Below are 126,632 nucleotides of genomic sequence, written 5' to 3'. Positions count from 1 at the left end.
TGGATCTGTTTGGCTCTGTTTTGCTCTGTTTTCCTCTGTTTGGCTCTGTATGGCTCTGTTCTCCTCTGCTTTCCTCTATTTGGGTCTCTTTGGCTCTGTTTCCCTCTGTTTGGATCTGATTGGCTCTGTTTCATCTGTTTTGCTCTGTGGCTCTGTTTGGCTCTGTTTTCCTCTGTTTGGCTCTGTATGGCTCTGTTCTCCTCTGTTTTCCTCTATTTGGGTCTGTTTGTCTCTGTTTCGTTCTGTCCGGCTCTGCTTGGTTCTGTCTAGCTCTGTTTGGCTCTGTTTCCCTCCGTTTGGCTCTATTTGGCTCTGATTCACTCTGTTTTGCTCTGTTTGGCTCTGTTTGGTTTTGTTTTGATCTTTTTAATCTGTTTGGCTCTGTCTGGCTTTATTTGGCTCAGTTTTCCTCTGCTTTCCTTTATTTGGGACTGTTTGTCTCCGTTCTGGTCTGTTTGGCTCTGTTTGTCTCTGTTTTGCTCTGTTCCGCTCTGTTTAGCTCTGTTTGGCTCTGTTTTGCTCTGTTTTGCCCTGTTTGGCTCTGTTTGACTCTGTGTGGTACTGTTTGGCTCTGTTATGCTCTGATTGGCTCTGTGTAGAACCTTTTGGTTCTGTTTGGCTCTATTTGGCTCTGTTGTGCTCTGTTTGGCTCTGTTTGACTCTGTTTGACTCTGTTGGGCTCTGTTTTGCTCGGTTGTGCTTTGTGTGGCTCTGTTTGGCACTGTTTGGCTCTGTTTGGCTCTGTTTTGGTTTTGTTTTGCTTTGTTTCGCTCTGTTTTGCTCTGTTTGGCTCTGATATGCCCTGCTTTGCTCTGTTTGGATCTGTTTGGCTCTGTTTTGCTCTGTTTTCCTCTGTTTGGCTCTGTATGGCTCTGTTCTCCTCTGCTTTCCTCTATTTGGGTCTCTTTGGCTCTGTTTCCCTCTGTTTGGATCTGATTGGCTCTGTTTCATCTGTTTTGCTCTGTTTGGCTCTGTTTTCCTCTGTTTGTCGCTGTATGGCTCTGTTCTCCTCTGTTTTCCTCTATTTGGGTCTGTTTGTCTCTGTTTCGTTCTGTTTGGCTCTGCTTGGTTCTGTCTGGCTCTGTTTGGCTCTGTTTCCCTCCGTTTGGCTCTATTTGGCTCTGATTCACTCTGTTTTGCTCTGTTTGGCTCTGTTTGGTTTTGTTTTGATCTTTTTAATCTGTTTGGCTCTGTCTGGCTTTATTTGGCTCAGTTTTCCTCTGCTTTCCTTTATTTGGGACTATTTGTCTCCGTTCTGGTCTGTTTGGCTGTTTGTCTCTGTTTTGCTCTGTTCCGCTCTGTTTAGCTCTGTTTGGCTCTGTTTTCCTCTGTTTTCATCCGTTTGGTTCTGTTTGGCTCTGTTATGCTCTGTTTGGCTCTGTTTGGCTCTGATTTGCTCTGTTTGGCACTGGTTAGCACTGTTTGGCTTTGTGTGGCTCTGTTTTTCTCTGTTTGGCTCATTTTGGCCATGTTTTGCTCTGCTTGGCTCTGTTGGGCACTGTTTGGCTCTGTTTGTCTCTGTTTGACTCTGTTTGGCTATGTTTTGCTCTGTTTGGCTCTGTTCAGCTCTGTATGGCTCTGTTTGGTTCTGTTTCGCTCCGTTTGGCTCTGTTTTCCTCTGTTTGTCTCTGTATGGTTCTGTTCTCCTCTGCTTTGCTCTGTTTGGCTCTGATTGGCTCTGTTTCACTCTGTTCTGCTCTGTTTGGCTCTGTTCGGTTCTGTTTTGATCTTTTTGAATCTGTTTGGCTCTGTCTGGCTCTATTTGGCTCTGTTTTCCTCTGCTTTCCTCTATTTGGGACAGTTTGTCTCTGTTTTGGTCTGTTTGGATCTGTTTTCCTCTGTTATCCTCTGTTTGGCTCTGTTTGGCTCTGTTTTCCTCTGTTTGGCTCTGTTGTGCTCTGTTTGGCTCTGTTTGGCTCTGTTGTGCTCTGTTTGGCTCTGTGTGGCTCTGTTTGTCTCTGTGTGGCTCTGTATTTCTCGGTTTGGCTCTGTTTTCCACTGTTATGCTCTGTTAGGCTATGTTTGGCTCTGTTTTCCTCTGTTTGGCTCTCTTTGGCTCTGTTTTACTCTGTTTGGTTCTGCTTGGCTCTGTTTGGCTCTGTTGCGCTGTGTTTGGCCCTGTTTGGCTCTGTTTGGCTCTGCCTGGCTCTGCTTTGCTCTGTTTGGCTCTGTTTAGCTCTGTTCGGCTCTGCTTGGTTCTGTGTTGCTCTGTTTGACTCTGTTTGGCTCTGTTTGGCACTGTTTGGCTCTGTTGTGCTCAGTTAGGCTCTGTGTGGCTCTATTTGGCTCTGTTTGGCTCTGTCTGGCTCTGTTTGTCTCTGTTTGGCTCTGTTTGGCTCTTTTGTGCTCTGTTTGGCTCTGTGTGATTCTGTTTGGCTCTGTTTGGCTCTGTTTCACTCTATTTTGCTCTGTTTGGCTCTGTTTGGCTCTGTTTTGCTCTGTTTGGCTCTGTTTGGCGTTGTTTGGATCTGTTTTGCTCTGTTTTGCTCTGTTTGCTTCTGTTGTGCTCTGTTTGGCTCTGTTTGGCCCTGTTTGGCTATGTTTGGCTCTGTTGTGTTCTGTTTGGTTCTGTTTGGCTCTGTTTGGATCTGTTTCACTCTATTTAGCTCTGTTTGGCTCTGTTTGGCTCTGTTTGGCTCTGTTGTGCTCTGTTTGGCTCGGTTTGGCTCTGTTTGGCTCTGTTTGTCTCTGTTTGGCTCTGTTGTGCTCTGTTTGGCTCTGTTTGGATCTGTTTTGCTCTGTTTGGCTCTGTTTGGCTCTGTTGAGCTCTGTTAGTCTCTGTTATGCTGTTATGTTGTGCTCCTTTTGGCTCTGTTTGGCGCTGTTTGGTTCTGTCTGGCTCTGTTTGGCTCTGTCTTACTCTATTTGGCTCTGTTTCGCTCTGTTTGGCTCTGTTGTGCTCTGTTTGGCCCTGTTTGGTTCTGTTTGGCTCTGTTTTGCTCTGTTTGGCTCTGTTTGCCTCTGCTTCCCTCTGTTTGGCTCTGTTATCCTCTGTTTGGCTCTGTTTGGCTCTGTTTTCCTCTGTTTGGCACTGTTTGGCTCTGTTTGGCTCTGTATGGCTCTATTGTCCACTCTGTGGTTCTGTTTGGCCCGTTTGGCTCTGTTTAGCTCTGTTTTGCTCTGTTTCACTCTGTTTGGCTCTGTTTGGCTCTGTGTTGCTCTGTTTGGCTCTTTTTGGCTCTGTTTAGCTCTGTTTGGCTCTGTTTGGCTCTGTGTGATTCTGTTTGGCTCTGTTTGGCTCTGTTTCACTCTATTTTGCTCTGTTTTGCTCTGTTTGGCTCTGTTTGGCTCTGTTTGGCTCAGTTTTGCCCTGTTTAGCTCTGTTTGGCTCTGTTGTGCTCTGTTTGGCTCTGTTTGGCTCTGTTTTGCTCTGTTTTGCTCTGTTTGGCTCTGTCTGGATCTGTTTGTCTCTGTTTGGCTCTGTTTACTTCTGTTGTGCTCTGTTTGGCTCTGTTTGGCCCTGTTTGGCTATGTTTGGCTCTGTTGTGCTCTGTTTGGTTCTGTTTGGCTCTGTTTGGCTCTGTTTGGCTCTGTTTCGCTCTATTTAGCTCTGTTTGGCTCTGTTTGGCTCTGTTTGGCTCTTTTGTGCTCTGTTTGGCTCTGTTTGGCTCTGTTTGGCTCTGTTTGTCTCTGTTTGGCTCTGTTGTGCTCTGTTTGGCTCTGTTTGGATCTGTTTGGCTCAGTTTGGCTCAGTTTGGCTCTGTTTGGCTCTGTTGAGCTCTGTTAGTCTCTGTCTGGCTTTGTTGTGCTCCTTTTGGCTCTCTTTGGCGCTGTTTGGTTCTGTCTGGCTCTGTTTGGCTCTGTCTTACTCTATTTGGCTCTGTTTGGCTCTGTTTGGCTCTGTTGTGCTCTGTTTGGCCCTGTTTGGTTCTGTTTGGCTCTGTTTGGCCCTGTTTTCCTCTGTTTGGCACTGTTTGGCTCTGTTTGGCTCTCTCTGGCTCTGTATGGCTCTATTGTCCTCTCTGTGGTTCTGTTTGGCCCGTTTGGCTCTGTTCAGCTCTGTTTTGCTCTGTTTCACTCTGTTTGGCTCTGTGTTGCTCTGTTTTGCTCTTTTTGGCTCTGTTGGGCTCTGTTTAGCACTGTTTGGCTCCGTTTCGCTCTGTTTTGCTCTGTTGGGCTCTGTTTGGCTCTGTTTGGCTCTGTTTTGCTCTGTTTGACTCTGTTTGGCCCTGTTTGGCTCTGTTTGGCTCTGTTTTGCTCTGTTTGGCTCTGTTATCCTCTGTTTGGCTCTGTTTGGCTCTGTGTTCCTCTGTTTGGCTCTGCTTGGCTCTGTTTGACTCTGTTTGGCTCTGTTTGTCTCTGTTGTCCACTGTTTAGTTCTGTTTTGCTCCGTTCGGATCTGTTTGGCTCTGTTTTACTCTGTTTCACTCTGTTTTGCTCTGTTTGGCCCTGTCTGGCTCTGTTTGGCTCCGTTGTGCTCTGTTTGGCTCTGTTTGGCTCTTTGTGGCTCTGTTTTGCTCTGTTTAGCTCTGTTTAGCTCTGTTTGGCTCTGTTTGTCTATATTCGGCTCTGTTTTGCTCTGTGTGGCTCTGGTTTGCTCTGTTTGTCTCTGTTTGACTCTGTTTGGATCTGTTTGGCTCTATTCTGCTCTGTTTGGCTCTGTCTTGCTCTGTTTGGCTCTGTTTGTCTCTGTTTTGCTCTGTTTGGCTCTCTTGTACTCTGTTTGGCTCTGTTTGGATCTCTTGTGCTCTGTTTGGCTCTGTTTGCCTCTGCTTGGCTCTGTTTGGCTCTGTTGTGCTCTGTTTGGATCTGTCTGGCTCTGTTTGACTCTATTTGGCTCTGTTTGGCTCTGTCTGGCTCTGTTTGTCTCTGTTTGGCTCTGTTTGGCTCTTTTGTGCTCTGTTTGGCTCTGATTGGGCCTGCTTGGCTATGTTTGGCTCTGTTGTGCTCTGTTTGGCTCTGTGTGATTCTGTTTGGCTCTGTTTGGCTCTGTTTCACTCTATTTTGCTCTGTTTGGCTCTGTTTGGCTCTCTTTTGCTCTGTTTGGCTCAGTTTTGCCCTGTTTAGCTCTGTTTGGCTCTGTTGTGCTCTGTTTGGCTTTGTTTGGATCTGTTTTGCTCTGTTTGGCTCTGTTTGGCTCTGTCTGGCTCTGTTTATCTCTGTTTGGCTCTGTTTGGCTCTGTTGTGCTCTGTTTGGCTCTGTTTGGCTATGTTTGGCTCTGTTGTGCTCTGTTTGGCTCTGTTTGGCTCTGTTTGGCTATGTTTCGCTCTATTTTGCTCTGTTTGGCTGTGTTTGGCTCTGTTTGGCTCTGTTTTGCTCTGTTTAGCTCTGTTTAGCTCTGTTTGGCTCTGTTGTGCTCTGTTTGGCTCTGTTTGGATCTGTTTTGCTCAGTTTGGCTCTGTTTGGCTCTGTTGAGCTCTGTTTATCTCTGTCTGACTGTGTTGTGCTCTTTTTGGCTCTGTTTGGCGCTGTTTGGTTCTGTCTGGCTCTGTTTGGCTCTCTTTTACTCTGTATGGCTCTGTTTGGCTCTGTTTGGCACTGTTTGGCTCTGTTATGCTCTGTTTGGCTCTGTTTGGCTCTGTTTGGCTCTGCTTTTTTCTGTTTGGTTCTGTTTTGTTCTGTTTGGTTCTGTTTTGCTCTATGTGGCTCTGTTTGGCTCTGTTTCGCTCTGTTTGGCTCTGTTGTGCTTTATTTGGCTCTTTTTGGCTCTGTTTTAGCTGCCGGAAGGGACTCCCTTATCCGAAGAGATTGGAGGAGGACGCCTCCAAACCTCACAACGAAGCCTTGGGAGGAAGTGGCAGCCTCAGTGAACAGCCATAATGCACACCCGATTGCACTGCCAGAGGCGTTTCAGTGACCTGCTGCACTCAGAAAGGGTAATTGCCGTGTTGGAATGAGTCAGTGTGTTGAATAGTTTTGAGCTAGCCGCCCTCCCACGGTTGTCAGAACCTGAGTCCCAATTGTCAATCCCTCCGGCGCTGGCCAAGTAGCTGAGCCTTGGCTGCTTTGTCTGAGTGCCATGTGGCTTATGGGCCATGATGTGGATGTGCCCTGCATGGTGCCACAATGCTGGTTTTCGCCAGGGTGTAATGGCGCTGCAGGTTGGGTGTGGACTAATGAATGGTCCTCTGTGCTTTCAAGAGAAGGCAGCCCATAACAACATCGAGAGGCCACGGACTGGCGGAGGACCCCCACACCTTACAACATCGCTGTCTCTGGCGACATAGTGGCCTCGGGCTAGGACTCCCCTCGCTGTGTTCTTCTCTGACTATGGAGGCTTGTATCTATAAATCTTTCTCTCTCTGCCCCCTTAGCTTGGCCATACCAGACATTCTACTCACTGTTGAGAAAACCCTACAGATGACAAAAGCTTTAATTGTTTAAGCAAACACCCAGAATTTGAACCGAATTCTGTTGACAAATACGTTTCCTTCAGTCCACCTTGTTCTAAAATCTCAGCTGAGCTCCACCGATCTTCACGTGATACACAAGGTCTGTTAGCACGTATAAATGCAATTTAACTACCTGTTAGCTCCAAAACTTTCCTTAATCCTGGCCAACCACGTAAAAAGCTTTTTTATTTAGTAGAATAACTTCAAACGTTCTGCCTCCTTGTCCTTAGCTTATACAAAGCGCCCGCATTATCATAATCTTGGCTTTCTAGCTGTTAACCTCTTAAGTCAAGATGCTCCAAACTTTTAAGAATAATAAACTCCAAGGTTGGGTAAATTGCATTTAATTTAAGGCTGCTTTTCCCAGTTTTTGCCACCAGATAACCCCACTGCCTTACAGTTAAATCCTTCATTCCTAAAACTAACAATTGGATTGAAAATCATCTGATCTATGACACTAGGCATACGTAACAGAAGGTGAATTTTTCACCGCAGTATCAGGTACAAATTTACTATTAACCTGGTATACCAGTTCCAAGGTCACAGTTCGACCGGGGCGCCAGGTACATGATCACGTTCAAATTGGGGCATCCGGTACAAAGCCACTGTTAGACTGAATTATCAGTTAGAATGGCACTGCTGGACTGGAATGTCATGTACATGGTCAATGTTAGATCAGGATATCAGTTACAATGGCACTGTTACACTGGATCATCAGTTACAAGGTGGCTGTTAGAGCGAAGTTTCAGGTACAAGGCGAATAGGATACCATATTTCAACCCCATGGTCACCGTTTGACGACAGTGTCTGTTGGAATCCCACTGATGGACCTATGTATAATTTAAATGAGCACTGTGTGACCAGGTATTAGTTGCATGGTCACTGTAAATACGTGGTGTCAGGTATAAGGTCATTTTAGATTGTCTAGTGTCATTTATATGGACACTAATATTCCATGGATTTCAATTACAGGGTTAAGTTACACCGGGGCATCATTTTCCAGGTCAGCTTTAAAGTTAAACTCTCTTATCATTTCCATGGCAATTGTTGATCCATAACATCAGTATTATGTTTACTGTTAAATCAAGCAGTTTCAAATCATCAGTCCACTATTCCCCATGCTGATCACTAGACAATAATCAACCATACATCCTTTTGGACTTTTACTGCTTCTGTCCACCCTCTGGCACTTGTGTTATGTTCATCCCCTGAGAAATTAATTGAAACCGTGAAATTGTTGGGCAGCATTTTATCTCCGGAATAATCAAAGCTCTGGATTTGAGTCTGTTTTTCTTTTCTTATCTGTGCTGCAAGCCTGCAGGATTACATAACCTGTTTATCACAAAAGTGGCAGACGTCACGTGCTTGCTTCGAATGAATTATCTTGACAGGAATGCCATGTTGTTTTTACTATATTTTTTCCATGCAAAGTGATGGGATGAAAGGGTTAAGGCATCTTGTTTGTTAAGTGGCTGTAATTAATGTCAGCCAGTGTATTGTTTAATTGAATCGCCGGAGACTCTCCTCCACCTATATCTAGGCAATGCTTTCAATGTGTATATCAGTGTTTGACAGATTGCGGTCTCCAGTATAAACAGCGATCATTGGATCTCACAGCAAATGACATCATGTTGTTTGAAATTCCAACTGAACTTCGGATTGTGTGGGTGATTTATGATTTACAAAGGATTTACTATCCGCTCCTCGCTGCTGTTGGTATTCCTGGTGAGTGATTATTTTAGAAACTTGTTTTATAAAACATCTTTCACTGTGTTTGTTGTCCTTGTCCTTAATGTGAGTTAATTAATTTTATTCTCTTTAATTCTTGTGTCCTGTGATGTGTAATGCCCTGTGCTTCTGTCAAGTAGCATTTCATCTGTTGCTGATTCCCTGATCACAGTTCAATGGACCGTTTGTACATCTCAGGACTTGTTTCAAGTGATCTTTTTCTTCAGAATTTGGCTGGTTGAATATTTTACGCAATAAATATTAGTGATGAATTATAGCTATTGAACAGCTGCAGTCTGTTGTTTAAACTGAACCCCAATATCTGAGCAGAAATATGTTATGCAGGTATTGGTTTTGCGGTGTGATGCAGATCGTAATTTGCACTGATCTGTGAAAATTAGGGCAGACAGGAATGATGGAAAATCTCAAATAATGATTCAGCTCCAGGCAAATTACATTCCACCATCTCCCGGTTTGCCTAACAGTCACCAAATTTAGATATTTAGGATAGGATTTAAAATGTAATAATTGTTCAACAATGCTTGCTCCCCTCACCAACAATTGACTCCGTTCCCATTTCTGTCCACAGACCTAATTTTCTTCCCTTGTCTCTGCATTAATTTATTCAGAGCTGTAAATCATTATCCTCCTCCCACAGTTTTTTATTTTCAAAATGTGTTCTTGGGAAATGGATGCTTGTGACAAAGTTCCATTTATTACCCCTCCAGAGGTGAGCTGAGAAGCTGGTGCTGAGTCTTCTTGCTGAGCTGAAGTATTCCCTCTGCTGACGGTGCTCCAACCTGGTGTTAGGGAATTCAGGAACTCTGATGAAGGGAGAGGTTACCGTTCCAAGTCAGGATGTTGCGTTAGAGAAGGTGAATCTCGCGGCTTTGCACACCTTCTACAATTTGCTGTGCTGGTACGTGCTGTCGAAGTAGCCCCGGTGTTTTGTTGTGGTTGATTCTGTAGACATTCTTCCTGCATCCACGGATGTGGAGGCGGAGAAATATCAAGTTTAATGATGGACGGTCACTGATGGAAAATCTATTCCATTTTTGAAGGTGATTCTGCTTATTGTGTGTTGCTGTGATAATCATACTGATGAGTAGTGAGCGTTCCATCATATTTCAGGCTTGAGATTTCCAGGCGTTTGATTGTTTTGGTGGAAGGCGTGGTGTGGGGGGTGGGCTGGGGGGTGCCTGCTTGTTGGAACTGGTTCACCGCACTCCCACCAAACTGCTGAACACCGAACTTCCTCACCATGTTCCTCAGTTGCTGATATAGTTAATAGTTCCATCTGCTTAGCCACTGTTCTTATACTGCTCCATTCTGTAGTCATCACCCCTGCCCTTGTAAATAAACAACCCCTGATGCCTCAGTCCTTGTAAGCAAACACTCCATCTCTAACCTCTCTTTCCTCTACAAATTCCTTGTGCCTGCTGCTAGCCCCCACGTCTCTGCCCCACTTTCTAGGGACACCATGCTTAAATCCTTCTCACCATTTTTCTCCCTTGTTACAACTCTTACACCGTCCTTAGCAATGGCACAAATTATATCTTATGTGACTGTGCTAATGTCAAGCTGCCTCTCTTTCCTTTTCTCGACATGTCTGCAGCCTTTGGCATGGGTGACCACTGTGAAATATTAAGACTTTCATGTTCTGAATTTCCTCCTAAATCTGTTGTCCTCGCTACAAACTTATCATCCGTTAAGATACTTCTTAAAATGTGTTTTTTTTTTGTTATTCCCCCTAAGCCAGCCTTCCTTGACCTGATCACCATTTCCCTCTTGTGTAACTTCCCTCTATCTGAAGCTGGTGTCTGGAGTCCGTTGCGGTGAATTTGATACAGACTGTATCATTAACCAGAGCTCCCGATGCCAACAGTGGTGAATATTGAAATATCCGCCGCTGTGCACATCAGGACCCATCAGATATCTTGATCCAGGCGCATGCATGGTAATTTCCCACTAACTTTAAACTTCTGATGGGCAGATTTGTACTGCCCGGACCCCTCTAACAATGACTCCGACACTGACTTCAGGTTTGGACTCGTGTGCCTGTTGTGTGACAGGTGCTTGCCCTAGTATTTACCCGCTGTTAATTTCTAGCATGTGTCAGTGAATAACTGTCGAGCGCAGCCCATGCACGTCCAACCCCCACCTACAGACCTCCCACATTCAGCCCACACACAACAACCCACAGCATCCCCAACTACTGACCCCAGAATGCGCAAGCTGACCCGATTGCCTTCCCCTCGACCCACTTGCACACCTCTCACTAGCCTTCGCCCGTCCATTCAACCCCGAACCGACTGCAAAGCACATTAACTACTCACCCATCCCCATCCTAACTACTAAGCACCCCGCCATCTACGCACCTCATACCCACCTCATCTCCCCCACCCCGCTACGTGGGTATGAAAAACAAGCTGCAAGCGTGGAAAAAGAGAGGGCTTTAATTATATTTAAAATCAGCGCTGATCATCCCAGTATCACCACCAAATGGGAGGCCAGGACAATTAATTTTATGAATTATCTCACGTATTAATTTACACACACATCACTGCCCTGTGTTAATATTGCACCAGAATCTTCAGTTTCCCTGAGATATTAACACAGACGTCTATCATTCTATCCTCATCCAGCGTTTCTACAGGCGAGAAACTGGTAAATATTGTAAATTTTCATAACTTGGCTGTTCGGGTACACAAACTAGAGAAAGCTAACATACAATATGTTTTAGTTATTATCCATTCATGGGAAATGGGCTTCGTTGGCTGGGCCAGTATTAATTACCCATCACTAGTTGCCCTTGTGAAGGTGGTGCTGAGCTGCCTTCTTGAACTGCTATAGTCCACGTGGTGTAGGTACACCCACAGTGCTGTTCGGAAGGTAATTCCAGGATTTTTGCCCAGCGACAGTGATGGAACGGCGATATATTTCCAAGTCAGGACGGCGAGTGACTTGGAGGGGAACTTCCTTGTGGTGCTGTTCACATATGTCTGCTGTCCTTGTCCTTCTAGATGGTAGTGGTCGGGGATTGGAAGGTGCAGCCGAAGGAGCCTTGGTGAGATCCTGCAGTGCATCTTGTAGATGGTACACACTGCTGCTACTATGCAATGGTGGTGGAGGCAGTGAATTTTTTTGGATGTGCTGCCATTCCAGCGAGGTGCATTGCCTTGAATGGTGTTAAGCTTCTTGATTGTTCTGGGAGCTTCACCCATCCAAGCAAGCGAGGAGCATTCCACCACACTCCTGACTTGTGCCTTTCAGATGGTGGACAGGCTTTGGGGAGTCAAGAGGTGAATTATGCGTCGCACTATTCCTAATCTCTGACCTGCTCTTGTATCCATAGTATTTATATGGCTCGTTCAGTTCTGTTTCTGCTCAATGGTAAACGCCAGGATTTGTTAGTGGGGGGTTCAGTGATGGTAATGCCATTGAATGACAAAGGGCGATGATTGGGTTTTCCCTTGTTGGAGATGGTCATTGCCTGACACTTGAGCGGCGCGCATGTGACTTGCCACTTGTGAGTGCAAGCCTTTGTATTGTCCAGGTCTTGCTGCATTTGGGCATGGGCTGCTTCAGTATATGAGGAGTAGTTAATGGTGCTGAACATTTTGCAATCATCAGCGAACATCCCACTTCTGACCTTATGATGGAAAGAAGGTCGTTGACGAAGCAGCTGAAGATCGTTGGGCCGAGGGCACTACCCTTAAGAAATCCTGCAGTGAAGTCCTAGAGCTGAGGTGACCGACCTCCAACAACCACAACCATCTTCCTTTGTGCTAGGTATAGTTCGAAGCAGCAGAGATTTCCCCCCTGATTCACATTGACTCCAGGTTTGCTAGGGCCCCTTGATGCCACACTCTGCCAATTGTTGTGTTGATGCCCAGGGCAGCCGCTCTCACCTCCCCTCGGGAGTTCAGCTCTTTTGTCCATGTTTGAGAAAAGGCTGTAATGGGGTTAGGATACAGCAATACAGCAAGTGAAAAGGATAATAAATGGCAGCGTTCCCTGTATTCGAGTAAGGAACTGTTGATATAATTATGCACGTGATTGGTGAGAAAACATATGGATTAATGTGTACAGTTTCGGCCTCCTTGCCTAAGGAACAATATACTTATCTAATCAATCAATCAATGAATCAAATTAGACGTGCATCATCTTTAATTTAGAGGAGGGGTGATTATCTCTTCGAGTCATAAAAATTATTTAGTGTCCTCATAGGGTAAATGCTGAGAGAATGTTTCCCTTAGCTGGGGAGTCCAGAACTCGATCCCATAGCCTGAGAATAAGGTGCTAGCCATTTAGGATTGAGATGAGGAGAATCCTCTTCACTCAGAAAGTGAAGAATCTTTGGAATTATCAAATCTAGAGGGTTGTTGGTGTCAATAGAGTCAAGAAAGTGGTCGACAGATCTTTGGTGTCTAAGGCCATCAGGGTACATGGGGATAGTGTTGGAAAGTAGAGGTCGAAGAACGGCCATGGGCTTAGTGAACATTAGAGTTGGCCAAAGGGAACACATGGCTTTCTCTTGCTCCTAGTTCTTGCATTGTTATGTAACAACCTCAATTCTCAACAACAGGCCCATTTAGTTCCTGGCCCAGAACACACACATCCGATCCATTGGTAAATTCTCTCCTGCTTTCCAGCCTGATATTTGGGTGCTGTCACTCTCCGCTTTTCCTTTCTGTTGGCCAGTATCCAGCTCTGATTCAATCTCTAACTTATTTTCTTCAGTTTAGGGATCTATTTACCTACCCTGTTCTTTTGTTCTTTTCGATAGTCTGTTTGTTACTGGGATTCAGTCTAAGGGTTCATTGTGACTTTTGGCGAAGGCAATAATTATCAGGAAGGCACATTCGGACATCCTGATTTTAAAGACAATTTCTGAATTCAAATCTGTATTTACTTCTTTACACAACCTTAATATTCCACTCAAATGTCTTGTCAAATAAAAATGATCCCTTTTCATTCAGTACAAATCACAGCCCATCCTACATATGATTTTCCAAGGTTCATGTGTGCGGTTTGCAGCATGTTCATGGGATATTAAGCAGGACTAGTAATGGGGTGAGTGATTTCCACTCCGGACTCCATGAATAACGTCGGGAAATGGCGCTGGGACCTTCTGCTGGATTTGGTTTCCTGCTACAACAGGATGATGTTTAACTCGAAGCAATCCCTCCAGCGGAAAGTTCAAACACTGGTAAAGTAATTAGATTCTGACCTTGGATAACTCTGTTCAAATTTCACTCTATCAGTCTGCAACAGTTGCTCTAAGTTAAAGAATAAATTTCCTCTCTTTGTCTTCCTTACAGCGAACTTACTGACTATTGTGACCTGTCTCAGGGAAGGTGCGGTCTCTCAAAATGTGTTTCCCGTTACCTGGTGTCCATGGCAACCGCGGATCTACTGGTCGTTATACTTGATCTCATATTCAGATAAATTGCTATTCGTTACTGGGCTCAGTTTCAGTTCATGTGGACGATTAAAGTGTGTAATATCCATGCAGTCCTGCTTTATGCCGCCACAGATTGTTCTGTCTGGTTCACAGTCCCTTTCACCTTTGATAGATTTCTGGCTATTTGTTTCCAGTAGTTGAAAACAAAACATTGCACTGAGCGTAAGGCGGCTGTGGTTCTCGGAACTGTGAGTCTGCTATTCTGTGTGAAGAACACTTTCTGGTACTTTACGTATGAAGGTCAATATGCAATTTCCAACGCTCCTTGGTTTTGCACATTAGTGACGGATGCTGAACTTTCATCGATGTGGGCAGCAATCGAATTTCTTCATTATATTTTAACCCCATTTGCACCATTTGTTTTGATTTTGGTGTTTAATGCTTTAATTGTCGGATATACTTTAGTGTCGAGCAGAGCCCGCAGGAGACCCCGGGCTCACTGCAGTGGGGAGAATCCCAGTGACCCAGAGATGGAGAAACGCAGGAAATCCATCATTTTACTTTTTGCTATATCGGGGAATTTTATCCTGTTGTGGGCAATCTTTATGATCTATTCTGTTTGTAACAGACTTTATTTTTTAGATGCTATTCCTGTAAATTTACCTCGTTTTGTGCAGGAACTGGGATTTATGTTTCAGCTCCTGAGTTGTTGCACCAACACGGCCATTTATGCAGTGACTCAGACTAAATTCAGGGAGGAGCTGAAGAATATAGTGAAATATCCCTGTTCTGTAATTGTTAAATTTATTAAACCGTGAGAAGAATTTCCATTATCAATACGAGTTGACCCTGTTTTATTCTCAATCTCTTCACCTCGGTGATGAGCACAGGGTGAGGCCGGTTTCCATCTTTCACCGCGAGGATTCAGTGACTAACAGAAACGGTGCATTTGGGAAGTAATTTACCTCAGTCCTGTTTGGTCCTGTTGGTTTTCAGGTTATTCCAACTCTCCGGTTCGCCTTGGGCCTGGTGGGTGAAATTCCCACCCACCAGCCTCGAGTTTCATGTCATTACACAAAGGAGGCTTGGAGGATAAGGCCACTCGGGCAGGTTACTGCCGCAGTGTCTCCAGTATCCCAGGGAAACCTTGTTCAAAACATTTCGGACTAACCAGCAGATTGGAGGGAGGTTTTCAGCGGTTCAAAGGTCAGTGATTTCAGCTTTTCAAAATCATTCTGTGAGTTTATTGCTTTTAGAGCTGAACAGCCCCAGAACCTCGAGCGGGGAGTCTCCTCGTTTCAAATAATGGTTTCTTTCCACTGCACAAATTATGTCCCAGTGAAATTCGTCAATTCAAATGTCCCTCTAAACCCATCCGGAAACAGGATGTTCAGGAGACGAGAGAGAGGGGGACCAATGTGCTCGGAACTGAAATAAAAAACAGAAACGTTGGGAATAATCAGCAGCCCTCGCTGCCTTTGTGTAGAGAGAAACAGACTAAAGCTTTAAGAGCTTCCATCAGTGTTGTGACACCCTTAGGTGATCCAAAGGCCTCCTCCTGCTGCAGCAGTAACTGAGCTTGTCATTTCAAAGGTGTGAGGTGTGGGGTGAGGGGGGCTGGCGGGCTAAGTGGGAGCTTTTTGTGCTGGGTGGTGGTGGGAAAGTGTAGAGTGAAATATCAAACTTTGTCAGCATGTGGCCAGTGGGGTACCGCACGGATCAATACATGAGAGCCAGCTGTTCACAACATATCAATGATTTGGATGTGAGCGCCAAATGTAACATTTCCAAGTTCGAGGATGACACAAAGCTCGGTGGGAACGTCTGTTGTGAGGAAGATGAAAAGCGGTTTCAAGGCGATTTGGGCAGACTTAGTGAGGGGGATAGAACAGGAAAGATAGAAGTTAATGTGGAAAAATGCCAGGTTATCCACTTTGGTAGGATAAACAGATGTGCAGATTATTTCATAAAACGTGAGATCCGAGAAAATGTAGCTGTACATGGGGGCCTTGGTGCCCTCATCAATAAGTCTCTGAAACCTGACATACATATGAAGCAATTAGGAAGGCTAATGGAATGTTAGCTTTTATCACAAGAGGATTTGAATACAGCAGTAGCGAAGTCTCGTTTCATTTGTATATAATCTTGGTTAGGCCGCCCATGGGGTACAATATGCATGTTTGGCCCTCTTACCTTCGGAAGGGTGTAATTGTCATTGAGGGAGTGAATCGAAGGCTCACCAGACTTGCATCCGAGATGGCGAGACTGTCCTGTGAAGAAGGAATGGGGACACTGGGCCTGTATTCTCAAGAGTTTCGAAAAATTAGCAAAGAGATCTCATTAAAACAAACAAAACACCTGAATGGAAGAAAGTGTAAATGCAGGTCAGATGTTTCCCCTGGTTGGGGAGTCTAGGACGAGGAGACACAATTTCAAATTAAGGGGAAAGCCACTAGGACTGACATGAGGAGAATTGTTTTTTTACTCAGAAGTTCGCGAATATTTGGAATTCTGCATCCCAGAGAGCTGTGGAAGTTCAATCATTGAGTATGTTTAAAGCAGAGAATGGTAGATTTCTAACTACCAAAGATATAAGAGGTATGGGGAGACTGCGGGAAAAGGATGTTGAAGTGGATGATCATCCATGATCACACTGAAAGGTGGGACAGGTTCGATGGGCTGAATGGCATACCCCTGTTCCTCTGTTCCGATGCAATAGGTTTGGGTTTTTTTTGCATTGTTTATTGTGTTAGGGGCATCGCAAACAAAGCCAGTGTTTATTGCCATCCCTCATTTCCCTTGAGAAGTTGTTGTTGGCGACGTTCTTGAAGAGAAGTGGTCCATCTGTTTTGGCTTGTCTGCAGCGGTTTGATATAACTCACGGTGTCCAGACTATTTGAGGACCAGCCACATTGCTGTGAGTCTGGAATCACGTGGAGCAGCCAGAATGTGGGGGATTCCGCGAGAATACCAGAGATTTCATATTTAAACCGAAATCATCCCCATTCCTGAAAGGGTTTCAATTCCTGATTTTTTTTAACGGAAATTCGACCAGTTGCCGTAACGAGGTTTGAACATTTGTGCTGGAGCGGGAGCCTGTGTTTTTAGCTTATCCGCATCGTGACATTACCAATACACCAGGATCTCCCTGTGGGGGTGTGGAGGGGGGCGGGGGCATAGCAGAGAATGCCTGGGATGATGTTTACAGCGCTGGACGAACAACAGAAGAAAGAATGGATCCGCCGAAACTCTAATTGTCTGTTCCCACTGGCAAGCGGCTGTTCAGCTGCACCGGGAGCTACAAGTGATTCACTCACTCCATTCTGCTGGAATAACAAGGACACCCAGGTCTCGTTGCACATTCCCCTCTCTGAATTTATAGCCATTCAGATAATAATCTGCCTTCCTGTTTTTGCTACCAAAATGAATAACCTCAACATTATCCACATTATACTGCATCTGCCATGCATTTGCCCACTCACTCAGCTTCTCGAAATCACACTGAAACATCTCTGCATCCTCCTCACTACTCACCCTCCCACCCAGCTTTGTGCCATCTGTAAATTTGGAGATATTACATTTAGCTTCCGCATCTAAATGATTAACGTGTATTGTGAATAGCTGGGGTCCCAGCACCGATCCCTGCTGTACCCCACTCGTCACTGCCTGCCATTCGGAAAAAGACCAGTTTACTCCTACTCTTTGTTTCCTGTCTGCCAACCAGTTTTCTATCCATCTCAATACAATACCCCTAATCCCATGTGCAACGGCGGCAATTAAAGAAAAATGCAGCCACGAGAGGAGGGAAATCCTGAACGGATAAAGCAAAATATTGCGGTTTCTGGAAATCTAAAACTAAAACAGAAAATGCTGGAAAAGCTCAGCAGGTCCAACAGCACCTGTGGAGAGAAAGACACGATTAACGTTTCGAGTCCGTATGACTTTTGTTCAGATAAGAAGACTCCGATGTAGAACCATGCGGGCTCGAAACGTTAACCCTATCTTTTTCTCCACAGATGCGTTTAGAATGCATCATTTAAAATGCAGCATTTTCTGTTGTTGATTCAGATGTTCTGAACGGCAATGCGGTAGAGGGAGAGAGATTGGGAGAGAGAAAGGGGTTAAACATTAACTCCACCCATTCATAAATATCATTCCGAGTCTTTAAGACGTGTAGGTAACTTTTCTCTGCCTAACCCTTCCGATATTCAACAACAAGGAACCTCGCACCTGAAAACTGGGGTTTTAGAGAAAAGCGGCTCAGTTTCAGAGGGAAACTGTTGGAAGATAGTAGGGTAAGAAGAGAAACTTCTGCTGATATTCCCGTGATCGGGAGCCTCTGAAGGATCCTCTTACGGAACGATAAAGCAGATAAAACGAAATCCATGGGGTGATAAATGCAAAATACTGCGGATGCTGAAAATCTGAAACAAAAACAAAAAATTCTGGAAAAATTCAGCAGGTCTGATAGAATCTGTGGAGGCAGAAACAGAGTGGACTTTTCGAGTCGTTATGACCCTTCTACAGGCGGACTCGAAACTTCAACGCTATTTCTCTCTCCTCAGATGCTCTCAGGCCTGCTGAATTTTTCCAGAATTTTTTGTTTTTGTTTCAGATTTCCAGCATCCGCAGTAGCTTTCCAGCGTTTTCGTGTTTACCCCTGGGGTGATGTTCAGTGAGAACAAGGAGATGGTATCAGAGGGAATTGAGCAGGGGAAGAGGATCCCTGGGGTGATGTTCAGTTAGTTCAGGGAGATGATATCAGTGGGAATAAGCTGATCAGGGAGACAGTTCATTATCGAAGCAGAAGGGAGAATGACAGGGCTAATGGATTTAACAGAAAAGGTGGAAGTGGAGAGTCAGTGTGTGTTTACCGGAATAAGGACAGTGTATATGCTTAACAGAAAAGGGGTGGGGCAGGGCGAGGTGCGGGCTATGTCTGTTTGTGTATTTAAGAGAAAATGCGAAGCTAGTGTCTCAGTATCCGATCGGCCCCAGGATCTGTGAACAAGCCCCATGTTCATGGTTACTTGCTGCATATCGTTGAATCCCGTCTTTGAGTATTTTCGCCGTTTTGACCCCCCGGTATGTCCAATAGACCTAAAGCTCTGTAATAATTTGCAGGATTTGTACTTAATAAAATATCAGTGCCAGACGCGCTCCAGCCCCTAGAAATGCCCCTTGGTTTGTGCTCCGTATTCTGCCTGTGTTATATATCTAGCCCGTGGCACCGCCACCTTCAAAGTGTTTAATCAGACAATGCAGAGGAATCTTTACCCTGTTTCTGACCCCGGCTGCACCAAGCATGGGAATGTTTGATGGGGCATTGTAAAGGAAGTTTTCCGCTCCAATTTCCTGTCGTCTATCAGCCTCCGATGAAGCCGAACCCTACAGTTTGGAATTGCCAGACATGTGACTGTGACCGCCCAGAGTGAAATCACCGAGGTGACCCTCCCTGTTCAATCATTCCGCCTCGGGCAATTGCCAGAAACAGGCAGAGGTAAAGGTCTCCTTACACGGATGGGACGATGGGTAGCCTAATGGGGCCTTGGGTGCAAACAGATCCCAGACAGGACTGGTAAAACTGTGAGAAATGTGTAATAGCGAAAATGGAACAGTGTCGATGGGTCTTGGAGAAAGGAATTCAGCAAAGTCATAGCTAGTACACTTTTCATTCCAGATTTATTAGTAATTTCAGAGAATATTTTACAGGAAAGTTTATTTTAAAGTTAACAGAAATGAATATAATGACTGGGGTCACGTTGGGAATAGAACACATGCGCTTTGAGTTGGTAAACTGTATGTACCACTGGAACATAGATCAGAAAGAGAAAACAGCGGCTTATCGGAAAGGGAAGGGGGAAATAGTGAATAAGGAATGAGAAAAGTTACTTAATTACAATTGAAATCCTAACTCTAAGGAACTTAGATGCTTCAATTACATTACAACCATTATCATCTCGCACATTTCATACAGGTAAACGGAAATACTGTTACAGGTTCGGTTACAGATTCAGGATCACTAAGTTAACATATTTTAAATTGGAATACAGAGATCTTAATGAACAGCTGAGGAAAGGCTACGGGGTCCAAATTCAACCGATCACTTGATCTGTAAAAGAGGGAGAAAATAATGAAGCAGATGTTTATGATCTGGTGCATTTATGTTATAGTTTTTAATTGTTCAAATATTTAGAAAATTTTCAAACCGCTTCAGTCAGATTGTAGTGTTAGTGGATTGTATCTTCTCACCTTCACCAGAGTGACGGCAGTACTGTAGAAAATGCTCAGGAAGAACAGGACGATGAATGTGGAAGCAGTTGTCCAGATGTTCCCGTTATCGTCCTCATTGTCTTCAATCCAGATGCGGTCTGTGGAATCTACAGGGATATAACCGAGAAATTTTAATTACATTCTTATTAATCGAGGGTGTCTTACTTTTTTTTAAAATATATTAATTCTATTTTATCTTCCTGAAGCTTTTGATCGCTTCAGTAATTAAATATTCAATGCATATCTATCAATGAATAATTGACTCTCAACAATCTCTGTCTGTTACTAACTCAACAGCTGCTCTCACTTTACATTTCTCATCCTGCCTCTATTGGAAAACGAGTTTTTTTTCCCTTCGATACCAGTTCATTTGGATCAATTTTGTACGACCTATCACTGGATTATATTATGATGGAAAATTCAGGAGGTTTACCAATTGATAACAATTATTTTAATGATAGGTACTGATAGGTATTAATTCCAAGACTCTGAACTCTGTTAGATATCTTTTGTGAATTTTGATCTTGTTTGTTTATTTGTGGTGGTGATGTTTGGGACATAATTAACTTAAATCAGTTTATTATTAAGAACATTGCTTCAGCGTGTCTCCTGGGTCTTTATGTGCTCCCAGCAATTTTTGGAAGATGTGTCCATTAAAACGGTGCATTTCAAATTGACTTTCGTCTGTAGCCTGGCATTTGCCTTTGTGCTTTTTAAATATTTGCGTATATGTGCACGAGTATCTCTTGCTCTGCCTTTAACTGTTTTTGTGTGCCATATTGTATGAGTGTTGATGTTTGTGTTCCTGTGGCATGAGCGTTGATATTCTTATTTAAGTGTGGCCCGCCTTTGTGTGTATGTTTGTTCTTTCGTAAATGAGTGTGTATCAGTTTGTTTGTAAATTTGTTAATGAGTGTGTATCAATGTGTTTGTATGCGTTGTTGTTTATGTTCACTTATTAATGTTTGTGATAAAGAGTTTGTTTACGACCATGCCTGTTAATATATCTGATATTGTGCCTTTTTATGTTCTATGTTTGATATGTTAATGATTGTGCCCCCATGAGCGTGTGAATATGTTGAGGCGTGCCTTTATGTGTTCATGGATGTTTCTAGCTATGTGTTAATGTATGTTTACGTGTCTGTGTTTACTAAAGCGTGTGTTTATATGTGTTTGTTTTATTGTGAGTGCGTGAATATATTCATAGTTGTTTCTTGTTCTATGTTTGTCAAAATGTTACTGTTTGTTCATTTATTTGTTTGTGTGCCCGTGTGTCAATTTTAATGTGTTTGTAGAAATGCCTATGCATGTGCACTATTGTGTATGATAGTGTGTCGTTAAATCTATATTGTTGTGCTCGTTGAAGCATTGTAATGAACAAGTTCATGTATGTGCTTACAGGTCCTGTCTGAGTCTGCTTATGGGGTTGTGTATATCTGTAATTGTGTCTGTTGTGTGTATCTATGCATGTGTGTTTGTGTGTGCTTGCGCACACACGTTTGCATGTGTGTGACTGTGACTGCATGTGTGTGAGAGAGTATCTGCATTTTCAGGTGCCTGCGTGTGTGTGCGCATGTCTCTCTCTGTGTGTGTTTGTTTGTCGAGAGTGGGTGTATATTTCTGAGTGTGAGCTTGCATCTGTGCATATGTGTGGTGTGTTACTGAGAGTTTGCATGTCTGCATATTTTCGATGTATATGTATGCTCTTGTGAGTGTGTGTGTGTATTTGTGTGTGTGGGTTGGTTTGTGTGTGTATGCCTGTGCATGTTTATCATTGTGAGGGTCTGTGTTTGCATGTGCATTTGTGTGTGCTTGTGTGTGTGTGGTTCTGTGTATATGCGTCTGTGTGATGGTTTGTGTGTATATGTATGCTTGTGCTTGTGTATGTATGTTTATGTGTGTGCGCATGTGTCTGTCTACGAGTGTATGCATGCTTGCACATGTTTGTGTACGTGTGCCTCTTTCCCCGTGCCTATGTATGAACCTGTGTGTGTGTGTGTTTCTGTGTGCCTGTGCATTTTTGTGTGTGTGTGTGATCTTCTGCCTGTGTGTGTGTTTGTGTGTGTATATTTATGTGTGTGGAGGTGTGCGTTTACATGTGTCTTTGTGTGTTTTGATTGTGTGACTCATTTTGTATATGTGTGTATGCATCCATGTGTTTGTGTGTATGTGTGTTTGTGTGTATACATGCGTGCGGGTTTGTGCATATGCCTGTGTGATTGTGTGTGCTTGTGTGTGCGTGTGTGTGTTTGTGTGTGTGTGTGTGTGTGCGTGCGTGTGTGTGTGTTTGTGTGATCTTGTGTCTGGATGTGTGTGAGTGTGTGTTCCTCTTTATGTATGTATGTGTGCGTGTGTGCTTGTGTGTGTGCTTGTCTGTCTGTCTGCCTGCGTGTGTTCCCAAATAAGTGTACCTCTGTTTTGCCTGTATGTGAGCTCGTTTATGCATGTGTGCGTGTGTATGTGTCTGTAATTGCATGTGTGTGCACATGTCTGCGTCAATGTCTGTGTGCTTGTGTCTATCCGAATGTGTGTGTGTGTGTGTGTGAATGTGTGTGTGTGTGTATGTCGATTTGTGTGCTTTTTTACGTATGCTTGTGCATGTGTGTGTGTGCCTCTGTGTCTGTTTCTGTGCTTTTGTGTGTCTGTGTGTATGTCAGTCTGTGTTTATGTGCTCGGATATGCGTGCATGATCCAGTGGGGTGTGTGTGGTTGTGTGTGTGTGTGTGTGTGTGTGATGCCATTGTGTCTGGCTTTGTGCTTTCGTCTGTTTGTGTCAATGTCAGTCTGTGTGTATGTGTTCGGGCAAGTGTGCATGATCCAGTTGGTGGGTTTATGCGTGTGTGTCTGTCTGCCTGCCTGTGTGCACGAATGCATGTATGTCTGTGTATGCCTGTATGTGTGCTCGTTAATCATGTGTTTGTGTCTGTGAGTGTGTGTGTGTGCGCATGTCTGTGTCAATGCCTGTGTGTGTGTGTCTATCCGAGTGTGTGTGTGTGTGTGTGAATGTGTGTGTGTGTGTCGATGTGTTTGCTTGCTTATGTATGTTTGTGTGTGTGCGTGTGTGTCTGTGTGTGTGTGTGTGCATGTGTGTGTGTATGTATGCATGCATGTGTGACTCTGTGTCTGTCTGTTTACGTTTGTCTGTCTGTGTCAATGTCAGTCTGTATTTACGTGTCCGGGCATGTGTGTATGATCCAATGGATGCGTGTGCGTGTGTGTGTGTGTGTCTGTCTGTCTGCCTGCATGTGTGCCCGAATGTGTGTATGTCTGTGTATAACTGTATGTGTGCTCGTATATGCATGTGTTTGTGTGTCTGTAAGTGCGTGTGTGTGTGTGCATGTCTGTGCCAATGCCTGTGTGTGTGTTTGTGTGTGTGTGTGTGTGTGTGCATGTGCTTGTTTACGTATGTGTGTGTGTGTGCATCTGTGCCTGTCTGAGTGTTTTTACCTCACTGTGTGTATGTCAGCCCGTGTTTATGTGTTCGGGTTTGTGTGCATGACCCAGTGGGGTTTGTGTGTGTGTGTGTGTGTGTGTGTGCACGGATGTGCGTGCTTGTTTATGTATGTGTGTGTGTGTGTGTGTGTGATTGTGTTTGTGTCTATCTGCATGTTTTTGTCTGCATGTGTGTATGTCTGTTTGTGTTGATTTGTTCGGGCATGTGAGCATGATCCAGTGTGTGTGTGTGTGTGTGTGTGTTTGTGTATGTGTGTGTGCATGTTTGTGTGTGTGTGTGTGTGCCTGCCTTTGTCAATGTGTGTGTATGCAATTTGGTTTCAGTGCATGTGTGTGTCTCTGTGTGTTTGTCTGTGAGAGAGGGTGAGAGAGATCTGGTGTCAGATTGGGTGTGTGTCTTTGTTGTGTGTGTGTGAGTCTGTGTGTGATATTTTGCCAGGGTGTGTGTGAGTCTGTCTTTGTCAGTGTGTGTGCGTGTGTATGTGTGTGTATGTAAGTGTGTGTGTTTGTGTGTGTGTGTGTGTGTGTGTATTTTACGTACTAGTGAGTGTACATTTTCCTGTCACTGCTTGTGTGTGCGTGTGTTTCTGTCTCTGTGTTGCTTTGTGTGTTTTTCTGTGAGAGAGAGAGAGAGATCTTGTGTCAGATTGCGTGTGTGCCTTTGTTGTGTATGTGTGTGTGTGTGTGTGATCTTGTGCCAGGGTTTGTGTGAGCCTGTCTTTGTCTGTATGTGTATATGTGTGTGTGTGTGTGTGAGAGAGAGAGTCTCTGTGTGTGTGTGATCTTGTGCCAAGGTGTGTGTGTGTGTGTCTGTCTTTATCTGTGTGTGTTTGTGTGTGGAGGTGTGTGCTTGTTTATGTATGTTTGCGTGTGTGTAAATGTGTGTGTGTGCATTTGTGTGTGTGTGAGACTCTGTGTGTGTGTGTGTGTGTGTATGTGTTTGTGTGTGCTTTGTTATCTACTACTGTGTTTGCACTGTTTCTGTCAGTGTGTGTGTGTGAGTATGTGTGTGTGTTTGTGTGTGTTTCTGTATGTGCGTGTGAGTTTGTGTGTGTGTGTGTGATCTCGTGCCAGGGCATGTATGAGTGTGTCTTTTCCTGTGCGTGTGTGTTTGTGTGTGTATGTGTTTATGAACTTGTGTCAGTGTGTTGTATGTGTTTTTATTATTATTGTTCCACACATCGCTGAGCATCAATAACGTGGCCTGACCGTGAAGGTCTGATCGATTGAGAAAACTATTCGCCATTCTGTGTATGACTGTATTTTCTGTGGGATTCAATGTGACATCAAGCGATAGAATGCAACAATTAAACAGAAGGACCCCAGACACATTAGAAACAGAACCAGGAACACAGGAAGGATGGAATCAGCAGTTCTGATTTGGATTATGAAAAATCACCGGCAACTTGTGATTTACAAGAACAATAGATTGAAAATCATTTCAAAACATCATGTTGCACTATGTTTGCCATGATTGAAGATTGCAATCTGAGCGCAGGAAGCTAGAAGCCGCCTTGTATCTGAACCCATATCATAGACAGCTGTTCAATTCTAAACCCTCTGCTCTGGGACGAGGAGGTTAGTGAGTTAATGTTCCCCTCTCCACTCCCTCTCGTTGGCTAAACAATTTCCTCTCCGGTTGTCTCTGTTGGGGAGGTGCAGGTACATTGCGTTAACTAATGCCCTCCCCCCTTTCTATGTTGGCTAAGTGGAGTAACATTTAGCGTTCCCGTGTGACCCTCACTTCAGTTCCCAGTGGGTGCGATGCGGCAACTTCCAGCTGGTAGAAGTTTGAATCGATGGACGAAAAGTGAAGCAGGAACAACGGGATCTAAATGCTGCTGCTGTGTGTGCTTGTGGGAAATGGGACATTGTCAGAATTCACCTCAGCGAGGGGCAAGTTGGTGAAGTAAGTTTGCAGAATTCTGTAATGAATGAGAATTATTCTGTCTCTAACCCAGGGTGTACGTGAGCTGGGGGCACTGATTGTACAAGACTCGGGTCTGAGATCTGTAAATTCCCGACATCAACTAAACAGGCCTAACATTAGCAAAACTGGAAAACACAATTAATTAAGTGGCTGTGTATTTAATTCATAATTGGAGGAAAATACTTTATTATTTCTACTAGCGTAAGAAATCTAAGCGATAGATTCTCATTGACATGAATTAACGGTGTCCATCAGTGCAAGGGAAATGTTCACAAAACTCGGTTTACCGCTGGATTTATCAACCGTTCTGTTGATGATCTTCAAGGGAATCGCTTCATGTCCCACCACACAGGAGTAGGAAGCGCCGCTGGCCCACTCCTCCGCTGCAATTGATAACAGGCTGTACATGAAGAAGGAGTTATTGCCGTTCTCCGCCATCACCTCGGTGTTCTTGTAGTTCCCCGGTTTCACCGGCTTGTCATTGACGGTCCACTTGACGAAGATCTCTCGGGGGGAGAAACCTCTCACTAAGCAGCTGAGGGAGATGAATCTCTGAGCGGAGACATCTTCAGCCGGGGGCAGGAGGACAGAGACGGACGGTTCCCGCGGATATTTAGCTGCAAAGAATTTACAATAAATGTCACAAAAAATACTGGAGAAATTCAGGGACAATGATGCCGGTGGTTAGATGTGAGAGAAATGTGTTTTGCTTTGGCATTTCAAGATCTCCATTTTCCACTTTGGGGTCTGACCGGCTTTCTAGCTCGGAGCAGAAGTGGATGCAATCATTTACTCTGAGAATATGCGGGATTGGACTGTAAAGTTTCATCAGTAACAGTTACAGGCCATTCAACCGAACAGTTCTGTGCTGGTGTCTAAACTGCACACCAAGCTCCTCCCACCTTATATCATCAAACCCTGCAGTACAGTTTCTTGTTCATTCACCTACTTATGAATTTACTGCTTAAATGCTTCATATACGGGCCTAGTGGTTTTAGTTAGTGGAATTACCAATCAGACAAGCTCATTAATGCACTGTACACTAATTATTGGTTCTTAAACTTACACTGGGAATTTGCACACTGGCTCACTTATTGATTCATTCTCACCACTTACGTTCTTCCTTGTGGATGGAATTTCTTAAAGGAGTCGGCAGATCCTGATGGCTCACCACGCAGTAGAACTCAGCCCCACTCAGCCAGGCTTGTGTTGAGATGTTCAGGTTGCTGACCACGCTGTTAGGATCCTTTCCCGGCTGGACAGCAATCTCTGATTTCAAAGGCTTCTGCTCTTGTGTCCAGGACACGAGGACTCCATAAGGGGCGTTACTCACGATGCAGGTTAAGGTCACTGTCGCCTCCAGTAAGACCTGTTCTATTGGCGGCGGCTGTAGAGTAATTACGGGATCGGTGCAGTCGGAAACTGTGAAGCAGAAATGAATGTCAACCAAAACATCATCTTCAGAATCAGAAACCCAGTATTCAGCTTTCACTCTCACGACGGGAATATTTATTTGACCTCTCCCTGCCATGTAAAGGCCATCATTATTTGAAGGTCAGTGACTTGCAATAATTCCGGGAGACTCCATAACATTCCATGTGTATTTCCAGCCAGAACCACTGGGACTGGATAAACCAAATGCCGGTGCAACAATGTGAATAAATTCAGGTACAATTGTTTTATAGACAGATTATCACTCGTCCCGAAATCAAGGAATCAGAGAATGATAGAATGCTCACAGCACAGGAGGAGACCATTCAGCTCTCTATGTCTCTCTGTAAGAATAATGTGCGCCTTAACCCATTTATCCTCCCCGTTCTGTCACGTGCGATAACATTTTCAAAAAAACAATGTTAATCTCTTTTTTTGAAATGTCAATTGATTCCCAGCCTCAGAAAATCTTGGGGAAAAGGAAAGTGATAATATTTCACAGTGTGAGGAAAATGTTGTCAAAATCGCCTTCCTCAGGATTTTCCTATCCCTAATTTGGAGGACTAAACATTTCTCCCCTTTTCCAATTTCATTAATTAACCGAAACACCGCAATTCGATCACTCATTAGACTTTTGTACTCAAAGGATTGCAGCCGAGACGATGAAAACTGCTATCAGCGCTGCTCAATCTGAAAACAGCAGCAGAAATAAAGTGCACATCTTTGTCGGAATTGAAGTCGTGGGCAATTACCAGTAAAGGCCTGCAGACATCGATCCTACTCACAATGTGATCAATCAATTTCGGATAAAATTAAAACCAATGACTCCTCACTCACTGTCCAACTTTTGAACAAAATGTCACCGTGTTTTGTGAGTTGATGGAATCCTGATCATCGGGGGATTCTGATTCAGAAAGAACATGGGTTCAATCCCCACTCCAGATGTTTGAACACAAGTGTAGCTGATACCAGAAATGTAGTACTGATCGAGTACTGTATTGTGAGAGGTACCGACTTCAACATCAACTGTTAGGGCCCGGGACTGCCTGCTTTGTCAGTGTGACATCACATTTCCCCAAATTCTCCCAAGTTTTGCGTCGTCCACAAACATTTAAACTGTCCCCTGTAAACCAAGATCTAGATCATTTATATATATAAATATTTACCCACTTAGCTATTGTCCCTTTAATTCCATGATCTATAACTTTCCTCACAGGTCTGTTGTGTGTTGTATCGAAAGCCTTTTGGAAGTCCATATAGACCACATCAACGGCCTTGCCCTCATTAACCATCTCTGTTAACTCTTGAAAAAACTCCAGAAAGTTAGTTATACAGGATTTTCCTTTAATAAATCCATGATGACTCTTCCTAATCAATCTACATTATCCCATATGATATTAATTCCATCCGGAATAATTATTTCCAGAAGTTTCCCCACCACCGAAGTTAAACTGACTCGTCTGTAATTGCAGGACAGACTTTTATAAACTTTGTTGAACAAGAGCGTAATATTTGCAATTCTCCAGTCCTCCAGAACCTCCCCCAAATGCAGGGAACGCTGAAAAATTATTGTCAGTGTCTCTGCAATTTCCACTCTCACTTCCTTCAGTACTATTGGACGCATCTCACCCGGTCCCGGTGCCTTATCAACTTTAAGTGCCAACAGCTGATGCAATACCTCCTCCTTATCAATTTTAAACCCTTCTAGTGACTGAGTTTCCTCCTCTGTCACCATGGCCTGGGCAACATCTACCTCGTAGGTAAAGACAGCTGCAAAGTATTCATTTAACACCTCAGCCATGCCTCTTGCCTCTATGTGTAAATCTCCTTTTTGATCCCTAATCGGCCTATTCCTCCTCTTACAACCCTTTTACCATTCATATGCTTATGGAATACTTTGGGATTTCCTTTTATGTTAGCTGTCAGTCTTTTTTCATTATCCCTCTTTGCTTCTCGTATTTTCTTTTACACATCCCTTCTGAACCTTCTGCATTCAGCTTGGTTCTCAAATGTATTTGCTACCCGGCATCTGCTGTAAGCACATTTTTTCTTCCTTAACTTAATTTCTATCCCCATTGCCATCCAGTGAGCTCTGGATTGGCTTCTCCTGCCCTTCCCCTTTGAGGGAACATACTTTGACTGTGCCGAAACCATCTCACCTTTGAAGTTTGCCGATTGTTCAGCTACTGTTTTTCCCACCAACCTTTGGTTCCAGTCTATCAGGCCCAGCCCCATTCTTGCCCCATTGAAGTCCGCTCTCTGCAAGTTGACTATTCTTACCCTGGATTGATCAATGTGATTTTCCACCGTCATCCTTAACCTTATGATACAATGATCACTGTCCCCTAAATGCTCCCCTCCTGTCAATTTATTTACTTGGCCCACCTCAATCCCAAGAACGATGTCAGGCAGTGCCTCCTTTCTTCTTGCACTGGACACACACAGCTGTAGGAAATTCTCCAGAGTATAATCTAGGAATGCTGCTCCCTCACTGCCCCTTACGGTACCACTATCCCAGTATATATTCGGGTAATGAACCCCTCCCCCCTCCATTATAACTAGTCGATGATGTTTAAACCTCTCTGTTATTTCCATGCTCCTCTCTATCTTCCCACTGCCTATTCCAGAGTACACATTACACCCAGCAATGTAATTGCACCCTTCTTATTCCTTTGCACCAGCCAAATTGGCACTGTCCTTGAATCGCCTGACACATTTTTTTCTCCAGTATTGCAATATTCTCCTTAACCAAAAACGCCACGACCACCCCACCCCGTTTCTATGCCCTCTCCTGTCTTTTCTGAACATCTTGTAACCAGGAATATTTAACACCCAATTTTGCCCTTCCTTAAGCTTACCGTTATCTCCGTTATCGCCCTAACATCATAATCCCACAAGACAATCTACGACAGTAACTCCCAAATTTTATTAACTATACTCCGTGCATTCACATACATGCAGTGCAACGCTGATTTAGGCTTCATTGCATGCTCTCTTCTCCTGACTCCATCTATTAACTGACTATACCCTCTTTTGTGTTAGCTGCCTCTCCCAGAATTCCATGCACCCTGGTATTACTCTCTGACATTCACTCCTTGTTCCTACGCCCCTCCTGAGTTACTTTGAACCATCCCCAGCAGCAAAACCAAAAATGTTATTTAGTTCTAAAATCCAAATATTGCTGGAAATCTGGAAAAAAAAATGTAAATGATTAGCTAAAGTGTGTCTGTTTGCTGGACAACATGTGTCCCTCAACATACAGAATGAAATCAATTAATAAATAAATAAATCCAGTCAGCATCATGTCCCAGTTTATAGGAAACTGTTGTACAGCAAATCGCTGCTGAATATTCTGCTTTACGACAATGAGCACATTTTCACGGTCATTCATTGGCTGTTAAGTGTTTTAGGACAATCTGATGCTGATAAAGACGCTGTGTAAATGATAGGATTACTTCAGTGTGTTTTTGTTTCCTTTGGAAGGAAACGCAAGCGGGCAAATTGGCAAATGGGAGACATTCTCTGAATTTTAATCATTCCAAAATAATTCTTGGCTTGGACAGAGATTGGCACCAAGAATGGCCTTGAAATTTCTTGGGTTGTGTCTCTTACCATCAGGTTTGGTGATGTTTCGGCTTTGAGTGACCTCTTTATGAGTGACCAGGCAGGTATAGAGCGTGTGACTGAACCAGTCCCCAGCGGGGACTGTCAGCTGACTGGTCGCTGAGAAGTTCTCGTTCACTTCAAAGCCGGGAGAGGTGACGAAGCCCGAGTCCATGGCCTGTCCATTCTTCATCCACTTCACGTTGATTGAATTTGGACGGAAGTCAACGATTGAACAGACGATGGTTGCAAATCTGCTGCTTGTGATTTCGTCACTGGGACTCACGGTGAGGAGAACAGTTGGATGATGCACCACAATATCTGCAAGAAAATTCATATTATTTGGAAATAATTTTGCTTCAAACCAAACAATTAAAAACTGTAAAACTATTTACATAAAATCCACAGGACAGAACCAGGCCAGCCGGCCCCATAGTTCAATGCTGGACTGTAGGATCCACAAGAACTTCCTCTCGCTCTACTTCATCTTGCAGTATAAAAACCACCTTCTTTACAATCTCCCTCATGTATCTATTAAGATTCCCCTGAACAGGGTCTCAGTAACGTCTCACCTACAAGAAGTCCCACATTCTGCTCATCCTTGGTGTAAAGAAGATTCAGATTTGCCAATTGTTTTTTTTTAACATTCTGTTGTAAACATGAGCTCTAATTCTTGTGTAGTCTATCAAATTATTTCAGAAGTCTGAGGACCTTTATTCGGTCACACCACAGATTTTTATTTTGTAGAGAAATGACCACCAGCCTATTCACTGTTACTTGACAGAAGTAATCTATCAGCTCTGGTATTGTCCTTGTAAGTAGTTTAGCTCCTATTGTGACGCCTCTGTAGCATTCTCCTTACGTGGAAACCAGAACTACATACAGTATACTCGGTGTGATATGGAGGGGATAACTGCACACAGTACACCTATTGTGATGTGGAGACCTTAATTATACACAGTACACTAAGTTGTGACGTGGAGAACAAAACTGTCCACAGTGCAATAACTGTGATGCGGAGACCAGAGCTGTCCATATCACACTAAGTGTGATGTGGAGGCCAGAACTCTACACAATCCACTAAGTGTGATGTGGAGAATACAGGTATCCACAATACACTAAGTGTGATATGGGCACCTAAACTATACACAATACTCTCATTCCATTCTAACCCATGTGATGCAGAATTTGAACATAACTCATTTGCTGACCACATTCACCCTTCACCCAGCCCCGGCACTGCCGCCCTGTGCATCCCACAACACGAACCTGGCATTTCCTTCACCCAGACCGAGTCGCTCCGTCGAACCTCGCAGTAGATTGTGCTGCTTCCCACCTCTGATTCGGTGATGGTTAACTGGCTGCTCAGGGTGTGGGTCCCCTTCTTGTTCAGCACTGATGGGTAAGTCTTCAATCCAGCTGTGATCGTCTCTTGATCTTTCTTCCAGGAAACGCTGGTGATTTCGGGGGAGTAGTCCGCAGCCAAACAGCCGTAGGTCACGGAGCCAGCAGTGTTTGCTTGTTCACAGAAGGAGAGGAGGGCGTAGAGGGTGGGGGGAGACGATGTCGCTGGGAAAGAAGAGTCAATTAAACAAGTTAAAAATTTGATTCGTGCTTATGAAATAAGCAAATTGTTCGAAGTTTAAGATTGGTATCATTTATTTCCAAAATACTCTGATCAGAAACTGCATTTAGGAGTTGATATGCCCAACGGGACACGCCGCCATGATGGCCAGTCTTGTACACAAGATGAGGCACAAGTCGGAAAAGGGAAATACTGCACATGAGGCCACATAATTGCGAGTTAAATAAGGGATATTGTAACCTGGGCTTCCTCCAGCCCTTGCTCATAAGCTGAGGAAAACATCAATCATTCCTCAAACATTTTCACTTTAGACCCTTCCTCATTATTTCCACTGAGCTCTCGCTTAAAGTATTTTACTATCAACCTCTTATCACCAGCAAATGACTATTTTAATACAGCAACATTTAGCTATCTCTAGGCCAGGATGGCCGATTATCCTCCATGAAGGACATCAGTGGGCCAGAGGGGTTTTTAAACTAATCTATTCTAGTTTCATGTTCAACATGTTGTTGTTTTCAGGGGATAAACTTGGATGATGCTTGGCAGCATTTGCTCTAAAGATTCTGTAACTCCGACCGGTGGATCGACTAGGTTCATTACTTACAGACAAACTTTTAGCACTTTTATAAAGCATGACCCAGAGTTGTTCAATGAGACTATTTGATAGCATGGACGGTTGGCTTTCGGCCAATCACAATTCAGAATTAACTCTCCAAAGCTGTCAATGCTCAATGTGTTTACAAATAATCCATTATTATCAGCTATTTTGGTTAGATAAAAAGATAGATAGATACATAGGTAGATAGATAAATAGAGAGTTAAAGAGATCGGTAGATAGATAAATAGACAAACAGATAGATAGATAGATCGATCGATCGATAGAGATAGAGAAAGAGAGAGAGACAGGCAGATAAACAGATGGATGGATGGATAGATAGATAGATAGATAGATAGATAGATAGATAGATAGATAGATAGATAGATAGATAGATAGATAGATAGATAGATAGATAGATAGATAGATAGATAGATAGATAGATAGATAGATAGATAGATAGATAGATAGATAGATAGATAGATAGATAGATAGATAGATAGATAGATAGATAGATAGATAGATAGATAGATAGATAGATAGATAGATAGATAGATAGATAGATAGATAGATAGATAGATAGAGATAGAAGATAGAGACAGACAGACAGACAAACAGATAGACAATGTAGGCAGGTAAACAGATAGATAGATAGATAGACAGACAGACAGACAGACAGACAGACAGACAGACAGACAAACAGATCGATATATGGATCTTTGCATCGATGGATGGAAAAACGGATGCATGAATAGATACATGTTCAGAAAAAGGCGTTTCATCTACACTGCACAATCAAATGTTCACAGTTCACAGACTGTTCTGATTAGATACAAGAGAGATGAACATTGAAGTTCCACATCAAATTCACAGCTCTAGTAAAGCCCTTAGGACAACAGTAAAACTGCCTCTATGATAGTTCATCAAATGTCCTTAGGGCAGTTGGAATCAGGTTGTGCATTGAGTTAAGTTAAATTCATATTTTTCCAGCTTTCATTCCCACAGTAGTTTGCATTAGACAAGGAGTAAGGCACCATACTGTCCAATTAAGCTGCACAATTTATTTCCAGATTCGATCATATCGCAGAAGGTAACGTTACAGTCACTTCATTTAACTGTCCTGAAATTGATCTTTATGTCAGGACAATCTGATTCAAATATTATCTGTTATTGAAAATGTTTAATCATCATCCCTTCATCAGAAACTTGGCTTTTTTTTTAGAATGAAATGTGCTTCAAATTAATGATCTGCTACTTCATTGGAGGAATTAAGGCATTTAATTTTACATACCTAATTCGGAGTACTCACGGCCAATGTGTTTGATACTGGTTAAAGTTCCTTGAAAATTGAGAGTGCCAACACGCTCATGTCAGATACAGAACAGGTGAATTATACTAAAACTCTCTTTGCACAGTCCTGTGAAGCGCTGTGTTTCAGGAATAGTAATGGTGGGATGCGTTCTAAAACGCCCTCTATTCCGCATTGTTAGTTAAAACTTGCGCTTAGACTGGACCATCAACAAACCACCGGCTCTGATACAGCAAACACTGAACAGGAAAAATATCTTTCTACACGTTGCATTCCTTCTGAATTCAACAAACTGGGATACTGATCTTATTTATGAGACACCTTCTCAAACTTAAGAACAGACTTGCACCTTCCTCGGATATACAAACTTCTTATATAATGGTTCGAAATTAATTCCCTGAAATACAGGAGAATGAACCAGAAAGTTCACAAACAGCCAGCAGGCTTCTGATTCTCGCACAGTGACCACGCACATAGAAACAGAACAGACATAAACAATGCAAAAATCATTCTATTAAAGATAGATTTCTCCAGTATCCATTAATCCGTTTGAATAGATTAAAACTTCTGTAAATTTATGACCACGTCACTTCTTTGAAATGAAGCTGATTCTAAATTGAAAAACTCCCTTTGAGGGGCTGCAATATCTCCCTGTCTGTGTACAGTTTTCACAACAGCCTTAGAGTTAGTTTGGCTGAGAACAGGTTCATCAAAATAATTTACATTCATGGTAATTTATGTCTATAACAGGGACATTGTAACAGAACAAGAATTTAACAAATCGGGAGATAATTACACTGAAATCCGATTATTCACTGACATAATTTCAGAATTATGTGTAAGCATTGAAACTGCTGAGGCAATACACGAAGGTAATTAATTAAATTGTACAAAAACATCCAAAGGAGCTGAAGGCAGCTGAGTAAGAAACATGTTGCTTTCCAAGTTAACTGAAAATAATTTTTAAAATTCTCCAACCATGAGTTTTAACTTTAATCCTGGACTCAGCGCAGCACATTTGAGAGATTTTTTTTGTAATGAGTTTGCACTGATCTTAGATTCTATTTTCACATTGTTGATATTTTACCCTATTATGCCAAGTTAGTTAATAATTTTATTCTTCTTCTGATTTGTCTCTTGTTAATAATCGGCTTAATTAAATTAAGGTGACATTTCTTAAATTAAACAAATAATGAGATACACATTCGGACAAATATATTATCTTACTTTTAATAAATTAAGATGATCAAAAATTTATAAGAATGTGCTCCTATAACTACACCCGTGTAAGCTTTTCATGTTTGTAACTACGTTGGCAAGACATAAAAGCACTTCTGTTCTAAACGTGTATTTCACATGATAGAATTATAAGTGGGCAGCTTAACATTGTTCAAACACTATCCGGGTACTCAAATCGGTAATAAAAAAATGGATTGCGATATCCTCTAGTCACTAAAGCAGGACTCCGGAGTTTAAATATCATCCCACATTTCAACAGCATTTTTATTTTTAACAATTAATGTAGCCCTGGCAGTTTGTCGCCATTTTCGGAGCCTCCCCTAGATAATAATACAGCCAAGTTTCGATAGACCATTCCCGTAATCCACATAATGCACGTAAATGAGTTTTAAATATATAATGAACATAAAATGCTGCGGATGCTGGGAATCTGATATAAAAACGGAAAATGCTGGCAAAACTCAGCACGTCTGGCAGCATCAGTGCAGAGAAAAACAGAGTTAACGTTTCGAATCGGTATGACTCTTCTTCAGATCTCTGCTTCTCCATGGACAGATGCTGCCAGTCCTGTTGAGTATTTTTTTCAGCAATTTCTGTTTAAATATATAATGCTACTTATTGAAATTAAGATCCACAACCATCAATGCAGAACTGAGAGATAACAATTCCACTGCATCACCTGAGACACTGAAACTCCACGAGCAAAAAGAACAACAATTTTAATGAGAATTAAAGGTAGCTTCCATTTAATTCAACCCGTATATCTCACAGCTTTGCAAGATTGGTTGTTGTTCTTCAATTCAGAAGTTACATTTAAAACTAAGCCAACTTGCTTCAATTGCAATGTTTGTCCATCTCCAGCCTTATGCATTTTGGACTTTCTCTGAATTTGAATAGAATTATTGAGCAATTCTTTAACTGTAAACTGTTTAAGATTGGTTTAGTGATAATGGTCTAAATTTGAAGAAACAACGCTGTTTGGCTGCACAGCAAAGGTTCAGCAACCCGGCAGATATATTAAATTAGCGAGCTGCAATTTACAAAACGCATTTAATATTGATTATTAATTTGCACCTTTCAACTTGCGTAAAACAGGGAGGAACCAATTAATTTAAAATCCCTGTTTGAACTAAACACTGCAGTGCGATCAGTGTGTATTATATTAAGAAAAAACAATGGAAATTGCTGGAACCTCTGCATTTGTCCGGCTGCTATTAATTGTGCTGCGTTTTGCAGCAGAGTTGTGGATAGCACAAATTATCTGCTAAATGTCTATCAATATTATTTTTTATTGTTGTAATCTTGAGAAATATTGCCGCATTATAGCCGTTTGAGTTATATACATTTAACTCCCCATCACAGTTCAAATTCGCTGGTTATGTACTTTAACATTGCAGTGTTACTTCAAGCATTAAGTAGGAGTCAAACTTGGCCTGTTAGTGGTCTGGTGAGTCAACGTGGAGCGATTTACGGCATTAAAGGGGCTATATAGTTACAAATGGTTGTTGGATATAATTCGATTTCTTTCTGACTGAAGGAAATTTTAAATGTTTTATTAATCTCAGGTCACGGATAGTGAGATTCTCACTTTTACTGCAACATGCCGAAATCATTACAAGGTCCCATGAGATGTGCTGATGATCAACAAACAATCTGTCACAAAGAACAATATGTTCATACACGTTATGCATGCTCCGATTTAATCACCTTTACAAATGATTTCTGAGGACAGACAGACATTGCCTTGGTAACAGAATGGTCGGTGGGACAATGCGATCTAAATATGAGCACAAAATAAATGGATAATCAATGAACATTAAGGATATTACAGGACCTAAAATTATATTTTTAATCAAAGGGAATAAAATATTGAAAAATAACTGGAAAACATAATCATTTACCTTTGCAGAATTCGTATAGAAGCATTAAGAATGGTGTGTTTAGACAAACACGCAAAGGCACAAATGTAAACAAAGACACACAGAGATACAGTCAGACAAACACAGACGTATACACACACACGCACACGCACACACACACATACACACACACACACACACACAAATGTTCCCTGATTATAATTCCTCCCTTCAATTAACGCCAATAAATGTACATTAATATAAATTAACAGGGTTTGAACCACGTTGTCCTTTTGCTAATGTTTCTTTGAGCAACAAATCTTCACTCAGACGGAATTCTTTGCATTTTTTTGTCCTTTGCCACCCCCTGTAGAATATAATGATCTTGTATATCATTGTAGCTTGTTTCTAGATGCGTTAATATGAGAAACAATAACTGATGAAGGCATTTTACAGTAACATTAATGGCAATCTTTCGCCACCAGGTAGCAGTGCTAGCGCGAGTGCTTCCAGGAAAACATACATACACTGCTTCAACTATTACTGCTCCATAGCATGTCTATGTTTATATCACAGCAGACCTTCACTCAGTTATTGCTAGTTCTACTTCATTCACAGATGTTGACATTTCTGTCAAGGCCGACATTTACTAGCCATAACTAAATGCCCTGGAGAATGTGTTGGTGAGCCACCTTGTGTGTGGCACAAATCCAAAAACAGTGCTGGTGGGAAGGGAGCTCTGGGGTTTTGACTCAATAACAACGAAGGAAAAAATGTTTATTTCCAAATCAGAATACTGTGTGTGACTTGGAGCGGCACTAGTAGGTGTTGGTGCTCCCATTCACCTGCTGTCCTTGTCCTTCTATGTCGCAGAGCTCTCGGGTTCTGAAGATGCTGTCGAAGGATTTATCAGAACGGGGCGAGGGGCTTCCATTATGTGGAAAAACGATAGAAATCGCATCCTAGAGCAGAAAAAGTTAAGAGATGTTTTGAAGGAAGTGTTTAAGTTTCTGAAGGGTTTCGCAAGGCCATAATCTGACCATGTCTCCGTCCATATTATACTGGGTCCAGTCAAGGACATTAGTGCAATAAACTCTGTGCCCATCCATCCTTTACACTAGGCACTTCTTCAGTTATTGCTGCACTGAAGCAGGTGTCTGGTTATATTGCTCTCATCCATGTCCTTATTTATATTACACTAGACCCTTTCACCTTTATCTCTGCACTATTTTATGCCCACCTTTAAATTGCATGAGGCCATCTCCCTGTTGTTATTCGACGGGGTCTGCCATAGTTATTCATGCACTAAACTGCTCAGAGTCCAGGGGTCCTTATCGCTGTTTATGTTAAAAAAGGCCCCTTTTCTGTTATGAATGCACTGGACACTGGACACTCTGTTTATATTAATCTATTGCCAATGTCAGTTATTGTCAGCAATTTTTTTCTGTGTTAGGTAAATAGACAGATGGATGAAGGGAGAGATCTGTCTCATAATAGTTAAAGAACATCTATTAGACTGGGTGGGAGGATGGATTTTTTTTGTTGGAAAAGTACGTTTAGTCTTGGTCACAGTCATCAGTAGCTGTGTACAATTTCTCATTGCTCTGGTGTTATGTAACAGTTTTGTTGAAAGTACTGGTCGAATCTTATGACAGTCCCTGAAATTTGAACTGGATTGAGGGACTGAAGGAAAGGTGAGCCAGAGTACACTGCAGTTTATACTGATTAGTGGAAATCTCTGTCGTGGCTATTGTACACCGTGTTTTAATGTTAAGGAATGTTTCTCCTGAGGGCCTTCACATTCACGTTTTCCGTGGCTACTGGTTGTGTGACCGAGCCTGAACATATATATATATATACATGCGTCTATTTGTGTCTGTGAGTATGTCCATACAAAACACATCATCCCTAATGTTTGCAAGTTACATCCCCAAAGATGGATTTCCTTCACCAGTTATTTTCACAGCATTTAATTCCCTTTCATTAAAAATGCGTTGAGTGGAATATAAGTGGAAATTTGTTTGTTGATACGTTTCTATCAACAACAGTACGAACGTCGACATTTTCATGATAGCAGTAATGGCAACGATTGGCCACCAGGTGACAGTGCAAGTTGGTTTGCCTAAATTTTACCAAACCAGCACTGCCTCAGGCGGCAATAAATGAAAAAGGGCCTAGTGTAATGTAGGGATGGGCATGGATGGTTTATATTACATTAGACAGTCTCTAATGTTTTACTTATTAATTATCGACTGATTTGGAAGAGTTGTTAAGTCAAACATCTCTACTCATTCCCAATTCAACTTGAGAAATGGCGAATTGCCACCTTCTTGAAAGTATCAAGCGGTTTGAAACTGCATGAATCCCAAGGCCCGCCCGAATTGTATCCTCGGCATAGGAATCACCATCACTTTATAATCCTTTGCAACTTCAGGCACTGAGACAGGGCGAGAGGGCAGCTAACGTTGTACTCTTGTTCAAACGGATAAAGGTATAGACTGAGTAATTACAGGACAGTGAATATAATCTTGGAGCCGGGAATAGTATTGGGAAGAGAACATTCCAAGGGATAGGGTGCATCTACATTTAGAATCACTAAGCAAAGCTAGACAGCAAGCATTTGTTAAAGGAAGGGCGAGTCTGACTATTATGGTTAAATGTTTTGAAGCGATAATAAGGAGTGCCGATGGATACAGTGCATTCGATGTAGTCTATGTGGATTTTAAAATGACCAGGTTCTACATGGCAGAGCGGTTCCGAAAGTAAAAGCCAATGTGATCCAAGGCAAAGCGGCGAGGTAAATCCAAAATTGGTTCAATGCCAGGAAGCAAACGGTAAATGACACGGTGTGTTTTTTAAAATGGGAGTGGTATCCCCCAGGCCTTAGTAATAGGACATTTGCCTTTTCTTGCATATATCAATTACTTGCAATTGACTGAAAAGACCATGATTATGAAGGCTTTAGATGATACACAAATTGGCTGTGTGATTAAGAATGAAGCAGAAAGCTGTATACTGCAGGATTTCGACCAGTCAGGTAGACATAAGAATGGCATAAGGATGATTGCGAGGTAGTGCATTTATGGAAGGCTAACAAGACAAAGGAATAAACAGTAAATAGGAATATAAGAACATAAGAACTAGGAGCAGGAGTTGGCAATTCAGCTCCTCGAGCCTGCTCCGCCATTCATTTAGATCATTGCTGATCTCATTTCGGCCTCAACTCCAATTTCCCACCCTCTCCCCGTAACCTTTCAACCCATTACTAATTAAAAATCTATCTATCTCCTCCTTAAATTTATTCAGCGTTCCGGCATCCAGTGCATTCTGAGGTAGTGAATTCCACAGATTCACGAATGATACGACACAGAGAAGGAAAGTGGGACTATAGAATGCAGATATTCCTAAAGGTGTCTGGACAGGTAGATAAGGTGATCAAGAAATAGATGGGATTCTTGTCTTTATTCTCAGAGGCATTGAATATACGAGTTGAGACGCTCTGCTGGAACTGTGTGAAACACTAGTTAGGCCTGAGTTAGAGTGTTCGGTGCAGCCTTGGTCCAGGAACTATAGGAAAGTTTTGTTTGGGCTAGCAACGTTACAGCGGAGATTTACGATGACATTGCCTCGGCTGCAGGAGGTTTGCTATTTGGGAGGATTGGTTAGGTCTGTTTACTTTTGAACAAAGGAAACTGAGGGAAGACAAGGCTGAAGTGTATAAACTATGAAGGGTCTGGAGAATGTGGATACAAAGCCCCATTTCTCCTTGGTTGAGAGTCAATGATAAGGAGGATCAGAAGAAATAGGAGGAGGATTAGTCCATTCAGCCCTTCGAGCCTGCTCTGCCATTTAAGAACATCAAAGCTGTTCTGATTTTGGCCTCAACTCCAGTTTCTTGCCTGCCTCCCATAACCCATGAATCTCATGTTGATCAAATATCTGTCTAACTCAGCCATGAATATATTTAATGATTAGCCTCCATTGCGTCCTGGGGAAGTGAAGTCCAAAGACTAATGACTCTCTGAGAGAAGAAATTCCCCCTCATTTCCGCCTTAAATGGAAGAAGACAGATTTTGAAACCGTGTCCCCTAGTTGCAGATTCCCCTGCGAAGTGGAAGCATGTTCTCAGCTTTTACTCTGTAAAATCCCCTCAGAACCTTTGAGGTTTCAATCATATTACCTCGCATTCCTCTGCTCTTCAATAAGTACTGGTGCAATCTGCTGAACTCTTTCTCATAAGGCAACCCCTTCCGCCCAGGCATCAGCCTAGTGAACATTCTCTGAATTGATTCCGATGCACGTATATTTCTAATAACAGAGACCATAACTGTACTCAGTACTCCAGGTACTGTCTCACCAATGGCAAGTACAATTAGAGAAGAATTCCGTGCTTTGAAAGTCCACACCCCTTACAATAAAAGGGATTATTCTATTTGCCTCCCTAACTCCTTGCTGTGCCCGCATGCTTTGTGCGATCCGTGTACAAAGAAACGCAGATCTCTCTGCACTGAAGAATTCTGCAGCCTCTCAATTTAAATAACATGTTGCATTTCGACTTAACCTGCAAAATTAGGTAACCTCCTATTTTTCCAACCTTATATTCCATGTGCAAAATTTCAGCACAATCACTTCACTTACCTAAATATCATTGTGGCCTTTTTGTATCCTCCTCAGAACCTGTTTCCCTTTCCAGCTTGTTATCATCAGCACATCTGGATATAATACTGTCATCCCTTTCATCCAAGAATAAATAGGTCATGGCAAATGTTTTCACCCAAAGGATGATGGGAATATGAAACTCATGATGTGAAAGGGTTGTAGAAACTTGAAGTAAAACAACCTAAATGGTTACAGACCAAGAGCTGGAAAGTTGTCAAGGCTGGTTACTGCTTGTTCGCTGGGATGAATGTCCCTCTTCCGTATTGTAGATTCCTATGATCCTATGATTCATTGTTGTTAGAAAGGGGGTTTCAGGGTTTTGACCCAGCGACAGTGAAGAAATAACGATATATTTCCAAGCCAATGTGGTACTTGGCCTTGAGGGGCACTTATAGGTCTTTCCATGGGCCTGTCACACTTGTTCCTCTAGGTGCTAGCAGTCAGGGGCTTGCACGGCGCTGTCAAAGAACAGTTGGCGAGTTGCCACAGTGCATTTCGTACATGGTGCACACTGCTATATTTGTGCAGTGGTGCTTGAGGGAATGGGTTTATAAACGGCGGATGGGATTGCCAATCAGGCGCGATGATTTTTACTACATGGTGTCTTCCTTCTTCCGAATATAAGAAATAGTATTAGGCGAAGGCCATGTGGTTCCTCGGGCCTGCTCTGGAAGTGTGTGTTTGGAACTGCCCTGATTCAAGCTGAGATATTCAATTACTTCCCTAAAGTTTGCATGGACATTGTGGACAGATTGTGGGGAGTCATGAGGGGCGTCACTGGCTATACAATGTGCTGCCTCTGACCTTTTCTAGATTCTTCATATGTGTTGCTGGTTCAGTTAACTTAATTTACTGCTGTGACCCCACAACGTTGCTGGTGTTGGATTCTGCGATGGTAATGTCAATGAATAACAACTGGAGATGGTTAGGATCTCTCTTGACGGAGATGGTCACTGCCTGGCACTGGTAACACGTTATGTCAATTTCCACTCATCAGCCAAAGGTTTAATATTGTCCAAATTTTTTTTTTTCCTCTGCATGGAGACATGAACTGCTTCAGTATCTGAGGAATCGTGAATGGTGCTGAAAATTGTGCCAACATTCGTGAACATCGCTACTTCTGGCATGATTATGGAAATAAGGTCATTGATGAAGCAACTGAAGATGGCTGGGCCTAGGACACTTTCCTGAGGAACTCCGAGAGCGATGCTCTGGCGTGGGGCTTCTGGCCTCCAGCAACAGTAATCATTTTCATTTGTGCTAGGTATGACCCCAATGAGTTTTCCCCTTGGTTCCCATTGACTTCAATGTTGCTAAGGATCCTTGGTGCCACAATCTGTCAACTGCTACCTTGATGTCAAGGGCATTCACTCTCATATGAGAAGTTCAGCTGTGTGCCTTTGTTCAAATCAACAACGTGATGTAGTCGGGAACTAAAAGGTTCTTGTGAAGCCTAAACTGAGCATTGTTGAGCAACTTGTTGGTGATGAGCTGCAGTTTGATTGCTCCGTCAATGACACCTTCCATCAGGTTGCTGATGGCTGAGAGTAGAATGATTGAGGGTCAATGGACCGCATTGGGTTTGTTCAGCAATTTTTCACCATGTTACAGCTTGATCAGGCTGACACCCCATTTTTAGATGCTCTTGTTGCTGCATCTGGCCTATTCTTCTGAATTCATCATTGAACAATCGTTGATCCTCTGGCTTCATCCGAATGGTAGAGTGAGGGTTATACATCCCATTACCTGCATATTGTGGGGGGATAAGAATGTTGCTCAAGCTAATGGCTTCACTGACGCACAGTTTTTAACTGCCAAGTATTCTCCAAATCTATCGCATTTAGCACAATGATTATGCCACACAGCGCGATGGGTAGAGCTCTCACCCTGAAGATGGGTCTTTGTATCCAAAAGGAACGTGCGTTGGACACTCCCACCAATACTGACGTGGAGAGATCTATCTGTGCCAGGTTGAGAAATGAGCGCGGTCGCTAGTAAGTTTTCCCCTTGTGTTCTCTCAACACCTTCCGGGGGGTTGGGGGGCGGTCTGGTAGATATGTCCTTCATGAGTCGGCCAGCTCAGTCAGTATTGGTATCGAGCCATTCTTGCTGATGGGCATTGAAGTTCCATTCCCTTTTCTGCTCTCAATGTTTCACTACAATTGTGTTCAACATGTAGACGCGCTGATTCATTAGTTGAGGTTGGAAAATAACTCGAATTAGAAAGGAAATGTTCCACCGTCGCTTGCTCTGCTGCCAGGAGTATTCATTACTCCTGGAGTCAATCCTGAGGACCAGCCAGGGGCACTCCTTCCCGACTAATGTCCCGCCATCACTTGTGGGTCAATCAGGCGTGAGGATATTGGTTGGAAGGTATTAACATTGAGCAGGACTATGTCAGGCAGGTGTTCCACTAGTCTGCGTTCAGTGTTTCTAACTTGTGATAGATGTCCTCAGATGATTGTGTGGAGAATTTTATAGAGTTAATTGGACTGTCTGTATCTTTGCCTGTGCCTCGGTTGATGCCGTTTGGCTTTTCTGACTGTGCTCAGGTTGCTGATTCTCGTAGCCGTTTAATAAAAATGACTGCAAACTGAGAATTTTTAGAGGGAAATTAAAAGTTTATCTGGAATCCTATCGGGAAAAAAGAAACATTTAAGGGACGAATGTATTTCCGAAACGGACATTTATATATCAGGTGTGTTTTGATGAGTCTGAGAGAAGCACGTTTCCCATTACTGATATTGGATGTATTTTTAATAATTCAGGTGTATAAAATTAACTAAATTTAAATTCCCAAAAGCTTTGTTGAATGTTGAGCTCATATAATATCTGTTTGTGTTACATAAGGCCCTTTCACAGTTATTGCTGCACTAAACTGTTTATGTTTATATTTCATAGGACTTGTCTCAGTTTTTAATGTAATGGGCCATGTTAAAGATTATTTTAAACCAGGCCCTGTTTCAGTTATTAAAGTACTCGTGCAGCTTACCATTTAAATTATACCAGGCCCTATCTCTGGTTACATTACACTGGACTAACTCAGGCACGACCTGGCCGTGGCGCTGCCACAGATTCACAGCGCAGAAGAGGCCCTTCGGCCCATCGAGTCTGCACCAGCACCTGAGAAACACCTGACCTACCTACCTAATCCCATTTACCAGAACTTTGCCCATAGCCTTGAATGTTATGACGTGCCAAGTCCTCATCACTATCCCAGCCACCCAGAGGCCCAGGTTCACCTTCTGGGGACATGGATTCAAATCCCACCACAGCAGCTGGCGGAATTTAAATTCAATTGAGACAAGAGCCGTTCAGGAGGTGGGAATTCTGCAAATGCCTGTCCACAATCTACAAGGCAAATGTCAGGAGTGTGGTGGAATATTCCCCAATTCTCCGGGCAACCAGAGCAGCAGAAGCACAGGAACAACATCAACTGGAAAGTCCATGTTTCTTCCCTATTCTTCGGTCCAAATCACACAACTCCCTTCCTAGAAGTACTGTAGGTGTCCCTACAACACGTGGAGGGCAGCGGTACAAGAGGTTTGTTCACTACCACCTTCTCAAGGGCAATTGTGTTTGGCTATTGAATGTTGGTTCAGCTGGAAACGCCCAAATCCCATGAATGAATAAAAAAAATGGAAATGGAACTGGATCATTACAATTTTCATTGCTGTAAACGCATCTGGTTCACTAATGAACATTCGGTGAAGTAAATCTGCATCCTTCCCCAGTCAGGCCTAAATGTGACTCCAGGCCCACAGCACGTGGTTGACTCTTAACTATCCTCCGACTCTGAAAGTGTTTAGCAAGCTATTCAGTTCCAGGGCAGTGGAGTATGGGGGTAAATTCTGGCCGTATCAGAGATGTTCACATCTGCAGGATGAATAGAGAGAAAAAAATACTCCAGCCTAGTGAATGATTAAAAACAACATTTGTAAAAGTACTCCCTACTGTGTTTCCATGAGTATTGTACATAATTATTCCGGGAACTATGTTTTATAAAGCATTTGAAGGTCGTAGTGAGGATGAACAGGAGGTTGATGCGAATGTTACAAGACCTTGGAGATCTTGAATCGTTTTCCTTAGAATAGAGGATGTTAAGAGGGGCTTTGTTCGAGGTATTTAAGACCATGAAGGCTGTTGATACGTAATGACTGGATCATGCCTTCCTTTAAATTACACATGATTCTGCCTCAGATAATAGTGCAAAAGGCCTAGTCTCAATTTGTGTTTTACACTAGGCCCTGTTGGAGTAAGTGCACTGATGCATACATCTGTTCACATTAGACAAGACCGTCTCCCTGTTTGTATAATACGAGCCACTGAAAAGGTTATTTGGCATTAAACTGTCAATATTACGCTAGATGTTGCGTATCTCAGTCTCTCTATCTGTCTACCCATCTAGCTGCGTACCTGTCCGTTTGTCTGTCAGTCTATCTATCTACATTTCGAACCATCCATCTAGCAATTTCAGATCATCTATTACCGTTAACATTTCTTGATGCTGACGTCTCTTTCGAGTTCTTGTGTGGAAAGTGCCTATTCAGATTCCAAAGTGAGTTTAGCTGCCCTCAGAATTCAGTTCGAAAGTGGATTATATCACCTGGAGAATAAAGGACATCGACCCACCATTCTCTCTGCTTGTTGGCAAGTGATTACTTGTGCGTCACTGGGGTGTGTGATGATCTGTGCAAGTGATGGTGAAAATGTAACTGTACTTATACCTGGCGTGAGGATAGTAAACCTGTAATTCTGTCACTTGTAATGGAAGGTAACACTTTCCACTCTCAATGAAATTCAATTAAAAAATAATAATTTGTTTCTGTTTCCATTGTTTTGTGCTACACGTTAACTTCACTATTTCCTCACCAGGTTCCAATACGTTTGCCTTGATATAATTCAATGTTTACTGGCGCAGGTAAAGTGTTAGCTGAACAAAAACATGGTATAAGACAGTGATAACTGAGTAGGGGCCCACTGCAAAATATAAAGACATATATTTTCCAGTGCAATTTTAACAGAAACAATAGCGTAAAACATTATAAATAGAGACAGGTTCCAGTGCAGTAACAACAGAGACAGGATCCAGCGTAATATTAACACATACATGCTCTAGTATAGTAATAACTGAGGCGTGGTCGAGTGCGATATAAACAGACACGGGATATGGTTCACTAATAACTAAAACAGAGCGTTATATAATATAAATAGAGAAACGTTCTAATGTAGTAATAATTGATTCGGTGGTCGGCCTGAAACAGAGGCTTGATTAGCACAGAAATAACTGTGTCAGAGCCTAGTGTAATAAAAATACAATTACCAGATTATGTATCCATAAATTTCACAGGTTTCAGCAAAACTAAAACCGTGACTTGAACTCAAAGAGTAATAATTGAGGCAGGATCTGGTGTAATATAAAGGGAACCAGTTGCTAGCGAAATATTTCTCCTCGTCGCCCGTTTACAAATCTGCCAATATTAAGCTATGATCACGGGATATTGACGCAATGAATAGAAGGAATTGGTTTTCTCTGCTAATTCTCTCAAAACCTCTCATCATCTTGGAAATAACCATTAGGTTTCTGCTTAATCTTCTTTATCACAAGCAGAATGCTCCTAATTTGTCCAATTTATCGGTGTTACTAAAGACCCTTATCTTTGTTAACAAAGTGGTTACCCTCCTCTGTACACTTTCTGAGACCTCAACACACTTCTTAGGATCTGAAAATCATAGATATGTGCGGCACAGAAATAGGCCATTTTGCACCCCCTGTGCCTAATGGCTGGAAATGATCTATCGAGTCTAATCCCACTTCCCAGCTTTTGCTCCAGGGCCCTTGAGGCTATAGTACTTCAAGTAAACATCCAAATATATTTTGATATGTGATGAGGGATTCGGTCTGGAACACCATTTCATGCAGTGAGTCCGAAACGCCATGAAACACTCCTAAGGATAGACAGGGGACAGTTCAGACGCAGAGTAAAGCTGCCTCTATGTTGGTAAATTCCGGGGCGAGGCACAGAGGAAAGCCCTATCTAAACTATCCCACCAAACACTCCCAGGACATGTATAGCGCTGAATAGACACAGGTCCCTCTATTATTCGATCGAGCACTCCTAAGAATGGTGCAGCAGTATCAGATTCAGTAAAAAGATCCCTCTACAATGTCGCAAATATCACTCACAGGAAGGTATAGGAATGTTAATTTGCAGAGGACTGCTCCCTTTAGACTGTCCCATTAAATACTCCCATGTTGTCGAGTGCACCAGACACATTTTAGAGTTAAGTTCAACATGTGAACAGCCATCTATTTGGTTAAAAGTCAATGAATAGGGCTGAGGTTAAACTTTGGTCAGATACTGAATTCATGTTATGAGTTACAGACGCTGACACATTAATGAGAGGTCAGACACGGCCGGGATAGGGGAGAAAGGGAGTAAGAGCGGGATAGAATGCAGGAAACTCCGCAAACACATTTTCAAAGCTACTATATACCGGATCAAACGAGGCTTCGCCAGTTTTGAACACAGATATCACCTTTACATAGTTATCCCATAACTTAGAGAAATGTTCCAAATATTAATCATTACTGGAATCCTTTGTGTGATTTGCATTTCTCTCTGTTGTTATTTCTATCTTCTGTTGGTGGGGAAACATCTACTGTATTTCTGTCGCTCAATATTCTATTCTGAGATTTCTATTTCTGTGTTTATTTACATAAACGCCTCGCTGGTTTCTAAGTGGTGTTCACAGCAGCAGAATCAGATCAACAGTCACTTATTGATTATGTTCAGCTCAAAACAAGTTTATTTTAAGAATATTTACAGATGGTATAAGAAATGAACACAATTTTCAGAAAATCAATTTTTACAGATGTTATTTATTTTAAACAAAAGAAGCCATTAAATATTTTAAAAATGTTTCTGTAAGTTCTGCTGCTTAAATCAATTAAGCATTTCTGAGCAGCCTGATATTCGGCTGAATATCGATTGGTGGAAGGACTAACCCCTTTCAGGTAAACATGTGTGAATAATGAACAGAGAAATGACCTATAATCACATTCATCTCAGACTTTCTAACACATCACCACGTGCGTTTTGAAATGTTCACTTTTAGTAAAATCTGTTTGTTTATAGAGCACATTTCACCATCTCAGGAGGTCCCAAATCACATATCTCATTAACCTTATTAATGTACCTTATTTCGAATTATAATCTCTTCTGTCACGTTGGAGGCAAGTTGTGCACAGGAAGCTCCCACCAAAAGAGATGTGATAAAAGCCCAGATCACCTCTTTATTAGGGATGTTAGTTGCGCATTAAATATTGGTCTACGATACCCCTGCTCTCTAAAATGGGGTCAGCGGAGATTGATGCTGAGTATTTCCAGGTTTTCTGGCCTTATCTTAGATTGAGAACATCCGTAATAGTTTACAAAGCTTTGACCGTTGTTTTTATTTGTTCTTTTGTTGTGAACGTCGCAAGCAAGGCCAGCCTTAACTGTCCATCCACAAGTACCCTTGAGAAGGTGGTGGGGAGCCGGCATCTTGAACAGCTGCAATTTGTGCCGTGCGCCTCTTATTTGACTTTCCAGGAAGTGCTTTGACCCAACTAAATGGCCTTCTGGGCCATTCCAGGGGCAGTTAAGAGTCAACCACGTTGTTGTGGTGCTGGAGTCTCGCGTAGGCCAGGCTGGTAAGGGTAAGATTTCCTCCCCGAATGACATTAGTGAACTAGTTGCAACTTCATGACAATTAGGTTATTCGATTATTAATGCAATGAGTAATTTTATTCCAGTTTCGGTTTTAATGAATTAAATGAATGAAAATCCCGCCAGCTGCCGTCGTGGCATTTAAATCATGTCTCTGGAGCATTTCTGATCTTCTCTGTATTGCCAGCCCAGTTAATTTACCTCGATGCTGCAATTCCCTAAGACTGAGATGACATTACCATTGCCACATCTGAATGATCACTCCACTGACCATGCTTCAAACCTGCAGTTATGGCTCTGAATAAATTCATGTGGAATCGAAACGTTAATTCTGTTTCTCTCTCCTCAGACCCTGCCATGCCTGCTGAGTCTTTACAACACTTTCTGTTTTTAGTTCAGTAGTAGTTACTGTCCATGTATGAGAGCCACTAATGCAAGGCATTGGACAGGTTGCAGTTGCTGTTTTGAAATGATACCCTTTGGTTCTATGTATCTAAAGTTCTGGAGCAGGCTCCAGTCTTACACACATCAATTTAGTTGTAAGGGATCAGTTGCCTTGTTGCCGGTGTCTTAGCCTGACCCTGTTTTAACAGTGCGCTGTATTTCCACTGGGCCCATATAACAGTGTCAGCGATTGCTAAATGCTCATTTCGAAGCAACAGGACAGAAGATTTCCTAGAACTTAAGTTTACACTGCCCCTCACTCTCTTCACAACAAGGAACTGGGATTTCTCTCCTCATCACCGAGAATCTTAGGACGGCTTTATCAGAAATGGTCCAACGTGTGAGGGGTGTTTCTGAATATTTAAGGTGAAGCTGTTCCACTGGCAAATGGATCAGTGATGCTGGGGCTTATATTAATTCGATATCAATACACTGATTATATTGCACAGTAAGATGTTTCTAATGATGTAACACTAAACCATATCTCTCTTTATATTACACTAGGTTATGTGTTCATTATAACTGCATTACTCTCTGTCCCTTTCAATATGCCGCAAAGCCCTGCATCAATTGTTTCCACACTATATTTATCACTGGTTGATTTACACTCGGTGCTGTGTCAGCGATTATCACTTTAGGCCCTGCCTCAGTTTTATTAAACTGGGCCCAGTATCAGTAATCCTGTTCTGTAGCAGTTGATATTAACCTATGCCATTTACCAGTAATCACTGCACTAGACCCTGCCTCTGTTTATATGAGTACATACTTTGTATCAGTAATCACTCTAATATTCCCTACCTAAGTAGATATTAATCCATACCTTGCATCAGTAACTACTAAAAGAGACCCTGTCTCAGTTTTTTTATTAATACAAACCTTGTATTAGTAATCACTGTAAGAGACCCTGCCTCAGTTGATAGTAATCAATACCTTCTATCAATAATCACTGAAAGAACCCTGACTCAGTTTATATCAATATCGACCTTGTCTTGTTAATCACTGGAATAGACCCTTTCTTAGTTAATATCAGCCCAGACAGTGTATTGGTTATCACTGTAATAGACCCTGTCTCAATTTATGTTAATCAATACCATGTATCAATAATCACTATAAAATACCCTTTCTCAGTTTATATAAATACTGATATTGTATTGTTAATTGCTGTAATAGAGCCTGTCTCAGTTTATATTAATCCATCCGTTGTATCGGTAATCACTTGAATAGACCCTGTCACAGTTTATATTAATGCAGATATTGTATTCGTAATCACTTCAATAGGCCCTGTCTCAGTTTATATTAATCTGGACCCTGTATCAGTGATCATTGTAATAGACTCTGTATCAGTTTATATTAATTGGGAACATGTATCAGTAATCATTGTAATAGAGCCTGCTTTAGTTTATATTAATCTAGGCCCTGTATCAGTAATTAATGTAATTGACCCATTCTCAGTTTATATTAATGCAGGCCTCATGTCAGTAATCACATTAATAGACCCTTTCCAGTTTATCTTAATCCATACAATATATATATATACAATCACTGTAATAGGCCCTGCCTCAGTTTATATCAATCCAGGACCTGTGTCAGGAATTATTGTACTGGACCGAGTCTCAGATTATATCAATGCAGACCCTGCAGCAGTAGTCACTGTAATACATGCTGTCTCAATTTACACCAGCCCAGACCTTGTATCAGTAAACACTGTAATAGACCTTGTCTCAGTTTATATTAATCTAGACCCTGTATCAGTAATCACTGTAATATACCCTGACTCAGTTGGTATAAATCCATATTTTGCATCAGTAACCACTGAAAGAGACCTTGCCTCACTTGATATTAATCCACACATTATATCAGCAATCACTGAAAGAGATTCTGCCTCACCTTATATTAACACAGACCTTGTATCAGTGTTCAATGTATTCGACCCTGTCTCTGTTTATATTAACTTATGCCCTGTATCAGAAATCACTGTACTACACCCAGTATCAGATTATATCAATTCAGACCCTGTATCAGTTGTCGCTGTAATACACCCTGTCTCAATTTACACCAGCCCAGACCTTGTATCAGTAAACACTGTAATAGACTCTTTCTCATATTATATTAACCCATGCCTTGTATCAGTAATCACTGTAACGGACCCTGCCTCAGTTTATATTAATAGAGGCCATGTATAGTAACACTGAAATAGACCATTTATCCATCTACATTAATCCATACATTGTAACAGTAATCATTGAAATAGGCCTTCCCTCAGTTTATATTAATCTAGGCCCTGTATCAGTAATTACTGTAATAGACCCTACCTCAGTTGATGTTAATCCATGCCTTGTATCGGTAACCACTAAAAGAGACCCCGTTTCCGTTTATAATAATACAGACATTTTATCATTAGTTGCTGTGTAAGACCCTCTCTAGGTTTATATCAATCCAAACATTGTAACAGTAATCACTGCAACAGACCCTGTCTCTGTTGATATTAATCAATGCATTGTATCAGTGACCACTGAAGAAGACCGTGACTCAGTTTATATCAATACAGGCCTTGTGTTGGTAATCCCTGTAATAGATCATGTTTCTGGTTATCTTAATCCATACCATGTCTCAGTAATCATTGTAATGTACTCTTTCTCAGTATATATTATCCCCAGACCCTGCATCAGTAATCACTGCAATAGACCCTGTCTCATTTGATATGAATCCATAACTTGTATCAGTAGTCACTGTAATAAACCCTGTCTCAGTTTATGTAAATCGATACCTTGTATCAATGATAACTGTAACAAGCCCTGCCTCAGTTGATATTAATCCATACCTTGTATCAGCAAACAATGTTAGAGACCGTATCTCAGTTTACATTAACACAGACCTTGTCTCAGTAATCAGTGTAAAAGACCCTGACTCGGTTTATATCAATCCATACATTGTTACAGTAATCACTGTAACAGACCCTGTCTCTGTCGATATTAATCAATTCATTGTATCAGTGATCACTGAAGTAGACCCCGACTCAGTTCATATTAATACAGACCTTGTCTTGGTCATGACTGGGATAGAACCTATCTCAGTTTATATCAATCCAGGCATTGTATTGGTAATCACTGTAATAGACTCTGTCTCAGTTTCTTTTAATCCATACCATGTATCAGTAATAAATCTAACAGCCCTTGTCTCACTTTGTTTTAATCCAAACCTTGTATCAGTAATCATTGGAATAGACCATGTCTCATTTTATATTAATACAGACCTTGTATCATTAATCACTGTAAAAGACCCTATCTTAGTTTATATCAATCCATATATTTTAACAGTAATCACTGTAACAGACCCTGCCTCTGTTGATATTAATCAATACATTGTATCAGTAATCACTGAGGTAGATGCTGACTAAGTCTATATTAGCACAGACCTGGTCTCGATGATGACTGGAATAGACTCTGTCTCAGTTTATATCAATCCAGACCTTGTATTGGTAATCAATGAAAGAGACCCTGTCTCTATTTAGCTTTATCCATACCATGTATCAGTAAGAAATGTAACAGATCCTGTCCCAGTTTATTTTAATCCATACCATTTATCTGTAATTTCTGTGATGGATCCTGTCTCTGTTTATATTAATAAGGACATTGTATTGGAAATTACTGTAATAGAACCTGTCTCAGTTTATATTAATTGACAACTTGTATCAGTAATCGTTATAATCAACCCTGTCCCATTTTTAATTAACCCATACCATGTATCAGTAAGAACTGTAACAGACCCTGTCTCAGTTTATATTATTCCAGGCCCTGTATCAGTAATCATTGTAATAGGCCCTGTCTCAGCTGATATGAAACCATAACTTATATCAATAATTACTCTTATGGACCCTGCCTCAGTTTACATTGATCCATATGTTGCATCAGCAATCAATGTAATAAACCGTTTTAGTTTATGTAATGGATACCTTTTATCAGAAATCACTGTCATAGACTCTGTCTCAGTTTCTATTAATCCAGACCTTGGATCCGTTATCTCTGTTATGGACCATGTCCCAGTTTATATTAACCTAGACCCTGTATCAGTAATCAACATAATAAACCCTGCCTCAGTAGGTACTAATCCATAACTTGTATCAGTAAACACTTTTAGAGAACCTGTCTCAGTTAATATTAATGCAGACTTTGCCTCAGTAATCACTGTAAATGTCTCCGTTGATATTAATCAATGCCTTGTATCAGTAATCAATGAAGTAGGCCCTGACTTAATTTATATTAATCAAGACCCTGTATCAGTAGTCACAGTAAAAGAGCCTGACTCAGTTGATATGAATCGATACCTTGTATCAGTAATCAGTGTAATGGACCCTGTTTCCATTTATATTAATACAGACATTGTGTTGGTAATTACTGTAAAAGACCCTGTCTCAGTTTATGTTAATTGATACCATGTATCAGTCATAAGTGTAATAGAAAAACAGAATTACCTGGAAAAACTCAGCAGGTGTGGCAACATCGGCGGAGAAGAAAAGAGTTGACGTTTCGAGTCCTCATGACCCTTCAGCAGAACATATTCATAACAGTTCTGCTGAAGGGTCATGAGGACTCGAAATGTCAACTTCTTTCTTCTCCGCCGATGCTGCCAGACCTGCTGAGTTTTTCCAGGTAATTCTGTTTTTGTTTTGTATTTCCAGCATCTGCAGTAGTTTTTGTTTTTATAAGTGTAATCGACCCTGCTTCAGCTTATCTGAATCCCCACCTTATATCAGTAATCGCTGTAACAGACCTTCTCTCAGTTATTATTCATCTAGACCCTGTATCAGTAATCACTGTAATAGACCCTGACTCAGTTGACAATAATCCACATGTTGTAACAATAATCAATATAACAGAAACTGTCTCAATTGATATTCGCCAATACCTTGTACCAATAATCAGTGAAGTAGACCCTGACTCAGTTTGTATCAATCCAGTTCTTGTATTGGTAATCACTGTAATAGACCCTGCCTCAGTTGATATTAATCCATACATTCTATCATTAACCACTGAAAGAGACCCTGTCTTAAATTATATTAATACAGGCCTTGTATCATTACTCACTGCAAAAAAACCTGTCTCGTTTTATATCAATCCATAGATTGTAACAGTAATCATTGTAACAGACTCTGTCTCTGATGATATTAATCAATACCTAGTATCAGTAATCACTGAAATAGAAGCTGACTCAGTTTATATTAATGCAGATCTTTTCTCGATCGTGACTGGAAAAGACCCTGTCTCAGTTGATGTCAATCCAGGCGTTGCATTGGTAATCACTGAAAGAGACCTTGTCTCTGTTTACCTTAATCTAGACCATGTATCAGTAGTAAATGTAAGAGACCCTGTCTCAGTTTATTTAAAATCATACCATGTATCAGTGATCACTGTAATAGACCCAGTCTCAGTTTATATCAAAACGGACATTGTATTGGTAATTACTGTAATAAATCCTGTCTCAGTTTATATTAATTCATATTTTGTATCAGTAATCACTGTCATAAACCATGTCTCATTTTCTATTCATCCATGCTATGTATCAGAAATCACTGCAATAAAACCTGTCTCAGTTTATATTAATCCAGATTCTGTATCAGTAATCACTGTGATAATCCATGTCATTTTTTATCAATCCATACCTTGCATCAGTAATCACAATAAAAGGACCTGCTCACTTTATGTTAATGCAGACAATGTATTGATAATTACTGTAATAGACCCTGCCTCAGGTTATATTGATCCATAAGTTGTATCAGTAATCACTGTAATAAACCATGTGACAGTTAATGTTAATTGGTACATTGTATCAGTAATCACTGTAATAGACCCTGCCTCAGTTTATATTGATTCATAAGTTGTATCTGTAATCACTATAATAAACCCTGTCTCAGTTTATATTAACCTAGACCCTATGTCAGTAATCACGGTAATAGTCAATGCCTCAGTTGATATGAATCCATCCCCTGTATCAGCAATCACTGTAACAGACCTTCTCTCAGTTTATATTAATCTAGATCCTGTATCAGTAATCATTGCAATAGACCCTGCCTCAGTTGATATTAATCCATAGCTTGCATTCAACAAACACTGTTAGAGACCCTGTCTCAGTGTATTTTAATACAGACCTTGTATTGGTAGTTGTTTTAATACACCCTGTCTCAGTTTATATAAATCTAGACCCTGTTTCAGTAATCACTGTTACAGACCCTGTCTCAGTTGATATTAATACTGACCTTGTCTCAGTAATCACTGCAACAGACCCTGTCTCAGTTGAAATTAATCAATACCTTGTATAAGTAATCACTGAAGTAGACCTTGACTCAGTTTAGATCAATCAGAGCCTTCTAGTGGTAATCACTGTAATAGAACCTGCCTCTGTTTATATTAATTCAGATTCTGTATCAGTAATCACTGTAACAGACGCTGTCTCAGTTTATTTTAATCCATACCATATAACAGTAATCACTGTACTGGATCTTGTCTCAGTTTATATTAATACAGACCCTGTATCAGGAATCACTCTAATAAGCCCTGTATCAGTTGATATGAATCCATATTTTGTATCAGTAATCACTGTAATAGGCCCTGACTCAGTTGATATTAATACAGACATTGTATTGGTAATTACTGTAATTGACCCTATCTCAGGTTATGTTAAACCGAAACTTGCATCAGTAATCAATTTAATAGACTCTGTCTCAGTTTATAGTAATTCAGACCTTGTATCAGTAATCACTGTAATAGACCCTGTCTCAGTTCATATCAATATGGACATTGCATTGGTAATTACTGTAATAGAACCTGTCTCAGTTTATATTAATCGATAACTTGTATCAGTAATCACTGAAATAGACGCTGTCCTGAGTCCATATTAACCTAGATCCTGTATCAATAATCATTCTGATTGACCCTGTTTCCCTTTATATTAATCTAGGCCCTGTATCAGTAATCACTGTAATAGACCCTACCTCAGTTAATATGAATCCATGCCTTGCATCAGGAATTACTGTATTAGGCCTTCTCTCAGTTTATATTAATCTTGACCCTGTATCAGTAATCATTGTAATAAGCCCTGTCTCAGTTGATATAAATCAATGCTTTTTATCAATATTCATCGTAATGGACCCTGTTTCAGTTGATATTAATCCACGCCTTGTATCAGTAACCTGTCTCCATTTACATTAATACAGACCTTATCTCAGTAATCATTGTAAAAGATGCTGTCTCAGTTTGTATCAATCCATTCATTTTAACAGTAATCATTGCAACAAGCTCTGTCTCAGTTGATATTAATCAAAACCTTGTATCAGTAATCTCTGCAGTAGACCCTGACTCAGTTGATATTAATACAGACAATGTATTGGTAATTACTGTAATTGACCCTATCTCAGGTTATGTTAAACCAAAACTTGTATCAGTAATCAATTTTAAAGACTCTGTCTCAGTTTATAGTAATTCAGACCTTGTATCAGTAATCACTGAAATAGACCCTGTCTCAGTTCATATCAGTACGGACATTGTATCGGTAATTACTGTAATAGAACCTGTCTCAGTTTATATTAATCGATACCTTGTATTATTAATTACTGAAATAGACGCTGTCCTGAGTCCATATTAACCTATACCATGTATCAATAATCATTCTGATTGACACTGTCTCCATTTATATTAATCTAGACCCTGTATCAGTAATCAATGTACTAGATCCTCTCTCAGTTTATATTGATACAGACTGTGTATTGGTAATTAGTCTAATAGACCCTGACTCAGTTTATATTAATCTAGACCCTGTATCAGTAATCATTGTAATAGACCCTGTCTCAGTTTATCTAGACGCTGTATCAGTAATCACTATAATGGACCCTATCTCTGTTAATATTAATCCATGTCTTGCATCAGTAATCATTGTATTAGTCCTTCTCTCAGTTTATATTAATCTTGATCCTGTATCAGCAATCATTGTAATAGACCCTGTCTCAGTTGATATAAATCTATGCCTTGTATCAGTAACCACTGTTAGAGGCCCTGTCTCTGTTTACATTAATACAGACGTTATCTCAGTAATCATTGTAAAAGACCCTGTCTTGGTTTATATCAATCCATACATTTTAATAGTAATCATTGCAACAGACCCTGTCTCAGTTGTTATTAATCAAAAACTTGAATCAGTAATCACAGTAATATACCCTGTCTCAGTTTATATTAATAGAGTTCTTGTATTGGTAATTACTCTAATAGACCCTGCCTCAGTTTATGTTGATCTAGACCCTGTATCAGAAATCAATATAACAGGCCCTGTCTGAGTTTTTTTAATCCATATCATATATCAGTAATCACTGTAATAGGCCCTGCCTCATTTTATATTAATCCATAACTTGTATCAGTAATTACTCTAATAGACCCTGTCACAGTATATGTTAATCTAGACCCTGTATCATTAATTATTGTAATTGAACCTGCCTCAGTTTATATTAATCTAGACCCTGCATCAGTAATCAATGTAATTGACCCCATCTCAGTTGATATTAATCAAAACATTGTATCAGCAATCACTTCAGTAGACCCTGACTCAGTGCATATTATTACACAACTTGTTTCGGTACTCACTGGAATAGACCCTGTCTCAGTGTATATCCATCCAGACCTTGTATTGGTAAACACTTTAATAGACCCTGTCCCTGTTTACATTAATCTAGACCATTTTTCAGCAATAACTGTAACTGACCCTGTCTCAGTTTATATTAATCCGGACCCTGCATCAGTGATCACTGTAACAGATGCTGTATCAATTGATATGAATCCATACCTTGCATCAGTAAGCACTGTAATAGACCCTTTCTCAGTGTATATCAATCCAGGCATTGTATTGGTAATCACATTACTAGACACTGTCCCTGTTTACATTAATCTAAACCATTTTACAGCAATAACTGTAACTGACCCTCTCTCAGTTTATATTAATCCAGATCCTGCATCAGTGATCATTGTAACAGATGCTGTATCAATCAATATGAATCCATACCTTGCACAAGTAAACACTGTAATAGACCCTGTCTCAGTTTATATTAATACAGACATTGTATTGGTAATTACTGTAATAGACCCTGCCTCAGTTTATGTTAATCTGAAGATTTATATCTGTAGTCACTATAATAAGCACTGCCTCAGTTTATATTAATCCTTACTTTGTATCAGTAATCACTGTAATTGGCCTTGTCCCAGTTTATATTAAGACAGACATTGTATTGGTAATTTCTGCAATAGACCCTGTCCTTAGTCTGTATTCATCTAGATTCCGCATCAATAATCATTGCGATTGACCCTGTCTCCATTTATACTAATCTAGACCGTGTATCAGTAAGCACTGTAATAGACCCTTCCTCAGTTGATATTAATCCATACCTTATATCAATAACAACTGTTAGATACCTTGTCTCAGTTTATATTAATACATACATAGTATTTTGTATTTAATGTAATACACCCTGTCTCAGTTTATATTAAGCCATTACTTGTATCAGTAATCACTGCAATAAACTCTGTATCATTTTTATTAATCCATACCCTTCATCAGGAATGACTGTAATGCACCCTGTTTCAGTTTATGTTAATTCATTACTTGTATCAGTAATTAAACAAATAGACCCTGACTCAGTTTATATTAATCTAGACCCTGTATCAGTAATCACTGCAATAGACCCTGCCTCAGTTCATATTATTCTAGTCCATGTATCAGTAATTACTGTAACAGACTCTGACTCAGTTATATTAACCTAGACCCTGTATTAATAATCTCTGTAATAGACTCTGTCTCAGTTTATATTCATCTAGATCATCAGTCATCACTGAAATGGACCCTGGCTCAGTTGATATTAATCAACACCTTGTATCAGTAACCACTGTAATAGAAACTGTCTCAGTTTATATTAAAGCAGATCTTGCCTCAGTAATCACAGTAAAAGACCCTGTCTCAGTTGATATTTATCAATACCTTGTATTAGTAATCACTGAAGTCGACACTGACTCAGTTTGTATCAATCCGAGCCTTGTATTGGTAATTACTGTAATAGACCCTGTCTCAGTTTATATTAATCCATAATTTGTATCAGTAATCACTGTTACAGACCCTGCCTCAGTTGCTATTAATCAATACCTTGCATCAGTAATTACTGAACCTGACCCTGAGTTAGTTTATATCAATCCATATCTTGTATCGGTAATCGCTGTAATAGACCCTGTCTCTGTTCATATTAATCTAGACCCTGTAATAGTAATCATTCTAATAGGCCTGTCAGGTTATTTTAATCCATACCATATATCAGTAATTACTGTAATAGGCCTTGTCTCAGTTTATATTAATCCAGACCATGTATCAACAATCATTGTAATCAGCCCTGCCTCAGCCTCAGTTAATATGAATCCATACTTGTATCAGTGATCATTGTAATAGATCCTGTCTCAGTTTGTATTAATACAGACATTGTATTGATAATTACTGTGAGATACCCTGTCTCAGTTTATCTTAATCCATAATTTGTATCAGTAATCACTGTAATATACTCTGTCTCATTTTATATTAATCTAGATCATTTCTCATTAATAACTGTGACAGACCCTGTCTCAGTTTATTTCAATCCATACCATGTATCATTAATCACTCTAATAGACCCTGTGTCAGTTTATATCAACCCAGACACTGCATCAGTGATGACTGTAACATACGCTGCCTCAGTTGATATGTATTCATGCCTTGTATCATTTATCTCTGTAATAGACACTGTCTCACTTTATATCCCTACACGTATTGTATTGTTCATTACTATAATAGACCCTGTCTCAGTTTATGTTAATCCAAAACTTGTATCAGTCATCACAGTGATGAGCACAGCCTCAGTTGATATCAATCCATACCTTGTATCAGTAATCAGTGTAATAGACTCTGTCTCAGTTTACATTAATACAGACCCTGTATCAGTAATCACTGTGATAGACCATGTCTCAGTTTATATTAATACAGACATTGTATTGGTAATTACTGTAAAAGACCCTTTCCTCTGTTTATATTAATATAGATCCTGTCTCAATAATCATTGTGATTGACCCTGTCTCCATTTATATTAATCTAGATCCTGTATCATTAATCAATGTACTAGACCCTGCCTCAGTTTCTATGAATCTTTACCTTGCATGAGTACTCTCTGTAATAGATGCAGTCACAGTTAAACTTAATCTCGGCCCTGTATTAGTAATCAATGTAATGGGCCCTGTCTCCATTTATATTAATATCGGCCCCGTATCAGTAATCAATGGAATAGGCCCTGTCTCAGTTTATATTAACCAAGGTCCTGTATCAGTAATCACTGTAGTAGATGCTGTCTCAGGTTATTTTATTCTAAGCCCTGTGTCAGCATTCACTGTAATTGACCCTGTCTCACTTTACAGTAACCAAGGCACTGTATCTATAATTACTGCACAAGGCCCCTTCTCATCTTATAATACTTAGGGTCTGGTAAGTTATTACTGCACTAGACTCTATTTTAGTTAATACTAATCTCGTCCCTGTTTCTGTAATCATAGCACGAGGCACTGCCTTCGTTCAGATTAATCTAGGCCCTAAATCAGTAATCACTGCACAATGTTCTGTCTCGGTATAAATTCATCTAGCGACTGTTTCCTTCTTCTTAGTCATTCCATCAGGGTTGAGGATGACATGCTGCCATGCCACTTCGATATGTTCTGATTTGGCTGTTAAGCCCAATGCGTCTTCTGCAGACTCTGCTGAAGATGAATGGACCGAGGACATTTCTTTAATGAACTCCTGCACTGATGTTCTGGAACTGAGATAATTGATCTCCAACAACCACAACCATCTTCCTCTGTGTAACATATGATAGCGACCAAAAGAGAGTTTCCCCCCTGATTCCCATTGACTCCAGTTTTGCAGAGACTCCTTGATGCCACACTCTGACAGATGCTGCCTTGATATCAAAGGCAGTTGCTCTCACGTCACCTTTAGATTTTAGCTCATTTGTCCATGTTTGGACCAAGGCTGTAATGAGGTCAGGAGCTCAGTGGCCCTGGCGTGACTTCCCTGAAGGGCATTAGTGGACTACAGCCTTCCTGAATAAGCTTCATTGATTTTAGTCGGCCGCAAACTACGGACCCCATGAGTTGGCAGATCTGTTCGACCTTTTCAGGGATGCTTTGAGCACATCCCTCAAGCACTCTAGTTGCCTCCTGCCGCGACAGAGTTCTAAGTGGAAAACTGACTTTGGGAGTTTTGTGTTAGGCATACGAACCATATGTTCCACCCAGCAGAGCCGGTATTGACTGATGAGGGCCTCTCTGTTGGGCATGTTGGTTTGAGAGTGGACACTGCTGTTTGACTGCCTTTCCTCACACTCGATTTGTAGAACATTCTAACAGAACCACTGGTGTTAATTCTTCAGAGCTTAGAGGTGCCTACTCTACTTTGTCCCACTCTCCAAAGCATTTAGGTGCACGGAGATCACTGCTGCCCAGTGTACCATGGCCAGAGACTTGGGTTTGGAATTCTAGTCCTCAAATCCCTTATCGCCTTTCGGACGACGGCTGACCTGGCGCATTAGACTCGATGATTAATTTTGTTGCCTATTTCTGCCTTCCTAGATAGGAGTCTCCGAAGATATTGATGAAGATCCATTTTTTTCGGATCTTGCCAATGGGGGAGGTTTAGTGGTCTGGGGGCTGTTTGGAAGTGAGTCTTACCTTTCTGGGTGTTTAATGAAAAGCCAATTTTTTCATATCCTTCAAAGAAGGTGTCAGCAATGACCTGGAGCTTAGTTTTCAGTTAGTGCGCACACAAGAGTCATCTGTTTACTGAAGCTCAGTGAATGATGCTGGGAGAGTTTGGTTTTGGATTCAAGTTGGTGTAGGTTCAACAGTTTCCCGTCTGTTCTGTAGCTTATCTCCACACCTGTGGGTAATCTGCTGGAGGGGAGGTGAACTATTACATAGAGAAAACAATGAGGAGAGGGTTGGTGCGATGACACAAGCCTGTCAGACCCCAGTTTTCACTGAGGTAGGGTCTGTACTGGTTCTGCTGGTGTGGATCAGGGCTTGCAATCCATCGTGGAACAAATGTAGGATGGTGAAAAATTTCTGATGGCAATAATTTGAGGGGATACTCCATATATCTTAATTGTCAGCAGAGGAAAAGACATTTGTGATGCCTAGCAAGGCCGTGTGCTGCTCCTGGCATTTCTCATGGATTTGCCACACAGTGAACATCATCGTGCCTCTCCATGGGCGAAAATGTCACTGTGCCTCTGTAAAGAACTCTGCGGTCATGGTGCGGGTGTGACTAAGGACGATGCTTGCAATAATCTTCCCTCTGGATGACAGCAAAGGAGCTCCTTTCGGGTTACTGCAATCAGAATTGTCTCCCTTTTTGAGTAGACTCATAATCAGAGCATTCCTGAGGTCCATCGGCATGCAGTCCCCTTCGCATGTGAGGGATCTGAGGTTGTCCACCTATGTCAGGTGATGTATCGGTAATGACTGCACTAGGTTCTGCTCTGTTCATTTTAACCCAGGTCCAGTATCAGTAATCACAGAACTTGACCCTCCCTCAATTTATATCAAGCTTGGCCTTACATCAGTAATCACTGCACTTGCCCGTGTTCCAGTTTATATTCACCAAGGCTCTTAATCAGTAATTCCTTCACTAGGCACTGTCTCAATTTACATTAATCTCTGCACAGTAACAGTCATCGCTGCACTAGGCACTGTCCCAGTTTACATCAATCTAGGTCTTGTATCAGTAACCACTGCACTTGACCATGCCTCAATTCATTTAAATTTAGACCCTGTTACACTAATCACTGCTACTAGACCTCGTCTCAGTTTCTATTCATCCAGGGATTTAATCAGTAATTCCTTCACTAGGCCCTGATTCAATTTATATTAATGTAGGCCCTGCATCGTCAATCACTGCACTAGGCCCTGCCTCAGTTGTTATTGATCAAACCCTGTATCATCAGCCAGTGCACTTGACCGTGTCTCCGTTTATATTGATCAAACCCTGTATCATCAATCACTACCCCTAGGCACTGTATGAAATTATTATACGCAAGATACTTTATATGTAATGGCTGCAGTGGATTCTGCCTCAGTTTTACTTTTCTAGACAATGTCACTGTTATTATTAGAGCCGAACCTACTTCACCTAATATTAAAATAGTCCATATCTCTATTTCCATTAAATTAGGCTAGTCTCAGTTATCACCTTCAAGCCCGTGTGTTTTTAAATCACACAAGGTTATTCCTCGGTTAGACTGATCCAAACACTGTTTATCTTTACACCACACTAGGCCTCAGCTCATTTAAGGCTACACTAAACACCATCTCATAGACAGATGGATATATAGACAGACAGATAGATAGATAGATAGGCTCCACGAAACACATTTAATCTCTCTCTCTCTCTCTGTCTCTCTCTCTCAACAGCTCAGCCACTTGACTTCTTTTCTTTCCAAAACAGCAACTCACTCACTTAAACTCTCTCAGACACAATTTAAATTATTTAACACTGCTCTCACACAGAGGCCATTTAACTCTCTTAAACTCTCTACTCCCTTTCTCAGACAACACATGATTCGTTTAAAACATTCTTTATCTGAAGAATAATGCGTGAGGGAATTTTTTATTTTTTATTTTTTTAACCCAAGAATAATCCTCAATCCACCTCCACCTTCAATAAACATGCTACAACCAATAGAAAGTCATATGTTTGGTTCTTTTATATGGGAATGGGGGTGAATGCTATGTTAAAACTAGGAACAATCTATGCTGTTCTTCTTGATGCTGTCAGAGTGAGTTCACCCTCACAGGCAGGAAGTCTGTTCATGGTGATAACATGAAACTGACGGCTGCTGTTTCATTCTCAGGTAACACCACTTCCTGTTTCTTTGCTGCTGGTTCCTAACCGCACATCTCACTTCTCAGCAGAAAATAAATCTAGGGGCCACAATCTGGTGGAAACATCTGTCAAGGCGACCTATATCTGGCCACAGAGTTAGTGCAGAATCACACAGATCACATTGCGGTGAGATTTACAAATGGGGCTGCTGTGATCTATTTCTATTTAGAGTTGCCATTCCAGGACATAACTGGATGTGTCTGTGGATCATTCACTGAACTTCCCCTGTTCTCTAAATCCGGGAAATGACCACTTGCTCCCTTATATTTTGTGCCATTTCCTCTCTGTTACTTGTTGGCTTTATTTCTCAACTTATCTCTCTCACCGCCTCTTCCTTCTTTCTATTTTCCCTCGTTCAGTTTTATGCTCTGTGTCAGTATCAGCATCTCTCTCCATCTCTGCATCTCTTTCATACACATGTTCAAAATCGTTAAGGATTTGATGGAGTAAATAAAGAGAGCCTCTTTCAACTGGCACAACAATCACTGATCAGAGATGACAGATTCAAATTAATTCAACTGGATGGTGAGATGACAACTGATTTTTTTAACACCGTGAGTTGTCATGAGCTGGAATGAACAACCTGAAATAATAGCAGAAGCGAATTCAACTTTGGAAAGGGGATACATAATTTAGAGCTTAAAAGCTGCTGGATAATAGAAACATAGAACCATAGAAAAGTTATAGTGCAGAAAGAGGCCATTCAGCCCATTGTGATTGCACTGGCCAAAGATAAAAGAAACTCGCCGCTCATTTTAATCCCACTTCCCAGTATCTGGTCCAGAGCCTTGCAGGTTACAGCAGTTCAGGTGCAGATCCAGGTGCTTTTTAAGTGGGTTGACGGTTTCAAATTCAACCACCAACTTAGGCAGTGAATTCCAGATGTCCACCACCCTCTGCGTGAAAATGTTTTTCCTCATGTCCCCTCTAATCCGTCTACCAATCACCTTAACTCTGTTCCCCCTGGTAATTGACCGCTCAGTGATGAGAAGCAACTCTTTCCTGCCTATCCTATCTAGGGCCCTTATAATTTTGTACACCTGAATTAGGTCACCCCTTAGCCTTCTCTGTTCTAAGGATAACAGCCCTAGCCTATATAATCTCTGCTCATAGCTGCTATTTTTAAGCCCTGGCAACATTCTTGTAAATCTCCTCTAAGCTCTCTGCGAGCGATTATGTTTTCCTGTAACGTGGTGACCAGGATTGTACGCAAAGCTCCAGATGTAGCTTAACCAGCGTTTTATGCAGTTCCATTATTACATCCTTGCTTTTCTGTTCAATACCTCGCACAATAAAGGAAAACATTCCATATGTTTTCTTGACCACCTTGTGCGCCTGTTCCGCCAACTTTTGGGGAGCTGTGTGCATACACTCCAAGGTCTCGCACTTCCTCAACCTCTCAATATCTTCCTCGTTATTGAGAATTCCTTTGCTTTTTCCCTGCCCCCTCTCAAAAGCACTCGCTCACACTTTTCCAGATTGAATTCAATTTGCCACTTCGCCTACTCAACCAAACCATTGATGTCATTTTAGAGTCGACAGCTATTCTCTCCACTATCAAGTACACGGCAAATTTTTGCGTCAGCTGCAAATTTCCCAATCATGCCCCCCACGTTTAAGTCTAAGTTATTAACATATATAATAAACAGCAAGGGCCCAGCACTGAGCGCTTTGGAAAAGCACTGGGAACCGTTTCCCTTTCGCAGAAACATCCATTGACCATCACCCTTTGTTTCCTGTCGTGAGACAAATTTGAATCCAACCTGCCACCTTCCCCTGTATATCCTGAGATCTCACTTTCCTGTCCATTGGGGAATGTAACTAATTGGACAGACCTTTAAAAGAGCCGACTCAGGCACGATGGGTTTAAGGCCTTTTTCAATGATTTTCTGCCTTTCTTACAGTTTATTTTTCTGTTTTTATGTATCTTCTTGTTGCAGTATCATTTTGGTACCTACCTCTGTCCTCTATTGGGCCCAAATAAAATATGATATTTACACAGTTTACCTGGTGGGCTAATCCTGCCGTCTGAAAGTGCCTGCACGTGTAATTCTGATAATTTTCTTTCAAGAGTTTATTTATAAATTCCAAGTGAATGTCACTGGATCGAACTCTGATCATAAAATCTCCAACTCCTGAATCTCTGTGGTGCTGAATTTTGCCCTGTGGAGATTTTGCTATTTGACCTTTTCAGTCACAATGAGAATCAAGAAGAAGATTGAAAATGTCGGTTTCTTTGAGCTGTCAGATTCGGCCCGTGTGCCTCTGTGCAAATCCAAAACTGCAGGAAAAGCTGTGAAGGAACAGATCCGTTTCTGTTCCTCTGGAAGGTGCATCACAGTCACCTCAGATATCAGAAACCTCTGCAGTCTCCATGTCCTCATTGCCTCCCCCTTGGGTATAGCCATTCTTAGTCAGCAGGAGTCAATCACATGGGCCTTTGTCATGATATCTCCATGATTTTCTTATCACACAATTCCCTCCCCCACTCATCACTGCACAGGAGCCTGCACTATGCCCAAAACACCATTGTTTCCTTCCAGTTTGCTTTACAATTACATTCGGATGTTCTTTGCTCATCTACCTCGCTCAATGCAAGAGTACAAGCGGTAAAAACGGCCTCTGTCATTCATACAGTCCAGGCGGCCTCTGTGATCATTATTATACCAGGCTCCAATCTGCCCGGGCCAGGTAATCGCCACTTGTTTCATCAATCTAAAAGGAAGAGTTTTGTTTCACTGAACGCGCACGACAAACGTGTGATTGTGTCGCAGGAACGCCTGCCTGGCTGGATAGGGACACTGTGCAGGATTGTTCTGTCTGCTATATTCCCTCACCGATTCTGAGTATAAGAAAATATTGGGCAAAAGGACGTAAAGGCAATTAAACTTGAATTTACACTGACACCTGGAGAATCCACCCAGGTCATAGGGTCCAGTCTCTTTCTTTCATTCATTCACGGCATGCGGGCTTCGCTGGCTGGGCCAGCATTTATTGCCCATCCCATATTTCCCTTGAGAAGGTGGTGGTGAGCTGCCTTCTTGAACCACTGCAGCCCATATGGTGTCGGTACACCCGCAGTGTTGTTAGGGAGAGAGTTGTAGGATTTTATCTGGAGGGAGACTTGAACCCAAATATTCTGACCCAGCAGTGAGAGTGCAGCCAAATATTCAACACGGACATGATCTATTCACAGTTCATATCGCAAACCTTATTCCATTCAGAGTTCAATGGTCCTTGATTCTGTTATTCGGCAAACCATTTGCAATGTTTTCGGAATGACGGGCACTAATGTATGACACCCTAACTTCGGTTTTGATGCACTAGAGACCGATGGTGCTCTCAGCACACTGGATTCAGTGATGTGTTCAATAATACACTGCAACCTGCGGCTGATAGTATTGGATCGAACACTGTCCTCGTTACACTAAAATTAAACAATGTCTTTGCTGTAATCACACTGGACTCTGAGTCCATTCTTAGTGCATTGCCTCCTATTTCGGTAATTATTACACTCCACTCCCGCCACTGTTCCAGCCAGAAAATAACCTGCTTTTCGATCCAACTGAATACATTGCTCTTATTATGGGAACATTGTTCCCATCTATTTTCAACAATGACATGTTTCTAACATTGATGAATTTGACAGTCCTCAATTAGTGAGACATTGGTACCTATTTCGGATATCATTGTGCAAAGTATTGTATCCATTATCATTAAACAAAGACATGCTTCTTCTATCTTTACACCGGGTCCTGTCTCTGTTATTACCGGACTAGATTATCTCTCTTTCCATTACAACAGGTTCTATCTTTGTTATTGCTGCTCTAGCCCATATGTCTGTTGATAATACATCGACCCTGCATCTGTTTATGCTACAAAGGGTCTGACTCTTTGCATGGAATCTACAGCATAGGAGCAGAATATGCAGTGCAAAAAGGATTAGTGCAGTTGTAGTGGAAAGAGTGGAGGTAACACTCAAAGGTTGCAGAAACAAAAGAGTGAAAATTCCATGGAGATCAAGCAATGTTTCAACTCTTTCCATCCCTAGGAGAAATAAATCATAGAATTACAGTTGCATTAACCTCACAACAAGTACAGTTTCAATTTGTCCACATTGCTTACACAAATGATCACAGACTCATGGTATAGACAGGAGCTTCTGTGAGATGCTGATGTGATCATTTTCCAATAAATTGCCCTTATTCTCGAGGTGATGTAATCCACATTCCCCCTGATCACCTGAAACAGATAACTCTAGCTGGGAAATGACATAGACAGTCTGAAATCACTTTATAAACAAGAGCACACAGCAGAATGGTTATTAATAAATAGTTACAATATTAAACGATCTTCAGTTGAAATACATGAATTGTTCTTTTTGGGGTGTTAACACATTCACTGAAGTTGCAGAAAGACGGTGAGGTGTGTGTGTGTGGGTGTGTGAGAGAGAGAGAGAGACGGACAGACAAACAGGCGGACAGTGAGTTATGCGCTGCATCAGATATAGGGGCGAGCGAGAGATTGGGATTGGAACCTTTATCTTAGTAATGAAATGGCCATGTTGCCATGACTTTCTACACAATGGTACCAAATAGAAAATGCGACCAATATTTTATTTTCAGCATTAAAAGATCGGCAGCCACAATTTGAATTGGAAAACATGAAATGCCAAAAGAATGGTGACGATGAATTATTTATCTTTGAGGAATTACATTACAAGTATGAAGAATGGTTCTCTTCGTGAAAACATACAGAACAGGTGGTATCTGATACATGATACTGTCGACTATAATGAAACTGAATATCATGCCGCCCATTTTTGGCCAAGGCCAGGGACCATTTTCTAGCTCATTACCTTTATTTATATTATCTCTCTATTTCACATAGACACAGCCTGGCGCAGTAATGCCTGTGACTGGACCTAACTTAATTTAAGCTAAGACATGGTCTTCTGAAGTAGTAATAGGGATTGTGACTCGTGAAATATAAACAGAAAAGGGATCTAGTTTAGCATTAAAAACGCAGGGTCTAGTGCGGTAATAACTGCGACTGCATCTTCGGTAATGTGAGACATGGTCTGGTAGAGTATAAACAGATAGGGCTAATGTAATATAAGCAGAGACATGTAGTAGTGCAGCAACAACTAAAACAAAGCTTAGTGCTGTATATAGAGACCCATAGTCCAGCGCAGTCAGAACTGGGACTTTGCCGTATGTAATACGAAAAGAGACATGGTCTAATCCCAGAACAACTGAGATGGGGCCAAGCACTGATATAACTGAGGCAGGAACTGGTGTAATATTATGATAGGATCCATTTGGGTATAAACCGAGACAGGGTCAGGTGCAGTAATACTTAGGCAGGGCGGAGTGCATCAAATATTTATACAACATCTTCAATAATATAAAAGGAAACTGGGTCAAGTTTAATAATTACTGAGACAAGGTCCAGCGTATTAATAACAGACGTTGCCTTGTGTAATATAATCACAGCATGGTCTGCACTGTATATACAAAGACAGGACCTATTTCAATATAAACACATACAAGGAAACGTCCAGCGGAATGTAAGCAGAGACATGATCTAGTTTGATATGAACAGAGAAATGATCTAGTGTGACGTAAACAGAAATGTGATCTCGTGGATTATAAAGTGAGGCAGTGCAGGGTGCAGTAATAGATGAGAAAGTAGTGTGTGTAATTTGAACAGAGACATGGACTGACGAAGTAATAAAGGAGACAAGATCTAGTGTAAGGAAGCTGAAACAGGGTCTAGTGCAGTTTTACTTGATAAAGGACCTTGTGCAATATAAATTAAAATAAGGCCTATTGCAATCAGTCCTAACCAAGTACCTAGATTAATATCAATAGAAACATGGACAAGTGCAGCAATGAGAGAGACATGGTATAGTACAATAGTAACAGAGAAAGGACATTGTGTGATATAAACAAAGAAATTGATATGCTCAGCATTAACTGTGCCATTGTCAAGTTTAGTATAAACGTGGCTAAGTAAGAAGTGAGACAAAGCCTCGTGTGATGCAAACATGAGAATTTTCTGCTTTAATTTTAAAAGAGACAGGGACAAGTTCAGTAACAATTGAGACATGACCAAATGTCATGTTAGCCGAGAGATAATTCAGTGCAGTCATAACTAAGAGAAGGTTTGATATAATATAAAGAGGGCCCGGATCAGTTATATCAACAACAGAGATTGGGCTGAGAAAGGAAACAAATAGACATGATCTGCTGTAAAATGATCAGAAATATGACCCTGTGATATGATCAGAGACGGAGTCTAGTTTAACTTGAAAAGAGATAAAGCCCATTGCGGTAACAATTGACACAATGACTGTTTAATGTAAAGCAACTTCGGGTTCACTGCCATCTGCTGGACAAACGCTGCTATAGTCAATGCCGTGTAAATGCCAATTTCAGTTAATGCTTGTGATATAAATCATTGTATCATGGAATGCTTGCAGCACAGAAGGAGGCCTGTAAAGCTTAGGAGATTTTGAGATATAAAACCATTTTAGTTAATATATCTACGTTCCGAATTCTTGATTTATATTAATGGAGTATTTAATTGTGCCTGACCTAAAAATTCCCAATAAGTGGTATTTATGGATCAAGAAAAATTTATGAAGCAATATTTTCAGGAAGAGAGTTCCAAAGACTCACGACCCACAGAGAGTAAGAAAAATCGCCTCATCTACGTTTTAAATGAGCAGCCCCTTACTTTTAAACAGTGGCAACTAGTTCCAGATTCTCCCATAAGAGGAAACATCCTCTGCACACCCTCGCTGTCAAGGCCCCTCGGGATCTTACATGTTTCAATCAAGTCGCCTGTAACTTTTCTAAACTCCAGCCTAGGCTGTCTAATCTTTCGTCATAAAACAATCCGTCCACTCCGGGTATGAGTCTGGTAAACTTTCCCTGAACTGATTCTAATGCATATACATCCTTCCTTAAATAAGGTGACCCAAAACTGCACACAGTACTCCAGATATGGTCTCACTAGTGCTTTGTATAACCGAAGCATAACATCCCTACTTTTTAATTCAATTCCCCTTGCAATAAATGATCACTTTCGATTTACTAATTATTGGCTGTACGTGCATACTAGCCTTTTGTGATTCACATACTAAGACATCCAGGTCACTGAATCTTAGAGCTCTGCAATCTCTCCATTTAGATAATATGCTTCTCTTTTATTCTTCCTGCCAAAATGGACAGTTTCAAATTTCCAATATTCTACTCCATTAGCCAGACCTTTGCCCACTCACTTTACCTATCTATGTCTTTTTGTAACATCCTTATGTCCACTTCACAACTTACTTTCCTAACTATCTATGTGTCCTCAGCAAATTTGGCAACCATCCCATCCATCCCTTCATGCAACTCATTTATATACATTGTAAGCTGTTGAGGTCCTAGCACTGAGTCCTGTGGCACACCACTCGGTACACCTGGCCAACATGAAAAATGCCATTTATGCCTGCTCTCTGCCTCCTGTTAGCAAGCCAATCATCTATCCATACTAATATGTTACCCTATATATCATGGGATTTTATTTTCCGCAATAACCTTTGATATGGCACTTTATCAAATGCCTTCTGCCAACATTACTGCATTATATCCATCGGTTTCCATTTATCCACAATTCATGTTACTTCCTCAAAATCATGCTGGCTCTCCCTGATAAACTTCAGATTATTAAAGTTATCTGCTACAGCTTTTTTTCATAGTAGCTTGTAACATTTTCACTGTTACAGATGTCAAGCTAACTGGCCTGCAGTTTCCCGCTTTCTGTCTCCTTCCCTTTTCTATCCCCAAACTAAATGGACCTTCGCTGAATCTAGTGAGCTTGGAAAAACATTAAACCAATGTATCAACTATCTCACTAGCCACTTCTTTTCAGACCACAGGATGAAGTCCATCAGGAGCCGGACAGTTGTCAGCCCGCAGCTCCAACTATTTACTCAGTACCACTTCTCTGGTGATTGTAATTTTCCTGAGTTCGTCCCTACCTTCCATTTCCTGATTTACAGCTGCCTCTGGAATGTTAATTGTATCCTCTATAGCAACGACTAATGCAAAATATCTGTTCGATTCATCTGCCATTTCCGTGGTTTTCTTTATCAATTCTTCAGACTCACTTTCTCTGGTGCGAATGCTCACTTTGGTAACTCGTTTCTTTACAGGAAAAATATTCATGGAAGCTCTTACCATCTGTTTTTATATTTGTGGCTAACTTTCTTTTGTATTCTATTTTATTCCGCTCCTTATTTAACATTTAGTCATCTGAAGCTGTTCCTTCTCTTCTGCTCAACCTACTGGCATTCCACCTATCAATGCACAATCATATATTTGTTTTCTTTAAGTTTTGTACTCTCGTTCACCTTTCCAGTTAACCACTGATGGTGTGTTGTCCCCTGGACATTTTTTTTACTCGCTGGAATGTATCTATCCTGTGTATCTTGATATATGCCCTAAAATGTTTACCATTACTTCTCTACTGACCTATCCATTAACTTAATTTGCCAATTCACTTTAGTCAGTTCTGCTTTCATGCCCTCATAATTGCCCTCATTTAGCCTTAAAAACACAATCTCGGACTCTCTCCTCTCTCCCTCAAACAGAATGTAAAATTCAATCATGCGATGGTCACTGCTACCGAGGGGCGTCTTCACCATGAGGCCATTAATTAATCCCATCACGTTACACAATACCAGGTCTGGTATAGCCCGCTCTCTCGAAAACTAAGAAACAATCCCGGAAGCATTCTATCAGCTCCTCATCTGGGCTACCTTTGCCCATCTGACTTTCCCCGTCTATACGTAGTTTAAAATCTCCCATGATTATGATCGTGCCTTTCCGACAAATTCCCATTATTTCTTCCTCTGTGCTACCATGTGGTTACGATTAGAAGGCCTGCACACGACTCCTACCAGCGATTTCTCTACTTTCCCATTTTACATCTCTATCCAAATCGTTTCCACCAAACCATCCTGCTTTCAAGAGTTTTGGTCATCCCTCTCTATTCTGCTAAATGATCATTAACTAGCAGATCCATCCCTCCACCATTTCTTCTGTTCATGTCCTTCCAAAATGCCCTTTGATATTAAAGTCCAAATCCATGTCCTTCTGCAGCCATGTCTGCAATGGCTATCAAATCGTACTTCTTTATTTGTGGAAGAATCAAAATTAACCTCTTTCATTGGCTTGGGGTGAGGCTCATTTGGTGTCACTTCATCTCTGTATCTAAAGCCATGAACACTGAAGACAAATCTGCATCTCTTATTCTCTGGGCCCCCGGATGTATATTCAATTGTGAGCAAGTAACACACCCTTGTAAATACAGAGCTATTGCAAACAATGTTACATCTTCTTATCAATAATACAACTTATCGTATATAGCCACGTCAACACTTGTTTTAGCACCATACCAGTGATACGATACATTATTAGTAAATGTTAATAACACTTCCTATAGTTATGTCAAGACAAAGGCTGCCCGCCAATACAGATATTCTGCTCTACGGATATGGTTCATCAATTGAACCAAGTCATAGATCGTTTAGCTTTAAGATGAGGTGTCGTGTTAAGTTAAAGCTGCTGAATTCAACTTTTTTGTTTATCCGTTTGAAACTGACAAAGAATCCCTCAATTGCACAATTCAAATAAAACAAATATAATTCATTGAACCTAGGCTTCTCGGTACCTTAAAGTAATTAAGGCAATAACACCGGTTCCTGCTCCCAGCCTAAAATCTACACAGCCTCAGTAGCAGAAACTCAAACTGAGCTGTAAAGATAACATAAATATTATTTCATATCAACATAAAACCCTATAATATTCGTAGTTTTATCACTACTTAAAGGCCATTCCGTTCGTTCTTACTGTTCTTGTACTGTGAAGGAATAGTTCATCTCCTGCCACACCCTGTCTGCTCCCCGTAGGCCAGATGTTTCCCTCCTTTTCATATAATTATCCAAATCCATTTTGAATGCCTCGTTTGTCACGGCCTCCACCACATCCTCACGCAGTCCATTCAAGGTCCTATCCAGTATCTACATGAGCAAAAGTGTTTCCTTGTGTCGCTAATGCTTATTTTCCCAATTACCTTAAATCTGTGCCCCTTGGTTCACCATCCTTCCCCCAGTTGGACCGTTTTCTACTTTCTACTCTGTCCAGACACATCAAGATTTTGAATACATCTATAAATTCTGCCTCAACCTTTTCTTCCCTATGGAAAACAGTCCCAATTCCTCTAAGCTACCAGTTTAACTGGAGGTCCTCATCCCTGGAACCATTCTCCTGAATCTTTCCTGCTCTCTCACTGATACGTTCACACTTTTCCTAAAGTGTGGTGCCCAGAACTGGACGCAAATGCTCATGTTGAGACTTTAACAGTGTTCGAAAAACTCTTTGATTTTCAACTCTGTGCCCCAATTTATAAAGCCTCATATATCATATGCTTTATTAACCAGCCTGTCAGCACTAACAACAGAGACAGGGCATCGTGTTATATAAACAGAACATGGACTTGTGCAGCATTAACTGTGACCTCCTCTAGCTTAATATAAACATGGCAGGGTCAACTCAAGTAATAACTGAGGGAAAGCCTCGTGTAATGCAAATAGGCACATGTTCCAGTTTAGTACAAAGGGAGACATTGTACAAGGCATTATCAATTGGGACATGACGTTTTGTGATTAGCTGAGGCATGGTTCCGTGAAGTCATAACTGATAGTGTCTCACAGAACAGAAAGAGTGCTTTGGTTGAGTATACTAACAGCAGAAATTGGGCCGAAAACAGAAATAAGTGAGTCATAGCCTCCTCTAATATAATCAATGACATGTTCTAGTGTTATTTAAACAGGCATGTGGTCTAGTTTGATATGAGTGGAGACAGGGCCAATGCAGCAACCATTGAGAAATGCCTGCCTCACGCAATTTGAGCAATTACGGTTTCGGTTCCATCTGCTGGACAAACCTTGCTATTGCAGATGCTGTGGAAATGCTGATTTAATTTACTGTTTCTGATATCAATCATAAAATTGAAGAATTCTTACAGAAAAGTAAGAGGCCATTTGTCTGGCCCGTGCTAACCCTCTAAAGGAGCAATTGACCTAGTTCCACTCTTTTCCCCCTAGTCCAGCATTTTTTCCCTTTTCCGAAAATGCTGCCATTTACTTTTGAAAGCATCAATTGAATCAGCCTCCACCACACACTCAGCCTGTCCACTCCAAATCCTAACCACTCACTGCGCGAAAAAAACTTTATTTTTAAATAATCTTTTCTTGATTACCTTAAATCTGTGCCCACTTGTTCTCGAATCTTCCACCATTGGGAACTCTTTCTCCCTGCCTACTCTGTCTGGACCGTCATGATTCAGGACAACTTTAACAAATCTCCTTTCAAGCAAGGGAAGAAAACGCTAATATAGTTGTGTTGTTGTTGCAAGAAAATAACATAAGTGGAGTGCGAAAATATGATCGAGTGAGGGCAACACAACTGATGCTAGCCAGGCTATAATTGCGTTAAATATGTATTTTTGTTTCATCTCCTATGAAAGAGGGAACAGTTAATATGAACATTTGATCCGCAAATGAGGCCATAGGACTTTCAGTGGTAAATTGCTACATTTATTACATTAGCACCAGCATGGTTGATGAAGAGCTGTGGAAATTCAGCTGAATCACTCCATGGCCCAGATAAGATGCATCCGAGGATTTTTTTACAGAAATAAGCGAGAAATCTGCAGGTTCTCAGTCATAAAGCTCTGAAAAATGATTGAATTCTGCAAAGACGCCTGGCGAGCAGATAAAATAAAATGCAGCGTTTATTGTTCTTTGGTAAAATGTTCGCAAAAGTGAGTTAGGAAATCACAGACCATGAGTTACCCCTCGTAAATCCTTAAGAAAGGAAAGTTTATGGGGCATGTGGAGAGAAGTAGAACCTTTCATTGTAGCCAGTAAGTGTCCATGAAGGAAAGGACTTGCTTATCTAGTTGGCTGATCACTTTGAACGTGAGCAAAACGAGCTTCATGGGGCAAGATAGACAGTGGATGTGATGCATTTGGATTTCTGCAGGCTTTCTAAACAGATCCTCTGGAAAGGATGGGAACCTGGAAGAAATATCGCCACAATCAGAGGGAGAAATCGGAATTAGTTGATTGATAGATTCTAGATTGTAAGTTTACAGGGATTGTATTCGGACTGGAAGGATATTACCGCTGGGATCCCACATTGTTCTGTTCCATTCCACATTAGTTTAGGATGATAATAAATGAAGCCAGAAGATCAGTGCTTAAAACTGCAGCGGGGGAACAGGCTAATGAAGATCATTGGTGCACATCTGATCAGGGTAAGCTATGGACGGATTTAAATACTTGAAAAATAAGCAGAAAAGCAATGGATAGCATTCCTTGGAGAGGAATTCAAAATTTGTGACATGCAGATAAGGAATTAAGGAAGGAAATATCACATATGGAAAAAAAAACCTGTATGGAAAAAGAAAAAAAAAACAGTGGTTTCTGACTGACAAGAGTTGATTATCTTTCAACAATGAGCAAAGCAAATGAGGCCCTGGGACGGACACAGATTCCCTCTCTCCACGCTTCCTGACGCCTTCCCCAGCATAGTGCCAGCCTTGCCGCCTTCCAGCCTGCCTCTACTGGACCTGGAAAGTTCAGGTTAATATTCCACTGGGTGTTCGATCTATGGAGCAGACTCTCGAAAGCAGGGAAGCCGTTAACATTGATTCTTACAGGAACACAAGAATAGGAGCAGGAGTCGGCGGAATGGCCGTCTATCTGCTCTGTCATTCAGAACTTGGACTTCAACTCCATGTTCCCGCCCTTTGCCCATATCCCTTAAATCCCCGAGACACTGTAACTCTGCCTATCCCGACCTTAAGTGGATGGAGAATCCAGAGCTCTCTGGGGTCGAGAATTCCAAAGGTTCACAACCCTTTGAGTGAAGTAATTTCTCCGCATCTCAGTCCAAAATGTTCGGCCCCTTATCCTGAGACCGTTCCCCGTGTTTTAGATTCTCTGACCAGGCTGTAAAGATGTGAAAATAAATTCTCTCCCATATATTGTTTGTGTTTGATATGTATAATTTCCCCCCTAGGACAAAGAATGTGAGAAATTGAGAACATTATCTTGGAGACATAAGTGGTTAACAATCTTTAACAAGATCCAATGTGTCGGGTTGAACATTGACAATGTATTGCAGAGGAATTACAGAGCACAGCAAAGTTTAACTACTCCCATTCTGAATGAGATTAGAGTCTGATAACGGTACCAAATGTGCACATTGCAGCCTGAAATAACACCCAACAACCAGCTCCAGCCAATACCTCCAATGGGGAATGATGAGAGAGTTCATGTACAGGGTCAGGTGGTAAAAGAGCGAACGCTGCTGCAAACTTCAATCCTACACAGTATTGTTCCATATTCACAGTTCATCAATATGTTTTCAAATGCAGCCATGCAGTAACTGAACTTCTCTGAGGCTGGCAAACAGCACCGCCTGTAGTGGCGGTGAGGTGCCAGCAGAGGGTGGGGTTGTATCACGTTAATAACAAGACAATGAAAAGGGGTTTGAGTCGAGGTTTTGACCCTTTTAATTCATTCATGCGGTACTCTTTGCCACTGAATAAGTCCACTTATCTAAAATTCTTCAGCTGGTATACTTGCATCATGTATCATAAATGCATTGTCAGCATCCTGGAGGTCACCATTGACCAGAAACTAAACTGGGCTATCCATATAAATACTGTGGCCACAAGTGCAGGTCAGAGAGGCTGGGGATTGTGTGATGAGTAACTCACCTCCTAACTCCCCAAAGCCTGTCCACCATCTAAAGGCACAAGTCAGGATTGTGATGGAGTACTCTCCTCTTGCCTGGATTTGTGCAGCTCCTAAACACAAAAACAAGAAGCTTGACACCAAAGCATCCGACTTGATTGTCACCCCATCCACAAACATTCACTCCCTCCACCACCGACACACAGTAGCAGCAGTGTGTACCATCTACAAGATGCACTGCAGGAATACACCAAGGCTCCTTCCAAACCCATGACCACTACCATCTAGAAGGACCAGGGCAGTAGACACATGGGAACACCACCACCTGGAAGTTCCCCTCCAAGTAAATCATCATCCTGACTTGGAAATATATCGCCGCTCCTTCATTGTCGCTGGGTCAAAATCCTGAACTCCCTCCCTAACAGCACTGTGGGTGTACCTGCACCACATGGACTGCAGCGGCTCAAGAAGGCAGTTCACCACCACCTTCTCAGGGGCAACTAGGGATGGGCAATAAATGCGGGCCCAGCCAGTGATGCCTACATCTTGTGAAATGAATTAAACATGCCAAAGTACCAATAAATCGATAACTGTCCCAGGTTTATGACTGTTGTTAATGTCACTGCAGTTGCAACCCTGTTAGCAAGTTAATGCTGTTCCATGTACGAGTCACTGATATGGGACTGCAGTGTGATTAACCAGCAAATTGAGAGCCTGGTCACCCCCTGTTCACTACATGAATATCAGGATCGCAGCTCCAGTTGACTGAGTTTCGCTGGGGGTGGGGGACTCAGTGGTGTCCAGGACAGACTGAGGGGGATGGCAGGTTAGCCTGACAGATCTCAACCCCCTTGAGAATGAAATCTTTCTCACCCGTGTTCCCTCTTTCTTTGAGGTGGGCAGATTCCTTGCAAACAGGAGGATCTTAAGACCAGTGAGCCAACGAATGTGTCTGCCATCTTATTGCCTTCGAATTCGTCACCACTCACTTGTGCTTAAACTTGTCCTTGGCGACTGCTGGTGAAGTGCAGAATGGAACATCTTCTGTTCCATCGGCATCCGCCCGCCAACATAAACTGTCCTCAGTCAATTATTGCTAACAGCCGAGCATTTGCCAAGTACCATACACTCTCTCCTTAATGCATTCATGGCTCATATTTCTCACCAGGTTAGTTCATATTTTTTAAAGTTTCTTAAATCGCTGCCCTCCATTTGTCCCTTTGTTCTGTTTTTGGTCAAGTTGACCAGTTGAATGACTTGAATGGCGAAGGTCTGATCTGAATGACCGTGTCCATCCTTTCTGATATTGCTCACGTGCTCTCCCCCTCTCACTGCCTGAACCTGTTCCCACATTTCCCATTACTGTTGGGCTCATCCTGGGCCACTGTAGCCATTTGCGAGACATGAGATTTTGGAATTTTTGAAATGTTTTAATCTTTTCTAAATATTAAAGATTTTCATTGAAATGTACCCACCATGTGTTTTGTCTTTAGATCCTGAAATGTTTTACTCAGCGCAATGTTAGTGTGAAATAGTCTGTCAGGCCCTTAAATGATCACTTTAGCATTAGGTATTCTACCGAGGATGATGTCCGGATTGAAGCTCCACCCTTGGCCCAATAGGGCTGTACAGTACTGAGCACTGCACTCTAGCAGGTGTCCCATTTTATTTTGTTTTTCTCTTTATGGTATGTGGGCATCACTGGCAAGGCCAGCATTTTCTGTCCACTCCTAATTGCCACTGAACAGAGTGGCCTGCTGGGGAAAAACTTCATGGGGCATTTAAGAGTCAGCCACATTTGCGGTGGGTCTGGAGTCACATGTAGGCCAGACCGGGTAAGGACAACAGGTTTCCTTCCTGAAAGAACACTAGTGAGCCAGATGGGTTTTTACAGCAATCTATGAGTTTCATCGGCGCCATTACTGAGACGAGCTTCATTTTGTAGACTTGGTGAATTTAAATTCCACGAACTGCTGTAGTGGGATTTGAACCAATGGGCATTAGCCTAGCACTCTGGATTACTAGTCCCGTGAGGTTATCGCTATTCCTCCACCTCCCCGAGGTGGAATTCAGAGGCGGTTGAATTCAGAACCATGAGACAGGGTAATTTTTGTATTTGTTTGCAGGATGTGGGCTTCAGTGGTTGGGTCAACATTTATTGCCCATCCCTAATTGCCCTTGAAGGTGGTGATGAGCTATTGCCTTGAACCAAGGTCAGCATTTGACGTCCACCACTAATTGTGAGGGTCGTGTCATTGGACAGTAAAGTGTCAACCACACTTGCTGTGGGTCTGGGGGTCACATGTAGGCCAGATGGGAATGGCATGTTTCTTTCCCCAAAGGGCAAATGAAACAAATCCATGTGGTGTAGATACACCCATAGTGCTGTTGGGCAGTTCCGGGATTTTGACCCAGCGACAGTGCAGGAACGGCTACATATTTCCAACTGAGGATGGTGAGAGACTTGGAGGGGAACTTCCAGGTGGTGGTGTCCCCTTGTCTCTGGTGCCCTTGTCCTACTAGATGACAGTGGCTGTCTGTTTGGAAGGTGCTGTCGAAGAAGCCCTGGTGAATTCCTGCAGTGCACTGCTGCTACTGTGCGTCGGTGGTGGAGGTAGTGAATGTTTGTGGATGTGGTGTTGATCAAGTGGCTTCTTTCTCTGGATCGAGTCAAGATTGTTAAGTGTTGTGGGAGCTGCACTCATCCAGGCAAGTGGGGAGTATTCCATCATACTCCTGACTTGTGCCTTGTAGATGGTGGGCAGGCTCCAGGGAGTCAGGAGGTGAGTTACTTGTCACAGGACTCACAGCCTCTGACCTGCTCTTGTGGCGACAGTATTTATATGGCTAGTCCAATTCAGTTTCTGGTCAATGGCAACCCCGAGGATGTTGATTAGTGGGGGATTCAGTGATGGTAATGCCATTGAATGTCAAGGGGCGATGGTTGGATTCTCTCTCGTTGGACATGGCCATGGTCTGACACTTGATTGGCATGATTGTTACTTTCCACTTGTCCGCCCAAGCTTCGATTTTATCCAGTTCTTGTTACATTTGGTCACGGGCTCCTTCAGTATCTGAGGAGTCACGAATGTTGCTGAACTTTGTGAAATCATCAGCAAACATTCCCACTTCTGACCTTTTGATGAAAGGAAGGTCATGGATGAAGTAGCTGAAGATGATTGGGCTGAGGACACGACCCTGAGGAACTCCTGCAGTGATGCCCTGGAGCTGAGATGACTGACCTCCAATAACTACAACCATCTTTCTTTGTGCTAGGTATGACTCCAACCAGCAGAGAGTTTTCCCCCTGATTCCCATTGACTCCAGTTTTGCTGGGGCTGCCTTCATGTCAAGGGCAGTCTCTCTCACCCCGCCTCGGGACTTCAGCTCTTTTGTCCATGTTTGAACCAAGGCTGTAATGAGGTGAAGAACTGAGTGACCCTGGCAGAACCCGAACTGGGCATCAGTGAGCAGTTTATTACTAAACAAGTGCCGCTTGATAGCACTGATGACCCCTTCCCGTTACTTTACTGATGATTCAGAGTAGGCTGATGGGGTGGGAATTGACTGGCTTGGATTTGTCCTGCTTTTTGTGTATTGGGCAAATTTTCCACATAGCCGGGTAGATGCCAGTGTTGTATCTGTAAAGGAACAGCTTGGCTCGGGGCACAGCAAGTTCTGGAGCACAAGTCTTCAGTATTGCCGGAATATTGTCAGGGCCCATTGCCTCTTGGGTGAGGAATGTCAGCGGAATGGTGAGGTGGGGAGATGAGTGTTTGGACACAGCAAGTGGTAATGACTTGGAGCTCGCTTCTCACCAGGGTGATCCAAGTGGAAATGATTGATTTCTGAACGAAACTGGGCCCTTGAGGCAAGGCAGCTCTCTGGGCTAGAGCAGCTGCATGGGAATGAATGGGGCTGCTCTGTGGGAGCTGGCATAGACAATGGGCTGAATGGCCTGCAGCTGGGGCATAAAGGACTGACTCCAGGTGGGAAGATGAGAGTGTGTCGAAGGTTTAAAAATGAACTGATTCTCCACTGTACTAACTTGGCCTATCACTCGTGCCTCTCTCTAAAGCCAGGAGCGATCATTTTCCCTGGTGAGAGGCCGTCATGTTCGATGCTGGGGATCGGCGAGACCCTAATGTAAGAGTTGGAGTGACCCTGACTTAGAGTCAAAGTCAACAGGGCTGAGCGACATTGAATGTCGGATATCGCTGATTTATTGTGTCTAACCTTTAGCATGTTGGGGGGAGGTAGTGTCCTAATGGTAACGTTGGAATTGATTAATACAGCCTGGAATTGTAAAGTTAGTCTCCAAAATGGTGACCAGGACAATTATAGCTAACCAGAACTTGAAAAAAACCATCAGGTTCACTAATGTCCCTTTAGGGAAGGAAATCTGCCGTCCTTACTCGGTCTGGCTTACATGTGACTCCAGACCCACAGCAATGTGGTTGACTCTTAAATTTCCTCTGAAATGGCCGAGCAAGACATTCAGTTCCAGGGTAGTTAAGGATAGGCAGTAAATGCTGGCTCTGCCAGCGACGCCCACGTCCCGCGAAAGATTGAAGAAAAGGGAAGTGCTCCCTGGCAATTGACCTTAAACAGCCTCGCTCTAATTTAAATTCAATTAAAAAGCCAGGAATATGAAGCTGGCCTCAGTCGTGGTGACCATGAAACTATCGTTCACTGTTGTAAAAACCCATCTGGTTCATTAATGTCCCTTTAGGGAAGGAAATCTGCCGTCCTTAACCGGTCTGCCCAACATTTGACTCCAGACCCACCGCTAATGTGGTTGTCTCTTTTAACTGCCCCCTGAAATGACCCAGCAAGACACTCAGTCCTCAAGGGCAATTAGGGAGGGGGCGATAGACCAGAAACAGTTCGGTGAGTGAGGCGAAGTGGCTGGAAAGTTCCCCAGCTTCTCGCAATCCACGTGGACAGCGGCGGTCCAAGGAGACGGTTCACCATAACCTTCATTAGGGATGGCCAATACATGGGTGGCCTCGCCAGCGATGCCAAAATCCTGTGAAAGAGGAACATAAGCTGAGAAGCGGAGAAAACTGAGACACGTTTTACCTGGGACTGCGACAGCGGCGAGGGCGGTGTAGTATATGGCATAGAGCGGGCCTCTTGGTGGAAAGTGTATCTTCTGAGAGGAGCAGCGGCGAGAAGCAGCCAAGCTCCTTTCGACTATTGAAGTGGGCATTTTTATACCTGAGATTTAACCCCACCCCCATCCCCCCACGAGGCACAATTAAGGAGCCTAGAATGTGCTTGTCTAACTTTGAACAAAGAAGTGAGGTTGAGTCACCCATTCATATTAATTACGGCCATTGAACAAACACATACAAGTGCAGCTCCTTTGACTGTAGTTTCCGATGCAGGGGAATGATCTCGGCTGGTTCCCACTGAATGCTAGAAGGAAATGTTGAACACTTATCCTGTGGTCTGTCCAATCACATTGGAAGCCGCCGGTGATTCCTAGAATATTTTCAGGGCATAAATTCAAAACACTGATACTCTCCCAAAAGGTGATTAATCTGTGGAATTCTCTCCCCATTACTGAAAATAAACCTACTATTCTAAAACATATGAACTATGGCATTAGGCACATATAACACAAGGTTACTGTTTGACCGAAGTGTCAGGTGCATGTTCAATATTAGATCAGCGTATCAGGTAGAAATTTATTCTTGGCCTCAAGTTAAAGTTAAAGGTGGCTGCTGGATGGACTGTCAGATACAGGGCCAACTGTAGATCGTGCTATATGTTACAAGGTCATTTTTGGACTGGAGTGTCGGGTACAAGAGCAGTAATACACCACATTTCAATCACATGGTCACCGTTTGACGGTGGCATCACTTGGACCGGTTCATCAAATGCCAATGTCATCGTTAGGACAGGGCACCATTTCCATGGACACCAATATTCCATGGTTATCAATGGCAAGGTTATTGTTAAACTGGAGTATCACTTACAAGGGCAGCTTTAATGTTAAACTAGATTATCAGCTCAATAATCACTGTCAGTCCATGGTCTTATTTATAAGGTAGCTGTTAGAGCTGACAACAGTTTAAAATTATCAATCCCCTAGTTTCCTTTTTGATTATTAGATAATCAACATCCTTTCATCCTTTCGGACTATGACTGCTCCTGTCCATCCTGTGACACTTGTGCTATCTTCATCCCCTGAGAAATGAATTGAAAGGCTCAATTTGCAGCTGTCATTTTATCTCAGAAATAATCAGAACTCCGGAATCGAAACTATTCATTTCTGATCAGTGCTGTTATCCTGCAGGATTCCATAAGTCTGTTCTTTTTCACAGTGTAAGGTGCTGTATTCAGTTAATGTTCAACAACAAACGCGAATTACTGATTTCTGGCGGCTCGGAGATTAAATGCGTTTGGTAGTGTTTCTGCCCCATTTTTAACGGGGGTTGGTGTGCCTGTTGGGCGAATATGACAACCAGGACATTACAGAAACTCCGCGCAGCAGGTTAGCCAGAGGGGCTTGTATAGAATTTCAAACTGTGTCGCCATGCTGCAGTTCTGGATTATGCTGTGCAGAAATGGGATTGGGCTGGGATATTTAGGAACAAATTCATCTCGCAATGGAATCGTGAAAGTTCACAGCTCATTAGGACCCATCGTGCCCTCGCCAGCTTTTTACAAAGACCTGCCCAGTTAGTCCCAGTATCTTTCTCTTTCTTCATAACCCAGCAGCTTTTCCATTTCAAATATTTGTCCATTTCCCTTTTGAAAACTGGGAGTTAAGGAAAACAATATTGAACAAGGCGCAGGACCTTCAGCTGTGTCCATGCTCAGTGTGTGAAAATTAACAAAGTTTCCCTGGCCCATTCTCGGCATGTTATTTTATTCAGAATATATTACAGTTCATATAATATCGTAAAAATTTAATGAGACCCCATTGACCAATCTGCCACCAAGGAATCATGTCTGACCCCAGTGATCTGTGAAAAATGTAACCCGATCAAATGCAGCCACTAGCGGGCGCTCCAGTGGCGCAATCGGTTAGCGCGCGGTACTTATAGAGCAGTGCGATCAGCGGGCTATGCCGAGGTTGTCAGTTCGATCGTCACCTGGAGCAGAGATTTTACTGGAGCTACTACATGTGGAACCACATTTGGATCCGAGATTCTTGAATGAATGGTACGGTTTTCAGCCGGCAGCATTGCAATGACAGAGCATAAGCGCACCCCCGACCACCGTACTGGTTTATTAAATTCTGTTACACAGAGTTGTTGTACAGGAAGATCAACAGCGACTCATTTACCATCTCCGCATGGTTTTAACTTGTTCTATTTGACTAAAAACGTCAAGGAAATCATGTTTAAATTTTTGCATTTCCACCACTGATCACACAAGGTAACACCCGGCTGGAAGTGGTTAGTTATTACTGCTCCCCAGTTTCCACGGTGACAGACAGTCTGATCCTTGATGCAGTTCCTGATACACGCACGGGGGAAAGCAGATATCACCTGACTCATGAAATGCGCATAACATCAAGCTGACCTTTGATACCAAGCTGACGGTGTATTAGGCCTGTGTACTCAGTACCTTGTTGTCTGGCTGTGAAACATGGACGACTTACAGCTATCAAGAAAAGAAGCTCCACGATTTCCATCTGCGCTGTGTGCGGTGGTTTTGGGTATCTCCTGGCGAGACACAATCACAAAGACAAAGCTCCCAAGTCTGTTAGGCTCATCAAACAGAGGGAGGTTGGATGGCTCGGGCCTGTTTACAGGATGGAAGGTGGTCACATGGCTAAGGGCCAGGCGGCCAGTGAGACGTCCAAAGCTCTGCTTGTAGGACAGTTACAAGCATGACATGGAAGCCCTAATTAGCGATTATCAGACATTAATTTCACTGGATGACTACAAAGGAAGATTGCAGCACTTCCTGTGAGCATTTTTTTTTTGCAAAAATATACTTTATTCATAAAATATCTTCAATCACATTCCAAACCATTTCAAAAACACCATTACAAGGGTACAATCCAGGTTAAACTTTTACAAAATGTATCACCAGGTGCATCAGTACAAACAATATTACAATCATTTACAGCCTTTCATTTTGAGCTGTACAGCCCGAGGGGCTCTAAACAGTTCCCAGTCTCTCGGTGCGCTGTGGCAGAAAGGTCTTAGACAGCGACCCTTCCCCATTGCGCCTTTGCGGCAGCTGCCCCAAGCTTTAGTGCGTCCCTCAGCACGTAGTCCTGGACTTTGGATTGTGCCAGTCCGCAACAATCGGTCGGGGACAACTCTTTGCGCTGGAAGACCAACAAGTTTCGGGCAGACCAAAGCGCGTCTTTCACCGAGTTGATGATCCTCCAGCTGCAGTCGATGTTTGTGTCGGTGTGTGTCCCTGGGAACAGCCCGTAGAGCACAGAGTCATGTGTCACAGAACTGCTCGGGATGAACCTCGACAGCAACCACTGCATCTCTCTCCAGACTTTCTTTGCAAAGGCACAATCCACAAGGAGTTCCTGTGAGCTGTTGTGCATCACCATGATGCCCATTTGCTACAGCGGCTTGGCAACAGACGCCAAGACTAGAAACAACAACCCGTAACATCGCTTTTAGCTTCATGTGAGGCACTTGTGATGGAAACTGCCCCTCAAGGATTGCCCTCCTCAGCCATCAGAAACTGTGCAGCATATAGAGACAACCAATCTGAAATAGATTTGTTTGCAGTGTGTCCGTCATCTTTCATGAATGGAAGGATGATGAAGATCATTGTGAAATTCATTTGCAAAAAATATGACGTGTTTCACACACAAACACATAAATACACACACACGAACACAGCCAGACACACACAGACGCATATGCACACACACACATACACACACATGAACACATACACAAGCACACATCAATACATACAGATAGACAAACACGCACGCACAGCCACAAACAGACACACACACATGCACACACAAACACAGACGTACACAGGTGCACATAGACATACAGGCACACATGCACAAAGACACACACAAGCACACGGACGTACACAGACACACACATATAAACGCACGCTCACACACACAGAAACACAGAAAGACACAGAAAGAAAAACACAAGAGCACAAACACACGGACACACACGCACACATACAAAAACACACACACCCATGCACACACAGAGACACACATGCACACACCACACACACTGACACACGCCGACACACACATACACACTCTCTCTCTCTCACACACACGCACACACACACGCACACACACGCACATACATACACACACAAACACAGACGCTGACACAAACACACACAAACGCACACAGACGCACATGCAAATTCACACACATACACGTGCATAAATACAATCACAGACACACACTGATACATACAGGCAGACATACATGCACACACAGACACAAACAGTCAAAAAAACAGACACAGATATACACAGACGCACACAGACATACATGCACACACGCACAAACACACATACACAGACACATGCACATACACATAACCACACACACGCACACGCACACACACGCCAATATGCCATCTTGCTCTAACGCCGGAAAAACCGCATTTCACATTAGTATTCCCATCTTGACGACCTGGGTGGCTCCGTAGCTCTGAGGAAAATGCCACCCAGTATCTTTCAGGTGGTATCATGAGCCAATAGACACTGGCATCCTGTTTCTTGAGGTGTAATCGTTGCAATGGTTGCATTAAGGGGCCACCTATCATTTAATTTCTAATGGAAACTTATATCGTTATTATTAGTGGAAACCTTGCACCTGTCAGTTTTCAATAGGAACTTTTATCTTTTATTGCTGAAGTTGACGCTGCTGCTGTTAGTTGCTTCAATGAGACCTCTTCATGTTTTATAATATAAAGCATTTATTTTCCATTTTGCTGATACAAAGACTTGCATTTTCGAATGTATCATCAGGACCTGTCCCTCTTCTCCCCAAACTAGCCCATATCTCATTTGTATATTAAATCCAGGGCCAGATAGTGTCCTCGCTGCAGAAACCCATATCTCTGTTTATGTTACAGCAGGTCCTGCCTCTCCAATCACTGAAGTAGCCCATATCTATGTTTATAACGTACTAGCCCCATTTACTGTTATGACTGTACTGGTCCGTATTTCTATCTATATTACAGCAAATCCTGTCTCTATTATTAATTCACTAGCCCATATCTCTATTTATATTACACGAGATCAATGTCTCTGTTAATACTGAACAAGTAATGTCTCTATTATGACTGCACTAGCTGATATCTCAGTTACTGTTACAGTAGAGCCCGCCTCTGTTATTGCTGCACTAGCCCATATCTCTTTTTATATTGCACCAGGTCGTTTATCTCTTTATGCTACGCCAGACCCTAAGTCATTTCAGATAAGATTCCATAGATTATACAAATTAACTAGACAGACAAACCAATCCAAAAATGATTAGAACGGTCGGGGTGGAATTTGTAAAGCTCACAGTTAAAAACCGTAGAAAGAGAACAACGAGAGTTTCAATCCTTTCCAACAATTGGAATTATAAATCGGATAATTTCAGGTGTGTGAATATCATGTCAGGTAAACGTGCAGGATCATATTTTCCTTCGCTTGCATACATCATCACATATTTGAGGTAAATATCAGGAGTTTCTGTGAGATGCTGCAGTGATAATTTTCCAATAAGATGCTCGTCATTCTCGATGTGATTCTAATCCCTGAGTTCCTCAGGGCAGTGTTCCGAGGCCCAAGCATCTTCAGCTGCCTCATCAATGTCCTTCCCTCCATCATCAGGTCAGAAATGGGGTTGTTCGCTGATGATGACACAATGTTCAGCACCAGTCATGATTCCACACATTCTGAAACAGACCATGTCCAAAAGCAGCAAGACCGGGACAACATACAGGCTTGGGCTGATAAGAATCAAGCTACATTCACGCCACACAAATGCCCGGTAATGATCATTTCCAACAGGAGAAAATCGAACGACTTCCCCTTAACATTTAAAGAGGAATTAGTATCACTGAATCCCCGACTATCAACGTTGTGGGCGTTACCATTGAGCAGAAACTGAACTGTACCAGCAATGTAAATACTGTGGCGACAAGAGCAGATCAGAGTCTGAAAATGCTGCGGAGAGTAATTCACCTCTTGAACCCCCAAACTCGCCCACCACCTACAAGGCTCAAGTCAGGAGTGTGATGGAATACTCTCCACTCGCTTGGGTGAGCGCGGCTCCAGTAACACACTAGAAGCTCGACATCATCCAACACAAAGTAGCCCACTTGTTGCCACCTCACCTACCACCATCATCATTCATTCCCTCCACCAATGATGCACAGTGGCATCAGTGAGTTCCATCTACAAGATGCAATGCAGGAACTCATCAAAATTCCTTCGACAGCACCTTCCAAGCCAATGACCACTACCAGTTAAAAGGGAAAGGACAGCAGAAAGATGGTAACATCACCACCTGGGAGTTCCCCTCCAAGTCACTCACCATCCTGACTTATAAATGTATCGCCGTTCCTGCACTGTCACTGGGTCAAAATCCTGGAGCTCCCATCCTAACAGCACTGTGGGTGTACCTATACCACATGGACTGCAGCGGTTCAAGAAGGCAGCTCACCACCAACTTCTCAAAGGCAATTAGGGATGGGCATAAAAATGTTGGACTAGCCAACGACGCCCACGTCCGTTGAAATAATAAATAATAATTTTCCAAATGATCTTTTGGAACAGAAAAGTCGATGCTTGGAAGCGAAATGGTCAGTCTGACATCACTTTATAAACAATGGAAAACAAGTGAATAGTTATCAATAAATAGTTGCAATATTAAACTATCTGCAATTAAAATGCAGGAACACTTTGGGATTTAACACATTCCCTGAGGGTGGAGATGGGCTGAAGGTTATCACTGAGGTTAATGTCGGGAATTATTCTTTATTAAGTTTATTTTTGCAAAAAAGCGTTATTAGAATACCGGAGATTTAAATGAATGGGCAATTTCTCAGAGACAGAGAGTGAGAGAGCAATAAGTTTCAGTGAGTTAGACGCTGTCTCAGGTAGAGAGATGACAGACATTCAATGAATGTGGTGACAAACGTGCCTGTCTTACCAAAGAAATGGTTGGCATTACATGAATTTTTAACAAGACCACACAACAGAATATACTATCAATAACTATTTGCGTTATTAGACGATCTGTAGTTACAGTTTGAATAAGAGAAAATAAACAAAACTGAAATATTCTGGTGAAGGTAAATCTTTGTGGAATGATGTAACATGATTTTTTTTCACACACACACACAGAACAGGCGATGTCTCATATGTAATTCTGTTGGCTGTAATGAAAATGAATATCAGGAGCTGCGCGGAACAAACAGTCAAACAAACTAAACCTCTAGTTTTAGACCAAAGTCAGAGGCCCATTTGTAACACAACGTCCACCTTATAGAGGCATAGAATAGTGTGGTAACAACAGAGACAGAGCCTGGTGTGGTAATTACTGAGACAGGGACTAGTGCAATTTGAGCAGGGACATTACTAGTGCAGTAATAATAGAGAAAGCATCTAATGTTACTTAAGCAAAGACGTGACCTAGTGCACGAATAACAGGGATCGGGACGAGTGCTATATTAACATGGACAGGGTCTACTGCTGCAATATCGGAGACGGGGCTAGTACAGTAGTTACTGATACAGGGTCTGGATCAACATCAAGTGAAATAGGGCAGTTATTACAGGCACAATGCATAGAGTAATTGTTTCCCAGAGAGTCTAAGGCCATAATAACGGAGACTGCCACCAGTGTAAGAGAGACAGATCTTATCTCGTGGAGTAAAAACAGAGACAGGGAGAGTGGAATAGAAGCAGAGACGGAGGTAGAAAGACAAAGTCTTTGCAAAGACAGGATCCATTTTAATTGAAAAGACGCACAAGTCGAATGTGATACAGGCTAATATAGAGTCTAGTGTAAATTGTTCTGAAGTGGTCTAGCGGAATATAAGTGCAGACATTATTCAGTGTGTTATAAGCAGTGCCGTGATCTAGTGGAACATAAGTGAGGCAGTGCCGATTGCAGTAATAATTGAGACAGGATCTCGTGTAATACGAACCTGCCTAGTGTAGTATTAACACAGACCGGATCCAGTATAAGAAAACTAATACAGGGTCTAGTGGAGCTTCACATAATTCATGGCTCTTTGTAATATAAACTGACACAGTGTCTGGTGAAGTAAATACCGCCAAAGACACGAGATTAATACAAACAGATACATGGACAAGTACAGAAATGAGAATAATGGTAAAGTACAATAACAACAGAAACAGGGAATTGTGTGATATGAATGGAGGCATGTTTTGGTGCAGCATCACCTGAGTCAGGATCCAGTTTGATAGACACGTGGCAGGTTCTACTGGAGTAATAGCTGAGACAGGGTCTTGTGAAATGCAACTAAAAACATGTTCTAGTTTTCTATAACCAGAGATAAGCTCTAGTGCAGTACCAACTGGGGCATGGCTTATTGTAACTTTAGCCGAGACCTGCTTCAGTGCAGTCATGACTGAGGTAGTGCCAACTGTATTGTGGCCCTCGTCCAGTACATTAACAACTGTGGCTGAGCCAATTACAGTCACAACTGAGAGATGACCTTCTCTAATATGACCAGAGACATGTCCTAGTGTAATAGAAACAGAAACGGCGTCTAATTTAATATGAACAGAGACAGTGCCAAATGCAGTAATAATTGAGACAGCGCCTGCTTCATGTGATGTGAGCAATGACGGTTTCACTGCCATCCACTGGTCAAACATTGCTATTACAGGTGTTGTGAAAATGTCGATTCCATTTACTGTTTCTGAGATCAATGGTTAAAATCAGAAATAATGGAAAACTTAGTCGGCAGGATTCGAACCTGCGCGGGGTAACCCCAATGGATTTCAAATCCATCGCCTTAACCACTCGGCCACGACTAAAGACTTTGGCGGAAGGCCTGTATTATTTATACGAAATCATAGAATAGTTGCAGCAGGGACAAGAGGGTCTTCTTCCCGCCCTGTCACTGTCACAACCCGACCTTTTCCCCATAACCCTGCAATTTATATTGTCCCTCCTCGTTCTCCCTCCCAAACTGGGAATGGAAGAGTGAGAATGAAAGAGGAAGAGAAGTGACGGGTTTTTCAGATCCCAGGGGAAAGAGATCCAGGATCAGTTCATTGTGACAGTTCACACAGCAACCAGAAAACAACATTCCCTGAGGAGGGCCAAACCCGGGCGGCAGGAGTGGGAGCGCCGAATAATAGCACGTTTAGTTCAAACACAGAAGATGTGTTCAGCCAATAACAGCATCGAGTGTGTTAGACATGAACATGAAGTGAACAGTGAGGTGAAATAGTGCCACAAACTGCGGATGTACAACTTCCAATTTCCAAAACCCACCAACCTCATCAATGCGGCTCCTCTGAAACTTTCAAGTCAAATATTGATCCTTTATAAGGTGCCGTTCCCAGAACTATACACAGTCCTCCAGGTGTGATCTAACCAGGGCTTTGCATAGCTGTAGCAAACCTTTCCCTCTTTAGTATAACAGCCTCTGTTACAGGGTATACAGCAAGAGATATTAGATTGTATAGATCGAATCAGAAAAATATGGAGATGCTTCATCAGAATAAAATTCCTTTTCAAATTCCATTTGAAATGAACTTGATTGTTTCGAAAGCTGTATAAGAATCCCCAGCCCACATCTCTGTGTCATTGGGTCAGGCAAACTCTGTTAATTTTCACACACTGAGCATGGACACGGCAGAAGCTCCTGTACCTCTTTCAGTATTGTTTTTCTTAACTCAGAGTTTTCAAAAGGGAATTGGACAATGACTTGAAAGGAAGAAAAAAAAATCAGTGTTATGGAGAAAGGGAAGGAAATTGAGTCTAATTGAAAGAACAATGTAAAAGGCTGATAATGATATGATGATTGAGTGGTCTCCTCAAGCGGTATGCCATTTTATGATGACATTATCAGGTTAATTTGACGACAGCATTTCTAAATCTGTCACCCGAATTCCATTTCTGTAAAGCAAGGACCCAAAGTGCTGCTGCAGGACCTCACAGTTTAACATGATGTGTAGGTGCCTCTGGCTTTGTCAGGTATTGTTCTGTATTGAACTGGTTATCACATGTGCACGAAATCACCAAGCCTCCTTCGACAGTACCTTCCAAACCCATAACCATTACTACCTGGAAAGACAAGGGCAGCAAATAGATGGGAACACTACCACCTGGAATTTCCTCTCCAAGTCACTCACCATTCTGACTTGGAAATATGGCGCTGTTTCTTCACTGTCGCTGGTTCAATATCCTGGAACTCCCTTCCTAAAAGCACTTTGGGTGTACCTACACCACATGGACAGTTGCATTTCAAGAAGGAAGCTCAGCACCACCTTCTCAAGGGCAACTAGGGATGGGCAATAAATGCTGGCCCAGCCAGCGAAACCCACATCCCGAGAATAAATTGCAAACTGTCTGCAGAATTTTTGTTTTTATGCAGAATTAATCATCGGCTAAATAAAATTAAAACCAACCAAACACCCCTTCCTTCTTACTTCCGTTCATCTCCATTCAGGATCATAATTCTTCTTATCCGTGTTATTAACGTTATTTCAGTTGCAAACATTCACTAAATTTGCAGTCTGAAATGGAACAATAATTGGTCAAGTTGGTGACATCCTTGCTTTCTGGGCCTTTGTCTCTCCTTCGGCCTCTGTTACTCTCGGTGTATGTGTCTGTGTGTGTTACTCTGTGTGTGTCAATGTGGTTCAGTCCCCTGAGGAGTTGAATACATTTTTACCATCACAAACTATATTCGCATTGGCTAATCCATTTTAACTGTGCCTTTTATTGTAATTTCAGGCTTCTTTCATGAGAGAAACGTTTCTCCCCAAAATGACACGTTTATATAAAACACAATCAATATGCATTATCACACAGTCCCAGGTTGTTATTGGGTTCTTAAGCGACAATGAGAAAAAAAATCCAACTCTCCTGTGCCCAACGAGTCCCAACAGCAATGATATTTTTATCTGAATATTAATTTCAAATATAATTTAACAACTGACCAACCATGCACCTACAAGTAACACATTCGAAATCTATGAAGCTATTGGATTCAAATAACCCCATTACTTATTCTCTCTTCCTCAGCTCCATAGTGAGTGAGACAGGGAAAATCAGAAAAGCAGCAACATTCCGGCCGCGCACTCTCCAATCACCAGCTGCCAGCAGAAAGATACAGTCGCTTTGCTGAGTGTTTATTCTGTGAAATGGTGAAGAGCGAATATAAGACGCTTGTAAGATACTGCGTTCAGTTAATATCCAACAACAAACAGGAACAAGGCAGCTTTTCTCTCACTTAAAAGGGCAAGTTTTTATAATGCTACAGCATACAACAACAACTTATATTTAGAAAGCGCCTTTAACCTGTTGAAACGTCACAAAGCGTCCGCCATGGTCATTATATAACAAAGTGTGACGCTGAGCCCCATAGTCGGACAGCTGACTAAAAGCTCTGTCAAAGGGGGAGGCTTTAAAAACTGTATTAAATGAGAAAAGTATCGATATCATGTTCCATCCAACAGTAATGCTTCTTCTCATTGGCTGAAGAAGCCACTTGTGTTCAACTTGAACAGACCATTTAGCCGGAGAAAGTTGACTGGTGAAAGAGATCGGGAAAGAAAAAATTCCAAAAGTCGCCTCCTTGAGCCAAATTTCCAGCAGCTTCCTGATGGCCGACTGGTTCAGGTTCAGCACTTTCACTGCATCACCCCAGGTTTGATTCCCTGTCAGGGAATTGAGACTTTCTGCTCTTGGGCGAACTGCTAAAACCAACATTATTGTCTTCCTGGCTGAAAACAACACAGAACAGTTCTGTCACATTCAGGGCAATGAGAGTTGAAGTTTCACATCAGAACTGAAATGTCTCACGTGCAACAAGTCAAGAATAAATCCAGAGTCGGAGTGAGGAAGTGAAAATAAAAGAGAAGGGCTATGATAGGTTACAAAGCACTGACTATAGAGCTGGTGATGCGAGGCAGAATATTATTCCTGTATTACCCATGTTACCTTCAATTCTAATTTCCTTATTTATCCCATTCCCAACATTCCCACTACAGTTTGGTGGCATATAAACAATTCCCACTAATGTTTGATGCCTCCTACTGTTTATTAGCTCCACCCAAACTTATTCTTTAATCTAAGATCCTCTCCCACTAATGTGCGGATCTGCTCCCTTATTAACAGCACTAACCCACCCCCTTTTCCTTTTTGCCCATCCTTCTTAAATGACGATTGCTCTTGAATATTCAGATCAACCAATCACACTGCTCTGTCAAAGCAGAACACATGGCCGATTGGATAATTTATTTGCTGTAACTTTCTGCCATTTTGTGTTTCCCAACACCCCAGTTGTATCTCTCTAAGTTTTACTACCATTTTATAACTCAATCCATCGAGATGTAACCTCTGCCCTTCTATCCAACGCTTTGAATTCAAGACAATGAGCAAATTCAGCGGGTTTTCTTGTCATTTCTAGCACTGAATTTGACACCGGACTCGTTCAACGGCAATTACATAGTCTCAACCGTTCACCCCTTCAAAATGAACCTGTTATGTTGCTTCTTGCAGTGCATCTGCTGAGCAACATAAGCTCATCCCAGTTCCGCTTTCATCATAGTGAAATCCAGTGTGAAAATATGAACAATTTGAAAGCTTAACAACGTGCACAAGACTGGAAGGAGAATGTGGCTGTGGATAATTCACACTGTGCACATTCCTGTTATCAGCATCTCGGACAATCAGGAAAATGAGATCCTGTAAACCCATCCCTTCTCAAATTCTCGTGTCTTCCTTCCCTGTCCCTGATTCCCAGGGAAATATTGAGTTCATGGACTGACTGTGTCTGCATCAAGCAACTAATTGACTTGGTAGCTTGGGAGGTGAGGCAGGGACAGAAGCAGAAAGAGACGTGACATGACAGTGTTTGGAATTTGATGTGTGTCAGTTGCTTTCACTGATGAATTTCGGCCGTGTGTTCCCTTGTCAGTTTCACAGGAGCCGCAGTGATGATGTTGGTGGGTTTTGGAAATTGAAAGTTGTACATGAGCAGCTTGAACAGCAGGTCGAACAAGTGACAGTTCAGACTGAATGTTTGGGTTTGTGTGCGGTGTTTCATTTTAACAGGAAGGGTGAGGAGAGACACCATCAATATACATTGCTGTGGGGAACAGGCGATTTTTTGGAATTAGTTAAATGGCTCTTCAGAGAGATGGCATGGACATGATGGGCTGAATGTACTTCTCTGCTGTAGTCATCTATAATTTTATACCGACCATATTAACTTGTGCATAGGGCCGTTCGCCATAGCCGAGTGGTTAAGGCGATGGAGTCCAAACCCATTGGGTTTTTCAGCGTTTCATTATTCCTGCTTTTAACTCTGTATCTACAGAGTTAATTATCGGTTACATTGAATCAAGCCCATCCAGAAACTCGGGAGTTTTCCTGTTTCCGTTCACTCCTGAAAACATTCACGAATCTTGCATTCGGAAATGGATCAAAAACGGAGCCAGGTTGGTGTCAGGCTTGCTTTCTGGGTGTTTTGTCTCTCCTTAGAAACAATCGCTTGCCCTCTGTCACTCTCGGTGTCTATGTCTGTGTGTGTTCCTCTGTGTGTGTCAATGTGGTTCAGTTCCTCATTTTTACCATCCAAACATTATTCACCTTATTCCTGCGGCTTCATATTAAGATGGCCCAGAGAAAACAAAAGCGTTGTTTTAAAAGATGCAAGAGGACATTTATTTCTGGTTCTTTTTGAGTGCAGGCTGTTCAGCTACTAAATGCCCGGACGTGACAAAACGGAGGATGATTATATATTCTAATTCAGTGCCAATGCTGGCCAACGTAATGGTTGTTTCTGCTCTGACTGTGGTTGAGTGGCCGAGTGCACTGAGCTGCTGGTCAAGGTTCCTGTGATTTTGGCACCACTCCCGCGGTTATTAAACTTTCCGGTGGTTTGCTTTTGCGACACTTCCTAAAAAGGCTCCGTGAGGCCGGCAGATCTGTGCAGTTTTGCAATTTGGTTGGGAGGATGGGGAGGGGCAGTCGAAGTTGGGTTAATGGCAGGGAATGAAAGTCATTTTTCTCACTTACTCCCTGTATCCATTCTATTATTTTAGACAAACAACAGTTGGATTTCACTAAATAGTTGTGGCCAAGTGATTTTAACTGACGGTCTGCAGAATTACTTATCGGTTATTTGGAATAAAAAACATTCAAATACCCCCGTGTTTCTTATTCCCGTTCATCTGCAAACATTCACTAAATTCGCAATTGGAAATGGAAGAGTAATTGACCACTCTTGATCAACCAATCACAACTGCTGTTTGACAGCCGCACGCTAGGCCGAATGGCCTCTTACTTTCCTGTAACTTTCTATAATTTTATGTTTCCCAACACCACGGATGCTCTTTCCCAGTCATTCTGCCATTTTATAACCCATTCTATCGAAATGTAGTTTGCTAACTTGTGTCCTGTCCTTCTGAAGTCAAGACCCGGATTGAATTCAGTGAGAAGTTTTCTTGCCATTTCTAGCAGGAGATTTGGAACCAGACCAGTTGAATGACAATTCAAATGGTGCCAACGCTTCACTGCAGCTCATTGTGTTTTTGAGTGGAGATGATTTCTGTTTGTTACAAAGTGCAGGATGATCTGATAAACTGACGGAGCTGGATCCAGATTCCGAATGGTCAATTCCTACTCTGTTGCTTTTGTTCTATTTCAGTGGCAATACCAATGAAGGAGATGATTAATAATTTTCACCTATGTGGTAGCGTGGCCGAGCGGTCTAAGGCGCTGGATTAAGGCTCCAGTCTCTACGGAGGCGTGGGTTCGAATCCCACCGCTGCCAAACATTTAGCAGCCCCATTTGGACAAACACACACCACCGAAAATTGACCGTTCTGTGCTGCATTTTGTCAAGAAGAACGAGGAGAGACAATATAAATATGAGTTGCTGTGGGGAAAAGGTAGGGTGTGGAATTATAGTAGTTGAGTTCCTCTTCCAGAGAGTCGGCTTGTGAACGACATGCTGAATGGAGCCGCTTCTGATTTTATACAAACAGCAGTGACGTCAGTGCAGGTCCTGTGTTCACGGTGGAGTGGATAAGGGGATGGGGTTGGAATCCTGTGGGGTCTCCTCACAGACTTCCAAATCCTACCAGCTCCAGTTCTCATCATTCCTGATTTTGATAAGGTGCCTATGGAGTTAATTATTAGATTAGTCAAAAAGAAAAGGGAAGCATTTGTAAGGGCTAGAAGGCTGGGGACAGATGAAGCCCGTGGAGAATACAAAGCAAGTAGGAAGAAGCTTAAACAATGAGTCAGGATGGCTAAAAGGGGTCATGAAAAGTCACTGGCAACCAGGATTAAGGAAAATCCCAAGGCCTTTTATACATATGTAAAAAGCAAGAGGGTAGCCAGGGAAAGGGTAGGGCCACTCAGGAACAGAGGTGGGAATCTGTGTGTAGAGCCAGAAGAAATGGGAGAGATACTTAATGAATACTTCTCATCAGTATTCACCAAAGAGAAGGACTTAGCGGTCGATTTGTCTAAGGAAGAGTGTGTAGATAGCCTGGATCATTTTGAGATCAAAAAAGAGGTGTTAGGCGTCTTGAAGAATATTAAGGTGGATAAGTCCCCAGGGCCAGATGGGATCTACCCCAGAGTACTGAGGGAGGAAAGGGAGGAGATTGCTGGGGCCTTGACAGAAGTCTTTGTATCCTCATTGGCTACGGATGAGGACTCAGAGGACTGGAGAATGGCCAGTGTTGTTCCACTGCTTAAGAAGGGTAGCAGGGTTAATCCACGAAATTACAGGCTGGTGAGCCTTACATCAGTGGTAGGGAAATTATTGGAGAAGATTCTTCATGACAGGATTTACTACATTTGGAAGCAAATGGGCGTGTTAGTGAGGGGCAGCATGGTTTTGTCAAGGCGAAGTCGTGTCTCACTAACTTAATCGAGTTTTTCGAGGAAGTGACAAAGATGATCGACGATGGAGGGGCAGTGGATGTTATATACATGCATTTCAGTAAGGCCTTTGACAAGGTCCCTCATGGCCGACTGGTACAGAAGGTAAAGTCGGATGGGATCAGAGGTGAGACGGCAAGATGGATACAGAATTGGCTTGGTCATAGAAGACAAATGGTAGCAGTGGAAGGGTGCTTTTCTGAATGGAGAGCTGTGACTAGTGGAGTTCCGCAGGGATCAGTGCTGGGACCTTTGCTGTTTGTAGTATACATAAATGATTTGGAGCAAAATGTAACTGGGCTAATTAGTCAGTTTGCAGACGACACTCAGGCTGGAGGAGTTGCAGATAGTGAGGAGGATTGTCGATAGATAGAACGGGATATAAATCAGTTGGAGACTTGGGCGGAGAAATGGCAGATGGATTTTAATCCGGACAAATGCGAGGTAATGCATTTTTGAATGTCTACTACAGGCAGGAATTATACAGTAAATGGCAGAACCCTTAAGTGCATCGACTGGCAGAGGGATCTGGGTGTACAGGTCTATAGGTCACTGAAAGTGGTAACGCAGGTGGATAAGGTAGTCAGGAAGGCATATGGCATGCTTGCCTTCATTGGCAGAGGTATTGAGTATAAAAGCTGGGAAGTCATGCTGCAGCTGTATAGAACCTTGGTTAGGCCACACTTGGAATATTGCGTGCAATTCTGGTCGCCACATTACCAGAAGGATATGGAGGCGTTGGGGAGGATGCAGAGGAGGTTTACCAGGATGCTGCCTGGTCTGGGGGTTATTAGCTATGAGGAGAAGTTGGAGAAACTCGGATTATTCTCACTAGAGCGACGGAGATTGAGGGGCGACTTGACAGAAGTTTACAAAATTATGAGTGGCATGGACAGAGTATATAGTCAGAAGTTTTTTCCCAGGGTGGAAGAGTCAATTACTAGGGGGACATAGATTTAAGGTGAGAGGAGAAAACTATAGAGGAGATGTGTGGGGCAAGTTTTTTACGCAGAGGGTAGTGAGTGTCTGGAATTCGCTGCCAGAGGAGTTGGTGGAAGCAGGTACGATAGTCGTGTTTAAGAGGCAGCTTGACAAATACATGAACAGGATGGGAATAGAGGGGTACGGACCCCGGAAGTGCAAAATATTTTAGTTGATGGGCCATATGATCGGCGCAGACTTGGAGGGCCGAAGGGCCTGTTCCTGTGCTGTACTTTTCTTTGATCGTTGTTCTTTTATTTTGTTTGGAAAAACGCGGAGAGGCCATGCAAATATAAATTGTTTGGGGGTAAAGGGGGGTCTGTGGAATTGGTTGAGTTGCTCTTCCAGAGAGCCAGCACGGACATGATGGGCCGAGTGACTTATTTTGCAGCCATTTCTGATTTGATAAGAACATATTTGAGCTCGGAAGCTGCTGTTAGTCGTGGCTGAATATTTAAGGTGACGGATTTGAAATCCATTGGGGTTTCCCCCTGTAGGATTGAATCCTGCTGACTACAGGTCCCAATATTCCTCATTTTGATCAGGTGCCGCCAACCTCACTCCAGCGGCTCCTGTGAAACTGACAAGGCGACACATGGCAGAAATTAATCACTGAAAGTAACTGACACACATCAAATTCTGCCGCTTTCATGTCGCATCTTTTAACTCCCTGTTCTCCCTCTCAGACATTTCCAGGTCTGTCAAATGTCATCCACCCGGGAGTTCAACCTCTACCTCGTTCTACTGAATATGGTCCATTTTCGGTACGTTGCAACTAGTAGCTGTCTCCATAGCTCAGCGTTTTGATTACTGGACTTGTAAACCACGGGTCAGGCGTTCAATCTTTGCTGAGATCTATGTTTATCCGTCAGCTGAGAATAACGTGGAAATTTGAGAGACTGCATAAGAAGAAAAAACAAAATGCTGCAGAGAAGCATTTTGCTTTTAAGTTAAAATACTGTGGATGCTGGAAATCTGTATTAAAAACAGAAAATGCTGGAAAAGTTCAGCATCTGACAGCATCTGTGGAGAGAGAAACAGAGTCAATGTCTCGAGTCAATGTAACTCTTCTTCAGAGCTGAAGAGAAGCAGAAATGTGATGAAAGTTATACTGTTTTCGAGGGAGTGGGGGGGAGCAAGTGGGAAGATCAGCGATAGGTGGGGGCTAAGGGGGGATTGACAATGATGGCGGGGCACAAGACAAAGGGAATGTTAATGGTAGCGGGAAGGGTAAAAACAGGTGCCGATTGTGACATAAAGGTAAGAAAGCAGAATGTGTTAATACAGAACAAGGATCAGCACTCTGTGAAAGAACAACGTAGAGCAACTGACAGATGGCCCTTTAGGGGCCTCCCTCCTCACCTTCCAAGGGCCCAAACACTCCTTTCCGGTGACGCACCGCTTCACTTGCATCTCCTTCAATTTAGTCTACTGCATTCTCTGCTCCCAATGCAGTCTCCTCTACACTGGAGAGACCAAACGCAGACTGGGTGACCGCTTTGCAGAACACCTTCGGTCTGTCCGCAAGCATTACCCAGACCTCCCTGTCGCTTGCCATTTCAACACCCCACCCTGCTCTCATGCCCACATGTCCGTCCTTGGCCTGCTGCATTGTTCCAGTGAAGCTCAACGCAAACTGGAGGAACAGCACCTCATCTTCCGACTACACATTTTACAGCCTTCCAGACTTAACATTGAGTTCAACAACTTCAGACCATGAACTCTCTCCTCCACTTTGACCCTTTTTAAAATCCTTTTATAAAAATGTATTTTTATTTTCTTATTTTTATTTTCTTATTTTTATTCATTTATTCCATCCCCCCTTTTAAACCCCTTTTCTATCCTTTTTCCCCAAAGCACCGCCCTTCCACCCCACCCCCAAAGTGCCATCTGTTACTCCTTCCATGTTGGTTTTTCACAGAGTGCTGACCCTTGTTCTGCTATTCACACGTTCTGCTTTCTTACTTTTATGCCACTATCAGCACCTTCTTCAGCCCTGACCACTGCCATTAACAGCCCATTTGCCTTGTGTCCATGACATCTTTGTCAATGTCCCCTTAGCTCCCACCTATCGCTGACCTTCTATCCAGCATCACCTGCTCTACTCTCCCTGCCCCGCTTCAGCAGTATAAATTCCATCACTTTCTGCTTCTCTTCAGCACTGAAGAAGAGTCATAGGGACTCGAAACTTTAACTCTGTTTCCCTCTCCACCGAGTCTGTTAGACCTGCTGAGTTTTCCCAGCATTTCCTGTTTCTGTAATATATAAGAAGTGACTGGCTAACAAAATACCAGACGGAGAAACATGCAGCGAAGTCTGAAGCTACTCACTTGGTTGTAAGAATAATTTTAAAAAACAAAAAAGCAGGACATGTTTCAAAAGGTGAGAAAGTTGTGCTGATGTTCAAAGAGACGTGGCTGTGCCTGTACAAAGAACACAGAAAGTTGCATCAGTCTCTGCAGCACAATTGGTCAGCGCGTTCGGCTGTTAACTGTAAAGTTTGGTGGTTCGGAGATGAAGCCGTTAATGTTTTTCCCCCATCAACATTCAGTGTCACTCAGATCCGGGTTGTCAATGGCAGCAAGAATATTTCCCACAAATGCTGCCAGTTCCACTGTTCTTCAATGTGTTTCGATTCAGGGAATTCTCGGCGTGTAAAGCAAACGTGATAACCACTAGGCTACAAAAGCTACAAGCAGCTCCTTGCAGACCGACCTAGAATATCAAACTGTGCTGTCTTAGTGCGCTACAGAACCTTGTTCTGTGGAAGTACAATTCGGTTGAAAACCTGAGCCACGCGACAGAGAAATTGACCTAACATTAGAATCATCAAATGACACAGCACATCAGCAGCTCATTCAACACCTCACACATGTGCTAACTACTTACAGCAAATCCGGCCCCATCTTTCCCTCTTCTTTCCGAGCCATGCATTTTTTAGAGTATCATTCAAAACCTGGAGAAGTATAAACGTCACATGGTTTTGAGATGATGCATCCAGTTACTATTTAACAACAAACGGGAACGGTGCAACCTTTCCTCACACTTAATTCTGTTAATGCTTCTACCCCTTTTCGAGCGGGGAAACTTTCCGTGTGGGAGAGACCATGATCCCTATTACCCTACACAAACCCTGCAATGTAGCGGGGAAACTTTCCGTGTGTGAGGGACTGTGATCCCTATTACCCTACACAAACCCTGCAATGTAGCGGGGAAACTTTCTGTGTGTGAGAGACTGTGATCCCTATTACCCTACACAAACCCTGCAATGTAGCGGGGAAACTTACCGTGTGTGAGAGACCGTGATCCCTATTACCCTACACAGACCCTGCAATGTAAAGAGCCCAATTTAACACACAGACAGAGTCGGGATTTTTTAGGTTGGAAAGACGTAACTAATGGAGTGCCACAAGGATCAGTCCTAGGGCCTCAATTATTTCTTAGCTATATTAATGACATGGAGGAAGGGCAGAGTGTAATTTATCCAAATTTGCTGACGATGCAAAAGTAGGTGGGAGGACAGGTTGTGATGAGTACATAAGGAATCTGCAAGGGGGTGTAGATCGGTTGAGTGATTGGGCAAAAACTTGGCAGATGGAGTTTAATGTAGGAAAGTGTGAGGTCATGCACTTTGGTAGGAAGAATCAAAAAGCAGACTATTATTTACATGGAGAGAGACTCTGAAAAAGTGCAGCATAGAGGGATCTGGGTGTTTCGTGTATGAAACATAAAAGTTAGCAGGCAAGTGCAGCAAGTAATTAAGAAGCAAATGGAATGTTGGCCTGTATTGCTCGGGGGCTGTGGCTTAAAAATAGGGAAGTCGTGTTACAACTGTACAGGGTGTTGGTGAGGCCACACCTGGAATACTGTGTACAGTTTTGGTCCCTGTATTTAAGGAAGGGTATACTGGCATTGGAGGCAGTTCAAAAGAGATTCAGTAGGCTTATTTTTGGGATGAAGGCGCTGGCTTATCAAGGACGGCAAAACAGATTAAGCCTTTATTCATTTGAAATTAGAAGAATCAGAGGTGATCTTATTGAAACGTACAAGATTCTGAGGAGGCTTGACAGGTTAATGTCGAGAAGATGTTTCTACAAGTGGGGGAATCTCGAACTAGGGGACATAGTTGCAGAATAAGGGGGCACTCATTTAAAACTGAGATGTGAAGGAATTTCTTCTCTCAGAGGGTAGTGAATGCCTGGAATTCTCTACCCCAGAGAGTTGCAGAGGCTAGACCACTGTGCGTATTTAAAAAGGTGGTAGATAGATTTTTAAAATATCGGGGAGTTGAGGGCTATGAGGGGCTGGCACAAAAGAGCTGGAGCAGATCAGCCATGATCTTTGTGAATGGCGGGGCAGGCTTGAGGGGCCGAATGGTCGACTCCTCCTCCTTTTTCTGACTGTCTTCTGTTCGTTTGAAACGTGTCTCTGGTGAAAGGGGTCGGAAATAAAAATAAAAGGCACAGGTAACAGGGATAAGTCAGGTTGTGAAGCTTCTGAGCAGCTCCCCAGGTGGTCTCATGATTAGGATTCGGTACTTTCACCACCGTGGCCTAGGTTCGATTCCTGGTGAGGGAATGATAATTTATTGACCTGGTGCAAACTTTTTAAATGAGTCTGAATAATTTCGTGATTAAAAGCGAGAAATGCAGATCCCCTCTTCCAGAATCAGTGGCGTGAGCTCTTGAGTTTTGCATCAGAGTTGGAAATGTCATCCAGTCGCAAGCGTTCGGGAACAAACACAGAGGGGAAGATAGGGATTGAGAGAAGGGCTGTGATAGGCTGCAAAACATTGACTATCGAGACGGTGGTGCAAGGAAAAATGTATGGGTAATAGGGGAGATTTTACTGTTTACACTGACACAAATATCTCCCAGGTCTGGTTCCAAATCTCGTGTGAAATGGAAGAAAACTCCTCGCTGAATCTTCCACTTCTTAGCTGCACCTCCTTCCAAACATTGCAAACTCCTCCTGCATCTTCCATCCTGATATTTTTCTCTGCAACATTTTGATATGAAACTGCACAACTAATGTGAATAAAGTTTGTGATGGTAAAAATGTGTTCAACTCCTCGGGGAACTGAACCACATTGACACACACAGAAATATACACCGAGAGTGACAAAGAGCAAGGGATTGTTTCTAAGGAGCGACAAACAACCAGAAAGCAAGCGTGACACCAACCTGGCTCCGTTTTTGTTCTACTGCGACTACAAGTTTCATGAATGTTTTCGTGAATGAACGGAAATAGGAAAATCCCCGAGTGCTTGGATTCATTTTAACCGAGAGACAGAGTTAAAACCAGGAATAATTTAAAGGGAGAAACTCCGATGGATTTGAACTCCATCACTAGATCCACTCGCCCAATGCAGCTGACCCGATTGTCAGTTAATGTTGTTGGTATATAAGATGGCTGCAGCAGAGAAGGCGGGCATTCGGCCCATCTTCTCCATGCTGGCTGTCTGGAAGAACAACTCAACTACTTCCACTGCTGTGCGTTCTCTCAAAAACAATTAATATTTTTATTGCCTCTCTTCCTTCTCCCAGTTAAAATGAAACCCAATACACGCCCGCATTCACTTTGCCTGGCACTTTCTTCTGAGAACAGAGCATTCAAAGTGACCCACAGGTGAACCACCTATAACTTTGGCAGCGGTTCCACAGAGACTGGAACTTGAATCCAGCTCCTGAGGCCGTTCGGCCAGGTTACCTCTCTCAACCTGGTGAGTCCCGTCGCCTTGATGGTATTTCCACTGAAATCGAATATTAAAAGCATCAAAAAAGGACCAGGAATTGACCATAAGCCCCCTCGAGCCTTCCCCACCACTTAATAAGGCCATGTCAGATCCCTAACCTCAACATCAATTTCCCACCCAATCCCGATAGCCCTTCATTCCCTTAAAGTCCAAAAATTTATCCACGTCAGCCTTCAATATACTCATCGACTGAGGATCCACAGAGCTCTGGGCTACAGAATTCGAAAGGTTCACAAGCCTTTGAGTGAAGAAATGTCTCCTCACCTCAGTCCTAAATGACTGGCGCCTTATCCAGAGAATGTGAGCCCAGTTCTAGACGCTCCAGCCAGAGGAAAACAGCCTCTCAGCGTGTTCACTGTCACTCAGGAATCAATCCATTGAACCTTGGTTGCACACAGACAGCGAGTGAATGGAGGGAACAAAGGCCACAAGAGTCAACAGAGATAGAGACACAGACAGAGAGACTGAGAGAGTGAAAGAGAGCGAGGCAGATATACAGAGACAAAGGGAGACAGGTAGAGACAGAGACTGGGGTAGACACGGAAAGGAACAGATACACTTCACCATTCCATATGATTGTTAACTTTAGATTGACAGACAGAAAGAAAGAAGAGAAAGAAAGACTTACATTTAATAAAGCCTTTCACCAACTGAGGGCAACGGGGGGCGCTTTGGAGCCAATGAAATCTTTCTGAAGTGTAGTCACTGTTGTAATCTAAAAGCAGGGAAAGTTTGATAAAAATGCTGATTCAGTAGATGACAAAATCTGATCTTAAGAAATCCAGCTCAATGTAGAACCTTTCTTTCTATATATCTAAACATTTCATTGTTTGTTTGATGCAGATTCAGCAGATGTAAATCTGCAGCTGAGTGAATAAATTTCACCTCGAATCCCTGACGAAACAGGGACAAAACATCCCATTTCTATCAGGTCATCTCTCAGCCTTTTCCTTTCTGGAGAAAAGAGTTTCAGGCTGCTCAGCCTTTCCTGTTGATTATAACCTATCCGTTCCTGGAACATTTGAGGTTGAGCTTTTATTTTGCTCCCATTGTTTCGAGGACCAGCCACAACTACGTGGTCCTCCAGTCCCTCCCCCCCTCTTCCTATTGGTCCGGAGCTGCCGTCAATCACTTCACGGGCATTGTTAGCTGGAGCCTGTGCAGTGCGGAAACGCTTGAAGATGGGCGGGGAGGATTCAGAAACACTTGTTGGAGGCCACAAGCCCCCAATGAGAAGCTGCAGCTTCTGTGTTACAGCTCTGGGGCTTTTTGCTTTATGTGCAGCCATATTGGGGAAGCAACAGAAGGTGGGCGGAGCTTCAGGGTTCCAGTGACCAAGGGAGAAAATGATTGATTCATTGATTTTATTCTCACTCTGCGCATAGTGGCTGGAGAACTGAACCCAGCCAGAGTTGAGGGAGGGAGAAAACAGGGAGTGGAGGAAAGAAATGGTGGAGATGGTGTGATGGGTTGAATTTTTATCCTGAATTTACAGTGAGTAATTCTGTAAACTCTTTTTATAGGGTATTTGGGGAGGATTTTCAGATGTGAAACTCAAAAATAAACACCTTGGTCGGCTCACTTGATTATTCAGAACCTAATTATCATCCACCTTTGAATGTGGAAGGGGAAATATGCGGTTGGCCTGTCTGTGGGAAAAGATTTCAAATTTCAGTGCGACAGGAAAAGCACTGAGACACACACACACACACACACACACACAGACACTTGAGAATGTTCCAGTGTAGTGGCTTGAAAGGGCTTTAATTAGTTGCACAGTTTGAAAACAAAAATCACACCATTCACATCGGGGAGAAACTGTGCACGTGTTCTGTGCATGGATGAGGATTCAATTGATTGTCCAACCTGCAGAGACAGAAGGACACCAGCACTATGAAGAACCCATGGAAACGTGAGGACTGTGGGAAAGGATTCAATTATCGACATCCGCTGTAAATCCATTGCCACAGCCACACTGGGGAGAAGCCGCACATCTGTTCCATGTGTGGGAAGGGATTTGCGAAGTCTGCCAGCCTCATGCTACACCAGCAAGTTCACACAGAGGAGAGACCCTTCAGCTGTACTTCCTGTGGGAGGATGTTCAGGAGGTCTCCCACACTCATGACACACCGGCGAGTTCACACTAGGGAGAGACCGTTCAGTTGCTCTGTGTATGGGAAGGGATTCACTCATTTAGCCAGACTCATGTTACACTCGCGAATTCACACTGAGGAAAGGCTGCACACCCTGTGGAAAGGGGTTCAGACATTCTGCACACCAACGCACTCAGACTGGGAAGAGGCCAATCACCTGTTCCGTGTGTGGGAAGGGATTCACTCGGTCACAATATCTACCAAAACACCAGCGAATTCACAAGTGGCTGCAGGAGCTGTGTTCTGCTGTTATTGCTGCTGTTAATTGTGTCCAGGATTGACCATCTGACAATATTTAGTTTGATTTCTGCTGATATTAACAACCCTATAACCGGTTAGAGTTTAATATTCTGGACCTGTCGCTGATGTTCAGGGATGTGTGCCCTATTATGATACGGCAGGTGGTATTTGCCAGGCTGACCAAATGCACAAGGGATCTTCCCGGTTAAAGGACTGTTTAAGCAGATTTACATGACACACCCTCTGCTTCTTTCTTCTATTTGGAGTATAATAGCTTACTTCAGTCAATCTCCTTTCAATCCTGTAAGGCCCACTAAACCTTGCCTTTCATGGTTCACCTGACACAGGTAACAATCCGGAATACAATCTGCCTCTGCTTCAGATAGTTCCTGGACAGCTCCTTTTTAAAAACACTATCTGTGATCTTTCCCCTTAATTGAAAAATTCTTGATAGGAATTCGATTTGAATAAAATTATGAACTTTTACTTCAATCATAAACTGATCTTTGGTTCAAAATCTACAATTCAGTGCCTGATTAACGTCTCCAATTAGGAAGTGCTGATTAATTCTTGCTGACAAATCTTACTCACTTGTACATTCTTCACAATGACACCTCCACGATGAAATTAAATTATCAAGGAACGTAAACAAAATAGTGAAATATTTTACAGTTACATCAATAAAAGCTTCATCAACCAACATTGATATTGCTGAATCTTGGAAGTCGCTGAGTTCAATAATTTCTGACACAGGAGCAGCAACATTTGGGAAAGGTGGAACCCACAACAGAGACTGGTTTGAGACCCACTCAGCAGAGGTGAATCTGTCATTGAAGCAAAAATCAAAGCCTACCTGATGCACAACCTCAACTTAACAGGCCAAAAAATTACACTTGCATGCGAAGGCTGGAAAAATAGCAGAGGTTTTGAATGAGTACTTTACATCTGTCTTCACAAAGGAAGAATTTGCTACCCATGCCACAGTGAGAGAGGAGGTAACTGGTACACAAGAAGAACTTAAAATTGAGAGGAAGGAGGTGTTGGAATGGCTGTCTTTACTTAAAATACATAAGGTATCAGGACTGGATGAGATGCATCCAAGGGTACTGAGGGAAGTGAGAGTGGAAATTGCAGAGGCACTGGTGATAATATTCCAGTCTTACATAGACAGGGGAGATGCTAGAGGACTGGAGAATTGTGATTTGTACACCCTTGTTCAAAAAGGGGTGCAAAGATAAAGCTGACATCTACCGACGAGTCAGTTTCACCTCAGTGGTAGGGAAACTTCTGCAAACTAAGTATGGGATAAAATCAATAGTCACTTAGATAAGTACAGGGTAATTAAGGAAAGGCAGCATGGATTCATTAAGGGAAAATCATGTTTAGCTAAGTTTCTGCAGTTTTTTGAGAAGGTGATAGAGAAGGTTGATAATGGAAACGATGTTGATGTGGTGTATATGGATTTTAAGAATGCATTTGATACAGTGCCGCACGACAGACTTGTGAGCAAAATTCTAGGTCATGGAATAAATGAGAAAGTAGGCACTTGGATAAGAAAATAAGAATTTGCTGAGGGACAGGAAACAGAGTGGAGATAAATGATTGTTTTTCAGATTGAAGGAAGGTTTGTAGTGGAGTTCCCCAAAGTCAGTGTTGGGACCCTTGCACTTCCTGATATATATTAATGACCTAGACTGTGGTGTGCAGGGTATAATTTCAAAATTTGCAGATGATATGGAGATTGGAAATGTTCTTAACTGTGATGAGGATAGTCTTGAACCTCAAAAGGACATAGACATGTTGGTGAATTGGGCAGACAAGTAGCAGATGAAGTTCAATGCAGAGAAGTGTGAGGTGATTCCTTTTGGCAGGAAATATGTGGTGGGAGTGTATAAAATAAAGGGAGAGCTTCTAAAGGAGGTGCAGAAACAGAGGGATCTCAATGTATAAATACATAGGTAATTGAAGATGGCAGGGCATGTTGAGAGACTAGTTGATAAAGCATATAGTATCTTAGGCTTTATTAGTATGGGCATTCAGTACAAGAGTAAGGAGTTCATGTTGAACGTGTATAGGACACTTGTTAGGCCTCATCTGAAGTACTGTGTCCAATTCTGTGCGCCATACTTGAGGAAGGGCATGAACGCACTGGAGAGGGTACACAGGATATTCAACCAGAATGATTCTCAGGATGAATAACTGAAGCTATGAGGATAGCGTTAAGAGGCTGGGACTGTTTTCCTTGGAGAAAAGGAGGCTGAGAGGAGGTTTGATAGAGGCATTCAAGATCCAGAGGGGTATGGACAGGATAAATAGTGAGAAACTGCTCGCACTCAAGAGAACATCAAGAACTAGAGGGCACAGATACAAAATGATTGACAAAAGGAGTAAATGTGATGTGAGGATTTCTTTTTCCCCCAGAGGGCGGTTGGAGTCTGGAACAAACTTCCTGAAAGGGTTTTGAAGGCAGGTACAATCGATGTATTCAAAGGGGAATTGGATGGCTATCTGAAAAGAGAGAATGTGCAAGATTACTGGGATATGGCAGGGGAGTGGGACTAGGTGGAATGCTATTTCAGTGAGCCAGTGCAGACTCTGTGGGCCGAATGGCCTCCTTCTGCACTGTAAAGATTCTATGTTTCTTTGATACTGTGAGCTAGAACATGGTGTAACTTGAAAGTAGCCAAGACAGTTGTGTAAAAGGCAGGGAAATACTGTGTAAATAAACACTGGAACAGCCCACGTCAAAAACCCAAACTGCCTGTGACAATGGAAATCTACCTGTTGTGTATGATGGGATCAGGAGGGCGCTTGGTCCGACCATCATCAAAGTTGCCCCCTGAAATCAGCAGATGGTGAAGTTCTCATCGACAGAAGTAAACAAATGTCCCGCAGGGGTTAACACAACTGTGAGTTGTACTCCCACGAGACAGACAACTCCCAGTCTCTGCTTGACACTGTCCTGCAGCTTCCTGCCACGGTTGAGTTGGGCGAGGAACCCTCATCAGTTGAGCTCGAAAAAGCCATTGATTGTTTAGCAAGCAGAAAGGCACCCGGCAAGGATGGAATTCCAGCTGAACTGCTCAAACCCAGAAAGTCCCATCTACTGTCACAGCTTCATGAGCTCCTCCTTCTCTGTTGGAAGGTAGGATCCTTTCCACAGGAAATGAATGATTGAAGAATGATAACAATATAATAAAAGAAAGGTGACAAAGGAGATTTCCACAACTACAGGGCTACCTCACACCTCAGCACAATAGGGAAGGGTCCTGATCAAAAGACTCCATCTACTTGCACACTGAGTGTATCCAGAAGCACAGTGCCGTTTCTGTGCTGGCAGATCTACAGTGGACATTATCTTATCCATACACCAGTTACAAGAGAAGTGTACAATTGGGATTTAATCTAAAATGCTGCCAGCTTCTGTGCTGAGAAAAGTGAAAGTTTATAATTACTGAGTGAAAGTAAACCTTTAAGTATGAATTACAATGAACTTGTACAATTGTAAAGGGCATCGATAAGTTTGATTCCTTAAAGATAAGCTTCAGCTTTGAGGTTATGTTTCAGAGCTCACAAGCTGTGGGAAGCTCCACCCTCTTTAACTCTTCTGTTCTCAGAAGGTCGAAGCTTTTGTTTACCTGTGAAAGGTAACTTTTTAGTTTTTTTCTCCTTCAGTTTAATTACAGTCATTTGGAAAGGCGTCTGAAGAAAGAATAAAGAACACATTTGGGAAAAGCTGAGAAAAATGCCAAGAGAATTGAAAAATCAAAGATTGAAATGGGGTTTGGTTCATCCTTGATCTGAAAATGAAGTTACATAAAGTTTACACAAGTGTGCACATTTTGAGAATGTTTCTTCAGCCCCTTTGCTAACAAGCTGAGAAGTTAACCCTTTCCACTGACAGCCTGGTGACAATTTAAACTAAAGGCTTTGCTTTTTAAAGACTGGCCTTCATTCCATTTGTTGTCATTCAGGACAAAGTGTCTGTGAACGGGAGATATGAGAGATATCTGCATTCTGATTACATTTATATGTAATTCTGTCTCTGATCTACAAACACCATATTATCTGAATTTTAAAGTTGACAGTAAAGTTCCTCCAATGCTCTTAAATGAAATTAAATTGTAATTAATGGGATGTCCAAATTAGAATAAAAGACAGAGAAAATCGCACCACCGATTGGAAATTGGAATCTGTCACTCTGGGTTTGTTCAAGGGAATAGATGATCTGGATCACGTACATTCTAATGAAAGTCAGAAAAGTGGAGATGAGACGAGTACATCGAGAGTTTTCTCTTGTATCCTTGCTTCTGAACTTTAAAAAAATGCTGAATCTGATAGTCTGCCCACTACCTGAAGGCATCAGAACCATGCAGGAAGAGATAAGCAAAGATCTTCAGGAAGGCACCAGCTTGATCTTATGATAAGATCACGTGAAAGTCCAAGAGTGGGCTGTATCAGATGGTACATGGGGCATGCTATTGGGAAAGCGGTGTGAGTATGCAGATGTGATAAGTTACATGCGGTGTAACTAACATCTGGAGATCCATAGTGACCCTGCATGGAAGAACAGGCCCCAGACATGCTCAGCTACTTGACAACAGAACATGCCTGATTATTGTGGCCAGTAGAATGAGACAACATTTTAAATTATCAAGACATCGAAATATACACCATACAGAAACTGAGTTTCAAACAATCTAGACAGAATTAAACACACTGGTACCTATGAGAGGGAGTAAAATTAATGTGAAGAGAGAAATAGAAGCTGTATTTAGAAAATATCCACAAGGAGAATGCAGGTGAACAGAGAGCTGGAGAATCTTTAAAGTCCGTGCATGAAATTTTGTTTGAACCAGGTGTATTTATAACATGCCAATAACATAGATTGTGTGAGATGATCGGCAAGTGGGGAGGATGAATCTAAGATGATAGTTATATTTTAGTGGAAAAGTTTTGACATTTACTCTAGGTGGCAGCTCAAGGGTTTGAGTTGCTGATTCTGATCATTCTAGTTTCTTTAGTATGTTATGAACAGTTTGTCATTAAGAAACTAGGAAAACAAGCTCGGAGCTTAGAAATAGTGAGGTTAGTCAGAAATCAGTTGTGAGAAGTCAATAAGGATATTCCCTTCTCAAGGTGGGGAGATCTGTGAGAAAACACTGTCTAATAACCTCATAAAAACTTCGGAAATGCATTGAATATTATAGGAATATCTTTCTCCCTCTCGCTTAGGTACAAAGCTTCCTGGCTTGACAAACATAGGACAATACATCCCAATGTTACCTCATAGGAATGGACTCAGTAGTTACAGAACAGAATTTGTAGTGGTGACTGAAGACAAGGGCTTTGATCCTCCAATTTTTAATGGGAGGAAATTTGTGCTCATCCAGTACTGGATGTGGGATAAGCAGTTTGATAATTTAGCAACAGTGGGGAGGAATGGGGAGGAATGGTGGTGAGGTAGGGCTGGGTGTTGTCAGTGTACATGTGAAAACGAACGCGGTGCATTTGGATGATGTCACCTAGTGGCAGAATGAGGATGAGAAAGAGGAGGGGCCAAGGAAAGATCCTTTCTTTTAGGATGGGTCAGGATGGTGGATTTAAAGGTGAGAGGGACAGTACCAGAAGGGAGAGAGAACCATTAACCATCTCAACTAACATGGAGAAGTTGGATGGTCAGAAATTTAGTGAGAATAGGGTCAAGGGGGCAGGAGGTGGGTCTCATGGACAAGATGAGCACTGAGAGGGCATGAGGGGAGATTGCGGAGAAACTGGAGAAAGATGTGGGTTCAGGGCTCAGACAAGGGGGAACCTTAGAGACAGTTTGTCCCGGTCGGCTAGTTGAAAGGAGGGAAGCAGCAGAGGCAGCTGATCGGATTGTCTCAATCTTAGTGACAAAAAAGCTCCATGACCTCCTCACACTTGTTGTTGGAGGTGATGATGGAGGAAACAGGGAGAGGGAGAGCCCTTCAAAAGGAACTAGCTTGTATTAGAGAGATTAAAGGGTCTTGACACATGGTGAGTTTAACACAAAGCTGATTTATTTGACTTTTATCCAGATTATCAACCTATATAACTGACCTGGAGTTTATTAACATCAGCAGAAAGAGACCTCAATGAACATGGTTCAGTCCTGGATGTGATTTCACAACAACATCCAATCACTGTAGTTACTTGTGAACTCGCTGGTGTCTCAGCAGGTTGGATGACTGAGTGAATCCCTTCCCACACTCGGAGCAGGTGTACGGCCTCTCACCACTGTGAACCCGCTGGTGTCTCAGCAGGTTGGATGACTGAGTGAATCCCTTCCCACACTCGGAGCAGGTGAACGGCCTCTCACCACTGTGAACCACCTGGTGTGTCAGCAGGTGGGATGCCTGAGTGAATCCCTTCCCACACCTGGAACAGGTGAATGGCCTCTCACCAGTGTGAAGTCGCTGGTGTGACAGCAGGTGGGATGCCTGAGTGAATCCCTTCCCACAGTTGGAGCAGGTGAATGGTCTCTCCCCAGTGTGGATCCGCTGGTGTTCAATGAAGTGAGATGACCACCTGAACCCAGTCCCACAGTGAGAGCAGCTGAACGGTCTCTCATCAGTGTGAACACGTTGATGGCACATCAGTTCACCAGAACTTTTAAAACACCTCCCACAGTCTGGGCATTTAAAAGGTCTCTTATCAGTGTGGACTCGCTGGTGTGTCTGCAGGTTGGATGACTGACGGAATCTCTTCCCACACTCAGAGCAGGTGAACGGCCTCTCCCCAGTGTGACTGCGTTGATGAGTTTCCAGCTGAGATGGGTATCTGAATCCCTTCCCACAATCCCCACATTTCCACGGTTTCTCCCCACTGTGAACGGTGCTTTTTCCTTCCATGTTCAAAATCCGATGATATTCAGGTCACAATAAATTAGGCGACTCGGTCAGATCCTGATGTGATGTTTGGTTTCAGTTTCCTGAATGAAAATCCTCCCCTTCTAATGCCCTGTGAAATTGATTTAAAACAGAAAGAAGGGAGTGAGAGAGAACCCACAAAAACACAAAGGTAGGTTGTGAAATTGAGCTGGATGCATCTGGGAATTTGTGGGGCCGGCACTAGCTAAAAGTGACCATAAAAGCTGCCAGATTGTCATAAAACTACAACTGCTTCACTTATGTCCTTCAGGGAAGGGGACCTGCCAACTGGTCTCAGCCTACACAATCTCTGGCCTACAAGGGTGGAGATGGAGGGAAAGGTGGGAGAGGCAGGGGGTGAGGGGATATCTAAACACAAGAACTTTGACAAAATCTCTAGATACTTCAACCTCCACCACCTAGAAGGACCAGGGTGGCAGGTGTATGTGAACACCATCACCTCCAATTTCCCCTCCAAGTCACACACCATCTTGACTTGTCTGGATGAACAGAAATTTCCTCAATTTCAATATCGGGAAGACTGAAGTCATTGTCTTTAATCTCCTCTATAAACTCCACTCCCTGACCATCAGCTCTATCTCTCTCCCTACCAACTATCTGAGGCTGAACCAGACTGTTCATAGGAACAGGAACAGGCCATACAGCCCATCGAGCCTCCTCTGCGATCAAAGTATTTTTCCCACATTATCCACATATATCCTTATGTAATTGCTCAACCTGTCATCCATTTCTTTGTTCCCTCTAGGCTTAACTATCCTAACACCTTCACATTCAGCTTCCCTGTAATCCAAAACTCTGCTTACTCGCACCAAGTCTTGTTCACCCATTACCCCTGTACTCACTGAATACAAAGGCTCTGGGTTAAGGAGAACCTCAAATTTAAATTGCTCATAATTGTTTTCAAATCCCTCCATGGTCTCTCCCTGCCTACCTCTGTAATCTCCTCCAGCCTAACAACCTTCCGAGATATCTACACTTCTCTAATTCCGACCTGCTCAGCATTCCTGATTTTAACTGCTCCACATTTGGTGTCTCCCCTTCAGTTTCCAAGGCCACAAGCTCTGTAATTTCCTCCCTAAACTTCTCCACCTCACTTTCCTCCTTTAAGATAATTCTTAAAACCTACCTCGTTTAGTAAACCTTTGTTCATCTGCCCTGATATCTCCCCATGTGGCTCGGTGTCAAATGTTGCTTTCTAACTTTCCTGTGAAACACCTTGGTATGTTCCATTACATAATAGAATTAATTAATTACCATTTCAGGGTGGGCAGAATCTGATGGTCAATATAGGTGCCAAAGTGGAACAGAAATGGACTATAGCTCAGGAAAAACAATTCCTGAAAGATACTGTGGGAAGATAAAGCTGGTGAGCCAGCAGCACATGGTCAGGGGATGGGCAGCAGTGGAAACCTCATTTAGACACAGTTGGCAGAAGGAACCATTAAAATCCTAAACATAGTTAAAATACACTCGTAATTAGTGACAGAGAAAGTTAGACAATGGCAGAGAGGTGATCAGGGAGGGTAGAGGTGAAACAGAGCAATAGATGGACATGGATTCAGATCCACTGTAAAGGAATCACACCAGCCCCAGAGTCATGAAATCTCTCCCAGATAACAGAGCGTAGAACTAAAAGCTTTAAATTGTAAATGAATAATCAAAAATACTCAACCTGAAACAATTTCAGTTTTGAAATTTAAAATCTCCTGCTGGATCCTGCAACTGGAAAGATATCAGAAGTACTGGAGTCAGAGAAAAATCTCCCAGTTGAGGAAATACCCGGGGAGCAGGGTGATGTCACCGTGTAATTGTCGATGTGCGATGGTGTCACAGTGTAATTGTTGATGTGTGATGATGTCACACACATGGACACTGAACATCTGGGTCTGTGCAAACCAGTGATCACCACACATTATGAAGGATGTGAGGGTCCTTGAGAGGGTGTGGAAGAAGATTTACCAGAATGGGTCGAGGGATGAGGGATTTTAGTTTTCAGGTTAAGTTGGAGAAACTGTGGTTATTCCCCTTGAAGCAAAGTGGATTGAGGAGAGATTTGATAGAGGAGTACAAGTTTATGATTGGTGTAGTTAAGGTAGCTAAAGAAAAACTGTTCACATTATTTTATCATAAAAGGATTACAGGACACAGATTTAAGGTTTGGGGCAAGATCTACAGGGGGGAAGCGAGGAAGAAATTTTACACAGTGAGTGTTAATGACCTGGAACTCAATACTGACGTTCTGAGACCGATAATATCCAGGTTACGACGAATTGAGTGACTCTGTCAGATCTTGATGTGATGTTTTATTTAAGTTTTCTTCGTCTGCAAATCCTTCCCATTTAATATCCTGTGAAAAGGAGATTATAGAAACATCCATCCCTGTCAGCCCAGGATAGAAATGCACAACATACTCTCCTCCTGCTACTGGACCAGGATAACCGCGCCTGCGCCCTGCTGCACAGCCGCTTCCCCCAGGCCGTGCAGAGGGAGAGATCCAGCCATTTCCGGTCTGTTCGATGCAAACGCAGAGCCGTTAGTTTCTTATTCAGGGTATGCAGCCTTTATCGAGTGTTTATGAAGCCTCCATTCCTGCCGCCCACCCACTAACTCTGTTTTTCTGCTGCAGTCGCCATTTTCCTAACCGCTCTCTGTGGCACCGGTCACAGGACAGCACTGCGCATGCTCAGGCAGGAGACCGCATGCGCGTGCCAATCATGCTCCGCTTTACGCATGCGTATAGCACTGGCGCAATGTTTAGGGCACATTCTGTCCCGATCTGAATGCTGGGTGAGAGGTCCGCCATTGGAAGGCGATAGCCTTGCATGCAAAATTAGGCTTTATCATCCGATGATGATTGGAGTCATGGGGTCAAGCTATAAAATTAAGGAAAGAGTTCATGTTCTGAAGTTGTTGAACTCAATGTTAAGTCACCTCTTCACTGATACTACCTTCCCTGCTGAATATCAGCTCAGTTTACTTCACTATCTTTTAACATACATAAACAGTCTCCAAAGAGATTACCAAAAATTGCTAATGCTGACTTTGTTGCAAGTCACCATAGCGGGCTATTGGGAAAAGTTTTCAAAAACCCCATTGGCTACAATACTATCACTGCGCAAAGTGAACAAAGCTTTCCCGGACAACTGGTGGTCTATCAAACACAAACTGTTCACACTTGTGGTGACTAAAGTGAATTGATTTCAGTACATTGCACATTCTCACCTGAGATTGAGTTTATCAGTTATAAATTATTTGCTAAAATTACATCAGCAGATTGAAACATTATTTATCAGCCTGAATGTTGAAATGAGAAGGAAAGAATTGTGGGATGGGAATATACTAATCTTCTCAATGATACCTTGTGAAGTGAAATGATGTCCTGTCTGCAGGGAGCAGGTGTCCGAGCTCCCCCGAGGGTAGTTTAAACGGTTGTGTTAACCCACTCTAACATAACTAAAAGTAACACTATTTTGAACATTATTTATAAAAAATAATTTTACAAAACTCTGGACACAGTAATAGCTCCTTGTACATTTGACGCAATTCAGAGTCAGTGAAGGGGAGTGGGAGCAGGGAGAAGAGAGTTTTCTGTTTCATGTTGATGCATTGTACCCAGTTCAGACTCAGTGAAGGGGGTGGGGTTGGGGGGGGGGGGGGGGGGGGGGGGAGCTGGTGGGGAGGGCGGTGAGGGAGGGAGGGGGAAGCACAGGGAGAAGAGAGTTTCCTGCTTCATGTTGACACATTGTTGGGAACGGGACAGAGCAGTCCTGATGAATCATGCACCCCCAGCTGCTGATGCTGCTGTGTACTTCCAACTTTGTTTTTTACTTTTAAATTTCAGAATTCATCTTGTGCAATTATCATTTTTACAGACCCGTATTTTAATTGATTCCAGCCTTGTTTTCAAGGTGATTGATAGTTTTTTTTTTGTTTTATGTATTCATAGATGGAATGTGAGACAGCATTTATGTTCCATCACTAATTGCCTTTGAGAAGGTGGTGGTGACCAGCCTTCTTGAACCGCTGCAGTCCATGTGGTATAGGTGTACACACCGTGTTGTTAGAGAGGACTTAATTATGATACAAATTAATTTGCTTAATTATTATATAACCTTTCAGAGCCAATAATTAAACCTGGTTCAAAGAAATTAAAGCAATATGTTACTCAAAGGGTACTGAAAAAGATAGTTATTCATGTAGTGATGTTAAACAATACGCTTTTATTTAATTGATTTATTAAACTGTGTGTGCGCTCCACCTGTGTTCTCCAACCCATCTTTTGAAGACGCCAGATGACCAAAGACAGCAATCAAATTTAAATCAGCAACCTCGAATTTTATATTCATCACCTTTCAGCATCAGGTGAGTTTTTTTCTGTGCTATATAAACTTCACAAAATCCAAAGGAAGACATTTTATTAAATGGAGGTGACTTCCATCCCATCTTAACTGGATATCCTTAATTATTGTTCATGTGTCCTCTGAAGGCTGAAGCACATTTGTAACATTTAACTGTTAAACTGGCCTCTGAGTTTAAAATCACTGCTGTAAATGGAGAAATCCAAATAAGATGACAGTTGTAGCTGTTTGTAAATATTAGGCTCCAGGTCAGTAGCTGGAATTGTTTATTTTAAGATTTTGTATGAGTAACACATTGTGACATTCATTGTGTGATGTTTGACGTGTAACTTATGGACACTGGCCCAATACTTTATGCATATTTGTAAAGTTAAATACTGGTCTGTTTTATAATGAGAGGTGCAATAACCACATAGTGTTCGATTTCTTATTTTGAATGGAAAGGTAGGGCTGTTTTCAGGATATGCTGTCTTTGTAAAGCTGGGACAACTGTACGAGTAATCCAGAGGCCCAGGCTAATGCTCTGAGAACACGGGTTCAAAACCCACCAAGGCAGCTGGTGGAATCTAAATTCAATTAATAAATCTGTAATCACCAGCTAGTTAACAATGAGACTATCATCGGTTTTCATAAAAAATACATCTGATTACACATGCCCTTTAGGGAAGGAAATCTGTCATCTTTATCTGGTCTGGCCTACATGTGACTGATAACCACAGAATCTGAATGGCACAGAAGGAGGACATTCGGCCCATCGTCTCTGCACCGGCTCTCCAAATGAGCATTATGACCAGTGCCAGTGACCTGCATTTTCCTTGTACCCCTGCACATTGTTACTATTCAAATAATCATCTAATGCCCTCTTGAATAAATAAGATAAATAAAATAAGGATAAGAAAAAGTGCTCAGAGCAACTGATTTTCTGATGGTAATTTAACCTGGAATCACTGTGTGTGATATTAACCTGTTAATAATTAACACATTCCCATGACATCCCAGTTTACCAAAGTCTGTCCCAATCCATATGAATGATAAATGGATTCTCAGAGCAATGGGAAACTAATTTATTCATGAAGCTTCATCTACTGTGCACAATATTTCATGCTGCCATTTATGCATTGATGCATTTTTGACATCCAAAAGTTTCAGAAATATTATCAAATAGAATCAGACTGTCACCTCCAACAAGTCCATGTTGGTGTTTAGACTCCCTAGCAGAATTAGTCCTAATCTCACAGGCCCGCCAAACCACCACGATCTTTCTCCCTCTGTCATTCACTCACCTTCTTAACCTGTTCTTCTATGTTTCCTTGGTCTCTGCTTCAATCACTGACTCCGTTAATACATTTCATAGTCTCCATGTAGTAAACAGCTCATCCAGCTCAGGAATAGGGCCCAAATGTTCAAGTATCTCTCCCTAGCTGTACTTCCACACACGAGGCAGAATGCCACTGACTGAGCTGGATCCTTTCTGTCCCCTCAGCTCCAATCCCACCGTGTGGAGCTGAACAACAACAATTTTCACTGATTGACATTTAACCCAATAAAACACCGCAAAGCACTTCACAGGAAGCATTCCCAAAGTTTGATTGTGACCCATCCAGAAGGAGATATTAGGATGGGTGGCCAGAAGCTTGATAAAAGGGGTAAGTTTTAAGCAGCATCTTAAAGGAGGGGAGAGAGTGACAGAGGCAGAGAGTTTGAGGGAGCAAATTCCATCATTTGGAGCCTTGGCAGCTCAAAGTGAATGAAAGATGACGGTGAGATGAAATTGTTGCTGAGAGCTGAATAGTGAATTGGCTGTAAATTTCTGAAATGGTCTGATCCAGTTTTCAGAAGTGGGTCAAATTGCGGAGTCACAGGAAAGTACAACACAGACAGAAGCAGCTTGACCCATTGTGTCTGCACTGGCAGTGTAGTCAATCCCATTTCCCCACCCTTTCCCCACACAGGAGGCAGTTTGACCCACTGTGTCTACACTAGCAGCACAGTCAGTCCTACTTCCCCACCCTTTCCTCACGTTGCTGCAGAATGTCCTCCTTCTCGTTTCCCCTTTTCAAGACTGCAGTTCATTCTGTTTGCATTATCCTATTAGGCAGTGATTTCCAAATGCCAAATGATTGTTTTTAAAAAAACAACACTTCTCATCTTGTTACCTGATACTTCAGACACTCTTCTTAAATTGGTTATCATCTGTTATCGACCCTTCATCCATTTGAAGCATTTTCTCTTTAATTTCTCTATCTGAACTTTTCATGATTTTAATAAGCTCAAACACAATTCCTCTTACCCTTCTCGGCTTTAAGAAGAACAACCACAGATTCTTCGGTCTATGAACTGAACTGTATTTTCACATTTCTGAATTTGAACATGGGTTTGTATCATCACAACCACATATTCTCCATATCCCATTTGGGGAAAAAAAACGAGGTATTGTTTAGTTGAAGAGTTAATGGATAACAGCAGAATTGGCAAATTTTGGGGAATATTTTTCTGGCAGTGAAAGGACACAAAAAGAAAAAACTTGGAACTGTGTGGCAGCCAATACCCAAGGGGGTAAAAAGTGAACAATATTAGGTTGTGCTCGATCTAAAAACCCCTCATATAATTGTTACATGTAGTAACCAATTACACCACAGTAACATGTACCAAGGTGAGTTGCAAGATACCTAAAGCTGGTATTAACAAGCTGAAGATTCAGACTGTTGCCACAATAATTGCAGTTGTCCTCATTCCGTTTCTGTTACTCATGGACAGTGATAAGATGCAAGGCATGAGGGATGAGCTGACTAAAGGGATGATGCTGCGAGGCTAAATGTGGGTGGTAAAGGGGAAGGCTTTTCTGCCTGATGTTCAAACCGGCAGAAATATCACTCCTGATCAAACAATCACAGCTGCTATTTCAAAGCAGCATGCCAAATTGAAAAGTGTAACTTCCTATAATTCTATGTTTCCAAACACCACGGTTATTTTTTCACGCCCACTTTGCCATTTTACAACCTAATCTCACAAAATATATTTTCTTACCTTGCATCCTGTTTATTTGAAGTCAAGACACAGAGTAAATTCATTCTGTTTTCTTGTCATTTCTAGAACGAGATTTGAAACCGGACTAGTTGAAGGACACTTTTATTGGTGCCAATCTTCCACTGTCTCCCACTGTTTCAAAAGAGGCACTGTTATCATCAGCCTGTTATGTACCTTCTTACAGTACATCGTCTGAACAACATTAGCTCATCCTAGCTCCGCTCTCTCCACATTGAAAATCTGTCTGAAAATATACTTCTGTATGAAAATATAAACTTCAAAGCTTAACAACGTACACAAGACTGGAAAGAGAATGAAACTGTGGATAATTGGCACTGTGCACATTCCTGTAATCAGTACGTGGGATAATCAGGGAGATGAATTCCTGCTTTTCTTTACCATGTCATCTTCAAACCCATCTCTTCTCAATGACTTGTGTCTTCCATTCCCTGTCCCTGCTTTCCAGGTGTAGATTGGGTTCCCGAACTGACAGTGTCTGCATCAAGCAGCTAATTGACCTCAGAGTTGTACAGACAGAGGGAGCAGGGGGCGAGGCGGGGACAGAAGCAGGAAGAGATGTGGCATGACAGTGTTTAGAACTTGACATGTGTCAGTTGCTTTTAGTGTTGAGTATCTGCAGTGCATTGCCTTGTAAGTTTCACAGGGACCACAATGATTAAGTTAGTGGGTTTTAGAAGTTGAAGATTGCACATCCACAGCCTGTTGGACTATTACCCTTCCCTGTCAATTTCATGTACCTGTCAACAGCATTCAATGTTGTCATTGGCTGAACAAGTCATTTGTGTTCTATGTAAACATACCATTTTGGCAGAGAAACTTGCCTCTAGTGAAATTGGTCTGAAGTGAAGACATTGCAAAATTATTGTGCATCAGCCAACTTTCACGTGGATTCCCCAGTTGTCTAGTGGTTAGGATTTGGTGCTCTTATTACCACGGAATGTGCTTGATTCCTGATTGGAATGAAGCTTTGTTGCTGTTTTGTGAAATTTCATAACTTAGATGAGTTACTTACTGACTCAAAACAAAACAAAACAAAACAAAACCAGATCTACCATCATAAGTAGAGTGAAGAATAGAGATCAGACATGAGATGGAAATGTTAGACATCAACAGATCCAGAATGAGTACAGAGGTGGATCTCGGGAATTAAAGTTAAAAAAAAGAGAAGAGCAGTGATAAGATGTAAGGCACGGGAGATTAACTGACAAAAGAAATGGTGCTGCAAGGCAAAATGTGGGAAGTAATCAGACCGGTTTTTCTGAAAATATGCCCAGTTCCGCTGGAGAGAGACTGCTCAGATATTTATTGACTGCAAAGGATTTATTCAGTTTCTCCATCTCCCAATAATTGCAGTTGTCCTCATTCCGTTTCTGTCTCTCTCATCTGAACTTTGAAGTTCAAAGAATTTGATGCATGAGCAGTTCATTCATATCAAAGAGAGGCTGCTTAAATGTTCTGTGTATGGCAGCAATTCACTCATTCTGGGACACCAGTGAGTTCACATGTGACTGCAGGGATTGGATTCTGCTGTTTTTGGGTCTCCCAATTCTCCACCAATTCCCATCCTCCTTCTTTCTGGTGAATAATGGATGACCCATGCAAATGCCCTTCATTATAATTTTTTATCTAATTTTGATATTGGATCCACCTGTCCCAGACTCCACCGCATATCAGCAAAACAAATCACGGTTAACAAATTTGAACTTAGAATGGCGGGGTATTTACCCAGCATTCCCCAAGGTGGTGAACGTCCCCTATCTGCATGCGTAATGCCGCCGTGTTTAGCGCATGCGCAGCGACAGTAATGGCGATTGAAAGCTCCATGTTCGTCGGGTCCAAAAATAGTTCGTGAAATAGGAAACGGAGCGAGCGATGAATCTTGCATTTGGCTAGGAAAGCTTTGTAAGTATGTTGTGTAAGCTGCAGACTCCAGAATTAGAGGCTACCGTCGTCGGTTGTAAAAGCGGAGGAAAAGCTGTGGAGCTTCTGCCGCGGTCAGACCTGGATTAATGTCCGCCATCTTTATAAGGGGCAATGTGCAGCAGGGCGCATGCGCGGTCATCCTGGTCCAGGTGGCAGAAGGAGAAAATTTTGTGAATTTCTATCCTGGACTGACAGGGATGGATTTTGGAAACTCCCTTTCCGGAGAGTCAGAAGGGGAGGATTTACGCACAGCAAACTCAAACCAAACATCACTTCAAAACCTGATATTGTCACTCGATTCGCCAGGACCTGGATATTATCAGTTGTTGAAGTCATTACCACGCTATATGCGAAAAACAAGTTCTTCCACACATCCCCCCCTCCCCTCGTTTATCTTGACGATAGAGAATCCAAAAAAATGCAGCACAGAGGGATCTGGGTGTTCTTGTGCATTAAACACAATAGGTTAGCATGCTGGTGCAGCAAGTAATTAAGAAGGCAAATGGAATTTTGGCCTGTATTGCTAGGGGGTTGGAGTTTAAACAGAGGGAAGTCTTGTTACAACTGTATAGGGTGTTGGTGAGGCCGCACCTGGAGTACTGTGTACAATTTTGGTCCCTGTATTTAAAAAAGGATACACTGGCATTGCAGGCAGTTCAAAATAGGTTCACTAGGCTGAACCCTAGGATGAGGGGTTTGATGTATCAAGAGCGGCTAAACAGGTTTGACCTTTATTTATTAGAGTTTAGAAGAATGAGGGGTGATCTTATTGAAATGTACAAGATTCTGAGGGGGCTTGACAGGATAGATGCTGAGAAGATGCTTCCACTAGTGGGGGAATCTCGAACTAGGGGACATAGTTACAGAATAAGAGGGCACTCATTTGGAACTGAGATGCGAAGGAATTTCTTCTCTCAGAGGGTAGTAAATGTCTGGAATTCTCGACCCCAGAGAGTTGTAGAGGCTAGACTGCTGCAAGTATTTAAAGAGGATGTAGATAGTTTTTTGAAATGTCAGGGAATTGAGGGCTATGAGGAGCTGGCACGAGAGATGATTTGAGGCCTTGGGCAGATCAGCCTTGATCTTTTTGAATGGCAGGGCAGGCTTGAGGGCTGAATGGCCAACTCCTGCTCCTATTTCTTATGTTCTTATAATCTTAAATCTGTGTCCCTTACTCCTTTTACAGTCAGCTAATGGGAGCAGCATTTCTTTGTCTACTTTATCTAAACCAATCATAAACTGTACACCTCTATCAAATCTCCCCTAGATCTGCTTTGCTCCAAGGAGAACAACCCCAGTTTCTCCAAACTAACCTTATGTAAGACTGGAGACTGTTACTTGTGTGATGTTCCATTGCTGTGGGGCTGATGTGACTCCTTCACTGTGGATCTGAATCCATGTCCATGTGATGCTCTATTTCACCCTCTGCCCTCCCTGATCATCTCTCTGCCACTCTGTAACTTCCTCTGCCTCTAATACTGGGTGTATTTTAATGATGTTGAGTATTTTACTGTTGCTTTTGCCGACTGTATCTAAATGAGGTTTCCATTGCTGCCCATCCGCCCACCATGTGCTGCTGTCTCACCAGCTTTATCTTCCCATAGTATCTTTCATAGTCAGGAACTGTTTTTCCTGTGCTATAGTCCATTCCTCTTCCACTTCTGAGCTATACTGACCATCAAGTTCTGCACCATTTTTATTCCCTGTAACTCATTCTGCACACACTGAAACGTTAACTCTGTTTCTCTCTCCGCAAATACTGCCTGACATGCTGAGTATTTCCAGCATTTTCTCTTTTTATTTCAGAGTTC

General features: G+C 42.3%; 1 protein-coding gene, 2 non-coding genes, 1 pseudogene and 1 gene segment (V, D, J or C); 1 reads left to right on the top strand and 4 right to left on the bottom strand.

Annotated features, from left to right (window-relative positions):
- Window positions 1–19,469: 19,469 nt before the first annotated feature.
- Window positions 19,470–107,473, bottom strand: LOC144674295 (Ig heavy chain C region, membrane-bound form-like). The segment is given in 11 exon segments: window positions 19,470–19,580; window positions 19,721–19,848; window positions 25,412–25,741; window positions 26,241–26,546; window positions 30,168–30,479; window positions 31,428–31,727; window positions 36,594–36,663; window positions 37,591–37,707; window positions 106,057–106,182; window positions 106,303–106,397; window positions 107,071–107,473. Coding segments are annotated over 11 exon segments (2,196 nt in total).
- On the bottom strand, window positions 92,269–92,350 carry trnas-uga (transfer RNA serine (anticodon UGA)). Its single transcript has one exon. It is a non-coding gene; the product is annotated as a tRNA-Ser (tRNA).
- Window positions 98,247–98,328, top strand: trnal-aag (transfer RNA leucine (anticodon AAG)). The gene has a single exon. It is a non-coding gene; the product is annotated as a tRNA-Leu (tRNA).
- A 7,128-nt stretch (window positions 107,474–114,601) lies between the features above and the next one.
- LOC144674297 (uncharacterized) overlaps window positions 114,602–126,632 on the bottom strand; it is a 17,613-nt gene continuing 5,582 nt past the window's right edge. Inside the window, exons 2-3 of one of the 2 annotated variants that reach the window (XM_078535723.1) lie at window positions 122,878–123,009; window positions 114,602–115,562 (exon numbers count right to left, since the gene is read on the bottom strand). In XM_078535723.1, the coding sequence (XP_078391849.1) occupies window positions 114,752–115,453 (702 nt within the window). In that variant the 5' untranslated portion in view covers window positions 115,454–115,562; window positions 122,878–123,009 and the 3' untranslated portion in view covers window positions 114,602–114,751. The remainder of the gene's footprint in view (window positions 115,563–122,877; window positions 123,010–126,632) is intronic. The other variant, XM_078535724.1, reaches the window with a different exon arrangement.
- LOC144674301 (U4 spliceosomal RNA) lies at window positions 118,498–118,615 on the bottom strand (annotated as a pseudogene).

This window comes from Cetorhinus maximus, unplaced genomic scaffold (assembly GCF_964194155.1).
Source record: "Cetorhinus maximus unplaced genomic scaffold, sCetMax3.hap1.1 HAP1_SCAFFOLD_620, whole genome shotgun sequence".
Lineage (NCBI taxonomy): Eukaryota > Metazoa > Chordata > Chondrichthyes > Lamniformes > Cetorhinidae > Cetorhinus > Cetorhinus maximus.
The sequence above is the reverse complement of the archived record's forward strand: the minus strand, read 5'-3'. Positions and strand labels throughout refer to the sequence as shown.